General features: G+C 43.9%; 1 protein-coding gene across 1 annotated transcript; it reads left to right on the top strand.

Annotated features, from left to right (window-relative positions):
* Positions 1 to 45717: 45717 nt before the first annotated feature.
* Positions 45718 to 134570, top strand: LOC134356561 (BTB/POZ domain-containing protein kctd15). Its single transcript, XM_063067529.1, has 6 exons — positions 45718 to 45931; positions 46118 to 46253; positions 91427 to 91602; positions 106102 to 106246; positions 108234 to 108539; positions 133466 to 134570. The coding sequence occupies exons 2-6, from the start codon at positions 46245 to 46247 to the stop codon at positions 133622 to 133624; spliced, it is 795 nt and encodes a 264-aa protein (XP_062923599.1). The 5' UTR covers positions 45718 to 45931; positions 46118 to 46244; the 3' UTR covers positions 133625 to 134570.
* Positions 134571 to 144179: the final 9609 nt, after the last annotated feature.

Raw genomic sequence — 144179 nt, 5'->3', positions numbered from 1 at the left:
GCCTTCTTGAACACTGGTGAAGGTCATGGTTCTTCCCTGGGCCTCCTGTCCCATGATCCTCTCGTATTCCTTTTGCCTATCACCTGTCCAGCTCGTGGCTCCATCCCTCCCCCTTCTGTCTTCTCCTATCATTTTGGATCTCCCCCTCCCCCTCCAACTTTCAAATCCCTTACTCACTCTTCCTTCAGTTAGTCCTGACGAAGGGTCTCGGCCTGAAACGTCGACTGCGCCTCTTCCTATAGATGCTGCCTGGCCTGCTGCGTTCACCAGCAACTTTGATGTGTGTTGCTTGAAGGTCATGATGCTTCTTTTGCTGGAGTTCCAGAATCTTCTGTCTGTTAAATAATGCAGAACTGGTGGAGAATCTTGGCCCGAAATGTCGAGAGTTCATTCACTTCCATCGATGTTGCCTAACCTGCTGAGTTCCTCCAGCATTGAGTGTGTGATATCATGCCAATGGTTTTGGTGTTTATCAGCTCTATTCCCCATATACAATTACATGCATTAGGAATTTGCTGTGGTGTGTTGGCGTGGCAAGCAACAAAACAAAAATATTCAGCAATTACACAGAACAAAGAATGATATAAAAGTAAGTTAGAGGTTGAAGCATGGGTATGGAATAAAATGTGCATAAATTCATAAATACCAGCATGTATTTTCAATGTAAACAACATTATAAAAAGTGGTTTAAAGTGTTTACAGTGAACACAGTGACTCGGGTAGGTAGAGAGGGTGGAGGTGGGTGAACTAGTATGTCTAATCAGATTATTTGCCTGGGGGAAGAAACTTTTAAGAAGGCATGAAGTTGTTTTTTGTTTTAACAGCCCTATAGTACTTTCCAAAAGGGAGCTTTTGGAAGGGGCAGTTGATACAGCCTGCCTTAAATGCTGTTCATACAGGTCAAATCATTACTTAGTGCACTGATCTAGAATAAGATAAAACAACAATGCAGAACAAAGTGTAAAACCTACAAAAAAAGTGCAGTGTTGGTAAACCATAAAGTACAAGATCGTGGCAACACACACACAATGGTGGAGGAACTCAGCAGGCCAGGCAGCATCTATGGAAAAGAGTAAAACCAGTCGATGTTTTGGGCTGAGACTCTTCATCAGGACTGGGGGGTGGGGGGGGGGGAGCTGAGGAGTCGCAGTAAGAAGGTGGGGGGAGGGGAGGAAGAAACACGAGGTGAAACTGGGAGGGGAGAATGGTGAAGTGAAGAGCTGGGAAGTCGATCGGTGAAGAAGATACAGGGCTGGAGAAGGAGGAATCCAGCAGGAAAGGACAGAACGCCATGATGAATGAAAGAAAAGGGGGAGGAGCACCAGAGGGAGGTGATGGGCAACCCTGTATCTTCTTCACCTATCAAATTCCCAGCTCTTTACTTCATCCCTACCCCTTCCAGTTTCACCTATCACCTGGTATTTCTTCCTCCTCTCCCCCCACCTCTTATTCTGACTCCTTGTCTTTTTCTCTTCAGTCCTGCTGAAGGGTCTCGACCCAAAATGGCAGCTGTACTCTCTTCCATAGATGCTGCCTGGCCTGCTAAGTTCCTCCAGCATTTTGTGTGTATTGCTTGGATTTCCAGCATCTGGAGATTTTCTCTCGCTTGTGATTGGAGTTAGATTGTGAGGCTAAGAGTCCATCTAAGCTGCCCTCGAGCCTGCTGGTGCATGCAGGACCCTGCTGAGGTCTGACCAAAGTTTTATAAAGTTGGAGCGTAACCCCCCTGCTCTCACAAGGCCATATTCCACATCATCTACAATCTGTTACATGTGCCCTTCATAATATTGTATACTCAGTGTAATCATAACTTTCTTTCAGGGTGGTGACCAGAATGTACACGCTGTGACCATATCCTCCCTGTTTTTTCATATTCTGTGCCCTGGCTAATGAAGGAAAGTAGCCCATTTGTTTCTGAAACCTTATTTTGTAACATTGACGGAGGCCATTTCAGCCCCAATTGCACTACTTAGCTACTGTAATTCAGTGTTTTATATTATCATGCGTTACAATGCGCTGCTGCCAGTGATATCAAACCTGGTTCTGATTCTGATGAATCCACAGTGACCTATTCTCACCGAATTTCTGACAATTCCTTCCAGATTCTGACTCTCATCTCAACACGAGGGATAACTGACAGTGGCCAATTATTCCGTCAACCCACATGTCTTTAGGACATGGAAGGTTGCTGGAGCCATGGTTTCAGCTTTGCTAACCAAATTATTGTGTCACTTCTGTTGTCCCGTAAGTTAAGTATACCATCCTCACTACCAACAACTTCACCAACCTTTCTGTTACTCAGTTATTCACCATGGAAACAGGCTCTTCAGTCCAACTGGTCCATGCTGACTAAGGTTTCCATCTAAACTAGTCGCATTTGGCCCGTACCTGGGGTTCCCAACCTGGGCTTTATCGACCCCTCGGTTAAGGGTCAGAGTCCGTGGCATAAAAAAGTTTTGGAATCCTTCCTATCCATGTATTTGCCCAAGTGGCTTTCAAATGTCGTTCATGTACCTGCATCAACCACTTCTTCTGGCAGCTCATTACATATACAAACCTCCCTCTGGGTTCAAAAATTGCCCCTCAAGTTCCTATTAAACCTCTCACCTTAAATGTATGTCCTCTAGTTTTTAGTTTGCCAATCCTGTGAAAAAGACTGTGTGCATCCACACTATCTATGCCTGCCCTGATTTTATACATCTCTATAACACCACCAATCATTCTCCTATGTGCCAATAAATAAAGTCCCAAGCTTTTCAACTTCTTTCCATAACTTAGTTCCTCAAGTCCCAGCAATGTTGCTAATTCTCGTCTGCACTCTTTCCAGCTTAATAGTCTTATTCTTATTTCAGGGTGACCAAAACAGATCACAATATCCCAGCTGTGGCCTTGGCAATATTCTGTACAACTGCAGCATAAACCCTAGCTTCTATACTGATGAAAACCAGTGTGTCAAAAGCCTTTTTCTCCACTCTGTCTTCCTGCAATACCACGTTCTGGAAATCAGTACTTTTACTCCTTGGACACTCTGTTCTGCAGAATACCTCAAGGCTCTACCTTTCACAGTGTAAACCCTACCCTGATTTGTCTTCCCAAAGCAACACTTGAATGAAACTCCGGTGTCCATTGCCCAGCTGATCAACGTTCCTCTGGAGTTCTGAATTGTCACCGACAGCACGTACTTCAGGTGTCATCCACAAACCTACCTTCTTATCCATATCATTGATGCAGGTGACAAGTAGCACAGGTCCCAGGCAACATCACTAGTCAGTGGTCTCCAGTCTGGAAAACAATATTCTGCCATCACCTTCTGATTCCTGTTATCAAGCCAACTAGGGAGCTTTCTCTGGATCCTGTGCGACCTAACTTTCCGTAGCAGACGACCACGTGTGACCTTATTAAAGTCCTTACTGAGGTTAAACTACAGGGCATGAAAGGGGCATGGACAGCAGGGGTATGCATTTGCTACGTAACACACATAGGGGGTGATGGTGAATGGCTGTGTTTGCTAAATAACAACTTTCTCTGGGTTTGTTGTTAGGGCCATTGTTTTCACTATCTATATTAGTGTCTAAACATTGCAGCTTACTATTTCTAAATATGCAATTATGTAAATTCAGAAATATATTGGATTCTGGTTAATTGGGCTGTCTGTTAATTGGAGCAGCCACTTATTTGCAGAACTCTTAAAGAACAAACATGAATTGAGAAAATAGCTGGGATTCCCTTTGTTTATTTGGGACACTATGCCATTTAATTAGGACAGGAGCCAATTGCCAAACAGTTTCAAACTAGCGTCAGTTGTATGCAGTGAAGTGGCTGTTGGACACTACACCATGCTCAGAGCAAACTGTTGCATCAGTTATGTGTGCTTTTGTTAAGTTAATCATTTGGGCTGATGGACACTAAATTAAAAAGCAGTGATTTTTGACACTGTTTCATACAAGAAGGCATTGAAGGCTGTCCATTATCTGCACTGAGTGTCTGCGCTGATTTTGTTCATTTACAGTCAATCAAAAGAACACAGCAGCCTAGACTGGTTGAATTCCTTTGTCTATGACCATTAGGAACTAATACAGGTTTTAGTATTGTAGTAGCATTGGTAGTGTTCTAATTTGTTCTGTATTTCATTCCAATATATAATTTCTTTTACTCAGTTAAATGGTAGTTTGTCTTTTTTATATCTTTTAATTATTTTTAACTATTTCCATGAAACTTTGGTTAATTGAGGCAGCCACTTAATTAGGTCAAAGTGTACTGGGCCCAATATACCCCAATTAACCTGAATTCACTGTATTGTGAACAGCGTGGTGATACACAGATGCATAAATGGGGAAATGCATGGTAAATGAAGCTTAATGTAGAGAGATGTAAGGTGATGTTTTTTGGTAGGTAAAGAGAAACACTATAGGGAATACAATATACTGTTCTAAAATTATTGCAGGAGCAGGGAGATCATTGAAATGTTGATAAGCAGTTTGGGGTTTTATTAATAAAGGCATAAAAGAATAAATGAGCTGTGAACATTTGGATAAATATACGATGTCTTGCATCTTGGCCCCAAAGGAACAATGTTTCGTTTAGCTGTATACATGTGTTTGGCTGGACGACAAGAAACTTGAACTTGAAATAAAAACAGGGAAATTATGCTGAACTTTTAACCAATGCTGGTTCATCCATAGCTGCAGTAGTGTGTTCAGATTATAGGAAGGATATGAAGGTCCATTAAAGATTTACAAAAATGTTTTCTGAAAGGGATTATGTTCACAATATAGATTTGGACTGTCATAGTGCAAAGGGCTTCAATGGGGACAAAATGTGGATGGTATTAGGATCTTGCAATTTTAAATTGGAGGATGTTTGTGGGCAAAGGAACACCTGGCATATATATGGAAGGCTCTTAAACGTGAGATAACAGAAATTCAAGGAGCGTGTGTTCCTGGTATGCTCCTGCACCTCCTATATTCCAGGAATTTACACAATTCCCGTACCTGTACCTGACCCATGCCATCACAGGCAGCGTAGTCTGGTCTCCAAACTGGAGTTGATGTTGTCCCCCCCCCCGGTGTTCGCTCTGTGGAAGACAAGCCGTATTGTATTCGACTGCCGCAATATTCATGGACTCGGTCTACAATTATATTTTTTGTGTGACTGTATTATATATGTGCTCACTATCTTATTTATTGCTATATGAGCCTTGTGTTGGGTTTGACTGTTGGCACTTTTTGCATCTTGGCTCTGGAGAACCGCCATTTTGTTTGGCTGTATTCATGGATATTCATGTATGGTTGAATGACAATTAAACTTCAACTTGAACTTTCCCTGACCAGATCCTCAAACTCCTCACTGTCCAGGGTCTCCTGCTCCTTTACTTTAACAGGAACATGCAGACCTGCAAGTCTGGTTATCTAACTTTCAAGGTACCTTTCGACATTGGGGAAGTATCTGAAACCAGAGGTCATGTTGTAAGGTGTGGGGCAGGAAGTTTAAAGGGTATTTGAGAAAGATTACATTTTGACCAGAAGGTTGCTGGAAAAAATGTGAAAATCACTGACTTTGGCCCTGGATGAAATTAAAGATTTAAGATTGTTTAACTTCATTTCCAGTACACAAGTGTAAAGCAGATCAAAATAATTGTTACTCCGGATCCAATGCAACACAAAAAAAACACAATAAGATAGAGAACACAATAATAAAAAAAAAACACAATAAGTATAAATACATAAGATAGTTTATATACGTGGATTGATTGTATGTCCATAAAGTGACGCTCGGCACAGGAGTATCTGGGCATAAGGTGATTGACAGGAAATTGCCACAGATCTTGTATGCACTACTATTTTGGCATGTATTTCCATATCTGAATAATTTTTAAGATAGAAACAAAACATCAGTAAAATCACAAAGGTCTCTATGTTGTGTGATTGAGTAAGTGGTAGTGTGTGCAGATGATGGCAGATGTTCTATGTAATGTGATGTACCACTAAAGCCCAGTAGAGGGAGCCAGTGTTCTAAAACTGTTCTGCAGTGCCAGGCCTATGAACCAGTGATGGCTACAATCAACTCTAGTTCAGCTCCATAACTAATTGTCCATGTCCTAATTTGTGTGGATGAACCGTGGCTAGGATTAATTTTATTTATTCATTTACAGGACGTGGGTGTCGACGGCTAAACCTAGTTGCCCTTGAGAAGGTGGTGATGGGCTGCCCTCTTGAACCGCTGCAGTCCCTGAGGTGTAGGTACACCCGCAGTGCTGTTAGGGAATGTGGTGTATGGACAGAGCGGCTGGGACTGGCTGGAGTGTGACAAAGAGCTTGAAAAGAGAGTGATAGAAAGTTCTCCAACGGGTGTTGTTGATTGGAGATGCAACAGGCGTGTTCCCGCGCAGGTCCAGCAAAGGGTTTTGACAGGAGACCCAGTCTCTATAAAAGAGAAGTACCGCCTAGCAGAGCGGTCGTCATCAGAGAAGTCTTCAGTCAGAGTAGGAAGGCTTTGGCTCAACAGGGCTTCAGCAAAAACAGGCAGAGTCTGGGTAAGTTCATTCCTTATTTCTTATTTAACTAGAGAGACTAGAGGGTATGTCTGCAGAGCCAGTGTTCTGTTCTGGGTGTCAGATGTGTGATTCCTGGGAGACTCCCAGCCTCCCCGTTGGCCACATCTGCACCAGGTGCATGGAGATGCTGCTCCTTAGAGACCCAGTTAGGGAACTGGAGCTGCAGCTCGATGACCTTCGGCTTGTTCGGGAAAGTGAAGCAGTGATCAACAGGATCTACAGGGAGGTAGTCACCCTGATGGCTACAGGAGACAGATAAATGGGTGACTGTCAGGAGAGGGAAGGGGGAACGTCAGATAATGGAGGGCATTCCTGTAGCCGTCCCCCTCAACAATGAGTTCTCCATTTTGAGTACTGTTGGGGGTGACAACCTACCTGGGGGAAGCAACAGTAGCCCTGCCTCTGGCACAGAGTCTGGCCCTGTGGCTCAGAAGGGGAGGGAAAGGAAGAGGATGGCAGCAGTGATAGGGGTCTCTATAGTCAGGGGACAGATAGGCGATTCTGTGGACATGGATGGTAGTTTGCCTCCCAGGTGCCAGGGTCCACAATATTTCTCAGCGCGTCCACAATATCCTGAAAAGGGAGGGTAAACAGCCAGAAGTCGTGGTGCATATTGGTACCAACGACATAGGAAGAAAAAGGGAGGAGGTCCTGAAATAAGAATACAGGAAATTGGGAAGTAAGCTGAGAAGTAGGACCTCAAGGGTGGTAATCTCGGGATTGCTACCTGTACCATGTGACAGTGAGTATAGGAATAGAATGAGGTGGAGGATAAATACATGGCTGAAGAATTGGAGCAGGGGGCAGGGATTCAGATTTTTGGATCATTGGGACCTGTTCTGGGGCAGGAAGGGTCTGTACAAAAGTGATGATTCTGAGGAGGACCAATATTCTTACAGGCAGATTTACTAGAGCTGTTGGGAGTGGATTAGGCATTAGGACCCATACAGCTTGGCACCAGTGTCGTCGCAGAGCAATGTGTGGTTAAGTGCTTTGCTCAAGGACACACACGCTGCCTCAGCCAAGGCTCGACTAGTGACCTTCAAATCACTAGACGAACGCCCTAACCACTTGGTCATATTAAACTAGTATGACAGGGAGACAGAGCTGAGGATGAACCAACAGGTTTACAAGTAGATGATGGATGTAACATGAATGTGAGGAAGGACAAGCCAATGATTGGGTACAAATGCAGACAGAGCAAAGAGTTAAATTGTACCGCAGAGGCAAAATTCAAAAGGGCGAAGAAGACAAGAGCAGGTACTATATTTAAATGTGCGTATCATTCGGAAACAGGTGGACTAACTTGTGGCGCAATTAGAGATTGGTTGGTATGACGTGGTGGGCATCACCGAGTCGTGGCTGAAGGAAGACCACAATTGGGAGCTCAACATCAAAGGATATACATTGTATCGAAAGGACAGGCAGGAAGTTATAGGTGGTGGTGTAGCTCTGTTGGTAAGAGATGGAATTACAGCTTTAGAAAGAGGTGGCATAGAGTCAGAGAATGTTGAACCTTTGTGGGTGGAGTTAGAAATTGGAAGAGTGAAAAAAACCATTATGGGAATTATATATAGGCCTCCAAATAGTAGCCAAGATGTGGGGTTGAGATTGCAAAGGGAGAGGAAAAGGCATGTAATAAGTAATAACACAATTGTAATGGGGGACTTCAATATGTAAGTGGATTGGGAGAAGCAGAAGTCACATGTATCAGTATCGCAATGGGATAAAGGGAATTACGGAGGCATGAGAGAGGAGCTTGCCCGGGTGGATTGGAGGAGGATACTGGTTGGGATGACAGCAGAGCAGAGATGGCTGAAATTTCTGGGAATAGTTCACAAGGCACAGGATAGATATGTCCTGTGGGTTCCTGGTATGCTCCTGCACCTCCTATACAATGCTGAGGATGTCCTACAAGTCTGTGGCGGCCAGTGCGATCATGTTTGCTGTTGTGTGCTGGGGCAGCAGGCTGAGGGTAGCAGACACCAACAGAATCAACAAACTCATTCAACTGGACTCTTTCACGGTGGTGTCTGAAAAGAGGATGCTGTCTAAGTTGCATGCCATCTTGGACAATGTCTCCCATCCACTACATAATGTACTGGGTGGGCACAGGAGTACATTCAGCCAGAGGCTCATTCCACCGAGATGCAACACAGAGCGTCATAGAAAGTCATTCCTGCCTGTGGCCATCAAACTTTACAACTCCTCCCTTGGAGGGTCAGACACCCTGAGCCGATAGGCTGGTCCTGGACTTATTTCATAATTTACTGGCATAATTTACATATTACTATTTAAATATTTATGGTTTTATTAGTATTTAATTATTTCTGGTGCAACTGTAACGAAAACCAATTTCCCCCGGAATCAATAAAGTATGACTATGACTATGACTACTGCTACTACGAAAATGACTCCAGGATTGAATGGCTTGTCATATGAAGAGTTTTGATGGCTCTGGGCCTGCATTCATTGGAATTTAGAAGAATGTGGGGTGACCTCATTGAAATCTATTGAATGTTGAAAGGCCTTGATAGTGGATGTGGAGAGGATGTTTCCTATGATGGAACAGTCTAAGACCAGAGGGCACAGCCTCAGAATAGAGGGGGTCCTTTTAGAACGAGATGTGGGGGAATTTCTTTAAACAAGAGAAAATCTGCCGAAGGGTTTCGGCCCAAAACATTAACTGTATTTTTTCTATAGAAGCTGCCTGCCCTACTGAGTTCCTCCAGCAGTTTGTGTGTGTTGCCAGGAATTTCTTTAGCCTGAGAGTGGTGAATCAGGCCAAGTCTTTATGCATATTTAAGGCAGAGGTTGATAGATTTGTGATTGGTCAGGGCATGAAGGGAATTGGGGAGAAGGCAGGAGACTGGGGCCCAGAGGGAGATGGATCAGCCTGGATGGAGTGACAGCAGACTTATTGAGCCAAATAGCCTCATTCTTATGGCCTTGTGCTGCCTGACCTGCTGAGTTCAACATCATTTTGTGTGTGTTGCTTAGACTTCCAGCATCCGCAGAATGTCTTGTGTCTTTAATGCATTTCATACCATGTTTCCACCTACACCATTGTAAATTGGAGCTCAATGTCCTTTGTGGAATAGTCTCTCAAACTAACAGTTTCTCGCCTTTTACCTTTATTTAAGGCAGTCTCCCTATTTCAACAGAGGCCTCGGGGTAGCTTGGGCAGCTTCCATTGTTAACAGAGTATGTCAGAGTAATATTTTCAATGGGTGTTCCAGTGTTGATACTGCTGGTAGCAGTACTCGTTACTCATTGTGATGGGTACTTTGGGAGGTTTGGTTTAGGCCACTTGGAAGCTTGGGGCAGGAGGTATCTGTAAATAACCTATTCTCAGAGGGTCAGGAGATGTCACGTTCTACCTGTCTGCCTGAAGAACAATGGATTTACAGGTTCACATTTTCAAAGACAGCCATAACTATATGTGACAATCAGCAGGACAACATTTGGCCTTTTTTTGTGCCTGAAATTCTCTTTCTCAGAATAAGGTGAAGGTGATTGTCGATATCCAGACAGCAGCACAGATCTATGTTATGTGCCTTAATTGACTGCCCATCACAGCACAAAATGGACTTTCAAGTTCTCCAGTTGCTGAGGCCCTCAATCTGTTTTCTTGGTGCTGGTCTGTGAGAAGAAATCAACATCTCAAGCACTGGGATTTGAGTGCACTCGTACCAGTACAATATCCTGAGATCTTTGACTGAAAAGGAGACAGCTGTTTGTGGATAATCAGAACAATTTCTTGATGGTCATTACAATGCTCCCTGGGTCATGAAGGTGCGACGCACTGCTGGACATTTTCAGAGCCAGCAATGGTTGGAGATACGGATCCTTTATTTTGTTGGCTCTTCTAGTCAACTCGGTAACTAAGTATGAATACAACAAATATCAGAATCATTCTGCTTGCTTAAAACATGTGATTCTGTTGATTGCATCACTATGGAGATGCCTAGCAGTACACTCCCTGTATTTCAGCAGTGGAGACTACATCACAGTGTGTTGAATGCTTCACAGACTTGCCAAACGCAAACAGCAGCCTGTCCAGAGGATGCACAGCATGCAAGCCTGCAACCTGAGCACTGGGGATTACAGTCTGAGGACTCAAAGGAAAGATCTGTTGGCATTGGAGAGGGTCCAGAGGAGCTTCATGAGAATGATTCAGGAAATGAAAGGATTAACATATGAGAGCGTTTGATGGCTCTGGGACTGTACTTGCTGTGCAGTGGATCTCATTGAAACCTGTTAAATATTGAAAGGCCCAAGATAGATAGAATGGATGTGGGGAGGATGTTTCCTGTAGAGGTGAGGCTAGGATCAGAGGCACAGTCCCAGAATTGAGGGACATCCATTTAGAACAAATAAGGAGGAATTTCTTTAGCTACAGGGTAGTGAATCTGTGGAATTCATTGTCACAGATGGCTCTGGAGGTTGATAGGTTCTTGACTAGTCAGGGTGTCAAAAGGTTATGCGAGGAAGGCAGGAGAATGGGACTGAGGGGTAATAAATCAGCCATGCTGGAAAAGTGGAGTAGAGTTGATGGGCTGAATGGCCTAATTCTGCTCCTGTGTCTTATGGACTCGTATGAAGAAGGGGAGAATATGAGGAAGGCTCTCAAAGATTTCCTAGCTAAATGTCAACCCCCTCATCTCCCAAACAGCCTAGAGCCTAGAGGGAACATTCATACTGATACTTCTTGTACTGAATTGCATTATGTCTAAACAGTTAAGGCCTCTGTGCAAAATGCATATGCTTGGGAGAAGCTCTATTCTGCAAGTTTAAACTTGGGGTGCTGCCAACTATTGATGGTGGCTAGTCAGTACTGCAGCCAACAGAGCTGAAGTAATGCTCACCGAAATACATTGAACAGGTTTGCATATACTGAGTGTTTCAGTGACAGTCTAACCTTGCATCTCAGTGAGATCCACAATTACTCGATAATGAAGGGCAAGCAAGTTTATTGCTCGAAACATGAGATTCCATACCCCGAACCACCGCTACTTTATCATTTCCTGTCAGTCACCTGATGTACAGACACTCCTGTGCCTAGTCTCACTTTATGGACATATATAAGCTCTGTGATGTATTTATATTTATTGTGTTCTTTAATTATTATTATGTTCATTATCTTATTGCTGTCGTTGTGCTGCATCAGATCCACGGTAACAATTATTTTGTTCTCCTTTACCCTTGTGTACTGAAACCTACCTTAAACAATCTTCAATCTCGAAATGTAAGCTTTTGTACCATTTGACCATTTCAAGATCCACGAAAGGTTTGGAAATAGTGAATAGTTGGTGATAGTGGAAAGTGTTTTTGTGATTCGAGTTCAGTGACTAGCGGTGCCCCATTGTCCAGGAAGGTGTCACAGTTGAAATAATTCTTTATCATAAAATCAAATATTAAAAAAAAGATCAATTTGGTCTTCGTGAAAATTTTTAAAAATACAGATGTTGGAAATCCAAAATAATGCAATAAATACAAATAAGGCAGCATCTGTGGAGATAGAAACCGTTAATAGTTAATAATACCAAAAGTTTCTTCGGACGCATAAAGCGTAAAGAGAGGTGAGAGTGGATATCGGACCGCTGGTAAACGATGCTGGACAGGTAGTAATGGTGAACAAACTGAATAAGTATTTTTGAGAGTTCAATAGTTCCATTTAACGTCAAATGTATGAAATATACATCCTGAAATTCTTCTTCACAAACATCTATGAAAACAAGAGTGCCCCAAAGAATGAGTGACAGTTAAAACATTAGAACCCAACCCCCCCACCTCTCCCATGCACAGGCACAGCAAAGTAACAACCTCCCCCCGTCCACCCACCTCCTCAAGAAGCATCAGTACCCTTCACCCACCAAGCAAGCAACAAAGCCCCAATAGAGACCATGATCTGCAGTACAGCAAAAACTAATCGTTCCCTCAACAGTTTGACATCCCACAGGCACTCTCTCTCCCGAATAAAGAGAAACAGAGGTGTCCCCTTTCACAGCAAGAGGGGAGGCATAACAAACCAAATCGCTGATTTATGGTGTTAAAAGTCTGTTGTGCTGCTTATTTTGCCTGAGTTCTCTGCCCAGATGCGTGGCAACAATGCTTACTCCAACGAGAGAGAGAAAGAGAGAGCACATGATTCACTGAGTACAGAGCTTTTGACAGCTGACCCACTCTTCCTGACGACCTGTATTCTCCCGCAACGCTCCATTCAGCAGCACTGGCTTAGAACCAGCCTGTCCGCAGGGCCGTGAAACCTCGGAACCCTGAAGGCGCGCTCGTCTTCTAGGCCACGTCCCTGGTCTGGTGTGAGCCACCGGGAGTGGGTCTCACCACCACAAAGAACTGAAGTCTGAGTTTTGCATCAGTCTTCACTGTGGAAGACACTAGCTGTATGGTGGAAGTTCCAGGTGTCAGGGGGCATGAAATTGTGAAGTTACCAAACCAGGGAGAAGGTTCTTGGGGAAACAAAGATCTGAAACTAGATAAGTCACCTGGACCAGATGGTGTATCACCCAGGGTTCTAAAAAACGTGGCTAAAGAGATCATGGAGGCATTAGTGATGATTTTTCAAGAATCACTAGTTTCCGGAATGGTTTTGGAAGACTGGAAATTGCAAATGTCACTCCACTCTTCCAGAAGGGAGAGAGGCAGAAGAAAGGGCCAGTTAGTCTAACCTCAGTGTTGGGAAGATGTTACAGTCAATCTTTAAGGATGTTGTTTGGGGTACTTGGAGGCACTTGATAAAATAAGCTGTAGTCAGTATGATTTCCTCAAGGGAAAATCTTGTCTGATAAATAGTTGGAACTTTTTGAAGAAATACAAGCAGCATAGACAAAGGAGAATCGGTGTATTTGGATTTTTCTGAAGGCCTTTGACAAGGTGCCACGTATGAGGCTGCTTTACAAGCTATGAACCCATGGTATTACAGGGAATATTCTAGCATGGATAAAGCAGTGGCTTATTAGCAGGAGGCAAACAGTGGGAATAAAGGGAGCCTTTTCTGGTTGGCTGCCAGTGACTAGTGGTGTTCCACAAGAATCTTTGTTGGGACTGATTCTTTTTATGTTGTATGTTAATGATTTGGATGATGGAATTGATGGCTTTGTTGAAAAGTTTGCAGATGATACGAAGATAGGTGGAGGGCCAGGTGGTTTTGAGGAAGTTAGGCTACAGAAGGACTTAGACAGATTAGGAGAATGGGCAAGAGGTGTCAGATGGAATACAGCATTGGGAAGTGTATGGTCATGTACTTTGGCAGAAGAAATGAAAGGGATGACTGTTCTAAATGGAGAGAAAATACAAAAATCTGAGGTGCAAAGGGACTTGGGAGCCCTTGTGCAGGATTCCCTAAAGGTTAATTTGCAGGTTCAGTTTGTGGTGAGGAAGGCAAATGCAATGTTGGCTTTCATTTCAAGAGGACTAGAATATAAAAGCAAGGATGTAATATTGAGGCTTTTAAAGCATTAGTGAGGCCTCTCTTGAAATATTGTGAGCAGTTTTGAGCCCCTTATCTGAGAAGGGATGTGCTGACATTGGAGAGAGTTCAAAGGTTCACAAAAATTATTCCAGGATTGAATAGTTTGTCATATGAAGAGTGTTTGATGGCTCTGGGCCTGTATTCACTGGAATTCAGAAGAATGAGGGGTGACATCATTGAAACCTATCGAATGGTGAAAGGCCTTGATAGGGTGGATGTGGAAAGGATCTTTCCTGTGGTGGGAGAGTCTAAGACCAGAGGACACAGCCTCAGAATACAGGGGCATCCTTTTAGAATGAAGAGGAGGGGGAATTCTTTTAGCCAGAGAGTGGTGAGTCTGTGGAATTTGTTGCCACAAGCAGCTGTGGAGGCCAAGTCTTTATGTATATTTAAGGCAGAGCTTGATAGATTCTTCATTGGTCAGGGTTTTTAGGGAATATGGGCAGAAGACAGGAGATTGGGGCTGAGAGGTTAAAAATAGATCAGCCATGATGAAATGGCGGAGCAGACTCGATGGGCCAAGTGGCTTAACTCTGCTCCTATATCTTATGGTCTTAAAAAGAATTCAAACTGGGAAAATGTATGTGCCTTTCGTATTGTAAAATGTAATTTTTCAAAAATATCTTTTTGCTGATTTTTTTGATATTGCTTAGTTATTTTTTTTCTTTAGTGTTTTTACAATTTGTCTTTTGCACATTGTTTGTCCATCCTGTTGTGTGTGGTCTTTCATTGATTCTATGGTGTTTCTTTGTACTTACTGTGAATGCCCACAGGAAACTGAACCTCGGGGTTTGTATATGGTAACATTTATGGACTTCGATAATAATTTTACTTTGAACTTTGATCTCTTTCACACGTGCTGCCTGACCTACTGAGTGTTTACAGAATTTGTTTGTATTTTGCACCTTCATGATGTTCATGCACTGATATGCCAAATGGATCATTTGACATTGAACAGAACATGGTTTCCACTTAATTTCCTTTCACTCAGCCAAATATATCAAGAAAACTACAGCATTATTACTCTGAAATCGATTTCATTAACACTAATTGGGATCAAGCCTAGAAAGTTCTGATCTGAATGACTCAGTGTAATAGCAGTCAGAGACCCCTCCCTGCCTCTCGGATAATCACTCCATTTTCCTGGTTTTTGCTATTAAAAGATTCAAATTAGTGAGTACATGGGCTGTGGAGAAAATTAAATGGATAGAAGGCCTTAGGAGAATTCATAAGAAGGATAACATGCCCCAGTCACAACTTGGGATTCTAGAATTTGAACTAATTTAGGAACTTGGAAACTGAAGAGCTAACTTCAATACAAGTAATGATGAGGTGGTTGAACTATAATAAAAGAACACAACAATCTCTTAAACTGCTGCAGTTCCGAGTATTTCAGAAGCTATTTTTTTTTACCAAATTACCTTGCTCTGCAGTTAGAGGACGTGAAGATTAATCGTAATGTTGGGAGTGAAGTCATTTACGGGTCCAATGAGAGTGGGGACGCTGCTGTCCGTCCCTAAAATATATTGGTGAACTATTAGGCTTTTTGATTATCTAAAAGCTTCAAGGTTATTTTTAGGGAAACTCCAGAGTTTTATTTGCAGAATTGTAAGACTGAATCAGATTTGCAATGCGTTTTGGTAGGATTTGAATTCGGATTCTCTGTGCTCTGAAATACTAAAGCAGCTCTGAAATACTAAAGCAGCAAGAGAAACACTGTACTTCAGTTGCAGATATATTTCTAATACGTATTTGTCTCTGGTTTTGCAAGGCACTCAGCTACTTAATTATAACACCCACAGGCTGGAAAGCTGGAACAGATCTCTTAAGGCCTTAGGGGAAACAGCAGCTTGTCTGAAGGGGTGCGGCCCCAGCCTGCCAGGTGAGCCAGAGCCCAGAGCCTCCGAGGCAAAATGTGAGGCCTTCGTTGGAATTGGAGATGTTAAACATGCCTCCAGCAATCAGCCTACACCCTGATTTCTTCAAGGCAGGATGTAGTGCATAGTTTTTATACCAATTTGTACCCTCCCTTCTTTCCTTTAATGTAGTGTCGCCTTACACTTGCTTGGCTCTGTGATACTGGGATGCTTTTTGGTATCTAATCAACTTTTATTTTATTACAAAGAAAGCTAGGACTTGTGCTTTGAAAGGGCTAATAATTAGTCTGCCCTGCTCACCTTGAATGGGCCTTCAAATGTTTACAAGGGTTGTTTTTAGCATATGGATAGATTACTAAGAAAGGAATTTCTGCCCTTCCCTCGTTACCCAGAAGGCATTCAGTCAATTGCTTTATTATGAAGCCTGATTTCTTTAGGCCAAACAATTGTACAGGCTGATGCATTTGATCCTGATCCTGATCCTCACTTAACATCAAACATGCAGTGGTTACCATATGGTCCTTCTCTTACCTGCGGAAGTCAGCAGAGATTCCTGGAAATCAGCAGTTACACTGCAGAAGGTATCCACGGTGTTTACTCTTCATGTCTTGAACCACAGCCAGGACATTTTTGTTCACCCCTCTCTACCATCCCAGTTTATATGGGCAGAGACCAAGCTGGATCATGTTATTTAACTGTTTCAATCCCTTCAAAGCATTTCTTAACAATTAAGTAACCTCTGTTTCTCTGACCATAACCTTTTATGCATTTCCTTCATTTTGTCAACAGCTGTGTTACCATGATTCCCAGACACACCCTAGAAATAGAATTACACCAATTCTCACAGTGCGAAATTGGACTCCTTTAAAAAAAAAACTGGTTTAAAAGATGTTTGAAACAGGATTTAGCTGGTTAATATCTAAAAGGTGAACTTGGAATTCACACATGGGTGTTTGACTTTGCCACTGGAGGCCCAGAGAAACCTCTAGGGCCAGACAAGAGCTTTCCTAGGTGGCTGCAGGAAACGAAGAGATAACTGGGTCTCTGACAGAAAAGTTCACATCTTTATGGGATCCAGAGAGGTACAAACAGATTGGAGGATTGCAAATGTTATTCCCTTACTTAAGAAGCACAGTGGGGATAAGCCAGGCAACTATAGACTGGTGTAGGGAAATACTGGAGAAATTTTGAAGGGACAGGATTTGTGTGCATTTGGAAAGGTAATATTCATTGGGAATGGTTGGCGTGGCCATTCCTAATTAATGAATGAGGAATGTTTGATGGCTCTGAGCCTGTACTTGCTGGAGTTTAGAAGAATGGGGGAGGGCTCTTATTGAAATCCATCAAATATTGAAAGGCCTAAACAGAATGGACATGCAGAAGATGTTTCCTATAGTCTAGGACCACAGCTTCAGACTAGAAGGACATCCATTTAGATCAGAGATGAGAAGGAATTTCTTTAGCCAGAAGGTGGTATTCCTTGCCACAGACAGCTATGGAGGCCAAGTCTATGTGGGTATATTTAAAAAAGTGGTTGGTTGGTTCTTGATTAGTTAGGCCGTCAAAGATTATGGGCAAAAGGCAGAACAATGGGGTTGAGAGGGATAACAGATCGGTCATGATGGAATGATGGAGTAGACTCAGTGGGCCGAATGGCCTCATTCTATTCCTATTCCTATGTCTTATGGCTTTGTCTGAGTGAAATCCTGTCTCACTAGCTTTAGATTTTCTGAGGGGGTCCTACATGGTAGGCTGACCCAGAGATTAAGGCATATGGAATCCAAAGTGGTCTGACTGGGTGGTTGGAGATGGAGACTGGGATAAACATGCTGTTTACTTGTTTCGATCCCTTTGAAGCATCTCTCCTTTCCGATGAAAGGCTATGGCTACGTCAGATTGAACTCCATCTGCCACTTCTCAGCCTCGGTCCACATCTCATCAATGTCCCGTGGTAACCTGCACTACCAACCCTCACGTCATCTGCAAACTTACTAACACACTCCTCTACTTCCCCATCCAAGTAATTTATAAAGGTCAAAGAGCAGGGGTACCAGAATAGATTCCTGTGGAGCACCACCAGTCATGTTCCTCCAGACAGAATATGGTCCATCTACTACCACCCTCTCTTTGTAAAGCCAGTTCTGAATCCACACAGTCAGTTTTCCCTGCATCCCATGCCTCCCAACTTTCTGAATGAAACCTAGTCAATCACCTTACTAAAATTCATATACACTATATCTGCCACTCTACCTTCATCAATTTGTTTTGCCACTACCTCAAAAAATTTATTCAGGCTCATGAGGCACAACTTGCCCTCATAACTTGCACCATTTACACCTCGGATTTCAACTACTGCACGGAGTCTTGTCATCTTCAGAAGTTTTCGGATGACTCTGCCATAGTTGGATGCATCAGCAAGGGAGATGAGGCTGAGTACAGGGCTACTGTAGGAAACTTTGTCACATGGTGTGAGCAGAATTATCTGCAGCTTAATGTGAAAAAGACTAAGGAGCTGGTGGTAGACCTGAGGAGAACTAAGGTACCGGTGACCCCTGTTTCCATCCAGGGGTCAGTGTGGACATGGTGGAGGATTACAAATACCTGGGGATACGAATTCACAATAAACTGGACTGGTCAAAGAACACTGAGGCTGGCTACAAGAAGGGTCAGAGCCGTCTCTATTTTCTGAGGAGACTGAGGTCCTTTAACATCTGCCGGACGATGCTGAGGATGTTCTACGAGTCTGTGGTGGCCAGTGCGATCATGTTTGCTGTTGTGTGCTGGGGCAGCAGGCTGAGGGTAGCAGACACCAACAGAATCAACAAACACATCCGTAAGGCCAGTGATGTTGTGGGGATGGAACTGGACTCTCTCACGGTGGTGTCTGAAAAGAGAATGCTGTCCAAGTTGCATGCCATCTTGGAAAATGTCTCCCATCCACTACATAATGTACTGGGTGGGCACAGGAGTATATTCAGCCAGAGACTCATTCCACCGAGATGCAGCACAGAGCGTCATAGGAAGTCATTCCTGCCTGTGGCCATCAAACTTTACAACTCCTCCCTTGGAGGGTCAGACACCCTGAGCCGATAGGCTGGTCCTGGACTTATTTCATAATTTACTGGCATAATTTACATATTGCTATTTAACTATTTATGGTTCTATTACTATTTATTATTTATGGAGCAACTGTAACGAAAACCAATTTCCCCGGGGATCAATAAAATATGACTATGACTATAAAGCCATGCTGACTGTCCCTAATTAGACTACGCTGCTTCAAATGCTCACAAATCCTCTCTTTAAGAATTTTCTCCAATAAGTTGCCCACTGACTTCTTAAACAAAGGAATAACGTTTGCCATCCTCCAATCTTCTGGTACAACTGGACATTTAAATTATCAATAAAGGAGCAGCAACCTCTTCCCTTGTTTCTCATGATAACGTGTGGTACATCCCATCTGTTCCCAGACATACAAAAACGATGGGATACACCTGAGCTCAAAGGGTATTAATATCCCGGCGGGATTGTTTAATATAGCTGTTAGGGAGGGTTTAAACTAAGTTGGCAGGGGGAAGGAAACCAGGGTGTTAGGGCCGAGGAAGAGGAAAATAGAAATAAGTCAAAGATACTGTGCAGCAAAGATGACAAGAAGGGCAGGCAGGTGAATAGGTAGGATAATTTGCTGTGTGATAGGAATATAGTAAAATTGGTAACAGATACTGATCTAAATGTACTGTACTTAAACCCTAATGCAGCATTAGAAATAAAGTGGATGACCTTGTTGTACAGCTACAGGTTAAAAGATATGACATTGTGCCCATCACCGAGTCATGGCTAAATGATGGATGTGACTGGGAGCTGAATGTCCAAGGATACACAGTGTATAGGAAAGAGAGGAAGGTAGGTAAAGGGGGTTGTGTGGCCCTGATGGTAAGCAATGTTATCAAATCAATAGAAAGAAGGGACATAGGATCAGAAGAGGTGGAGTCCTTATGGGTCGAGTTAAGAAATGGCAAGGGTAAAAAGACACTAATAGCAGTTATATACAGGCCTCCAAACAGCGGCCAGGATGTGGACTACAAGTTACAGCTGGAAATAGAAAAAGCGTGTCAGAAGGAAAATGTCAAGATAATTATGGGGGATTTGAATATGAAAGTGGATTGGGAAAGTCAGGAAGGTACTGGATCTCAGGAGAGGGAGTTTGTAGAATGACTACAGGATGGCTTTTTGGAGCAGCTTGACCATAAGCCCACCAGGGGATCAGCTGTTTTGGATTGGGTGCTGTGTAATGAACCTGAGGTGATTAAGGAGCTGGAGGTAATGGAACCCCTTGGAAGTAGTGATCATAATATGACTGAGTTCAGTTTCAAATTTGAAAAAGAGAAGCTGGCATCAGGTGTATCGATATTTCAGTGGAACAAAGGAAATTACAGTGGTATGAGAGAGGAACTGGCCCAAGTCGATTGGAAAAGTAAGCTAGATGGAGGGACGGTAGAGCAGAATTGGATGAAATTCCTACAAGAAATAAGGAAAGTGCAGGATAAATATTCCAAGAAAAAAGAAAATCATGAATGGAAAAATGGCACAGATGTGGCTAACGAGAGAGGTTAAGGCTAAAATAAAAGCAAAAGAGATAGAATACAAGGAAGCAAAAACTAGTGGGAAAACTGAGGACTGGATGACTTTTAAAAATTCACAGAAGGAAACTAAGGAAGTCATTAGGAAAGAAAAGATGAATTATGAAAGGAAGTTGGCAATTAACATAAAAAAGGATACTAAGAGTTTTTTTAAATATATGAAGAGTTCAAGAGTGACACGGGTAGATATAGGACCGATTGAAAATGATGCTGGAGAAATTATTATGGGTAACAAAGACATGGCAGAGGAACAAAATGAGTACTTTGCATCAGTCTTCACAGTGGAAGACATTAGCAACATACCTGATAGCCAGAGGTATCAGGGAATAGAATAAGGTACAGTCAAGATTACTAGAGAGAAAGTGCTTGGGAAGCTAAATGACCTAGAATAGGTAAGTCTTCCGGACCGGATGAGGTGCACCCATGGGTTCTGAAGGAGATGGCTTTGGAGATTGTGGAGGCATTGGAAATAATCTTCCAGGAATCAATAGATTTTGGCATGGTTCCGGAGGGCTGGAAGGTCGCAAATGTAGTTCCGCTTTTTAAGAAAGGAGAGAGGCAGTGAAAAGAAAATTACAGACCTATTAGTCTGACATCGGTAGTTGGAAAGATATTGGAGTCAATCCTCAAGGACAAGGTTATGAAATACCTCGAGGTGCATGAGAAGATAGGCCTAAGCCAGTATGGTTTCATGAAGGGAAGATCCTGCCTCACCAACCTATTGAATTTTTTGAGGTAATCTCAAATCAAGGGAGAGGCTATGGATGTTGTCTATTTGGATTTTCAAAAGGCCTTCATAAGGTGCCGCATAGAGGCTGCTTAATAAGATGAGAGCCCATGGAATTACAGGAAAGATATTGGAATGGGTGGAGCATTGGCTGATAGGCAGAAAGCAAAGGGTGGGAATAAAGGGATCCTATTCTGATTGGTTGCTGGTTACTAGTGGTGTTCCGCAGCGGTCGGTGTTGGGGCCGCTTTTTTTTTTACGATGTATATTGATGATTTAGGTTATGGATTAAATGGTTTTGTGGCTAAGTTTGTGGATGACACCAAGATAGGTAGAGGAGCAGGAAGTGTTGAAGAAATGGAAAGGTTGCAGACTTGGTCAGTTTAGGAGAGTGGGCAAAGAAATGGCAGGTGAGATACAATGTTGAGAAATGTACCGTTGTACATTTTGGAAGAAGAAATAATCGGGCAGATTATTTAGTTGGGGAGAAAATTCAAAAATCGGAAATGCAAAGGGACTTGGGGGTCCTCGTGCAGGATACCCTAAAGGTTAACCACCAGGTTGGATCGGCAGTAAGGAAAGCGAATGCTATGTTGGCATTCATTTTAAGAGGAATAGTGCATAAGAGTAAGGAAGTGTTGATGAGGCTCTATGGGGCACTGGTGAGACCTCATTTGGAATACTGTGTGCAGTTTTGGGCTCCCTATCTTAGAAGGGATGTACTGATGTTGGAGAGAGTTCAGAGAAGATTTACGAGGATGATTCCTGGAATGCAGGGACTAACACATGAGGAGTGTTTGACGGCTCTTGGATTGTATTCATAAGAGTATAGAGGAATGAGAGGGGATCTCATAGAAACATTTTGAACGTTGAAAGGGTTGGACAGAGTAGATGTGGAAAGGCTGTTTCCCTTGGTGGGTGAGTCCAGGACAAAAGGCCACAGTCTTAGAATTAGAGGGTACCCATTTAAAACAGAGATGAGAAATTTTTTTAGCCAGAGGGTTGTGGATTTGTGGAATTCGTTGCCACATACATCTGTGGAGGCCCGATCATTGAGAGTGTTTAAGGAGGAGATTGATAGGTATCTAATTAGTCAGGGTATCAAGGGATATGGGGAAAAAGCCGGAAATTGGAACTAGATGGGAGAATAGTTTAGCTCGTGGTGGAGCAGACTCGATGGGCTGAATGGCCTACTTCTCTTTTGTCCTGTGATCTTGTGAACCTACTTGTCTTAATGTTTTTCAAAAGTTCCAGCACATCCTTTTTCTTAGCATTGACATGTTGAAGCATATCAGCCAGCTTTACACTTTCCTCACATTTATCAGGGTTCCCCTCTGGTGAATATTGAAGCAAAGTATTCATTGAGAAACTCCCCTCTGTCCTCCAACTCCAGGCACGTTTCCTCTTCTATCCCTGACCAGCCCTCCCTCCCTCTGGTCATCCTCCTGTTCTTCGCATACATGTAGAATTCCTCAAGCCCTTCTCATGCACCTTCTCGCTCTCCTAACTCTATTCTTAAGATCCTTCCTGGCAATCTCTGGAGCCCTATCTGATTCTTGCTTCCTGTATGTTTCGTTCTTCCTGTTGACTGATTTTTTCCCATCTCTTGTCAACCATGGTTCCTTCACTCTACCATCCTTTCCCTGCTTCAATGGGACAAATCAATCCAGATTATGAGATGCATTGATGGGGGGAAAAACCTTTTTCCCATAACAATGATATCAAACACAAAAGGGCATATCTTGAAGGTGAGAGGAAGGAGATTTAAAGGGGATCCAGGCAATCAGATTTTTTTATGCGTAGAGTAATTTAAGACTCTAAGACATAGAAGCAGAATTAGGCCATTTGGCCCATTGAGTCTGATCCACAATTTCATCATGGGTGATCCAATTTTCCTCTCCGCCCCAATCTCCTGACCTCTCCCCGTATCCCTTCACGTCCTGACCAATCAAGAATCTATCAACCTCTGCCTTAAATTTACATGAAGACTTGGACTGCACAGATTCACCACTCTCTCCATTCCTCCTCATCTCCATTCTGAAAGGATGCCCTCTATTCGGAGGCTGAGACTTCTGGTCTTGGAGTTTCCCACCATAGGAAACATCTGCTCTATCAAGGCTTTTCACCATTCGATAGGTTTCAGTGAAGTCACTCCTCATACGTTTGAATTCCAGTGAATACAGGCCCAGAGCCATGAAACTCTCGACATATGACAAGCCATTCAATCCTAGAATCGTTTTTGTGAATGTCCTTTGAACCCTCTCCAGTGTCAGTACATCCTTTCTAAGAGAAGGATCCCAGACCTGCTCACAATGCTCCAAGTGAGGCCTCACCAGTGCTTTATCGTCACACAGTGCCGAAACAGGCCCTTTGACCCTCCATATCCACGCCTCCTGGTTTGTCCTCATTCCCTTCCCCCCTCTTCCTTATTCTGGCTTTTTCCCTCCTTCCTTTCCAGTCCTGAAGAATAGTTTTGGCCTGACACATTGACTATTTGTTCCCCTCCATAGATGCTGCCTGATCTGCTGAGTTCCTCCAGCACTGGTAGTGTGTTACTCAGGATTTCCAGCATCTACAGAATCTCTTGTGCTTATCCTTGCTTTCATATTCTAGTTCTCTTGAAATGAACGCTAACATTGCATTTACCTTCCTCACCACAGGCTCAACCTGCAAATTAACTTCTAGGGAATCCTGCACAAGGACTCCCAAATCCCCTTGCACCTCAGATTTTTGTATTTTCACTCCATTTAGAATGTAGACAACCTTTTCATTTCTTCTACCAAAGTGCATGACCATACAGTTCCCAAGATTGTATTCCATCTGCCGTTTCTTTTCCCGTTCTCCTAATCTATCCAAATCCTTCTGTAGCCTCTCTACTTCCTCAAAACTACCTGCCCCTCCACCTATCTTCATATCGTATGCAAACATCGCAACGAAGCCATTAATTCCATTATCCAAATCATTGAAATGTAATTTAAAAGAAATTTGACCCAACACAGACCCCTGTGGAACACCACTAGTCACTGGCAGCCAGCCAGAAAATGCTTCCTTTATTCCCACTCTTTACCTCCTGCCTACCTGCCACTGCTTTATCCGTGCTGGAATCTTTCCTGTAATACCTGGGCTGTAGCTTGTTAAGCAGCTGCGTGTGTGGAACTTTGTCAAAGGCCTTCTGAAAATCCAACTACACAGCATCAACCGATTTTTTTTTTTTTTTTGTCTTATCCTGCTTGTTATTTCTTCAACGAATTCCAACAGATTTGTCAGGCAAGATGATTCTTGAAAGATCATTACTAATGTCTCCACAATCTCTACAGCCACCTTTTTCAGAGCTCTGGGGTGTACACCATCTGGTCCAGGTGACTTGTGTACCTTCAGGCCTTTCAGTTTTCCAAGATCCTGCTCTCTAGTTATGGTAACTTCACTCACTCATGAGCCCTGACGCGTGGAACTTCAACCATCCTGCTAGTGTCTTCCACAGTGAAAACTGTTGCAAAAGACTTAATCAGTTCGTCTGCCATTCCCTTGTCCCCCGTTACTACCTGTCCAGCATTATTTTCCAGCAGTTCGATAGCCAATCCTGCCTCTCTTTTACACTTTGTGTATCTGAAGAAACTTACTGCATCCTCTTTAATATTATTGGCTAGCTTACTTTCGTATTGCATCTTTACCTTCTTAATGACTTTTTAGTTGCCTTCTGTTAGTTTTCAAAAGTTTCCCAATCCTTTAACTTCCCATTAATTTTTGCTCTGTTATATAGCCTCTCTTTGGCTTTTGTGTTGGCTTGTGCTGCAAGAGGACTTGGTGAGTCAGATCTAATCAGTATGTTCAAAAAGCACAGAGGCACTTCAATTGGCTTCAATTGTGGGCGCATGAGTAGAAAGTCTGGCATGGGTATAAGCACAAGAGATTCTGTGGATACTGGAAATCTTGCATAACACACTCACAATGCTGGAGGAACTCAGCAGGTCAGGCAGCATCTATGGAGGGGAATAAATAGCCAATGTGTCAGGCCAAAACTCTTCTTCAGGACTGGAAAGGAAGGAGGGAAGAAGGTGGGGGAGGGGAAGGAGGACAGACGGGTTATGGTGGGTCAAAGGGCCTGTTTTGGGTATTCACCATATCTTTTAAACAGCAACACAGATAAACACTGTCACAGAGAAAGGGTGCAGCTGAAAAAGAGGTCCCAAATGCAATGATGAGCATTCTCATCAGTAAATCAGTAAGTTGAATATCAAGTGGGAAGTTTTTGCAAATGTGTGTGGGAGGGATGAGGAGGGTGCCAGGCTACTCACTACAACCAATATAAGAAGAGATTGTAAGTCTGTAGATCAAATAGTCTTATCCAGATGATTGAGAGTAAAGTAAATTAAGGAATTAACACATAAATATCTTAGATGTCCAACAATTCAAGTGGAGAAGGGAAGAAGAAACAGGCATTTGCTGGCTGCAGTCTGGCACAAGATACAGGAAATCAGGTGACGTTTTCTCCAGGTGGATGTCATACATTGTTTTTATTGCAGTTTATCTCCTCCCTTCTACCCTCACTTGAGATCTCATTATGGCTTGATTTGATATCAAGATACTTTTCTGTACCTAGTCAACTTTATTCTGTTACATAGAAGACCAAGAGTTAATTGTCACGGACCCGGTGATGGGGATAAAGAACCAGCAGAAATAGAAACCACTTTGGAGTCTCATATTGCTATAAACTACTAAATATTTATTAGTAACTATGCAATACAGTAATATAAATATAGATAAATGAAACAGGTTAGCAATGATTATATATAAAAGTAACTAAATCAGTAAGTGTGGAAATATATATGTATGAAAACTAAGCTTCTTTAAGTCTAGGGGTAAAAAGATACAGTCTTACGATGTTGAGTAAAGTTCAGTTCAGTTCGTGGTATTTAGTTGAGTAGTGATGGAGAGGGAGGGAGAGAGAGAGAGTGAGTTGAGTCTTCAGGTGAGCTGATGCTGTCGATCTTCTCGTTGTCCTCCGAAATCCTTTACAAGTCACCGACTGTGACTTTAACTGGGGGGACCGGTTTTCCTGTGGTGGAGCTATCACCCCGGTGAGGGTGGACACATAGACAACTCCCCACCAGTCAACCTCTTCTTCGCCGATGGAATAGCAATTTAGATCGATCCGCCTGATCGATCCTCCAAAACCCACTTTCTCTGCGGGCACAACAATGCTCATAAATGTCCAGATCATGTGTCCTGAGGTCCGTACCATCTGACCTCTCATTTATTTCAGCAGGCTGAGCATCACCTGTCACTTAAAGAGTCCCTCCTTCCTTTTCTGCAAAGAAATGCACAAGCAGGCAACAAGTCCTTGAGAGTAACATCAACAATCTGCCTTTGGTCACCATAGCAACCTTCGAGCTGCTCGGTGCTGTCTCCAACTCCAAACTCTGTAGAAATCCAAAGTTACTTCCAATGCCTTAAAGTGACAGTCCAACCGTTAATCTTCATCTCTCTCTCTCTCTCTCTCTCTTTCCAAAAGCAACATATCGGTGGTAAATAACTCTGTCTCTCTCTCTCCTTTCCAAACAAACCACCAATGATAAATGTCTCTCTCCAAACAGTTAATAGGAGTACTCCGGGATCTCCTCACATAATAATTAGTATGCCCTATTAAGTTCCAGTCTCTCACTCTCAGAAGGGTCCACACAAGGGTCCACAGAATCAAGATGCATCTCCAAATCTAGGCGATGATAAGAAGCAAGATGGTCTCCATTTTCCTGATGGCTGTGTGAAGCCAGCAAACCACGATCTTTACAAAGAGGGTGTGTGAACTTCTTTGGCAATAATCCACACGTCGCACCCACAAGATCAGGTGACATGTGCCATGGATGCACACACAATGTCTTTCCTCTTCTGTGCAGTCTCCAGCTGGAGTTCTGCCACAAGGGAGAACACGGATGTGCCACCAGAACAGCCTGGCGTTCTCATGGAGCAAAGAGATGAATGAAAACATACCACAGTCAAATGCTGTTGGTACATATCTGTCAGTATACAGGGGTTCACCCATGAGCAGTTGGCAATTCTACAGCGACAAAGATGCTGCAAATGAATAAGTAACTATTCTCCTCTGCAATAGTGCATATGAACATATTACTCACACATATGACCAGATATTTCACACATGGGCCAGTTTCACATCAGAATCAGGTATTATCACTGGTATGTGTTGTGAAAATCGTTAACTTAGCAGCAGCAGTTCAATGCAATACATAATATACAAATGGAAGGAAAAAAATAAACAAGTAAATCAGTTACAGTGTATGTATATTGAATAGATTAAAAATCATGCAAAAACAGAAATACTATATATTTTTTAAAAAGTGAGGTAGTATTCACAGGTTCAATGTCCATTTAGGAATCTGATGGCAGAAGCTGTTCCTGAATGGCTGAGTGTGTGCCTTCAGGCTTCTGTACCTCCTACCTGATGGTAACAGTGAGAAAAGGGTAAACACAAAATACTCTGCAGATGCTGGGGTCAAAGCAACACTCACAACACGCTGGAGGAACTCAGCAGGTCGGGCAGCATCCGTGGAAAAGATCGGTCGACCGACCTGCTGAGTTCCTCCAGCGTGTTGTGAGTGTTGCAGTGAGAAAAGGGCATGCCCTGGGTGCTTCAGGTGTTTAATAATGGACGCTGCCTTTCTGAGACACCGCTCCTTGAAGATGTCCTGGGTACTTTGTAGGCTCATATTCAAGATGAAGCCAAATAAATTTACAACGCTTTGTAGCTTCTTTCGGTCCTGTGCAGTAGCCCTCACCCCCCATACCAGACAGTGATGCAGCCTGTCAGATTGCTCTCCACACTACATCTATAGAAGTTTTTGAGTGTATTTGTTGACATACCAAATCTCTTCAAACTCCTAATGAAGTATAGCCACTCTCTTGCCTTCTTTATAACCACATCAATATGTTGGGACCAGGTTAGATCCTCAGAGACCTTGAAACCCAGGAGCTTGAAACTGCTCACTCTCTTCACTTCTGATCCCTCAATGAGGATTGGTATGTGTTCCTTCGTCTTACCCTTCCAGAAGTCCACAATCAGCTCTTTTGTCTTACTGACGATGAATGTCAGGTTGTGGCTGTGACACCACTCCACTCGTTGGCATATCTCACTCCTGTACGCCCTCTCGTCACCACTTGAGACTCTACCAACAATGGTTGTATTGGCAGCAAATTTATAGATGGTATTTGAGCTATGCCTAGCCCCACAGTCACGAGTATAGAGAGAGTAGAGCAGTGGGTTAAGCACACACCCCTGAGGTGTGCCAGTGTTGATCGTCAGCGAGGAGGAGATGTTATTACCAATCCGCACAGATTGTGGTCTTCCAGTTAGGAAGTTGAGGATCCAATTGTAGAGGGAGGTACAGAGGCCCAGGTTCTGCAACTTCTCAATCAGAATTGTGGAAATGGAAGTATTAAATGCTGAGCTGTAGTCGATTAACAGCATCCTGACGTAGGCGTTTGTGGTCCAGGTGGTCTAAAGCCGTGTGAAGAGCCATTGAGATTGCATCTGCTGTTGACCTACTGTGGCAATGGGTCCAGGTCCTTGCTGAGGCCAGAGATCAGTCTCGTCATGACCAACCTCTTTCAAAGCATTTCAGAATCAGAATCAGGTTTATTATCGCTGGCATGTGACATAAAATTTGGTAACTTAGAAGCAGCAGTTCAATGCAATATGTAATATAGAAGAAAAATAAAATAATAAATAAGTAAATCAATTACAGCATACATATATTGAATACATTAAAATTGTGCAAAAACAGAAATACTATATTAATTTTTTTTAAAGTGTGGTAGTGTCCAAGGGTTCAATGTCCATTTATGAATCAGATAGCAGAGGGGAAGAAGCTGTTCCTGAATCACTAAGTGTGCACCTTTAGGCTTCTGTACCTCCTACCTGATGGTGATAGTGAGAAAAGGGCATGCCCTGGGTGCTGGAGGTCCTTAATAATGGACGCTGCCATTCTGAGACACCGCTCCCTAAGATGTCTTGGGTATTTTGTAGGCTAGTAGCCAAGATGGAGCTGACTAAATTTACAACCTTCTGTAGCTTCTTTCGGTCCTGTGCAGTATCCCCTCCATACCAGACAATGATGCAGCCTGTCAGAATCCTCTCCATGGTACATCGATAGAAGTTTTTGAGTGTATTCATTGACATAACAAATCTCTTCAAACTCCTAATGAAGTGTAGCCACTGTCTTGCCTGCTTTATAACTGAATTGATATGTTGGGACCAGGTTAGATCCTCAGAGATCTTTACACCCAGGAAAAGAAACTGCTCACTCTCTTCACTTCTGATCCCTCTATGAGGATTGGTATGTGTTCCTTCCTCTTACCCATCCGGAAGTCCACAATCAGCTCTTTCGTCTTACTGACGTTGAGTGCCAGGTTGTTGCTGTGGCACCACTCCACTAGTTGGCATATCTTACTCCTGTGCGCCCTCTCGTCACCACCTGAGATTCCACCAACAATGGTTGTATCGGCAGCAAATTTATAGATGGTATTTGAGCTATGCCTAGTCATACAGTCATGTGTATATACACGGAGCAGAGCAGTGGGCTAAGCTCACACCCCTGAAGTGTGACAGTGTTGATCGTCAGTGAGGAGATGTGAGTGCTACCAGGTGATAATCATTAAGGCAGGCCACATTATTCTTCTTTGGCACTGGTATAATTGTTGCCTTTTTGAAGCAAGTGGCGACTTCTGCCCAGAGCAGTGAGAGGTTGAAAATGTCCTTGAGTACTCCTGCTAGTTGGTTGGCACAGGTTCTCAGAGCCTTACTGGGTACTCCATCGGGACCTTCTGCCTTGCAAGGGTTCACGCTCTTTAAAGGCAGTCTAACATCGGCCTCTGAGACAGAGACCCCAGGGTCATCAGGTGCAGCAGGGATCTTCACAGCTGTAGTCATATTCTCCCCTTCAAGGCGGGCATAGAAGGCGCTGAGTTCATCTGGAAGTGAAGCATCGCTGTCATTCACGCTATTGGGTTACTTTTTACTAAGTAATGTCTTGCAAACCCCGCCAGAGTTGTCGGGTGAAAACAAATCAGATTTAATATCACTGGCATTTGTCATGAAATTTGATGTTTTATGGCAGCAGTTCATTGTTATACAAAGTAATAAAAAAAACTATAAATTACAATAAGAAATATATATAAAAATTAATTTTTGTAGTGGAAAAAGAGAGTAAAAAGAAATGGCAAGTTAGTGTATATTGGTTCATTGTCCATTCAGAAATCTGAGGCAGAGGGGAAGAAGCTGTTCCTGAAACATTAAGTGTGTGTCTTCAGGCTCCTGTATCTCTTCCTCGATGGTAGCAATGAGAAGAGGGCATGTTCCGGGTGAAGGAGATCCTTAATGATAGATGGCGCCATTTTGAGACATCGCTTTTGAAGATGTCCTCAATACTGGGAAGGCTAGTGCCCATGATGGAGCTGGCTGAATTATCAACTTTCTGCGTATTTTTTTTGCTGATCCTGTGAAGTGCCCCACCCCTACCCATATGGTGATGCAGCCAGTTAGAATGCTGTCCATGGTATGTCTGCAGAAGTTTGCTGAATGAGCCAACCCTCTCCATTATGAGGATATGGTGAGAAGTGAATCAATGATATGGTGAGAATGTGTGGTTCGGAGGGGTAGGAGAACTTTTTGTACTTGGTCCTCCGCTGTTTGAATGGTATTCCAACAGGGAGGATGTTCCACTAAAATAGTGGTTTGTGCCTTGTGAGTGGTGGAAAGCCTTTTCCCCTCTTCTAATCACAATGTTTATGTGGCTGATTCGGTTACATTTGGTGAACCCCACAAAGTGGATGGTTGGGTACTGGGTGATTGTAATATTCAATGAAAGGGTGAGGAGGAGGGCTGCTCAGTCACTCAGCCATTCAGTATAATGGTCTCATCTGCCTCCTCGCCTCCTTTGAGTCTGTTCCCTGGGGTCCTCAGCTTCCTAAACAGTCAACATTTATTGTCCCTCCTTTACAATGAGTTAGCCTCTACACCCTCAGGATAGAGACTTCCAGAGTTTAACCATCTTCTGTTGTTCCAAAGCACCTCAATTTTAAATAACCATCCCTTAATCTTATATCTGTGTCCTCTCGTTTGAGTTTTTCCCACTGATGGAAACATCTTTGGTATGCCCCCTCAAGGATCCTAACATGTTTCAGTAAGATCACTCTCCATTCTTCTAAACTCTGAGGAATATAGATTTAATTTCTTTAGCCATTGGTGATATCTAAATTTTTCATCCCAACAGTTAGTCTAGTCTAGTGATTTTCTTTTGGACTGACTCCAAAGCCAATGTATCTCTTGATGAATAAGGGGAGCAAAAACTGTGCATTGTACTCAGGTGTGGCCCCACTACTGTAACACACAGTATAAGTGTAGCAATACTTGCATTATCTGAACTTCAACACCTCTGCAATCAAGAACAGCATGCCATTCATTTTCCTAACCAGTTGCTGGCACTTGCTTGCTAACTTCTGCAGATCTTGCACAAGCTCACTTTAATCCCTTGTTCATCTGCAATCCTTCTCCTGTTTAGATATTAATTACAAGTTCAAGTTTATTGTCATACGCACACACCCATATTATAAACTTTGGATCAGCAGGACAGCACAATATAAAAATGACAAAGTTAACTTTAGCTTATATTAGCAGTTTACGTAACAAAACAAAAGCGATGACAGTGCAATTTGAAACAGAAAGGAGTTAAGTCTGAGGTACTGTTGAGGTTTTTTTCTTTGGTTCAAGAGCTGATATTTGTATTGAAATTGTACTGAATCAGCTTGGCCCTGGGGCACAGCAAGTTCTGGAGTCCTAGTCTCCTGAAGCCCATCACTCCTACTGGGGCACAGGCCACAGACAACAGCTTGCTAGAGTCCTCTGACCTGGGCTGAAGGTTAATCAGCCCTGTGGCTTCTGACTTCACCACACAACTTCATAAGTCTTCCAAGCAAAGACCTCTCGTCTCCCAGAGATGAGGTCTGTGCAGTTTCTGCAGGCGTTCCTGTAGCACTGGCTTTTTACGGGATCTCTGCTATGCTGGGGATCACTGGAGGAGGCGGAAATGGATCATCCACTCTTCTGCATTGATGTTCTGAACTTCCTCAACGTTCACTGAAAGTGGGAATATTTATGGAGCCTCCTTCTCAAGTTAGTTGTTTAATTGCCCACCACCATTCACGATTTGGTTTATGCCCATGCAGCACACAGATGCCCTCTATAAACACTGTCTCAAAAACAGCCAGCCCATCAGCCTCCAGCTGTCCGAATGTACATTTCCCAGATTAGTCACCTCAGAACCTATAAAACAGAAGTGGATACAAGTCATCGTCCATCCTGAGGGATTGACAAAGAAGGAGAATAAGACGCTCATGACTACACTTTGGGAGTACCTCAAAATAATTTGCTATGGGCTGACCTGAGACATGAAGTGCACTAAAGTAATGATGTTTCTCTTGATATGGAGTATCTTTTATCAAATCCATATAGATATAATTTTAACTAACTGCTGACTTGCAGCTTTGTTGAGCAGGGCCCAAAGCTGGCCCTCAGAGAAGGTCATTCAGATTGGGCTGTTGCCTTGCTTCATAAGAACAAATTGCATGTACTATTTACGGATTAATACACACTAATCAGACAGCACCTATGATATCCTTTATCATGAAATTCTTTCAACATTTGAAGAAAAGTATGGTAAAACATAAACGTGTAATCTGAAAGACACCTGATTACTACTTTGTCACCTGGATAATTTTCTGTCTATGCTGCTACTGTCCCCTTTATTCCACAGTTAAAATGTCAGTGGTCTAAGTTTTGGAGGATGTCTGGAATAGGCTGCTTAGGGTGGGGGTAGAGGCAGAAATATTGGAGACTTTGAAGAGACGTTTAAATGACAGATGAATGCGAGGAAAAGGATGTGGACATTGTGTAGGGAGAGGTTTTTAGTTTAGTTGGGCATTTGGTTACTGATTTATTTGGTTCAGCACAACATTGCAGGCCGAAGAGCCTGTTCCTGTGCTGTACTGCTCTATGTTCCAAGGCTAGGACAAATCAATTTACAAATGTTTGTTTTATAGTCCTGATGAAGGGTCTCTGCCCAAACCGTTGGCTGTTTATTCACCTCCATAGATGCTACCTGACCTGCTGAGCTCCCCTAGCATTATGTGTGTGTGTGTGTTGCTCAAGATTTCTAGCATCACAGATTCTCTTGTATCCTTTTGTCTGTGAGGTGTAATCTGAGAAAAGCTGTCTTTGCAAGGTCCTTGTGGCTCCTATTGATTTTCTCGCAGTAATGTTTCTGTTGCTACCTTTGTTTCAGGTCAGGCTGATAGAAGTAAGAGAGGATTCGATGTTGGTCAGTCCAGTGGCTACTGGTTTAGAACATAGATAGAACATAGAAAACCTACAGCATAATACAGGCCCTTCGGCCCACAACGCTGTGCCGAACATGTCCTTACCTGAGAAATTACCTAGGGTTACCCATAGCCCTCTATTTTTCTGAGCTCCATGTACCTGTCCAGGAGTCTCTTAAAAGACCCTATCATATCCACCTCCACCATCATCACCGGCAGCCCATTCCACGCACTCACCACTCTCTGTGTAAAAAAAAAACAACAACTAACCCCTGACATCTCTTCTGTACCTCCTTCCAAGCACCTTAAAACTGTGCCCTCTCGTGCTAGCCATTTCAGCCCTGGGAAAAAGCCTCTGACTATCCACACGATAGTATCTGTCTTAGTGTAGGTGATGCAGATATTCCTGCATCCATTCATTCACACAGAGCGATATCATCTAACCGAATTGGATGTTTCTGTGAGATTTTGTGCTTGTCTCTCTAACAATACAGTATGTTAGTTATTGCATCAAAGGAGGACTCTGGTGAAGTTAGCTTGCTTTTCTCTTTCCTGACCACAGGCTGATGACTGTGAACATCGATGGTTTACACTGGAGTATGTACTGTCTGTTACACTGCTGATCTTTAGGGCAGCAATGCAGGTCCCCCATCTTTGGTGGTGTTCGGGGCTTCCTTCATCATGTCAGTAGCTTCCCCTCGGTTTTCGTTACTGTCAGCCGTGCAAGTTCAGTTGGAGATTCAGGAATACAGTTGCATCCAGGTGTCGAGGATTCTTCATTGTTGTTTCTGTAACAGTTTCGTTTGACTAATTGCTAGCCCTAAGCTGAATCATCGAACCTGGAGGACCAGTGGATCACACTTGGTCTGGTTTCTCCTCCTTGACCCGTTTGGCAAGGGTGACCCCACCAAGAGCCAAAGCATAAAACCCTGAGTCCAGCCAACATTGCTGTGCAGGTCATTGTGGCTGGCCTGCCTCCAAACCACAGCGAGGTGTGGTCCTCTTGGAGGTTCCCACTGGAGTGTGATTGAATTATTTCACGATCAGTATAGAGATCCTCCTCTGTCTCAGTATTGAATCCTTGGATGGCTGTATGAATTGATGATTGTAGTGCACTGATGTCACTGTTTGTAGAAGACAGTCAGAAAATGCTTACTGACGCCATAGGAGGGGTCCCAGACTCAGTCCCATTTCTTAACTCGCACCAGAAGATGGCATAACTGAAAGTCGAGAAGACCTAGGTGTTTTAGTGCATGAATCACAGAACTTTAGCAGGCAGGTCCAACTAGTGGTTAAGAAGACAAACATCAAGGTGGTCTTTTGTGAAAGGACTGCTCTTTTAGAACAGGGAGGTCGTTGCAATTGTACAAAGTGTTGGTGAGGCCACACCCTCAATAGTTTTCCCCCAAAAAAAGAAAACACGGCTGAGTACACCTCATCCAAAATTCCAAAACGCAAAAACCTCCAAAATCCTATTTTTTTTTAAAGGACATGACATCGCAAATGGAGAACTCTGCAAGATGCTGGGAAGATTTCCAGGTGATGTGTAGGCCTCTGCACACCACAGACAGTTCTGGGAAGTGACCTTGTATATGTAATGAACAGAAGTTAATGAAATTTTGAAAACACTGCATAAAGTTATAGATGAAGATTTTGATTATGTATAGTCAATGTTGGAGTGAATATATGCTGCTTAACGGTATGCTGATTATGAAACAAGCGAAGATTATCATGATGAACCGAACATTGAAGGTAATTGTGAATTTTCAGCAGGCTGGCTGCAGAAATTTAAGAAAAGGCACGGCATTAATTTTTTAAACTCTGCTGGTCATGAGAATCTAGCCTAAGTCTACAATACTGATGGTTTTTATACCCTACATATCGGCATTAAAATTTTTAAGGGCCACTGATAAAAATCTAACACCAGAACAAGTCTACAATGCTGATTGTTCTTATACCTCATGTAAAACCTAAAAAAATATGAACACAGTGTACTTTTAATGAAACACGGCATTGTAGCTGGAGACTGGAAACCTGCTGTTGCTTGTTGGAGTTCAGCTCCCGATTCAGATATTCTCCCCATGCTGCTGTCCTGCTTTTGTTATCCTGAACACATTATATATAGATATATAGATTATGAGGACACGTAGTCCTCTTTTATTGTCATTTAGTAATGCATGCAATAAGAAATGATACAATATTTCCTCCGGTGTGATATCACGAAACACAGGACAGACCAAGACTGAAAAAACTGACAAAACCACATAATTATTTAGTTACAACAGTGCAACAATACCATAACTTGCTGAAGAAGTCCATGAGCACAGTAAAAAGTTCAGTCTCTCAAATGTCCCACATCTTACGCAGACGGGAGAAGGAAGAAAAACTCTCCCTGCCACGCCGACCACTGTCCGACTCTGAGTCATCCGAAAACTTCGAGCTCTGATCAGCTCTCCGACACCGAGTACTGAGCGCCATCTCTATCCAAACGATTCGACCTCAACCTCGGTCACCAACAGCAGGCAAAGCCGGGGATTTTGAGGCCTACCCTCTGAAAGATTCCTGACCACGCAGTAACGACAGCAGCGAACGAGCGTTTCAGAAATTTCTTGAGATGTTCCTCTGTGCTTTCACGTCCCTCTCCATCAAATATTGTCTTTATATTAATGATATGTCATCATCTTTACTGTTAAGTACATTTGTATGATGACCAAGTGTAAGGCAAACACTGCTTAGTAGTGGCACCTAAAGTCAGAGTCGGAAATGATGGCGATGCCAAGCTCTGTCATTATATATTCCAAAACCCAAAATCTGAAATACTTCCAGCCTCAAGCCTTTCGGACAAGGGGTGCTCAACCTGTAATAACATTGAAGGCATTTCAAAGAAGGTTCATCAGTCTAAGATGAGTGGATTGTCCTGTTGGATAGATTGGGTTCAGTCCCTCCCCATCTACATCCGGGATACATCCCATGCCCTCCACCTCTTCAATAACTTCCAGTTCCCCGGTCCCATCCGCTTCATTTTCACTATGGATGTCCAATCCCTATACACCTCCATTCCCCATCAAGAAGGGCTCAAAGCCCTCCGCTAATTCCTGGATAATAGACCTCACCAGTTCCCCACCACCACTACCCTCTTCCGGTTGGCGGAACTGGTTCTCACACTTAATAACTTCTCTTTTGGCTCTTCCCACTTTCTTCAGACTAAGGGTGTAGCTATGGGAACTCGCATGGGCCCTAGCTATGCCTGCCTCTTCATTGGTTATGTGGAACAGTCTGTGCTCCAAATCTATTCTGGTACTGCTCCCCAACTTTTCCTTCGATACATTGACAACTACATTGGTGCTGCTTCCTGCACCCATGCTGAGCTCGTCAATTTCATCAACTTTACTTCTAACTTCCACCCAGCCCTCAAATTCACTTGGTCTATCTCGGACACTTCTTTCCCCTTTCTCGATCTCTCGGTCTCCATCTCTGGAGACAGACTGTCCACTGATAGCTTCTACAAGCCCACTGACACTCATAACTACCTCAACTATACCTCTTCCCGCCCCGCCACATGCAAAAATGCCATTCCCTATTCCCAGTTCCTCCGTCTCCGCTGCATCTGCTCCAAGGATGAGATTTTCCGTTCCAGGACATCTCAAATGTCCTCTTTCTTTAAGGATCATGGTTTCCCTTCTGCTGTCATCGATGATGCCCTCACCCGCATCTCCTCCATTTCCCACACTTCAGCTCTCACCCCATCCTCCCACAACCACAACAGGGACAGAGTTCCCCTTGTCCTCACCTACCACCCCACTAGCCTCCGGATCCAGCACCTTCAACAGGACCCCACCACTAAGCACATCTTTCCCTCTCCACCCCTCTCTGCTTTCCGCAGGGATCGTTCCCTCCACGACTTCCTGATCCACATGTACCTCCCCACGGATCTCCCACCCGGCACTTATCCCTGTAAACGCAAGTGCTACACCTGTCCCTACACCTCCTCTCTTTCCACCATTCAGGGCCCCAAACAGTCCTTCCGAGTGAGGCAACACTTCACTTGTGAGTCTGTTGGGGTCATCTATTGCATCCGGTGCTCCCGGTGCGGCCTCCTCTACATCGGTGAAACCCGACGCAGATTGGGGGACCGCTTCATCAAGCACCTCCGCTCTGTCTGCCACAACAGACAGGATCTCCCGGTAGCCACCCATTTCAACTCTGCTTCCCACTCCCATTCGGATATGTCCATACATGGCCTCCTCTACTGCCATGATGAGGCTAAACTCAGGTTGGGGGAGCAACACCTCATATACCGTCTGGGTAGTCTCCAGCCCCTTGGTATGAACATAGAATTCTCCAACTTCTGGTAATTCCCTCCCCCTCCCTTCCCCTACCCCTATTTCACTGTGCCCCCTCCCCCAGCTGCCTATCACCTCCCTCATAGTTCCGCCTCCTTCTACTACCCATTGTGTTTTCCCCTATTTTTTCTTCACCTTTCCTGCCTATTTCCTCCCTGCTTCCTCTCCCTCACCCCTTTATCTTTCCCCTTACTGGTTTTTCACCTGGAACCTACCAGTGTTCTCCATCCCACCCTACCCCTACCTCCTTTATAGGGCCTCTGCCCCTTCCCTCTTCAGTCCTGACGAAGGATTCTGGCCCGAAACGTCGACCGATCTTTTCCACGGATGCTGCCCGACCTGCTGAGTTCCTCCAGCGTGCTGTGAGTGTTGCTTTGACCCCAGCATCTGCAGATTATTTTGTTTTGGAAGTGTCTGTGTCCAGGTTGATGAGACTAGGCAGATAGATTAATGGTTTGGCATGGAGCAGATGGGCCGGAGGGTATGTTTCTGTCCTGTAACGTTCTGTGATTCTATGCTTATTAATTGTTACGGGAGTACCCACCTCCACCAGCTTTCAGGCATTCTAACTACCTTTCTCCCCTAAATGCTTTACTCCTCACCTCTGGTCTCAGACATCCCTGTATGGGGCAACATTTTCTTAGTAAGGCTGTGCAACGGGTAGTGAAAACTGCCCAGCAGATCAACAGCACCATCCTACCCGCCATCAGGGGCAAACAGTATATACAGGAAAGTGAAGGATCCCACCCTCCCTGCTCATGGTCTCCATGTCCATTCACAGCAGAGAGGAGGCTACGTAGCATCTAGGTCAGAACCACCAGTCACAAAACAATTACTTTCTCTAAGAAGTAAAGCTGATCAACACCTCCACCCACTAACCCACCCCTCCACACCCCCAACCACCACTACTTTATCATTTCCTGTCAGTCACCTGATGTACAGATCCTCCTGGGCTTTATGGACATACAATCAATGTATATAAGCTATCTTATGTATCTATATTTATTGTGTTCTTTATTACTGTCTTCTTTATCTTGTTGTGTTTCTTTTTGTGCTGCAGCAGATCTGGAGTAGCAATTATTTCATTCTCCTTTACACTTGTGTACTGGGAACGACATTAAACAGTCTTGTATCTTGAATTCATTCCACTCATAACTTCGTATACAGTGGATTCCTGTTAGATGGGCCTGTTAATAGGAGCAGCTGTTTATTTGGGACAACTCTTAAAGAACAAAAACCAAATCAAGAAAATAGTCAAAATTTTCTTTGTTTATTTGGGATACTATGCTGCTTAATTGGGACAGGAGACTGTTGCTGAATAGCTTTTAACTAGCATCAACTGCATGCACTCGTATGGCTGTTAAACACCACACAATTTTTAAATAGGGCCAATTGTTTGTTTGTGTTCAAAAACAGTGACTTTTGTCACCGATAGTTGATGAGAAATAAGCAACAAAACAATTTGGAACTGTTTTGTTCACTGTGGTTTCAAGCATTCAGCCTTGGAGATGCCAGAAATGGCCAGGAGTGAAAATGAAACAATTTCACTACTTTACAAGTTAGGAATTACAAAGGTATTGACAATCTTCTTGAATGTTACAATGAACATTAAGATTTGGAGGGTACCATCATCTAGCAATGTGTGAAAGCAGTCCATTATCTGCATTAGTTGTCTGCATTGAGCTTGTTCATTTACAGTTAATCAAAAGAACATGGCAAAGGAATTCTTCCATCAATAACTATTAGGAACTAATACACAGATTTATAGTACTGTAGAGGTATTGGTAGTGTTCTAATGTGATCTACATTTTAACTATTTCCATGAAACTTTGGCTAATTGAGGTAGCTGCTTATGTGGGCCAAAATGTCCTGGTCCCAGTGTGTCTCAATTAACCGGAATCCATTGTACTTCTGTCAGTTTCCATCTCCACTCCCCACCCCACCCCCAATTTCCTGCCATAACTCCTCAACTTCTCCTGCTCAAAGAAAATCAAATCCAGCCTATCCAATTGAAACATTCCATCCCAGGCATCATGCTCTAGAATCTCATCTTCACCTTCTCCACTATGGTCACAACCTTCCACAGTGTGATGACCAGAGCTTCCAGCTGTGATCTAAACAATGTTCCCCCACCATCCAGGCCATGCTGTCTTCTCGTTACTACCATTGGGCAGCAGGTACAGGAGCCTTAGGTCCCACACCATTAGGTTCAGGAACAGTTATTAACCTTAACTATGTAGAATTGGACTGGAAACTAGTTATTCTTGACCTCAAAGGTTTGCCCAGGAAGGAAGAGGAAAGACACAATGTGGGAAGACGCTCACAAACAAGAGAAAATCTGCAGGTGTTGCAAATCCCAGCAACAAACCACAAATTTCTGGAGGAACTCAGCAGGCCAGGTAGCATCTATGGAAAAGAGTACAGTCAACGTTTCGGGCTGAAGCCCTTACTCAGGACTGGGGAAAAAAGATGAGGAGTCGCAGTTTAGGGGGGGGGGGGGAAGAAACGCAAGGAGATAGTTGAAACCGGAGGAGGGGTGAAGTAAAGAGCTGGGAAGTTGACTGGTAAAAGAGATACAGGGCTGGAGAAGGGGGAATCTTATAGGAGAGGACAGAAGGCCAGGAAAAGGGGGAGGAGCACCAGACAGAGGTGATGGGCTGGTAAGGAGATAAGGTGAGGAGGGGAAATGAGAATGGGGAATGTTAAAGGAGAGGGTGGGGGGGCCATTACCAGAAGTTCGAGAAATCGATGTTCATGCTATCAGGTTGGAGGCTACCCAAACAGACGATAACAATCAGAATCAGGTTTATTATCACCAGCATGTATTGTGAAATTTGTTAACTTAGCAGCAGCAGTTCAATGCAATATGTAATATAGAAGAAATAAACCAATCAATTACAGTATATATATATATTGAATAGATTAAAAATTTTGCAAAAACAGAAATAATATATTTTTAAAAAGTGAGGTAGTGTTCACAGGTCAACGTCCATTTATGAATCGGATGGCAGAGGGGAAGAAGCTGTTCCTGAATCACTGAGTGTGTGCCTTCAGGCTTCTGTACCTCCTACCTGATGGTAACAGTGAGAAGAGACTCCAACCTGACTGTGGCCTCATTGCGACAGTAGACGAGGCCACAGACTGTCATGTTGGAATGGGAAGTGGAATTGAAATGACTAGCCACAGGGAGATCCCGCTTTTTCTGGCAGATGGAGCGCAGGCGCTTGGCAAAGCAGTCTCCCAATCTACGTCGGGTCTCACCAATATTCAGGAGGTCACACTGGAAGTCTCCAATATGTTTATCCATGGCCTCCTCTACTGTTGCAATCAGATTGGAGGAGCAACACCTTATATTCCATCTGGGAAGCCTCCAACCTGATGACATGAATGTCGATTTCTCAAACTTCCAGTCGTGCCTTCCCCTTCAAAATTTCCCTATTCCCATTTCCCTCTCTTTATTCTCCTTACCTGCCCATCACCTCCCTCTGGTGCCCCTACCCGCTTTCTTCTTCCATGGCCTTCTGTCCTCTTCTATCAGGTTCCCCCTTCTCCAGCCCTGTATCTCTTTCACCAATCAACTTCCCAGCTCTTTACTTCACCCCTTCCCAGTTTCACCTGTCACCTGGAGGTTCTTCTTCCCCTCCCCACCTTCTTATTCTAACTACTCATCTTTTGTTATCCAGTCTTGATGAAGGGCCTCAGACCGTAACATTGACTGTTTTCGTTTCCACAGATGCTGCCTGGCCTGTTGAGTTCCTCCAGCATTTTGTGTATATGGCAGGGCACTCAGCTATTTCCAAATGATCCCAGTGATTCATCATCTTTTAATGATAACTGGGAATGGAATCAGAACTGCCTCAGATGGTAGTGGAGGCCAATTCTCTGGATGCTTTCAAGAAAGAGTTAGATAGAGCTCTTAAAGATAGCGGAGTGAAGGGATATGAGGAGAAGGCAGGAAAAGGGTACTGATTGTGGATGATCAGCCATGATCACAGTGAATGGTGGTACTGGCTCGAAGGGCTGAGTGGCCTACCCCTGTACCTGTTGTCTATTATCTATAACAGGTTTAATGTCACTGGTATTTGTTGTGAAATCTGTTGTTTTGCATCTGCAGTACATTGCAATACATAACAATAAAAACTATAAATTACAATAAAAATGTATATAAAATTAATTTAGAGCAAAAGAGAGAGAATAAAAATGAGGTAGTGTTTATGGGTTCATAGTCCATTCAGATGGCAGAGGGGAAGAAGCTGAAGCTGAAATGTTGAGAGTGTGACCTCAGGTTCCTGTACCTCCTCCCTGATGAGGAGAGGGCATATCCTGGGCAATGGGGGTCCTTCATGATGGATGCCACCTTTTTGAGGAATTGCCTTTTAATGATAAATCTTGATGCTAGGGGGCCTATGCCCATGATGGAGCTGGCTGAGTTTACAACTTTCTGTAGCCTTTTCTGATCCTTTTCCTCCATACCAGATGGTGATGAATCCAGTCAGAATGCTCTCCATGGTACATCTGCAGAAATTTGCTGGAGTCTTTGGTGACATAGCAAGTCTCCTCAAGCTCCAAATGAAATGTAGCTGCTGTCGTGTCTTCTTTGTAATTGCATCAGTATGTTGGGCCCGGGCGAGATCTTCAGAGATGTTAACACCCAGGAGCCTGGAACTGATCACCCACTGCAGATCCCTCAATGAGGACTGGTGTGTGTTCCCTCAACTTCCCCCTCCTGAAATCCGCAATCAATTCTTTGGTAGTGAATAATGGATTTAACAAGTGATGGTAACATTGTGAGAATGAATATTTTAAAGTCTGGGCAGTAACTGTGATAAGACTGCTGAACGGATCCTGACCCGGATCCAAATATCCGGACCTGCCTCTCGGTTTTTTTGCAGTACCTTACTTTCCCTTTTCTATTTTCTATTTATGATCTATAATTTAAATTTTTAATATTTACTATCGATTTATACTCCAGGGAGCGCGAGGCACAGAATCAAATATCGCGGTGATGATTGTACGTTCTAGTATCAATTGTTTGGCAACAATAAAGTATAAAGTAACCAGGTGAAATTTTGCTGACAAATTACAGCTGCTGATGGAATGATTCATTTCAAGCTGAATATCCTTAACCAAAGTACGATATATTTTGGGAATTGACATTCTGCAAATCTCTGCAACACACACAAAACGCTGGAGGAACCCAGCAGACTAGGCAACATCTATGGAGATGGGTTTTGGGCCGAAATGTTGACTGTACATTTTTCCGTAGATGCTGCCTGGCCTGCTGAGTTCCTCCAGCATTGTGTGTGTGTTGCTCAGATTTCCAGCATCTGCAGATTTTCTCTTGCTTCTGCAAATCTCTGTCCAGATTACATTAACACAGGAGATTCTGCAGAATTTGGAAATCCACAGCAACACACAAAATGCTGGAGGAACTCAGCAGGTCAGGCAGCATCTATGGAGAGGAATAAACAGTTGACGTTTTGGGCCGAGACCCTTCATCAGGACTCGGAAGGAGGAGGGAAGATGCCAGAATAAGACGGTGGAGGTAGGGGAAGGAATGAAGAAGGGTCTTGGTCTGAAATGTCAACTATTTATTTATTTCCATAGATGCTGCCTGACCTGCTGATTTCCTCCAGCATTTTGCGTGTGTTGTTCCAGAATTCAGAATCACCATCAGAACCAGATTTAATATCACTAGCATATGTTGTGAAATTTGTTGTTTTTGTGGCAGCAGTACGTTGCAAAACATAATCAAAAGTCTATAAATTACAATAAGTATATATAAAAAATAAGTAGTGTAAAAACAGGAATAATAGTGGAGCAGTGTTCATGGATTCACTTTTCATTCAGAAATCTGATGACCTCGCTGTTTATCTCTCTTTTCATAGTCATAGTCATACTTTATTGATCGTGGGGGAAATTGGTTTTTGTTACAGTTGCTCCATAAATAATAGTAATATGTAAATTATGCCAGTAAATTATGAAATCAGTCCAGGACCAGCCTATTGGCTCAGGGTGTCTGACCCTCCAAGGGAGGAGTTGTAAAGTTTGATGGCCACAGGCAGGAATGACTTCCTATGACGCTCAGTGTTGCATCTCAGAGGAATGAGTCTCTGGCTGAATGTACTCCTGTGCCCACCCAGTACATTATGTAGTGGATGGGAGACATTGACCAAGATGGCATGCAACTTAGACAGCATCCTCTTTTCAGACACCACCGTCAGAGAGTCCAGTTCCATCCCCACAACATCACTGGCCTTACGAATGAGTTTGTTGATTCTGTTGGTGTCTGCTACCCTCAGCCTGCTGCCCCAGCACACAACAGCAAACATGATAGCACTGGCCACCACAGATTTTAATTTAAAAAAAATGCAAACAACAGGAATTCTGCAGATGCTGGAAATTCAAGCAACACACATCAAAGTTGCTGGTGAACGCAGCAGGCCAGGCAGCATCTCTAGGAAGAGGTACAGTCGACGTTTCAGGCTGAGACCCTTCGTCAGGACTAACTGAAGGAAGAGTTAGTAACTTTCAAATCTCTTTCTAGCTCCTCTTTCAGTTAGTCCTGACGAAGGATCTCGGCCTGAAACGTCGACTGTACCTTTTCCTAGAGATGCTGCCTGGCCTGCTGTGTTCACCAGCAACTTTGTGTGTTGCACAGATTTTAATTGTTATATTTGATGAATCTCAAGAAAACTGCGGATATTATGTTAATTTTAGGAATTTTCTAAAGTGATTCCACCTGCAAGTATATTTTGTGGCGTTTTAACGTTGTTGAACCGAAACATTCCAGCTAAAAGTCACACTTACTTAAGAGTGTAGCTAGTTGGCGCCAGAGATCAATTTTCAAATCATAGTGAAAGAGGATAGAAGAAAGTCCAGGAATTTGAGCTGCAGGTAACCGTGGAGCATAACTCCAGAACTACTCGTTCCACTTCACAATCCGCGCCAGAAAGAGGTGGGAGCGAAATCGCTCCTTCAAACAGCACGACAATAACAGCTTCATTGAGAGAATAGAAGGCTTATTGTGTAAAAAAAACAAATTGCAATGTCGTTATCTCGGATGCAAAGTTATTACAATGAACTGCAGAGTGGGAGGGAAAGTTTTTTTTGGTCAAATAAAATCGAAATCGAACCAAATATGAAACATTATCTATAACAATCTATGAAAAAAATAGAGAGGGGACAGGAAAATATTTATATGTAGTTTTTTTTTAAAGAAACAAAAGCAATTGAGGCCAATCGCCGGCGGAGCTCCCTGAGAAATGTTAGCGCCAGACACGGAGCTATAATTGAAATGGCGCTTTACGCCAGAGGCAAGTTGCGAGGGCGCTTTTTACAATAGAAGAATGCATGGGGATTCACGTCATTGGGATTTAATGGCCGGCAGGAAATTTGGCATTGGGAGACATTAGGAAAATGCAGAAAAATACACACACACACACACACACACACACACACACACACACACACACACACACACACACACACACACACACGTCTGTTTAAAAATGCAGATAGAATTTTACCAGGCACCTTTTCATCAACAAGTCCCCCCACTATTTCTGTTAATCAGGCTGGGTAAAGATCGCGGCAAACGTGTTCTGGGTTACTTATTTTCCTCAGAACTGAAAATTTATGCCTGGTTGAGAATGCCTGGGGGAAGATTACATCAGAAGCAATGACAATGATTAAAATCAGCTCTATTTTTTGGGGACGGAGGAGGGGGGGGTGCGAGGAGGTTGCCAAATGTATTTTGAGATGTGACAGAACATCTGATTAAAACCGTTATCCCGGGTAGAGGAGGGCACCGAATCGGGGACTGAGAAATTGAACCGTTAGCAACAGAAAGGAGCAAAAAAAAAGAATAATCCTATCACCGAGGGCTCTGACGAGACTGTTTCGCATCAGTTCGGTAGGACAGAAAAATATTTCGAAATGAGCCAGAGAGCGATTTAATCGGAGCACAGTCCCTGGCCGGAGGCTGTGTAACAGCCCAGGGGCACAATTCAGCTTTTTCCTCCTTCGCCTCCCTGTGTTATTTAGAGACTGATTATTGGTTTTCTCTCTCTCTCGCTCTCTCTCTCTTATTCTGCAACAGATCCCGATCTGCTTTTAACACAGAAACAAGCTGGCCAGAGAGAGAGGGAGAGAGGAGGGAGACGAGAGAGAAATCCCCCCGAATTTTCATCGAATGTTGTTCGGGGAAAAGGGAAGAGAAGAGATTGATGTTCACGGTAAGATTCGCCGGCGTGTACCCTAGTTTCGGAGCAATCCCGGTGTCTTTTGTTAATTCATTGTCAGTTAAAACGCAACTTGCTACGTCTCGGATGTTGATACTTTGGTAGTGTTGTTGTGTTGCTCCGGTTCCCGTTTCTCCGTCCCGATCCCGCTGTCGGTCCGGTCCCGAGTCGCCGGTTCGGCTCTCTCCCGGAGCCGGTCTCTCTCCTCGCCCACACCCTCTCCCGGGGTCCGACTCTCGTTACCCGGTCTTCAGCCTCCGCCCTCCCGGCGTGCGGCTCCCCCTCGGCCCCAGGTCCCGTTCACGCTCCCGTTTATTCCTCTCGCCTTTCTGAGTCGATTTTTTGATACTAGAGGTCTCGGTAGCTCGGGCACCGAGGTCACCGCTCATGGAGAGAAGCATATCATCTCTTCCTGGGAACTCCCAGTACTTTACAGTCTCCTCCTGGCTGAATTTATTCATGTTGTTGCTGGGTTTTGTGAAGGCATCGGCTGAGTTTTAATGACAATGTTCAGGGGTAAAACGCAAGTTTAGCGTGGGATTCGGGAATGTTGATTTGTTTAAAGTTTGAATGAATGAACGGGAATCCGGCGAAGTTAAATCCAAGTTCCCGGAGTTTCTGCAGCTGGAACAACTGGGGAAATGAAAGCCGCAGACGGCCTGTAAACTGAGCGCAGTTTCCCGCAGGTCATCGGAGTGTCTCCGCTCCGCCGCTGTCTGCCTCTGCTTGCTGGAAGCCGTGTTCAGAGCGGGAGCCCACCGTCTCAGCCCAATCTCGACAGATATAAGCCACCATGAAGGAGATTTCGTTTATCAGATTTTCCGTTGTGCATCGGACTGTCACTGAAAGTAGAGGCGGTTAATAGACGGCGGAATAGAACAAACATTGCCCCGTTTAGTTCCTATCAGGGAGAAATAGGACTCTTGTGTAACTTGCACAGAATATCGGTTACTCACACCGTGTCGGGAGCATTTCTGGCATTCTCCTTATAAAAAAAGGACGCAGAGTTGTGGAAAAGCAGCAAAAACATTTACTGGATGCGTTCCAGAATAAGAGGTTATATCTGTTGAAAAAGGTTGAGCAGGCCAATGTTCTTTTGTCTAAAATACATCTTAATCTATGTGATAAATGAGAAATAGAGTGGTCTTCACATGCATGTGACCAAAACCAGAGACCACACAAAAAAAGAAAATCTTCATAAACTCAGGGGGGGGGGGGGGAGTCAAGAAAAGTTCTTCATTGGGTGGTGAGTAGGAATGTAAAAGTTGTCCCCACAATGAGTGGGGGAGTTAAGGAGTGGAGGTGGGAAAACTGGATGCACACATGAGCGAGAAAGATGTCATAATACGAATGCCTGAAATGTACACATGACCGTAGGTATGGGAAACCAAGAAGAAAGAGATTGAAAAAATGGAATTTCCCAGTGGCCAACCATTTCAATTCTAATCCCCATTTCCATTCAGATATGTTGGTCCATGGCCTCCTCTTCTTCCATGATGAGGCCACTCTTAGGTTGGAGGAGCAGCACCTCATATTCTGTCTGGGTAGCCTCCAACCTGATGGCATGAACATCCATTTCTCCAAAATTTGGTATTTTCCCCTCTTACTTCTTCTTATTCTGTTCCCCACTCTTCTCCTATGACCTCTTCTCCTGACCTGCCTATCACCTCACCCGGTGCCCTCCCTCCTTCCCTTTCTCCCATTGTCCACTCTCCTCTCCTATCAGGTTCCTTCTCCAGCCCTTTGCCTTTTCCACATCACCTCTCAGCTTTTTACTTCATCCCACCCTCCTGGCTTCACCTATCACCTTCAAGCTTGTCCTCCTTCCCCTCCCCTCACTTTATTCTGACTTCTTCCCCCTCCCTTCCAGTCCTGATGAAGGATCTTGGTCAGAAATGTTAGCTGCTTATTCCCCTCCACAGATACTGCCTGGCCTGCTGAGTTCCTCCAGCATTTTGTGTGTGTTGCAAATAGAAAGATATGCTTGAGGGTTAGATAAAGAAAAATGTTAGGAGCCTCATTCAAACATGTACCCAATTAGGCTGAATGGTCTGTTTCAACAGCTGCAAGTAGATAATTATCCATCATGTTACCCTCATAATCTACTCAATAACATGACGGTAACCTAATAAGGGTCTCGGCCCGTAACTTCTTTCCATAGTTGCTGCCTGGCCTGCTGAGTTCCTCCAGCATTTTGTGTGTGTTGTTCAGATTTCCAGCATCTGCAGATTTTCTCTTCTTTGTGATGTGTCGTCCTTAGTTCAGTCAGTGCACAGGCCCCGAAGAGCCTGTGTCTGTGCTGTATAATTCTGTGTCTCCAGTGGATGAAAGGCTATGTGTCTGAGCCCCACATTAGAGATGAGATCACAAAGCTAATTATACAGAGATCTGTTGAGGGAGTGTTGTACTCTTGAAGGTATCGTTTAGATGTGTTATTAGACTAAGATCCCTTCTGTTCTCTCAGGTGTGTGTTTCAAAGATGAGTCAGAGAGTTATTCCGATGTGCTAGGATGTTCTTCGCCTGTCCGTTGGTTTCAAGATTGACTTGATAAGATGGATGCAGAATCTACAAGTAGAGCGGGAGTGAATTGTTGATGGGATGGGATTCACTTCTGTTGCATTCATTGTGCTTCTGCACAAAATCCTCAACCCCATCCTGAGCGCTTTCTCCCCTTATTGAGTGACCATTGTTAGGGATTCCTACAAGTTAATAGGGAAGATGCTCCACTTCTGGGGGGGGGCAAGGGAGGTTTGAGGACATCCTCTAATCACCTGCTGGTTTCTCTCAGTGACAGGTCAGAGTAGAAAGGCTGATATTGGACATACGAATGACATGGCCTGTGCAGTAGAGCCAATTGAACAAAATGAGAGCCTCATTGCTGAGTATCTTAGTTGGAATAAAAACCTGAATTGGAAGAATTATCAGATATAATCTTAGTGATATCCCTCCAGTATTTTGAGATACCTGGCACAGGTAAATCTATGCCTGAGAAGTGTACAAGAGGATGCAAATTGCCGCTGTTGCTGGATGGTGAGCTTCATGCTGGGTTTGAAGTCCTGATCTTTAAACTTTGATCTGCCTAGGTAGCCTAAGGCTGGCACTCTAAAGGTTATGATGAATTTCATCATTGGTGCTTGCCAACACTGAGAGCTCCAGAGAAATGGAAAATGAGCCATGTTTTCAAAGGTCTAATCACTGACGTATACTATCCTTCGTCTCCACTGCGTCTGTTCCCAGGATGAAGCTTTCCTCTCCAGGACATCAGAGATGTCCTCCTCCTTCAAAGAATGGAGTTTCCCTTCCTCCACCATTGATACTGCCCTCACCCACATCTCCTCCATTTCCAAGGTGTCTGCACTGTCCTCATCTTCCCACTGCCTTAACGGTGATAGACTTCCTCTTGTCCTAACCTACCACCCCATGAGTCTTCGCACCCAACACATTATTCTCCACAGCTTCCTACCACCAAGCACATCTTTAACTCCCCTAACTCTCTGCTTTCTGCAAGGATTGCTTCCTCCATGAATCCCTTGTCCATTCATCCCTCCCCTCTAATCTTCCTCCTGGCACTTACCCCTGCAAGAGGTCAAAGTGCTACACCTGCCCATTCACCACCTCCCTCACTTCCATTCAGGGCCCCAAGCGGTCCTTCCAGGTGAGGCAACACTTCACCTGTGTATCTGTTGAGTTTGTCTGTTGTATCCGGTGCTCCCTCTACATTGGTGAAGCCGTTGTAAATGGGGGAACTGCTTTGTTAGGCACCTCCGCTCCATCCACCTAAAGTAGAATTTCTCAGTGGCCAATCATTTAAATTCCTATTCCCATTCCTGTTCCAACCCATTGGTCCATGGTCTCCCCTTGTGCTGTGATGAGTCCATGCCTCATATTCCATCTTGGTAGCCTTCTACCTGATGGCATGGATATTGATTTCTCATTACGGTAAAATATTTTTTCACTCTCGCTTCTCTCTTCTATTCCCCATTCTCACCTATTACCTCTCTTCACCTGCCTATCACCTCCCAGATGCCCCTCCTTCCCTTTCTCCTTTGGTCCACTCTTCTCTCTTATCAGATTTCTTCTTCTCCAGCTCTTTACCTTTTTCCACCCATCTGGTTTCACCTATCACCTTTACCACCGCCCCCCCATCCCCATCTTCTTATACTGACATCTCCCCCCTCCTTTCCAGTCCTGATGAAGGGTGTCGGCCAGGAACATCAACTGTGCATTCATTTCCATAGACGCTACCTGTCCTGCTGAGTTCCTCCAGTATTTAGTGTGTGTTGCTCTGCATTTTCAGCATCTGTAGAATCTCTTGTGTTTATTATTTTTCAGGTGTTAAGAGTAAGGCCCATTATGTTGTCCATCTCAGTGAATAAGTGACTTGGAGGTTGCCTACCAAATGCTTGTACTGTATACAGTATTTATCAATCAGTCATTATCGCAGTAAGCAAATTGTCTGAAAAGTATTGTATTCCTGTTTGTAAGAGCTTACTTTCAGTCAATTGGCTGTTGCATTGCACAGGACTGTTTACACTTTAAAAGTGATAGTTTGGTTTCAAAGTTTTGAGATTTGCACACAGTAGTTGCATTATTAGGTATCGCATGTACCAAATGAAGTGGCTACTGAGTGTACGTTTGTGGTCTGTTACTTCAAGGTTCGATGTTTTGAACATTCAGAGACGCTCTTCTGCACACCACTATTGTAATGTGTGGTTATTTGAGTTACTGTCACGTTCCTGTCAGCTTGAACCAGTCTGGCCATTCTCCTCTGACCTCTCATTAACAAGGTGTATTCGCCCACAAAACTGCTGCTCAGTGGGCGTATTTTGTTTCCCGCATCATTCTCTGTAAACTCTTATAGACTGTTGTTTGTGAAAGTCCCAGGAGATCAGCAGTTTCTGAGATACTCAAACCACCCCAACTGGCACCAACAATCATTCCACTGTCAAAGTCTCTCATCACATTTCTTCCCCATTCTGATGTTTGGTCTGAACCAGAACAGAACCTTTGACCATGTCTGCTTGCTTTGATGCATTGAGTTGCTGCCACGTGATTGGCTGATTAGATATTTGCATTAACAAGGTGTACAGGCGTACCTGATTAAGTGGTCACTGAGTGGATATCACATATCAATATAATTATTTATAGTACAGGAAGGATATGATTAAGGTAAAGAAAGTAGAGAAAAGGTTCACAAGGCTGTGCTGAAACTAGGGGGCTTGACTTACAAGGAGGGGCTGGACAGGCTGCAGCAAAGGAGGCTAACCTCTGCCATGGACAGTCTCAAGCCTGGCTGCAAAGCAAGGAGGGTTGGGCACGGGTTGGCAACACCATCCCGTAGAATCCCCGAGCTATAGAAACACTAACCGAAGCTCCAAAGACCTTATCCCTGGGAGAGGAAGAATCTTCGCCGAGAGGACTTACGAAGTCACGTGGTGAAAGCAGAAGTCACAGGACCAATCCACCTTCAGCCCAGGACAGAGGACTCTGGCCCCATTAGGGGTGATGGGCTTTGGAAGAAGAAGCAGGAGGTCAAGGGGTGACTTGATAGATGTTTATAAAATGATGAAGCACATAGATGGTCACAATCTTTTACCCAGGGTAAGGGAGTCTGAAACTGGAGACCACAGGTTTCAGTGAAAGAGGTACGATAGGAGATCTGAGAGGCAAGTTTTTCACATAGGCTGGTTGATCTGTGGATGGAAGGAAGTTAGAGACGTGGGGACTCTTACAACTTTTGAACAAGCTCATGCATTGGGAGTTTGTAGAATGCATGGGCTAAGTGCAGGCAAATGATACCAGCTCAGGAAGGCACCTTGGTCAGTATGGGCATGTTGGGACAAATGATACCAGCTCAGGAAGGCACCTTGGTCAGGATGGGCATGTTGGGACAAATGATACCAGCTCAGGAAGGCACCTTGGTCAGGATGGGCATGCTGGGACAAATGGCCCCTTTCTGTGCTTTAGTATTCCATGGCTATTATTTGTTATATTATTCACCAAATTATGATGCCTGAATTGCTAGATAATCTTATCAGTTCCAAGATTATTTATTGTCAGTTTATTAGATGGTCTGTTAAGATTACCTTTAAGATTACGTTAACAGATTGGTACGCCTGCCTACTTATCATTACTATTTTCAGTTTAATACCTTAGCTATTTTTACGACTATCCATCTCCATGTCTGCACCTCACTTTCCCCATCCATCTCCTGTTTGTGTTATATCTCTCCGTTGCCCATTAATCTATCCAATTCTGTAAGCCAGAAATGGTTTATAAAAAAGCTGCCTCTTTCAGCCCAAATGTTACCAGGTGTTTATTATCTGCCACCGCTGCTGCAGGTCATTTGCTTATTTCTTCCTGGACCCCTTGTACCTTAATACTGATGTGCTAGTTACACTCAGTCAGCTCTTCACATCCTTAACAGAAGAGGTCTGAAGCAGATATTCTGCATGTTCCCTCCTCTTCATTTCCCCAGTCTGACCTCTTTCCTCATCTCCTCACCTATCCCTGGTCCTCTCCTTCTCCCATGATCCACTCTCCTCTCCCATCAGATTCCTCCTTCTCCAGCCCTTCACCTTTTCCACTTACCACCTCCCAGCCTCTCAGTTCACCTACCTATCATCTTCCAGCGTGTACTCCTTCCCCTCCCCATCTTATTCTCATATCTTTCCTTTTCCTTGCCAGTCCTGATGAGGGTTCTTGGCTAAAAGCGTCAACATTTCTTCCTCTCCAGAGATGCTGCCTGAGCTGCTGAGTTCCTCCAGCATTTTGTGTCTGTTATTCTGTTCAGAGTTCTGCTTTTGGAAAAGATATCCATTCAGACAGAGAAAAAGATTCAAAGATGTCTTCCACCCATTTCTTGAAAGTACAATATCTAACTAACCCCCGGGAATCTCTGGCCTATGATTGCTCAAAATGGAATAGGAGATTTGGGAATGTTATTGAGAGCCATGTATTTATTAGAAGCCCCCAGAAATAGAGGAAGAAGGTATCAACCTACCCACCCTGTCAGGCAATACCCACTCCTTCTATAGAAGTTACTTTGACCATCACAGGTAAAGCCCTTCCCACCATTGACCACGTCTATATGGAGTGCTGTCGCAGGGAAGCAGCATCCATCGTTAAAGGCCCACACCATCCAGGCTATCTCGCTGCTGTCATCAGGAATGAGGTACAGGAGCCTCAAGACTCACACCACCAGGTTCAGGAATAGTTATAAGCCTTCAACCATCAAGCTCTTGAACCAAAGGGGATAACTTCAGTCACCCCAACATTGAACTGTTTCCACAACCTATGGACTCACTTTCAAGGACACTTCATCTTATATTCTTGATATTTATTGCTTATCTGTTTATTTTGCATTACTTTTTAAAAATTTACTGTGAATGACCACAAGAAAATAAATCCCAGGGTTGTTTGAACTTTGAACTATGCCTTTAAGATTCTGTGTTCCCGCATTGGTCTCATTGGCCACTTCAGAACCCACTGAAGTGGAATATCTTCCCTGATTCCCTGTCTTACTCAGACTATATCTCTACAAATTTTATCAATTTCCCTCACAATATCAATTAGTAACCTCACCTCAGCAATCAGTGTGTATTTTGCTGATGTTTAGATGTTTGTTTAGGATTCGTATAAATGATAATCCTCTACAGAAAAGATCCATTGATACAGATACCATAGTACTGTACCATTATACCATCCTATCTCAGAGGCTTTCTGTACTCCTGATTGTCTTTAACTAACATCTGCCCACCTACTCTTTGAGTCGGTGACCTAGCCAACTTAACTCCTCCTTAGCCTAGGCCCATAATAACAGGAGAGGCACCAGCTCATATTAACAGTGTCAACCAGGACTCAGTACTGTATCTCCATGCCCCTGCACAGGTCAGCATTCTGACGGGTGTGGTGGGATTGGTTTCTATGCACCTTGTCCAATATTATAAGATAATATTAATAAATTAAGACAGATAAATCTCTTTCCCCAGACAGCGGTGAGAATGTGGAACTCACTCCCATAGGGAGTGGTTAAAGCAAATCCCAACTCAAGGAATCTGGCTAAACACCTGAGGGTAAAGGAGTAGAAGATTATGCTGGTGGGAAGAGATGAAGCATGAGGCTTATGAAGAGCATAAACTCCAGTAGGAATCTTCTAGGCCAAAGGGCTTTTTTCTCTGTTGTAAATTCCACACAATTTGGAAAAAAGTCATTGGGTGTGGTACGAATGGTGGTGTGAAGCAATGAAAGGCATTCTGTATTTGGAAAGAGCATGGTACAAATGTATGGCCACCATCCAGGCTATGCTCTCTTCTTGCTGCTGCCACCAGGAGGGAGGGACAGGAGCATCAGGACCCACAGCACCAGGTCGAGAAAGTTATTCCCCTTCAACTATCAGGCTCCTGAACTAGACGGAATAACTTCACTCAACCCAATACTGAACCGATTCCTCAACCTATGGACTCACTTTCAAGGATTCTACAACTCCTGTCTCAATACTTACTGCTTATTTATTTATTATTCTTTTCTTTTTGTCTTTGCACAGTTTGTTGTTGTTTGCACATTAGTTGTTTGTCCATTTTGTTGTGAGTGGTCTTTCATTGATTCTGTTGTGTTCTTTGTATTCACAGTAAATTCCTGTAAGAAAATTAATCTCAGGGATGTATATAGTGACATATATGTACTTTGATAATAAAATTTACTGTGAACTTTGATATTAAACCAGCCAGCTGGACACACAGGAACCCAGTGGGCTGTGCTTTCTTTGAGAAGCTGAGTTTAATGTTATAATACTTTTGATGTGTTGTTTTTGCCATGAGTCAGGATTTGCTTTTGGAGTCCAAGTGTGATGCACAAGAAAACCATGCCCTTCAGCCCACCAAGTCTGTGCTGATCCATCAACCAGCCATTGACGTTACCCTATTTCAATCCCACTCTAATGACATTCTCATCAACTCCTTGTGGATTTCCCCACTCCCCCACACACCTACCAACCCACTCGACGTTTGTATGTGGGAGGAGACCACATGGGCAGCTGGGGAAAAGTGCAAATGGCATACGGACTGCTCCAGAGCTCAGGACTGAACCTGGGAGGCAGTGGCTCTGTCTGCAGAATCACTATGTTTTGTTGGACGTTATCAGAGCCTCTGGTTCACGGGGAGAATCAACATCTTCAGGAGCTGCACCTGAGGAATAGTGGTCGTCTGTTGTATCTGACGATGACGGGAAACCTGTACGGGAGAGTTTTTAAAGTGAAAAATTAAAACCAATTTCCCCCAGGATCAATAAAGTATGACTATGACTAAAAAGCCGTTGCACTGGACAGTTCCAATCTCTCAACCTCAAGTCTGTGCCCAGCGGTATGAACAGTTGTCACAGCTGAGGACTTACTTGGTTACAGTGGATGGCTGTGCTTTGTCATGCCCTTCTCTCCCCATGGAGCGTTGCAGAACCCCCTCGGACCTCATCCGCCCAGTCTGGCGGAGCTGACTTCGCCTGCTAGGGCAGGCGTGTCCCTGTGGTCAGAAGCACTTTAAGTGCCTATAATGCTGTAGTGTGAAGAGATGCAGTTTTGCTGGGACAATGAGGACAGTTTATTTCACCACCCTCCTGGTGACTTGTTTGTTTCAGACCCGAGTACAATTAAATTTTGGTTTGTATTGTGCTTTTCCCCCAATGTGTTGAGATGAGAGACGGGCATCCCAGAGAAATGTCATTTCATTTTGAAGACCATTCACTGGCAGAGGAAATTGGTCAATAGTTTCTGAATTACGATGAGCTGCATCATGGCAGAAATGCCGAACTCCTACTTGAGGCTTGGAGCCCCAGGCAGCAAGTACCACAGCATCTTACTCATTGCATTATGTTTAGAGTAACAAGTGTAGGGATATGCTTTTGCTTGGCTAATCGGCACTGCAGCAAAGTGTCCCAACAACACCGTACTTGTTAGCAGGGAAATTCCAGCGGGTGAGAAACTTAAAATAAATCTTAGTATGGACACAACTCTTCCTCAACCTCAGCACCTGCGTCCCCACTACAGTGTGCTTTCAGAGTGTTGATACACAGAAACTTCCAAGATTGTAGAGTAATAGACTATTACATCACAGAAACAGGTCCTTCATCCCATCTATCCTGTGCCAAACTATTAATCTGCCTAGTCCCATTGACCCACACTTGGACGATAGCCCTCCATTTCCCTGCCATCCATGTACCTATGCAAATTTGTCTTACATGTTGTAATCAAACCCGCATCCACTGTTTCTGCTGGCAACTCTTCCCACACTCTCACTGCTCTCTAAGAGAAGAAGTGCCCCCTCATGTTCCTCATAATCATTTCACCTTTCACCCTTAACCAATGATATCTAGTTCTAGTCTCACCCAACCTCAGTGGGAAAAACTTGCTTGCATTTACCCTATCTATACCCTCATAATTTTGTATACCTCTATCAAATCTCCCCTCATTCAAAGTTCAAAGTTCATTCTCCAATGCTTTAGAGCAGGGGCTCCCAACATGGAGTCCCTGGACTCCTCGGTTAATGGTAGGAGTCCATGGCATAAACAAGGTTAGAAGCCCCTGCTTTAGGGAATAAATGTAACCTATTCAACCTTTTCCTATAACTTGGGTTCTTAAGTACTAGCAACATCCTTGTAACTTTTCACTGCACTCTTTCAATCTTATTGATATCTTTCCTGTAGGTAGGTAATGAAAACTGGACACAGTACTTCAAATTAGGTCTCACCAACATCTTATACAACTTCAACATAACATCCCAACTCCAGTACTCAATACTTAAATTTATGAAGGCCAAGATGCCAAAATCTCTCTTTACGACCCTGTCTACCTGTGATTCCACTTTCAAGAAATTATGGATCTATATTGCCAGATCATTTGGTTCAACCGCACATCTCAGCGTCCTACTACTCCCCTTGTAAATCCAATTTGATTTATCCTCCCAAAGTGCAACACCTCACACTTGTCTGCATTAAATTCCATCTTTTATTTTGCAGTCCATTTTTCCAGCTGCTCCAGATCCTACTGCAAGCTGTGATAGTCTTCATCGCTGTCTGCTATGCCCCCAATCTTGGTGTCATCTGCAAATTTGCTGATCCAGTTAACCACATTATCATCCAGATCATTGTAGATAACAAACAAAAATGGCCCCAGCACCGATCCCTGCAACACATCACTAGTCACAGCCCTCCAGTCAGAGAGGCAACCATTTATAATCACTCTCTGGCTTCTCCTGTAAATCCAATTTACCACCCAATGCAGAGATGTTGAAGGAGATGTTGAGATATTTTCAAGCTGAAAGGAGCATGAGTTGGAAGTTAACAGTGTCCTCATGCATTTGCAGATCCCCCAGATAGTGGAGGTCTCAGAATTGGAATATATAGTTGAAGAAGCTCTGGGGCATATTGTAGATGATAACTCACTGCATTTGTGCTGTGTTGGTGACAGGGGAACTGCATATTTAGTGCGTGGATCAGAAATCAATTAGGGAGTTTGCTTTGTCTTCGAAAGCATTGAGCTCATTGGGAGATTTTACACCCATTCAGACAAGTTGAGAGTCTGATGCTGATTACTTTGGACCAGTTTTTTAAAAAAAACCTTGAATTGGTGAATTTATATTAATATATTTTAAAGTGGAAGTTGATAGGTGCTTGATTAGACAGGGTGTCAAATGTTACAGGAAGAAAGTAAGAGAATGGGATTGAAAGGGATAATAAGTCAGCCTTGTTGGAATGGCAGACCAGACTTGATGGGCCAAATGGCCTAATTCTGCCGCTATATCTTATGATCTTAGATTTGGGGATTATAGATAGGTCACACTGAAAGGAATTTAATTCCGGTCTCCATTCATTAGAATGCTAACATTATTTGTTTCACACGCGTCATCCTTTTTAAACTCTAAGATTCCAAGAATTGGGGTATTTTATAATGAAACAGCTGGATTCAAGTGAGCAGTTGTGGCTGTCAGACCCAGACTGCTTTCTGAACATTCAGGTGGACACTCGCATCTTCAGCAGCCGATGACTGCAGCTGTTGATGGGAATGAAACAGCTCAGCAGCTGCCAAGTCATGTTCCTCCAAACAAAATCACAACTATTCTGCCAGAACATCGATTTCTCCCTCCAGCGATCTTACCACCTCTTTTGTTCCCCACCCTGGCCTCTTACCTCTTCTCCTCACCTGCCTGTCACCTCCTCTTTCCCTTTCTCCCATGGTCCCCTCTCCTCTCCCATCAGATCAGATCCCTTCTTCACCTTTCCCACCCACCACTTCACTGTTTCTGACCGTTTCCTCCTCTTCCACCCAGCTGGCTCCACCTACCACCTGCTAGTTTCCCCTCCTTCCTACCCCCGCACCTTCCTTTTCAGTCCTGATGAAGAGTCTTGGCCCGAAATGTTGACTGTTTATTCATTTCCGCTGATGCTGCCTGGCCTGCTGGGTTCTTCCAGCACTTTGTGTGTGTTGCCACAAACTATGGACTCGCTTTCAAGGACTCGTCATCTCACAGTCTGGATATTTAGAGTTTATTTATTTTCTCTTTTGTATTTGTGCAGTTGGTTTTTGTTTTGCACATTGGTTGTTGTCCATTCTGTTGGGTGTGGATTTTCATTGATCCTGTTGTGTTTATTTGAATATTTACTGTGAATGCCCGTAAGAAAGTGAATCTGCTGACATATAAACGCAAACAAACGAAGGGTCTCGGCCTGAAACGTCGACTGCGCTTCTTCCTATAGATGCTGCCTGGCCTGCTGCGTTCACCAGCAACTTTGATGTATGTTGTCTGCTGACATATATGTACTTTGATAAAACATTTCCCTTGCATTTGAGCTTTGATGCCCATGCCAGCCAAAGTGGGCATTAGGTTTATTCATGGCTCTTCAGCTAGTCACTAATGTACTTTATTTATGTTTCCAGCCTGATTTCCACATCCAATCACTTGCTGATCAGAAAACATCTTCCTCATTGCTCCTTTAACCCTTCGAGCAATTAATTTAAATCGATATTCTCCAGTAGTTGCCTTTTATGCTGAGAAAAAAATGGAACTTCCTGATCACTGTGTCTAGACCTCTTGCAATTTTACACGTCTGGACTAATTTATCTTTTACACCCCTTTGTTTCAAGCTCTCTCCTGATAACTGACAATATCCTTGATTCAGATTCATTTTATTTATCACTTACATCAAAACACACTGTGAAGTGTGCCATTTACGTTAATAACCAACACGTACAAGACTGTGCTGAGGGCAGACCGCAAGGTGTCACCACGCATTCTGGAACCAACATAGCATGTTCATAATGCTCAGCAGAACAACACAAACAACAACGGCAAAAAAGCCTCTTTCTCTCCTTCACCCACAGCTGGGCTAATTCTATCACTTCCTTAGCAAGGTCCAGTGATAATTAGTTAGATTATTCAGAAGATAATCTAAATAGTATCTATTATTGTTCTTGAATGGTTTCCCCGTGTTGGCGTACTGTGCCTTGGCCAGTAAAGCCAATATTCTGTACACCTTCTTATCAATCTGCCCAGCTATCTCCAGGGATTTATGGAGATGTACTCCAAGATGCTCTTCATCTTCACTACCAATCATCACATACTCCCTGCCTTTATTGTCCTCTGCAAATATGGTTAATATTTCTCTGGATTGAATTTCTTTTGCTACTTTCATATCCATCTTAACCACTCCATTCATATTTCGGTACGGTGAAAATTTTCTTCTACACGCTCAAGCACACTACAACTTTGAAATCATAGGCAAGTTCTTTAAGTTCATCATTTGTCTATACCTTAAAGAATAGAACATAGAACAATACAATACAGGCCACTCGGACCATGATGTTATGCCGATGTTTTAACCTACCCCAAGATCAGTGTAACCCTTCCCTCCCACTTAGCCCTCCATTTTCTATCATCCAAGAATCTCTAATGCCGCCATCACCACCCCTGAACTAGGTGGGAGGCGCAGCAGGTGACGTAGTCAGAAGAATGGTCTTCCTCAGGGAAGTGTGCTTGAACCGCTGCTGAGTAACATCTCCACGAATGACCAACCTATAGACGATGTCACATGCCGTTTTATATGCTGATGACTTATGCATCACTGCCCAAAGCACCGATTTTAACACCGTGGAGAAAACGTTTTCTGAGGCTTTGGAGGGACTAACACCCTACTATGAAGAAACCCACATCCGCGCAAACCCGTCAAAGACGCAAGTTTGTGCATTCCACCTCAGGAACCGTGAAGCCAAACGACAGCTTAAAGTAACCTGGTGTGGAGCAACACTGAGGCATTGCGAGCACCCTGTCTACTTAGGAGTCACCCTTGACAGACGCCTCACTTTCAAGAACTACATCAATAAGACAAAGGCAAAAGTGAGTGCACGAAACAACATACTGAATAAGCTCACTAACACAAAATGGGGAGCAAGCTCGAAAACATTGCGAGCCAGTGCACTTGCTCTTTGCTATTCCACTGCCGAATACGCCTGCCCCGCATGGGAAAGATCTACTCATGCTGTGAAGATGGATGCCATTCTGAATGCACGCTGCCAACTTATCACAGGTTGTTTAAAACCAACAAACACCAACAGCCTATATATTCTGGCGAGTATCGCTCCCCCGATATAAGAAGAGCGGTAGCCAGCAAGAAAGAATGATTCAGTCAAACATCAGATGAGAGGCACCCTCTACATGGTCATACACCTACACCCAGCCGCCTAAAGTCAAGGAAGAGCTTCATGAACAGTGTTGTTCCATTACAATCAACCCCATCTGAAGCCCACATCGCCTTGTGGAAAGACCAGCTCGCCAGTCCCAAACAACCCCCAGCGATGAAAATTCCACCGGATGAAAACCTTCCCCCAGGAGCTAATTGCAACTGGGCAACCTGGAAGTGCCTTAACAGACTTAGGACTGGTGTAGGTTGTTCAAAGGTGTTACTAAACAAATGGGGATATATAACCAGCCCAACAACTTGTGAATGTGGAACTGAGCCGCAAACTATGCAACATCTCCTGCAATGCCCTTCGCTAGAGGAGCCCTGTACTGTTGCAGATCTTCCTGAATTCAACAACAAGGTGCAAAAATGCATCCATTTCTGGCTGGGCCATGTGTAGACTGTCCGTGGACATGATAAGAAGAAGACCACCTCGTCAGGGCATTCCGCCACTCCCTGTAACTCTGACAACTCCCCCTCATCTATACTTTCCTTCAAACACCTTAAAATGATATCCCTTCATAGTAGGCATTTCTACACTGGGAAAAAGTCTGGCTGTCCACTCTATCTATGCTTCTTATCATCTTGTACACCTCTGTCAAGTCACCTCTCATCCTCCTTCACGCCAAAGAAAAAAGTCTTAGCTCGCTGAATGTCACTGAGCAGCATAGAATCCCACCGCATTCAACTTCAAGCCGCTGAAACTCACATTAGACACACCCTTTGTTTTCTTCCACTGAGCTAATTTTTAATCTTGCCATTTTTCCCTGGACCCATTGGTTTTTACTTTCTCAACCAACCATTGTGGTAATAGCTCAAGGCTTTCCTACAATCCACACATTGTGTTCAGTTCTGGTCCCCTCATTATCGGAAGGATGTGGAAGCCTTAGAGAGGGCACAGAGGAGGTTTACCAGGATGCTGCCTGGATTAGAGAGCATGTTTTTTGAGTATAGGTTGAACAAGTTATGTTTTTTTCTTTTAGGAGCAAAGAAAGATGAGAAAATAATTGTTAGAGGTGTTTAGCTGATAAGAGACATGGATAGAGTGGACAACCAGTGCCTTTTTCCCCAGGGCAGAAATGGCTGATAATTTTAAGGTAACGCAGACAAAATGCTAGAGGAACTAGCAGGTCAGGCAGCATCTATGGAGAGGAATAAACAATCGACATTTGGGGCCGAGACCCTGCATCAGGACTGAAGAGGAAGAGGGAAGGGGACAGGTTAGAAGGTGATAGGTGAAGCCTGGTGAGTGGGAGATGTAAAGGGCTGGAGAAGAAGGAATCTGATAGGAGAAGAGAGTGGACCATTAGGAAAAAAGGAAAGAAGGTGGGGGGGGCAGCAGGGGGAGGTGTTAGGCGGTGAGGAGAAGAGATGAGGCCAGAGTGGGGAATAAAAGAAGAAAAGGGGGGGGGAATATGTCTTCTTCAGCCTTTTACCTTTCCCAACTGGCTTCACCTATCACCTTCAGGTAGTCCTGCTTCCCCTCTCCCACCTTGTTATTCTGACCACTTACCCTTTCCTTTCCAGTCCTAATGAAGGGTCTCAGTCTGAAATGTCGACTGTTTATTCATTTTCATTAATGTTGCCTGACCTGCTGAGTTCCTCCAGCATTTTGAGTGTGTTGCTCTGGATTTCCAGCTTCTGCAGGATCTCTAGTGTTTATAAGGGGGTGACGGGAGGGAAGTATGGGGGGATGTCAGAGGCAGATTTTTCGCACAAAGAGTGGTGGTGGGGGAGCCTGGAACATCTGGCTGGGGCAGTGGTACAGGCAGATACATTAGGGACATTTAAGAGGCTCTTAGATGGGGAGATGGTTGCAAGGAGAAAGGGGGGGAAATGTGAGAGAGAAGGTAAAATGGTGGGTTAAATGGCCTGTTGTGCTGTAATCTTCTGTGTTCCATATCATATCAAATGCACTAGGTCCATTGACAGTTCTTGTTATCACCTCAAAAATATCAGTTTCTAGAGAGGCATGATCTTCCCTTAACAACTCCATCATCACTTCCGTTTCATCCAGCACCGACGTTACACTGACTGGCATGTCATTACTCCCAATATTCCTTTTGTATTCATTAGGCAGTATCTCATCAGCAACCTCGCAGTCTCCCTCTTCCTTCATTCCACCCTCTTTGCCCTTCTATTGCTTCTTTCATTTCACCTTGCATATTCCCAAATTTCAAAGCAAATTTATTATCAAAGTACATATATGTCACCAAACACAACCCTGAGATATGTTTTCTTGCAGGCATACACAGAAAATACAAGAAACTCAATAGAAGCAATGAAAGACCTCATCCAACAGGACAAACAACCCAAATACAACAAACTATGCAAATACAAAGAGAGGAACAATAATAAATAAATAAGCAATAAATATTGAAAACATAAGATGAAGAGAGCTTGAAAGTGAGTCTGCAGCTTGTGGGAATAGGTCAGTGATGGGACGAGCAAAATGATCCCCTCTAGTTCAAGAGCCTAATGGTTGAGGTGTAATAACTATTCCTGAATCTAGTCATGTGGGTCCTGAGGCTCCTGCACCTTCTTCCTGATGGCAGCAGCGAGAAGAGAGCATGGCCTGGATGGTGGGGTCCCTGATGATGGATCTTGCTTTTCTGTGACAGCACTCCCTGTAGATATGTTTAATAATGGGGAGGGCTTTACCCATAGCCACTACTTTTTGTAGGATTTTCCACTCAAGGGTATTGTTGTTTCCATGCCAGGCCAGTGATGTTGTGGGGATGGAACTGGACTCTCTGACGGTGGTGTCTGAAAAGAGGATGCTGTCCAAGTTGCATGTCATCTTGGACAATGTCTCCCATCCACTACATAATGTACTGGTTGGGCACAGGAGTACATTCAACCAGAGACTCATTCCACCGAGATGCAACACAGAGCATCATAGGAAGTCATTCCTGCCTGTGGCCATCAAACTTTACAACTCCTCCCTTGGAGGGTCAGACACTCTGAGCCCATAGGCTGGTCCTGGACTTATTTCATAATTTACTGGCATAATTTACATATTACTATTTAGCTATTTATGGTTTTATTACTATTTATCATTTATGGTGCAACTGCAGCGAAAACCAATTTCCCTCAGGATCAATAAAGTATGACTATGACTACGACTATGATATGGGGTGCTTTTCAGCTATCTGGGGCATGCAGCTCTCAATGTTTTTCATTACACTAGTACACCACTTCGACAGGCAGGCTAAACCAGGTGAGGATAACCAGAGGGCCTCATACCCAGTGAGAAAGGGGTATGCCTGTCCTATCATATGAGTTCAGCTCCGGAGGGCCGGATGGATGAAACCTGCAGTGGGATACAATGGCCAGGAAGGTGGCCTGCAGCCGTGGAGAGCAAAGGGCATGACAAGGCATGGAAAACATCATAGTCATCCTCTGCCAACTAAGGAAGACCCCAGTTATGACTACTCGTTCCACTGGACCCAGGCATCTGAATTCAAGAGCACGGAACTGCCCAGTGCAATGGCTTTTCCACTCTAAAATGTTTCCTGTTATCATTGGATGCGACAGACAAGCACCATCTTTCATTAGGATTATAGAAGGATAGAATGTTACACACGAGTAGATTGGGCCTAGCTTCTGCTTATTCCTCTCTTAAAATAACAGTTCCATTCTCCTCCCCCTTCCCTGTACTCTTTCAAATTGTTCTCTCCCACATCCCCTCACCAGCAGTAAATTCCATAATAACCACCCTGCTCGAATGTTTCTCCTGACATTATCTTTACATCTTCTGCCCAGAAAATGCAAATCGCTGTCCCCGAGTTGCAGATGGGAGCGGCTGTACACCCTGTACACTCACCATGATCTTATACACTGTTAACTCACCTTTCGACCTTTCTATCATCCTATTGTGAATCTCAAGATCCCCTATGCTTCATTGCACACTTACAATTTTCAGAGATTTCTATACATTCAGGGTGAGCTAGCCAGTACTTACAGAACTGGCTTGCTTGAGTGAGTCAGACTGGCAGTGTTTTGTCAGGGTTGGTCCTGGCCCATCTATATTAACGATTTGGATGAGATTATAGCTGCATGGCTAATAACTATGTGGGTGACAGCACTATGATGGACAGTGAAGAAATTTATCTAAGATTACAGCAGGATCTAGATCAACTGGAAAAAGTGGGCGAGGAAATGGATAACTGCAGTGTTGGATTGTGGGAGGTTAAAATGGTGTAAGTCTTACACAGCAAATAGCAGAGCTCTGGAGGTTGTAGTAAAACAGAGAACTAGAATTCCTTGAAAGTGGCAACATGGGTAGACAGGGTGGCAGAGAAGGGATTTGGAACACTCAGTCAGGTTACTGGGTGCAGGAGTTGGTGGATCATGTTGGAAGTACACAAGATGTTGGTGAGACCACACTTGGGGTATGTATGCAGTTCTGGACACTCAGTGAAAGGAAGGATGTCATTACTTTGCAGAAACGATTCGCAAGAATGCTACCAGGTCTGGAGGGCTTGAGTTAATAGGAGAGACTGCCTAGGTTTTTGCTACTTTGCCCAGAATATAGGAGGCAAAGGGGTGACCTTATGGAGATTTATAAGATCATGGGGGAGGGGGAACAGATATGGTGAATGTTCACAGTATTTTTTCAGAATAGAGGATCTAAAATGAGAGGGCTTAGGTTTACAGTGAGAGGAGAGAAGATGAAAAGGAGCCTGAAGACCCACCTTTTCCACATGGAGGGAGGTGGGTATGTTCAACGAGCTGCAGAGGAAGCAAGGTTTAAACATATTCTGACAGGTACATGGCTAGGACAGGTTGCGGGGGAGATGAGCCAAGTGCAGGCAATTGTGACTAGGCAGGTAGGCAAGCTGTCGGTGTGGCGAGTTGGAGCAAGGGGTATGTGACCCATGATCACACGGGTCCCTCTGTTCCTATGCCATTAGGTCTGCTGTTTCCACACAGATGCAACACTTCACAGTATTCTTTGTTATTTGTCAATCTTTGTCTATGTATATACTTCTGTAAATTCTATTATATTTCTTTATTTTTCTGTAAGTGTCTGCATGAAAATGAATGTCAAGATTGTATATGGTGACATATAACTACTCTGATAATAATTTTACTCTGACTTTGACTATATTCATTTTATCTGTCGCTGGTCTGTGACATCTTCTACTCTTACTGTCCTCACCGACAACACTCATCTGCACATCTGGAAATTTTAAACAGCGCACTCATATCTTTACAAAATACCAAGGAATCTACAGTGCCAGCATTGATCCCCGGGGATATCGTTGTCCATTATCCTCCGATGAGAAGAAAAACCTTCGCATTGCTCTCTGTTTTCTACCCTGAAGCTAACTTCCCATCCATGGTGCCACCCTTTCATGCCATGAATCTCAGTTTTATCATCTAGCCTTTTGTGTCGGACCTTATTAAGCACATGAATATCTATGCAGACATCATCTACAACATTATTGTCATAAACCTTTCCTGTTAATTACTCAAAAAAATTCCCAATCTTTAAATAAAAGCAAATCTGCACTGACTCTATCAAATCACACTTGACCAAGTGCTTATTAACCTTTCCCCAAATTAGTATTTCTACAAGGTTAAGCAGACTGTCCTGTAGTTTCCTGGAATTTCCTTACACTCCTTAATGAAGAGGAGTATCACATTTGCCATGTTCTGTTCCTTCGGGAGCTCTCCTGTATCTTACAAGGAGTAGGAAGTATAGCAACCCTTTCTGTGGTTTGCACCTCTCAGTAAATTGGCCTGCACCCATTCAGGGTCGTTGTTTACTCTATGTACAGATAGCCTTTCTGTTTCTTCTCTTTTTCCAATATACTTTGACCCCCTCCGCTGGGGTTTTGATGTGATTGTTTCATTTGATATGGAGTGATATTGAAGGGTGCATAAAGAAAGGAAAAAGCATTGGGGTTAAGTATAAAAATAAATTAATAGAACGAAGAGAGGACACAAAATATCACTGGCAGACAAGATTAAGAAAGGCCCCAAAGAGTTTTATAAGAATAGTAAGGGCAAAGTAACCAGGGTAAGAATAGGGTCTATTAGTGATCAAAATGACAATATATATGGAGCCAGAGAACAAAGGTTGAGGCCTTAAGTGAATACTTCTCGTACGTTTTCACTTACACTTAATAGACGAAATGGGGGGGTGGTGGTCAGTGATGACCAGTACAGAAAGGTGCTAGAAAAGAGCCTGTGATATCATGAAGGATCCCACCTACCCTGCTCATGGACTGTTTGTCCCTCTCCCATCAGGGAAGAGGCTACACACCAGGACCACCGGACTCAAACGCAGTTACTTTCCTTAAGCAGTAAGGCTGATCAACACCTCCACCCACTAACCCACCCCTCCACACCCCCAACCATCACTACTTTATCATCTCCTGTCAGTCACCTCATGGACAGACTTTGTCACCGTATGGACATACAATCAATGTATGTAAGCTTTCTCATGTTTATTGAGGTTTCTGTTATTATTGTGTTTGTGTTTTTTTTGTGCTGAATCCAATCTGGAGTAACAATTATTTTCTTCTCCTTTATACTTGTGTACCTGGAAATTACGTTAAACAATCTTGTACCTTGAATCAATTGTTTCAGCTGGCTTAAGTGAGATAGATCTAGTTTTTCTCTCCAGTCATAATGAAGGGTCTTGGCTGGAAATGTCAACTGTGCTCTTTTCCATAGATTCTGCCTGGCCTGCCGAGTTCTTCCAGCATTTTGTGTGTGTTGCTTAAATCTCCCAGGCTGCTATAGGGGTCAGGGGAGAGATTTCTTGGGCTTGGACAGATTTTTAAATCTTTACTGGCCACAGGTGAGGTGGAGGACAGTAAATGTAGTGCCTTATTCAAGAATGGCAGTGGGAATAAACCAGGTAATTACAGGCTGTGTGTCTAATGTCAGTAGTAGGGAAATTATGAGAAATAAATTCCAATCTTTAACTTGAAGGGCAGGATTTAATCAAAGAGCATGGTTTTGTTTCGAGGAGATCCCGCCTGACCAGCTTGATTAAGTATTTTCAAAAATGTAACAAACTGAATTGATGAAATATACAATGGATTCCAGTTAAATTGGGACACATCGGGACCAGTACATTTTGCCCCAATTACGCAGCAACCCAACTAGCTGAAATTTTATGGAAATAGTTTAAAAAGGTGTAACAAAAAAATTACATTTAACATGTAATTTAAACGGAGTAACAAATTATGTATTTAAATTAAATGCAAAATAAATTAGAACACGACCAAACTACAATAGTAGCATAAAACTGTGTATTAGTTCCTAATAGTTATTGACAGAGCAATTCATTCATTTTACGCTGCCGTGTTCTTTTGATTGACTGTAAATGAACAAAATCAGTGCAGACACCAAGTGCAGGTAATGGACTGCCATCTTAGTCATAGTCATAGTCATACTTTATTGATCCCGGGGGAAATTGGTTTTCATTACAGTTGCACCATAAATAATAAATAGTAATAGAAATAGTAATAGTAATATTACTTAGTAAATAGTAAATAGTAATAGTCATAGAAATAATAAATAGTAATAGAAAATAGTAATAAATAGTTAAATAATAATATGTAAATTATGCCAGGAAATAAGTCCAGGACCAGCCTATCAGCTCAGGGTGTTTTGACCCTCCAAGGGAGGAGATGTAAGTTTGATGGCCACAGGCAGGAATGACTTCCTATGACGCTCTGTGCTGCATCTCGAGTCTCTGGCTGAATGTACTCCTGTGCCCACCCAGTACATTATGTAGTGGATGGGAGACATTGTCCAATGGGTCTTACAATGCTTTTGATGGTTGCATTCTCCAAACCTTCATTTTCATTGTAACATCCAAGATGATTGTCGATACCTTCAAATTCTTCATAGTTCCTAACTTCTTAAAACAGGGAAATCATTTCATTTTTACTCCTGGCAGTTTCTGGTAACTCAAAGCCTGAATGCTTAAAACTTCAGTGAACAAAGCAATTCTGAATTGTTTTACTGTTTATTATTTGCCAACTGATGCTATTTAAAAACTGTTTGCTCTAAACATGATGTAGTGTCTAATGGCCACACAACTTGCACATGAAAAAGCGTGTGTTCAGAAATGATCTGAGGAAGAGTGTGTGTTTATGGATGAACTGAGGAAGAGCGTGTGTTTATGGATGATCTGTGGAAGAGTGTGAGTTTATGCATGATCTGAGGAAGAGAGTGTGTTCAGAGATGACTTCAGTAAGATCGTGTAATTAGAGATAATCTGAGGAAGAGCATGTGTTCAGAGATGATCTGAGGAAGAGCGTGTGTTCAGAGATGATCTGAGGAAGAGAGTGTGTTTATGGGTGATCTGAGGAAGATTGTGTTGTACAGATAATCTGAGGAAAAGTGTGTGTTCAGAGATGATCTAACGATGATTGTGTGTTTAAAGATGATCTTTGGAAGAGCGTCTGTTTCGAGATGATCGGAGGAAGAATGTGTGTTTAGAGATAATCTGGGGAAGAGAATGCGTTAACGGGTGATCTGAGGAAGAGCGTGTGTTTACAGATGATCTGAGGAAGAGCGTGTATGGATGATCTGGGGAAGAACGTGTGTTCAGAGATGTTCTAGGGAAGAGCGCGTGTTTAGAGATGATCTGAGGAAGAGCGTATGTTTAGAGATTATCTGTGGAAGACCGTGTCATCAGAGATGATCAGATGAAGAACATGTGTACATTCATGATCTGAGGAGGAGCATGTATTTAGAGATGATCTGAGGAAGAGAATTTGTTCAGAGATGATCTGAGGAAGAGTGTATGTTAATGGATGATCTGAGGAAGTGTGTGTGTTCAGAGAATATCTGGGGAAGAGCGTGTGTTTATGGATGATCTGAGGAAGAGCATTTGTTTAGACATGATCTGAGGAAGATCATGTGTTTATGGATGATCTGAGGAAGTGTGTGTAATCAGAGATGATCTCAGGAAGAGTGTGTGATTAGGGATGATCTGAGGAAGAACGTGTGTTTAGGTTTATGGTCTGAGGAAGAGCATTGTTTTACGGATGATCTGATGTAGAGCGTGTGTTAATGGATGATCTGAGGAAGAGCGTATCTTTATCGATGATCCAAGGAAGAGCCTGTATTTATGGATGATTTGATGAAGAGCTTTTGTTTCTGGATGATCTGAGGAAGAGCGTGTGTTTACGGATGATCTGAGGAAGAGTGTGTGTTTAGAGATATCTGGGGAAGAGGAAACACAAAATACTCTGCAGATGCTGGGGTCAAAGCAATACTCACAACACGCTGGAGGAACTCAGCAGGTCGGGCAGCATCCGTGGAAACGATCAGTCAACGTTTTGGGCAGGAACACTTCATCAGGACTGAAGAGGGAAGGGGCAGAGGCCCTATAAAGAAGGTGGGGGGAGGATGGGAAGGAGAAGGCTGGTTGATTCCAGGTGAAAAACCAGCAGGGGGAAAGATAAAGGGGTTGGGGAGGGGAAGCAGGGAGGTGATAGGCAGGAAAGGTGAGGAAGGAATACGGGAAAACACAATGGGTAGTAGAAGGAAGCGGAACTATGAGGGACGTGATAGACAGTTGGGGGAGGGTGCAGAGTGAAATAGGGATAGGGGAAGGGAGGGGGAGGGAATTACCGGAAGTTAGAGAATTCTATGTTCATACCAAGGGGCTGGAGACTACCTAGACGGTATATGAGGAGTTGCTCATCATGGCAGTAAAGGAGGCCATGCATGGACATATCTGAATGGGACTGGGAAGCAGAGTTGAAGTGGGTGGCTACTGGGAGATCCTGTCTGTTGTGGCGGATGGAGCGGAGGTGCTTGACAAAGCGGTCCCCCAATCTGCGTCGGGTTTCACCGATGTAGAGGAAGCCACACCAGGAGCACCGGATGCAATAGATGACCCCAACAGACTCACAAGTGAAGTGTTGCCTCACTTGGGAGGACTGTTTGGGGCCCTGAATGGTGGCAAGAGAGGAGGTGTAGGGACAGGTGTAGCACTTACACTTGTAGGGATAAGTGCCGGGTGGGAGATCCGTGGGGAGGGATGTGTGGATCAGGGAGTCGTGGAGGGAACGATCCCTGCGGAAAGCGGAGAGGGGTGGAGACGGAAAGATGTGCTTAGTGGTGGTGTCCTGTTGAAGGTGGCGGAAGTTGCGGAGGATAATGTGCTGGATCTGGAGGCTGGTGGGGTGGTAGGTGAGGACAAGGGGAACTCTGTCCCTATGGTGGTGGCGGGAGGATGGGGTGGGAGCCGAAGTGCGGGAAATGGAGGATATGCGGGTGAGGGCATCATTGATGACAGCAGAAGGGAAACCACGACCCTTAAAGAAAGAGGACATTTGAGATGTTCTGGAACAGAAAGCCTCATCCTGGGAGCAGATGCTGTGGAGACAAAGGAACTGGGAATAGAGAATGGCATTTTTGCATGTGGCAGGATGGGAAGAGGTATAGTTGAGGTAGTTATGAGAGTCAATGGGCTTGTAGGAGATATCAGTGGACAGTCTGTCTCCAGAGATGGAGACCGAGAGATCGAGAAAGGGGAGAGAAGTGTCCGAGATCGACCAAGTAAATTTGAGGGCTGGGTGGAAGTTTGAAGTAAAGTTGATGAAATTGACGAGCTCAGCATGGGTGCAGGAAGCAGCACCAATGTAGTCGTCAATGTACCGAAGGAAAAGTTGGGGAGCATTACCAGAATAGGTTTGGAGCACAGACTGTTCCACATAACCAACAAAGAGGCAGGCATAGCTAGGGCCCATGTGAGTTCCCATAGCTGCACCCTTAGTCTGAAGAAAGTGGGAAGAGCCAAAAGAGAAGTTATTAAGTGTGAGTACCAGTTCCGCCAACCAGAGGAGGATAATGGTGGTGGGGAACTGGTGAAGTCTATTGTCCAGAAAGTAGTGGAGGGCTTTCAGGCCTTCTTGATGAGGAATGGAAGTGTATAAGGATTGGATATCCGTAGTGAAAATGAAGCGGTCAGGACCGGGGAACTGGAAGTTATTGAAGAGGTGGAGTGCATGGAATGTATCCCGGATATAGGTGCGGATGGACTGAACTATGGGTGACAAAATGGAGTCCAGGTAGGCTGATACAAGTTCAGTGAGACAGGAGCAGGCAGAAACTATGGGTTGAGGTCTTTTTGATGGGAAATGGAGGTGTATAAGGATTGGACATCCATAGTGAAAATGAAGCGGTCGGGACTGGGGAAGAGAGTGTGTTCAGAGATAATCTGAGGAAGAGCATGTGTTTAGAGATGATCTGAGGAATATCGTGTGTTTACGGATGATATGAGGAAGATTGTGTGTTTACAGATCATCTGAGGAAGAGCGTGTGTTTATAGTTGATCTGGGAAGAGCACGTGTTTATGGATGATTTGGGGAAGAGCGTGTGTTTATGGATGATCTGAGGAAGAGAGTGTGTTTAGAGATTATCTGAGGAAGAGTCTGTGTTTATGGATGATCTGATGGAGAGCCAGTATTTATAGGTGATCTTAGGAAGAGCGTGTGTTTATGGATGATCTGTGGAAGAGTGTGTGTTTAGAGATGATCTGATGAAGATCATGTGTTTATGGATGATCTAAGGAAGACTGTGTGTTCAGAGATGACCTGATCAAAAGCACGTGTTTAGAGATTATCTGGGGAAGAGCGTGACTTTAGAGATGATCAGAGGAAGAGCATGTGTTTATAGATGATCTGATGAAGAGAGTTTGTTTAGTGATGATCTGAGGAAGAGCGTGTGTTTATGGATGATCTGAGGAAGAGCGTGTGTTTAGAGATTATCTGGGGAAGGGTGTGTGTTTAGAGATGATCTGAGGAAGAGAATTATTTTCAGAGAACATCTGAGGAACAGCATGTGTTACTGAATAATCTGATGAAGTATGTGTGTTTAGAGATGATCTGAGGAAGACCGTGTGTTTATGGATGATCTGAGCAAGATCGTGTGTTTAGAGATTATCTGGGGAAGAGCGTGACTTTAGAGATGATCAGAGGAAGAGCATGTGTTTATAGATGATCTGAGGAAGAGCGTTTGTTTAGAGATGATTTGTGTGAGCGTGTGTTTCGACATAATGTGATGAAAAGGTTATGTTTATGGATGATCTGAGGAAGAGCGTGCATTTATGGATGGTCTGAGTAAGAGTGTGTCTAGAGATGATCTAAGGAAGAGCGTGTGTTTAGAGATGAATTGGGGAAGAGCATGTGTTTAGAGATGATCTGTGGAACAGCATGTGTTTAGAGATATTGTGAGGAAAAGCGTGTGTTTAGAGATGATCTCAGGAAGAGCGTGTCATTACGGATGATCTGAGGAAGATTGTGTGTTTATGGATGATCTGAGGAAGATTGTGTGTTTAGAGATGATCTGAGGAGGAGCTTGTGTTTATGGATGATCTGAGGGAGAGTGTGTGTTTAGAGATGATCTGAGGAAGACAATGTGTTTATGATCTGAAAAAGACCCTGTATTCGTGGATGACCTGAGGAAGTGCGTGTGTTTAGAAATGATCTGAGGATGAGCGTTTGTTTACGGATGATCTGAGGAAGAGCATGTGTTTAGACATGATCTGAGGAAGAGCGTTTGTTTACAGATGATCTGAGGAAGGGTGTTTATTTACATATGATCTGAAGAAGATTGTGTGTTTAGAGATGAATTGGGGAAGAGCGTGTTTTTAGAGATGATCTGTGGAACAGCATGTGTTTAGAGATATTGTGAGGACAAGCATGTGTTTAGAGATGATCTCAGGAAGAGCGTGTCCTTACGGATAATCTGAGGAAGAGCGTGTGTTTATGGATGATCTGGGGAAAAGTGTGTGTTTAGAAGTGATCTGAGGATGAGCGTTTGTTTATGGATGATAAGAGGAAGTGTATGAGTTTATGGATGATCTGAGGAAGAGCACGTGTTTAGAGATGATTTGTGGAAGAGCACGTGTTTCGACATAATGTGATGAAAAGCTTATGTTTATGTAAGATCTGAGGAAGAGCGTGTGTTCATGGATGATCTGAGGAAAAGCATGTGTTTATGTACGATGCAGGGAAGAGCGTGTGCTTATGGATGATCTGTGGAACAGTGTGTGTTTATGGATGAACTGAGGAGGAGCATGTGTTTATGTATGATCTGAAAAAGACCCTGTATTCATGGATGATCTGAGGGAGGGCGTGTATTTATGGATGATCTGAGGAAATGCGTTTGTGTAGAGGTGATCTGAGGAAGATCGCGTGTTTCATGATGATCTGAGGAAGTGGGTGTATTCAGAGAATTTTCTGAGGAAGAGCGTGTGTTTATAGATGATCTGAGGAAGAGCGTATGTTTATGAATAATCTGAGAATATGCATTTAGAAACATAGAAACACAGAAAATAGGTGCAGGAGTAGGCCATTTGGCCCTTCAAGCCTGCACCGCCATTCAGTATGATTATGGCTGATCATCCAACTCAGAACCCTGTACCAGCCTTCCCTCCATACCCCCGATCCCTTTAGCCACAAGGGCCATATCTAACTCCCTCTTAAATATAGCCAATGAACTGGCCTCAACTGTTTCCTGTGGCAGAAAATTCCACATATTCCCCACTCTCTGTTTTGAAGAAGTTTTTCCTCATCTCAGTCCTAAAAGGTTTCCTCTTTATCCTCAAACTGTGACCCCTCGTTCTGGACTTCCCCTACATCGGGAACAATCTTCCTGCATCTAGCCTGTCCCAATCCCTTTAGAATTTTATACGTTTCAATAAGATCTCCCCTCAATCTTCTAAATTCCAGCGAGTATAAGCCTAGTCAATCCAGTCTTTCATCATATGAAAGTGCTGCCATCCCAGGAATCAATCTGGTGAACGTTCTTTGAACTCCCTCTATGGCAAGAACATCTTTCTTCAGATTAGGGGACCAAAACTGCACACAATACTCCAGGTGTGGTCTCACCAAGGCCTTGTACAACTGCAGTAGTACCTCCCTGCTCCTGTACTCGAATCCTCTAGCTATGAATGCCAGCATACCATTCGCCTTTTTCACCGCCTGCTGTACCTGCATGCCCACTTTCAATGACTGATGTACAATGACACCCAGGTCTCGTTGCACCTTCCCTTTTCCTAATCGGCCACCATTCAGATAATAATCTGTTTTCCTGTTCTTGCCACCATAGTGGATAACCTCACATTTATCCATATTAAATTGCATCTGCCTTGAATTTTCCCACTCACCTAACCTATCCAAGTCACCCTGCATCCTCCTCACAGCTAACATTGCCGCCCAGCTTCGTGACATCCGCAAGCTTGGAGATGCTGCATTTAATTCTCTCATCTAAGTCATTAATATATATCGTAAACAACTGGGGTCCCAGCACTGAGCCTTGCGGTACCCCACTAGTCACTGCCTGCCATTCTGAAAAGGTCCTGTTTATTCCCACTCTTTGCTTCCTGTCTGCCAACCAATTCTCCATCCACATCAATACCTTACCCCCAATACTGTGTGCTTTAAGTTTGCACACTAATCTCCTGTGTGGGACCTTGTCAAAAGCCTTTTGAAAATCCAAATATACCACATCCACTGGTTCTCCCCTATCCACTCTACTAGTTACATCCTCAAAAATTCTTTCAGATTCGTCAGACATGATTTTCTTTTCACAAATCCATGCTGCCTTTGTCTGATGAATTCACCGCTTTCCAAATGTGCTATTATCACATCTTTGATAACTGACTCTAGGATTTTCCACACCACCGATGTCAGGCTAACCAGTCTATAATTCCCCGGTTTCTCTCTCCCTCCTTTTTTAAAATGTGGGGTTACATTAGCCACCCTCCAATCCTCAGGAACCAGTCCAGAATCTAAGGAGTTCTGAAAAATTATCACTAATGCATCCACTATTTCTTGGGCTACTTCCTTAAGCACTCTGGGATGCAGACCATCTGGCCCTGGGGATTTATCTGCCTTTAATCCCTTCAATTTACCTAACACCACTTCCCTACTAACATGCATTTCCCTCAGTTCCTCCATCTCACTAGACCCTCGGTCCCCTGCTATTTCTGGAAGATTATTTATGTCCTCCTTAGTGAAGACAGAGTCAAAGTAGTTATCCAATTGGTCTGCCATGTCCTTGTTCCCCATGATCAATTCACCTGTTTCTGACTGTAGGGGACCTACATTTGTCTTAACCAATCTTTTTCTTTTCACATATCTATAAAAGCTTTTACAGTCAGTTTTTATGTTCCCTGCCAGCTTTCTCTCATAATCTTTTTTCCCTTTGCTAATTAAGCCCTTTGTCCTCCTCTGCTGAACTCTGAATTTCTCCCAGTCCTCAGGTGAGCCGCTTTTTCTGGCTAATTTGTATGTTTCTTCTTTGGAATTGATACTATCCCTAATGTCCCTTGTCAGCCACAGGTGTACTACCTTCCCTGGTTTATTCTTTTGACAGACTGGGATGAACAATTGTTGTAGTTCATCCATGAGATCTTTAAATGCTTGCCATTGCATATCCACTGTCAACTCTTTAAGTATCATTTGCCAGTCTATCTTAGCTAATTCATGTCCCATACCTTCAAAGTTACCCTTCTTTAAGTTCAGAACCTTTGTTTCTGAATTAACTATGTCACTCTCCATCGTAATGAAGAATTCCACCATATTATGGTCACTCTTACCTATGACAAGATTGCTAACTAACCTTTCCTCATTACTCAATACCCAGTCTAGAATGGCCTGCTCTCTAGTTGGTTCCTCGACATGTTGGTTTAGAAAACCATCCCGCATACATTCCAAGGAATCCTCTTCCTCAGCACCCTTACAAATTTGGTTCACCCAATCTACATGTAGATTGAAGTCACCCATTATAACTGCTGTTCCTTTATTGCACACATTTCTAATTTCCTGTTTAATACCATCCCCAACCTCACTACTACTGTTAGGTGGCCTGTACACAACTCCCACCAGCGTTTTCTGCCCCTTAGTGTTATGCAGCTCTACCCATATCGATTCCACAGAGATGAGCTGAGGATGAGCGTGTGTTTAGAGATGAGCTGAGGAAGAGTGTGTGTTTACGGATCATTTGAGGAAGGCTGTGTTTATGTGTGATCTGAGGAAGAGCGTGTATTTATGGATGATCTGAGGAAGAGCATGTGTTTATGGATGATATGAGGAAGATCGTGTGTTTAAGGATGATCTGAGGAAGACTGTGTGTTTACGGATGATATGAGGAAGTTCGTGTGTTTAGAGATGACCTGAGGAACAGCGTGTGTTTATGGATGATATGAGGAGGAGCATTTCTTTATGGATGATCTGAGGAAGAGCGTGAGTTTATGGATGATCTGAAGAAGCTCGTGTGCTTATGGCTAATCAGAGGAAGAGCGTGTGTTTTTGTATGATCTGAGGAAGAACTTGTGTTTATGGATGATCGGAGGAAGAGCATGTGTTTACGGATGATCTGAGGAAGACAATGTGTTTCTGGATGATCTGAGGATGAGACTATTTAAGGATGATCTGAGGAGGAGCGTGTGCTTAGAGTGATCTGAGGAAGAGTGAGTGTTTATGGATGATCAGAGTAAGAGCGTGTATTTATGGATGATCTGAGAAGATTGTGTGTTTATGCATGATCTGAGGAAGAGTGTGTGTTTATGGATTATATGAGGAAGATCGTGTGTTTATGCATGATCTGAGGAAGAGCGTGTTATTGATGATCTGAGGAAGAGTGTGTGATTAAAGCTGATCTGAGGAAGAGCGTGAGTCTATGGATGATCTGAGGAAGAGCGTGAGTTTATGGATGATCTGAGAAAGAGCGTGTGTTTAAGGACATTCTGAGGAGCAACACACATCAAAGTTGCTTGTCAATGCAGCAGGCCAGGCAGCATCTCTAGGAAGAGGTACAGTCAACGTTTCAGGCCAAGACCCTTCGTCAGGACACAGGGTCTCGGCCTGAAACGTTGACTGTACCTCTTCCTAGAGATGCTGCCTGGCCTGCTGCATTGACCTGCAACTTTGATGTGTGTTGCTTGAATTTCCAGCATCTGCAGAATTCTTGTTGTTTGCGTTCTGAGCAGTAGCGTATGTTTATGGATGTTCTGAGGAACAGCATGTGTTTATGGGTGATCTGCGTAAGTGCATGCGTTTAGAGATTATCTGAGGAAGAGCATTTTTTTACAGATCATCTGGGGAAGGGTGTGTGTTTATGGATGATCTGATGAAATCATTTGTTTAGAGATGATCTGAGGAAGATTGTTTAAGGATGATCTGAGGAAGAGCGTTTGTTTAGGGATGATCTGAGGAAGATTGTTTAGGGATGATCTGAGGAAGATTGTTTAGGGATGATCTGAGGAAGAGCGTTTGTTTAGGGATGATCTGAGGAAGATTGTTTAGGGATAACCTGAGGAAGAGCGTTTGTTTAGGGATGATCTGAGGAATATTGTTTAGGGATGATCTGAGGAAGAGCATTTGTTTAGGGATGATCTGAGGAAGATTGTTTAGGGATGATCTGAGGAAGATTGTTTAGGGATGATCTGAGGAAGATTGTTAGGGATGATCTGAGGAAGATTGTTTAGGGATGATCTGAGGAAGAGCGTTTGTTCAGGGATGATCTGAGGAAGATTGTTTAGGGTTGATCTGAGGAAGAGCGTTTGTTTAGGGATGATCTGAGGAAGATTGTTTAGGGATGATCTGAGGAAGCGTGTTTGTTTAGGGATGATCTGAGGAAGAGCGTTTGTTTAGGAATGATCTGAGGAAGATTGTTTAGGGATGATCCGAGGAAGATTGTTTAGGGATGATCTGAGGAAGATTGTTAGGGATGATCTGAGGAAGATTGTTCAGGGATGATCTGAGGAAGATTGTTTAGGGTTGATCTGAGGAAGAGCGTTTGTTTAGGGATGATCTGAGGAAGATTGTTTAGGGATGATCTGAGGAAGAGCGTTTGTTTAGGGATGATCTGAGGAAGATTGTTTAGGGATGATCTGAGGAAGAGCATTTGTTTAGGGATGATCTGAGGAAGAGCGTTTGTTTAGGGATGATCTGAGGAAGATTGTTTAGGGATGATCTGAGGAAGATTGTTTAGGGATGATCTGAGGAAGAGCGTTTGTTTAGGGATGATCTGAGGAAGATTGTTTAGGGATGATCTGAGGAAGCGTGTTTGTTTAGGGATGATCTGAGGAAGATTGTTTAGGGATGATCTGAGGAAGAGCGTTTGTTTAGGGATGATCTGAGGAAGATTGTTTAGGGATGATCTGAGGAAGCGTGTTTGTTTAGGGATGATCTGAGGAAGATTGTTTAGGGATGATCTGAGGAAGAGCGTTTGTTTAGGGATGATCTGAGGAAGATTGTTTAGGGATGATCTGAGGAAGATTGTTTAGGGATGATTGAGGAAGATTGTTTAGGGATGATCTGAGGAAGATTGTTTACGGATGATCTGAGGAAGAGTGTTTGCTTAGGGATGATCTGAGGAAGAGTGTTTAGGGATGATCTGTGGAAGATTGTTTAGGGATGATCTGAGGAAGATTGTTTAGGGATGATCTGAGGAAGAGCATTTGTTTAGGGATGATCTGAGGAAGATTGTTTAGGGATGATCTGAGGAAGATTGTTTAGGGATGATCTGAGAAAGAGCGTTTGTTTAGGGATGATCTGAGGAAGAGCGTTCTCACCCAGTGGTTGGAATCTGGAACACATTGCCTGATTGCATGGTGGAGACAGGTAATTTCCACAGCATTGAGTACTTAAATGACCAAGATGGAAAGGCTCTGGACCAAGAACTAAGCATATGGGATTGATGTAGATAAAAGAGGGCAGCGTGACGCGTTGGGCTAAAGTTGCTGTTTCTGTGCTCTGTGACTATTTGATTAAAATATTACTGAGTAACGCATGCAAAATACTGGAGGAACTCAGCATGTCAGGCAGCATCGACGGAGGGGAATATGTAATCGCTGTTCTGTTTCAAGACCCTTCATCAGGATACCATTTCTTGAGTTCATCTTGTCTTGGTTTTCTCCTCATTAACCCTTAACCTCTTTATCAATTGAGGACCTCTGAATCTCTGCCTTAAATATTTTGTTCTCTCACTTAACTTGCCTAAGTTGCTTATAGCTTCTTTGTGTCCTCTTAATATCACATGATTCTAACTGCTTTTCTATCAAAAGCAAGTTTAGGAAGGTTAAATTTGGTTCCCTCATCAAAACCATTAATGTATACTGTGAATAGCTGGGGCTCAATCAGTGATATCTAGTTACTGCCTGTTTCCCAAGGATGTGTCATTTATTCCAACTCAGTTTTTTGTCAACCAATTTTCAATCCACTGGGGTTTAGATTTGCTCTTATATGGGTCTTCTTCAGAGACCTTTCTAAAAATGCAAATACACCATCTATATACTACTAAAACTCTCAGGCTCCGTCTGTCTGTCTGTCTGTTTGTGACCTCCAATTAGCACAAACGGTGCATTAGAGTGGCACTTTTTTTTGGCTAAATCAAATTAAAATGCTAACTTACAGAATGCAGGCAAAGTTCAGGGTTTCCAAAATTCAAATCATCCAAAATTCGTATAAAATTGCTTATTCGCCAAAAATCAACAAGCTGCCTTTCACCCGACACCTGATCGGCCATCACGGAAATCGGGACGCCACAGCGCGACGCATGCACACGGCCAGCCTCAGCAGCACCTCACCATACTCACAGAGCTGCTTCCATCTTCCATGGAGACCGCGACGCCACAGCCCGATGCATGCGCACGGCCAGCCTCAGCAGCTTGGAGGCTTTGGTGTTACTGCTTCCTATCTTCTATCAAGCATTAGGGTAAAAATATATGGATAGCCTAATTATGCCGCGTGGAAAGAGAATGGGGACATTATGGTCAAGCGATGACACCAAACATCGTCAGGAAGCGGCAAGGAGAGGGAGAGAACAACAACCGGATGAGGCCAGGGCTGCACGACTCCAGGATCAAAGAGTCAGGACAAAAAAAGATGAGAGAAGACGAGACAGAGGAGGAGAGGCATACACGTCTCCAAAATGACAATAGGCACAGACGGAGGAGAGAACAAGAATCCGATCAGGCCAGGGCCACATGACTCCAGGATCAGAGAGAAAGAGCAAATGGTAGAAGAAAGAGATGAAGAGACGAAGGATGAAAGGGCTGCGCGTCTCCAGAATGACAAAAACAGGCAGAGAAGGAGGAGAGAGGGAGAGACAGAGGAGAAAAGGAAAGATCAACTTGAGAATATGTGGCACAGAGTAATTATTGCGAGAGTTGCTGAAGATGACAATGGCCGCTTTTGACGACAATACCTCGACAGAGAAAGAGCAAGGCAAAATGCATGACTCGCATACTGTCACATTTCTGCTGATGTTGGTTCGATGACCAGAGTATGCCCTTTTTGTCGTGCCTTCCTATTCACTGGAGAAACCGCACATTTCTGCTGTATGAAGGGAAAGGTCAGGGTAGGCAATTTGCAGCCTCTACCTAATGAACTCCTCAATTTGTACAGCAAAGATGAACCTATTGCAAACGAGTTCAGGAAGGACATCAGACAATACAATTGCCTCTTCCAAATAACATCCTTTGGTGCCAAAGAAGTCATTCCAACTGGGAATCGATGGAATCCTTCTGTGATTATTCAAGGCCAAATCCATCATTACATCGGACATATAATTCCAGACCTGACCCAGCAAGCCCGATTCCTTCAAGTTTACTTCATGGATGTTTAATGTTCATTCTGGTCACATATTTGTCTTGCTATGTCTCTTTCTTCTTTAATAAGCTGAGTTTTTCTTCTTTAATTTCCAAATCAAAGAGATAGCAATAGCATTCAGGAAAATTTAATGTTCATTCTGGTCACATCAGATTGCATTACCCTTTTCTCAAAGGGTGCCCCAACGGGTCGCCCCGTTGTCTAGTATTCACTAGTTCTGACTGATCAATTCGACCAGCTGGTTTTTCAAACACGTTTTGTAAATCCAGGTGATTCCCTTTTCCAAGAGATATTTTCTTTGTGCCCTGTTATCATATTCTTTATAATAAATCTTATTAAATTCCTTATTACTGATGTTAGGATGACCAATTTGTAGTTTCCTATATTCTTTCTCATTTGTTTAAGTAGTAGGATTACACTTCAAAATTCAAAGTGAATTTATTATTAAAGTACATGTATGTCACCATATAAAATCAACTAAGGTAATAATAAGTGAATAAGCAATAAATAACAAGAACATGAGATGATGAGCCATTGAAAGTGAATCCATACATTGTGATTGATCAGTGATGAGGTGAGTGAAGTTATCCTCTCTGGTTCAAAAGCCTGATAGCTGAGGGGTAATAACTGTCCCTGGACTTGATGGTGTGGGTCCTGAGGCTCCTCTACCTCCTTCTTGATGGCAGCAGTGAGAAGGGAGCATGGCCTTGATGGTAGGGTCCTTGATGATGAATGCTACTTTCCTGCAACAGTGCTCGATGTCGATGTGATCAATGGTGCAGAGGGCTTCATCCGTGACGGACTACATTTTGTAGGCTTCAGGGGCATTGGTGTTACCATATCAGGCCATTGTACAACCATACAGCATTGAGATATAGGAGCAGAATTAGGCCATTTGACCTATTGCATCGCCTCTGCCATTTCACCATGGTTGATCCAATTTCCCTTTCAGTCCCAATATCCTGCCTTCTCCCTGTTTCTCTTCATGCCTTGACCAATCAAGAATCTATCAACTTCTACCTTAAGTATACGTAAAGACTTGCCCTCCACAGCTGCATGTGGCAAAGAATTCCATAAATTTACCACTCTTAGGCTAAAGAAATTCCTTCTTCATGTCCGTTCTAAAAGTATGCCCCTGTATTCTGAGGCTGTGTCCTCTGGTCTTAGACTCTTCCACCATAGGAAACATCCTTTCTACATCCACTCTATCAAGGCCTTTCACCATTCGATAGATTTCAAAGAGGTCACCTCTCATTCTTCTGAATTCCAGTGAATACACAGGCCCAGAGCCATCAAATGCTCTTCATATGACTAGCCATTCAATCCTGGAATCATGTTCACGAACCTCCTTTGAACCCTCTCCAATTTCAGCACATCCTTTCTAAGGCTACGTCCACACTTGACCAGATAAATCCATAATTGAAGCTTTTTCTCTTCGTTTTGACCCTCCGTCCACACTGAAACGGCGTTTTCCTCCCCCGAAAACAGAGCTTTTCTAAAACACTCTCCAGAGTGTTTAAATCTGAAAACGCCGGTTGGCCATTGTAGTGTGTATGGGGTAACCGGCTATTTTTAAAACCGCTGTCATGACGTACCAGAACAAATGGTGGCAGCAGCGCGGTATTTCATTGTTTTCTTGAACACAACCTCCAACACCACAAATGTATAACAGCCTAACGTAACATTGTATGGAAATACAAGATACACTGATGCAGACATGTTTTATACATTTAACAAGGTGCTTTATTAATGTATTGCTTGTGCAAGCATTCAATAGATGCAATTGTCACTCTTGCCCAGGAACTCGTTTTATTGCATATGTTAAATACAGCAAAATAATACACAAAGACATGGCAAAAGTAAAGGCAATTAAATGAGGTAACAGCAAATTTCACTTTTGCCCAGTAACAAACCTTATTGCATTTAGTTGTAGCTGTCGTCCCTTTCATCAGTGAAGAGACTATGGCTGTAGGAAATGTTTCTGGACAAACGCGCACCAAGTCTTTCATTTGGCAATTTCCTTTTAAGTTTTTCTAGTCTGTACCTGGACAAACGCACACAAAGTTTCCTCTTCGCTCGTTTTCTGTGTGTCCTGTGCGTGCCCAGTAGGAGGAGATTCGCCCAAATATCCATTCTAATGTGGATGGAGGTATTTTCAAAAATGCCTGGTGTGATGCCTATCGTTTTTATGTGAAACCGGCATTTTCAAAATTACCCAGTCTAGTGTGGACGTAGCCTTAGATAGGGGCCCAAAACTGAGGCCTCAGACGGTGCTTTATAAAGTCTCACATTACATTCTTGCTTTTATATTCTAGTCCTCCTGAAATGAATGCGGACATTGCTTTTGCCTTCCTCACCACAGACTCAGCCTGCAAATTATCCTTTAGGGAATCATGCGCAAGGACTCCCAAGTCCCTTTGCACCTCAGTTTTTTGTAATTTCTCTCTATTGAGAAAATAGTCAACCCTTTCATTTCTTCCACCAAAGTGCATGACCATATACTTCCCAACACTGTATTCCATCTGCCATTTCTTTGCCTAATCCCCTAAATCTGTCTAAGTCCTTCTGTAGTCTCTCTACTTGCTCAAAACTTCTTGCCCCTCCACCTATCTTTGTATCGTATGCAAATTTTGCAAGAAAGCCATCAATTCCATCATCCAAATCATTGACATATAACGTAAAAAGAATCAGTTCCAACACAGACCCCCTATGGAACACCACTAGTCAGCGGCAGCAGTTTGAAAAGGTTCCTGCTATTCCTGCTCTTTGCCTCCTGACAATCAGCCACTGGAACCCTGGAATGGGGTTGTAGCTTGTTAAGCAGCCTCACGTGTGGCACATTGTTAAAGGCCTTCTGGAAGTCCAGGTGCACAACATCAATCGATTCTCCTTTGTCTATCCTGCTTGTTACTTCTTCAAAGCATTCCATAGATTCATCAGGCAAGATTTTCCCCTAAGGAAACTATGGTGACTATGGCCTATTTTATCATGTACCTCCAGGTACCCTGAGACCTCATCCTTAATCACTTCCAACATCTTCCCAAAGATTGAGGTCAGAATAATTCGCCTATGGTTTAATTTCTTCTGCCTCTCTACCTTCTTGAAGAGTGGAGTGATGTTTGCAATTTTCCAGTCTTCTGGAACCATTCCAGAATCTGGTGATTCTTGAAAAATCCTTAGTAATGCCTCCAACAGTCTCTTCAGCCAACTCTTTCAGAACTCTGGGGTGTACACCATCTGGTCCAGGTGACTTGCTTTTCAGACCTTTCAGTTTCCCAAGAACAATCTCTCTAGTAATGGTAACTTCACACACTTCATGACCCCTGACACCTGGAACTTCAACCATGCTGTCAGTGTCTTCTACAGTGAAGATTGATGCAAAATACTTGCTCAGTTTATCCAGTATTTCATTGACCCCCGTTACTACTTCTCCAGCATAATTTTCCAGTGGTTTGATATCCACTCTTAACTCTTTTTTACACTTAATGTATCTGAAGAAACTTTTGGTGTCCTCTTTAATATTATTGGCTAGATTAATTTTGTATTCCACCTTACCTTCTAATGGCTTTTTAGCTGCATTCTGTTGGTTTTTAAAAGCTTCTCAATCCTCTAACTTCCCACTAATCATTGCTCTATTACATGCCCTTTCCTTGGCTTTTACATTGGCTTTGACTTCTCTTGTAGCCACGGTCGTGTCATCTTTCCTTTAGAATGCTTCTTCCTATTTGAGATGTATATATCCCATGCTTTCACTTGCTTCCAGAAATTCCAGCCATTGCTGCTCTGCCATCATCCCTGCCAGTGTTCTTTCCCAATCAATTCTGCTATCTCCTCTCTCATGCCTCTGTAATTCCCCTTATTCCACTGTAATAGTGATAATCTGACTTTAGCTTCTCCTCCTCAAATTTTAGGATGAATTCAATCATATTTTTATCACCTTCCCCTAAAGGTTTTTTTTTACCTTTGGCTCTCTAATCAATTCTGGTTCACTGCACAACACCCAATCCAGAAAAGCTGATCCTCTAGTGGGCTCAACCATGAGCTGCTCTAAAAAGCCATCTTGTAGGCACTCTAGAAGTTCCCCCTCTTATATCCAACATCAACCTGATTTTCCCAATCTAGCTGCATATTGAAGTCCCCCATTGCAATTGCAACATTGCCTTTTTGGCACAGATTTTCTACCTTCCTCTGTAATTTGTATGTTACATCCTTACTACTGTTTGGGGAGGTCTGTATACAGCTGCCGTTAGGGTCCTCTTAGCCCTGCAGATCCTTAGCTCTATCCACAATGATTCAACACCTCCCAACCCTATGTCACCTCTTTCGAATGATTTGATTTCACTTTTTACCAAGAGAGCCACACCACCCTCTCTGCCTTCCAGCCTATCCTTTCAATTCAATGTGTATCCTTGGATATTAAGCTCCTAACTATAATCTTTCAACCATGATTCAGTGATGCCTACAACATCATATTTGCCAATTTGCAACTGTGCTTCAAGTTCACCTGCCTTATTCTGCAAACTGCACGCATTCAGATACAACACCTTCAGTCCTGTATTCACCCTTTTTGATTTTGTCACACCATGCTCAACCTTTTAATTCCTAACTTTGTCTGAGGTCTTACCAGCATCTGCATTCACAACCTCTCCACTAACTGTTCTGGCCTCTGGTTCCCATCCCCATGCAAATCTAATTTAAAACCCACCATGTAACATTAACAAACCTTCCTTCTAGGATAATAGTCCCCCTCCAGTTCAGGTGCAAATTGTCCCTTCTGTACATGTTCTACCTTCCTTGGAAGAGAGGCAAATAATCCTAAAATCTTATGCTTGCCCTCCTACACGAACTCCTTATCCTATTAATCTGGAGGTGACATCAGATGCACGGCAACTCTGGCAGGGTCTGCAAGACATTACTTCCTACAAAGTGAAACCCAATAGCATGAATGGCAGTGATGCTTCACTACCAGATGAACTCAGCGCCTTCTATGCCCGCCTTGAAAGGGAGAACACAACTACATCTGTGAAGATCTCTGCTGCACCTGATGACCCTGTGATCTCTGTCTCAGTGGCCAATGTTAGGCTGTCTTTAAAGAGAGTGAACTCCCGCAAGGCAGAAGGTCCCGATGGAGTCTTGGTAAGGCTCTGAAAACCTGTGCCAACCAACTAGCGGGAGTATTCAAGGACATTTTCAAACTCTCACTGCAATGGGCGAAAGTTCCCACTTGCTTCAAAACGGCAACAACTATACCAGTGCCTAAGAAGAATAATGTGAGCTGCCTTAACGACTATCGCCCAGTAGCACTCACATCTACAGTGATGAAATTCTTTGAGAGGTTGGTCAAGACTAGACTGAACTTTTGCCTCAACAAGGACCCGGACCCTTGCAATTTTCCTGTTGCCACAATAGGTCAACAACAGATGCAATCTCAATAGCTCTCCACACTGCTTTAGACCACCTGGACAACACAAACACCCACGTCAGGATGCTGTTCATCAACTATAGCTCAGCATTTAATACCATCATTCCCACAATCCTGATTGAGAAGTTGTAGAACCTGGGCCTCTGTACCTCCCTCTGCAATTGGATCCTCAGCTTCCTAACCGGAAGACCACAGTCTGTATGGATTGGTGATAACATATCCTCCTCACTGATGATGAACACTGGTGCACCTCAGGGGTGTGTGCTTCACCCACTGCTCTACTCTCTATATACCCATGACTGCGTGCCTAGGCATAGCTCAAATACAAACCCCATTTCCAGACGTTGGGATATTTTCCAAAATGCAATAAAAACAAAAATCTGTGATATGTTAATTCACGTGAACCTTTATTTAACTGACAAAAATACAAAGAAAAGATTTTCAATAGTTTTACTGACCAACTTAATTGTATTTTGTAAACATACACAAATTTCGAATTTGATGGCTGCAACACACTCAACAAAAGTTGGGACAGAGGCATGTTTACCATTGTGTTACATCACCTTTCCTTTTAATAACACTTTTTAATTGTTTTGGAACTGAGGATACTAATTGTAGTAGATTTGCAATTGGAAATTTTGTCCACTCTTGCTTGATATAAGACTCCAGCTGCTCAACAGTCCGTGGTCTCCATTGTCTGATTCTCCTCTTCATGATGCGCCATACATTTTCAATAGGAGATAGATCTGGACTGGCAGCAGGCCAGTCAAGCACACGAACTCTGTGAATACAAAGCCACACTGTTGTAGCCCATGCAGAATGTGGTCTGGCATTGTCCTGCTGAAATAAGCATGGACATCCCGGGAACAGACGTCCAGTTCCATCCAGTTCATCCAGTTCCACCTTCAGCTTTTCAAAGCGGATTGTTAGAAGCTACATCTGGATGCACTTCTCATAGTTGTAGTTGTCAGGGACACTGGAGGTCTCCCTACCTTCCAACATCCTGAAAGAGGAGCATTGCTCTGCCTACTTATCGTCTCCACTATCCTAATTGAGCAGATATAAAGAGGAGAAGGAAAGAACGAGCTTTTCTTTGTTTTGTTTTCTTAGAGTGAACCTCTGTTCTCTGAAGCCTCACAGAGCTAAAGCCTTAAGATCACCACTCTGCCTCTTTCCACTCAGATGATGGCCGCTGTGCTTACCATGTCTTTCTTTAATGTGCTCTCACTTATCAATCCCAACCGCTGATTGACCGCTGATCAAAGCTCTATTACACTGCCACGAACCACGCCTGCTTTTTATCCTCCTTTCCCAACCTCTGATGTCTGGGTTGGCCATTGGTTAAAGCTCTATTACCAGTAAATATTTTCACCAATGCACATCCAAAAAAGGTTAGATGACACTCTGAATCTTCATTAAATTTTGGGAAAGTAGAGGTGCTGTTTTTCTTTCTTTATAATGGCACTTACATGCTGAACTCGGGAGTGCCAGCATTGCAGAAACTCCTGAGGAGTCTGGGAATGAAAGGGTTAACAAATGGGGAGCATTTGATGGCTCTGGGCCTGTACTTGCTGCAGTTCAGAAGAATAAGAGGAAATCTCATTGAAACCTATTGGATATTGAATGTCTGATATTGAGTGGATGTGGAGAGGGTGTTTCATATATTAGGGAGTCTAAGACCAGGGGACACAGGCTCAGAATAAAGCAAGGTCCATTTAGAACAGACAAAGAGGAATTTCTTTAGCCAGAGGGAGGTGAATCTGTGGAGTTCATTGTCACAGACAGCTGTGGAGGCTAAGTCATTGAGCATATTTAAAGCAGAGGTTGACAGATTTTTGTTTGGTCAGGATGTCAAAAGTTACGGAGAGAAGGCAGGAAAATGGGGTTGAGTGGAATAATAAATCTGTCATGATGGATGGCAGAGCAGACTCAATGGGTGAATGGACCAGACAGTTCACTGTCTGTTTCCATGTACTGTACATGTGAATCTGAACATGTCATAATCCTGATTGATTGTGAGGGTTGGAATGTGACCTCTCAGCCAGGAGGTCCAGGTTTCAGGCCTTGACTGACGTCTCTGGTGTTGGTTGTGAGGTGTGAGATGCTGTCTGAGGCATGTTTTCTTTTAATTTTGACTTATTTGGTAGTGATTTCCACAGCGTTCAGAACCTTTTAGTATGACAGAGAATATTCTGGAATTCTGCCCGTGTGGAAGATGTGAAAGAGTTGTAAATGGACTGTAAATTTCCTGCTTGTGATTGGGGCAAGAATAGGGAGACAGTTACTGATGCCAGCCTACCCACCATCAGGGACGTATATGCAGCAAGGTGCCAGAAAAGAGCCAGTAACATCATGAAGGATCCCACCCACCCTGCTCATGGACCGTTTGTCCCTCTCCCATCGTGGAGGAGGCTATGTAGCATCCACACCAGGACCACCAGACTCAAAAATAGTTACTTCCCCCAAGCAGTAAGGCTGATCAACACCTCCACCCACTAACCCACCTCCATACCCGCAACCACCACTACTTTATCATTTCCTGTCAAAGTCACGATGTACAGACACTCCTGTGCCTAGTGTCACTTTTTTTTCCACTCTCCTTTACACTTGTGTAGTGGAAATGACATTAAGCAATCTTGAATCTTGGTGCCATTACATCAGCCTTCCAGGGACAGAGTGTGTAGAAACAGGACCCTCAGACACTGAACCATTTCCACGATCCTTGCCAAGACCCATTGCCATTTACTTTTAGCTCATTTCATAACTCCTCCCATACTCTAACACTGATCTTCACGCCAGTGAACGAACCGGATGGTTTTGTGAAAATGGCCTTCCCTGATGGGCCGCTGGTTTGTCAACACACATCAGTGATTTTATTTCCAGCAGCAGCAAACAGACAGAATCTCCAAAATCTAATCAGATAGGTCACTGTCAATCACTGTTTTTCCTAATTTGCCATATTTTTATGAATAATGAAATCAGAAGAAAATGCAGGAGAAGCTGTTGCATTTTGTGGCTGTCTGATTTTTCTGCCTGGTTTTGCTCACTGTCATGGAGATACCCTCTGACTGTGAGGATTGGCCTCAGATCAGTGTGATGATTGACTTCAAAACAGCACACATTCTGAAAGCTCAGGGAGCGGGAGAGAGAGCAGCCTGTAGTGAAACCATTCTGGGATACACATCTCTGGCTATCTGCCCACCCACCCTCTGAGCTGCTGAGGGAATCATGACATGTGAGCACAGTGAATCAGCGGTAATGAAGATGTGTCTTTCAGTGGGGTCTATAGACTTCCATTTTATGCTGGGCCATTGCTACACGCGCTTACGGACTGCCTTCACAACTTGCTGGGATCTCTCATCTCAGTACTTTGAGACACGTTTTCTTTTGTCCCCCCAGCGAGAGTTTTCTGCCTAGCAAGCAGTCTGAAACAAACACAAGAGATTCTGCAGATGCTGGAACTTGAGTAACGCACACAAAATACGGGAGGAACTCAGCATTTTCCTGCTTGACCTGCTGAGTTCCTCCAGCATCTTCTAAGTGTTAGTCCAACACTAAAAGATTTAGATTGGATTGGCTTTATTTATTACATGTATATTGAAAGATTGAAACATACAGTTTAGTGAAGTGCTTCGTTTATGTCAACAACCAGCACAGTCCAATGATGTGGTGAGGGCAGCCCACAAGTGTCACCAAGCTCCAGCCCCACCATAGCATGCCCACATTTTTCTAACCCTGACCCTTTAGAAGCACCACATGGTTATAGGGAGAAGATACAAACTCCTTACAAACACGAGGAAATCTGCAGATGCTGGAAATTCAGGCAACACACACAAAATGCTGGTGAACGCAGCAGGCCAGGCAGCATCTATAGGAAGAGGTACAGTCGACGTTTTGGGCCGAGACCCTTCGTCAGGACTGACTGAACTGAAAGAAGAGGTAGTAAGAGATTTGGAAGTGGGAGGGGGAGGGGGAGATCCGAAATGATAGGAGAAGACAGGAGGGGGAGGGATGAAGCTAAGAGCTGGAAAGTTGATTGGCAATATTGGAACAAGGTGTGGTGAAGTCGAGACAGTTGATGTCCCCTCGGCAGTTAGCAATATTGTAGCACTTTCCAGCTCTTAGCTTCATCCCTCCTCCTCCTGTCTTCTCCTATCATTTCGGATCTCCCCTCCTCCTCCCACTTTCAAATCTCTTACTATATCTTCTTACAGTTAGTCCTGACAAAGGGTTTCGGCCCGAAACATTGACTGTACCTCTGCCTGGCCTGCTGCGTTCCACTAGCATTTTGTGTGTGTTCCTTACAGACAGTGCTGGGAATTGAACCCTGATCACTGATTGCTGACGCTGTAAAGCTGTAGATCTGTAAATCTGCATCGTCGTTACTTTGATTCTGTCTGTGTTGTGTTTTCAGGAGGGAAGAACAATGTCTCGGCTGTCTCTGACCCGCTCCCCTGTGTCACCTGTGGCATCTCAGGGCATTCCACTGCCAGCTCAGCTCACCAAGTCCAACGCTCCTGTTCACATTGATGTTGGTGGGCACATGTATACCAGCAGCCTAGCCACCTTAACCAAATACACAGACTCCAGGTAAGGGTTTGAATCTGAAATCGAGGCACAGGCAGTCATCATCGGCAGAGGGGTTTATAGTTAAAACACAGACATTTGCCAGTGGATTCTGAGCAAAACTCACCCAAAATGCTGGAGGAACTCACCGAGTCAGCAACATACATGAAGGGGAAGAAACTGATGACATTTGGGCTGAGACTCCTTGCTCAAGACTGAATCTGATTTTGATCAGTCATAACTTGCAAATCAGGTAGGCTGGTCACTAGTTAGGACTGATCAAAATCACCCTTTTTGCATTACTTACTTAATTTGATTAAAAAAAACATATTTTCTTTTGTAATTTTTAGTTTTTTGTTGTTATATATTCCACCGTATGGCTGCCACAAAACGACAAATTCAGAAGAGGACAAGGCCCTTTGACCCATAATGTTACCGAACGTGATGCTTAATTAAACTGATTCCCTTCTGCCTGTACTTGATTCCTATCCCTGCAGTCACTGCACGTATTCACGTGCCTAACAGCCTCATAAGCACCATTATGGTGTCTGCTTCCACCCCTCGCCCCAGCAGTCCGTTCCACGTACCTACTGCTCTTGTGAAAGACAACTTGCCTTGTATGTCTCCTTTAAATTTGTCCCCTCTCTCCTTAAGTACAAATCCTCTGCTATTTGCTGTTTCTACCCTGGAAGCGATTCTGACTGTCTCACCCTATCTATGCCTCTCAGAATGTTATAATCTTTAATCAGATCTCCCCTGCTTCAGATAAAGCAATCTAAATTTGGCCATCCTTACAGCGCACACCCTCTAATCCAGGCACCAGTCTGATAAACTTCTCCTGCACCTTCTCCAAAGCCTCCACATCCTTGCTGTAATGGGGTGGCCAGAACCCTATGCAGTACTCCAGCTGCAGTCCAATAATATTCACCTGTGCCCTGACCACTCTTGCATGTTAAAGAGCTTTACAAAATTGTTAAGTATGATTTTTCTTCAGTACAACCAGGTTCACTTTTTTAGATCGTGTTTTGATTTTCAAAATGTTCTGCTTTGGCCTCAACATTGAATTCCAGCATTTTCTCCGTGACACGCTGTAGGCTAACTAGCCTTCACTGATTTCTGCTGCCTTCCTCTCTTAGACATTAGTGTCATATTGTAGATGTCCAGTCCTTTAACACCTAGGGATTTTAGTAGATTCTAGCCAATGCAACCACTACATCAGAGGCCATTTCATTCAAACTCGATAATTCAAACCATCAGGTCCAAGTTCAAGTTTATTGTCATCTGTACGTATATACAACCAAATGAAACAATGTTCCTCTGGACTACAGGGCACCCACAAAACATATATCACACACAGCACATAAAGCAAAATATTACCATAAATTAATAAAATATAATTCAAAATGCATGTAAAGCGCAGCACAGGTAAACAGTAAATAGTACAGTAACTAGCTCTCTGTCCTGATGACGTGACCCTGGTGGTGGCAGGGTATTTGTTAGTCTCATAGAATGAGGGAAGAAGCTGTTACCCAGTCTGACAGTCCTAGACCTGATGTTCCTGTACCTCCTCCTTGATGGTAGTGGGTCAGTGAGATTGTGGGATGGGTGGTAGGGATCCTCAACAATGCTTTGGACCCTTCACCTGCAACGCTCCCGGTAACTGTCACAAATAGGGGTGAGGGAGACCCCAGTGATCCTCTTGGTGGAGTTTACTATCCTCGGTAGGATTTTGGAGTTCAGTGTCCTGCAGCTCTGTACCAGACGATACAGGCAGACAGGGCACTTCCGATGGTGTTCCCGCAGAAAGTGGTTAGAATGGGGGCAGGGAAACTTGCAAGCCTCAATCTCCTCGGTTGGGGGGCGGTTACGTTGGACTTCAGTCACATTAGCAAGTGACAGGGGTGGTTTTAAGTTGCTCACTTCCTGGTTATCATCATTATTCAGATGTTTTCGGTATCTTCTGCTGGGAATGATAATAAAAAATAATCTTTTAGAATCTCTGCTAGTTTTTTAATTTCCATGATTAATTCCTCAGTCTAAGGAACAAATGTTTAGAAAATCTCTGCTTTTTTACTGTCTGGTTTTCTCCCATAATTGATCTCCTCGCCTTTTATACAGCGGCAAGGCACAGGCCCTACAGCCAGACGGATGAAACCTAATCCCTTATGTTTGCACGTGATGTACATGCCACCATTCTTGGGTTATTTATGTCCCAAAGAGCCTTTTAAACATCTCGATTATGTTCACCTGCACCACCACTCAGGCAGTTTGTAACAGTCACTAACCACTCTGTTTTAAAAAACGCCCCATTCATCTCCCTTGAATTTTTCCCCTCTACCCTTAAATGCATGCTCCCTAGTATAAGGTATTTCAACCCTGGGAAAAGCTGTACTGGCTATCGGCTCTATCCATGCTTTCTATAACACATCATTCTTTTAGTGTAGATTTACCCTGCATGTAATCTGTCCCCGCTCTGAAAGTATTTGATGGGACAGTCTAGAGATATGATATGAACTTTTTACTCTCCTCCCATCCGGTAGGCGCTACAGGAGCCTCCGCTCCCCCACCAGCAGGCACAGGAAGAGCTTCTTCCCTGAGGCTGTGACCCTGCTGAACCTCTCATCACAGCGCTAAGCAGTATTGCACCCATATTGTACTGTCTCAGTACTTTTATATTTGTGTGCTGTAGCACTTACTTTTTATTCACAGTTATTTTGTAAATAACACTATTCTTTGCATTTCTGGTCAGATGCTAACTGCATTTCATTGGCTTTGTATCTGTACTCGGCACAATGACAATAAAGTTTAATCTAATCTAATCTAATAAGGGACGTGAGCTTGGTCTTGTAGCCCTCTATCTTAGGCCTTAAACAGCCATTCGTCTGTCACCAGCTTACTCTTCTCCACTTGTCTTGGAGACCGACGTAGATTGATTCCTAGAATGAGATTGATATACTATGGGGACAGTGATGAGGGTTGAACCTCAGAAAAATTAGTGTTTTTTTAATTGAAGCATACAGTCTGATGTTTGAATCAAATGATTAACCTGTTGAATGCTGAAGGTTACGTCTCTCACTGGAGAGTCTCGCGCCAAAATGTGTTGTTCAGCATAGAGTTGAACAATTGGGAGAGAGTTGAGGAGAACTATCTTTAATCCGAATGCTGTAAATGCATACCTTGGAAGGCGTGAATGTTTAGATCTCTGAGATCTATAGGTTTTTAGACAATTGGGGATTCAGAGAATATCTGGAGAAGGTGGTCAAGATGTGGGTTCAGTTATGAGCATAGTGAATGACAGCATGTTCATATGACTTCCTTCTGATTATATTTCTTCTGTTTTGGACAGACAATGGCCACAAAATGTCTGCTCTGATCTTTATCACTATGGCTGTGTTTTTTATTCAGAAACCAGTGGTATTGGGAGTGACAGAAAAAGAGAAAAAATTGGAAAATAAAACCCCAGGCATATAAGGGACTGCTTATTGATTGTATAAAATGGTAGCATTGATTTCTCCAAGTCCTCGCATCTCTGGAGAAATGATCATCTGCTCAGACGCTCCTATAAAATACCAGCCTCTGGTGTGGAGAGGTTGCATTACCATTTATTTCCAATGGATTTGTGACCACTTTCAAAGTAAAGCATTGGATTTAATCAATGCCCCTGCAGGTAGCAGTTATCATGGTTTCAACCAGCGGTCCACTGAGGATATTTTCACATATCCATTTCCACATGTACGCTGATGATAGGTCTATCTCACCACCATTTCCTGATGCTTTCATCATCTCTAAATAGCAGGCTTTTTTGTCTGAGAGCCGGCACTGGATAAAACACAAATTTGATACAGCAAAAGACTGGAAAGTTGAAAGCCGTCATCTTCAGTTCCCATCATTAGCTCTGTTCCAAACCACTGACACCATTCCATTCTGAATCTGAAACAGCTATATTGGATATTGGACCCAATTTCTCCTCTGAACATTCTGCACCTTAGATAGACTCGATTATACCAACTCATTCCTGATCACCCTCCCTCATTCAAACACCCGTAAACTTGACAGTACTCTGCTGAACTTTTTCCAACTTGAAAGGTGGCATTTATCATTGAGGGTCCCGTACCCAGGTCATGCCACCATCCAAGGCATGACTGAGGTATTTGAAATAATCTTTAGCATTAAGTGTTGTGATTGACCCAAGTCAACCTCACTTAATATCCCTACCAATCTTTAGCAAGTTCAATCCACTTCATGTAGCCCCGTCTCATTGGGAGGAGGTACAGGAGCCCAGAAACACATATTCAACTTTTCAGGAACAGCTTCTTCCCCTCCGCCATCAAATTGCTGAATGGACAATGAACCATCAACTCTTTTGTTTCCTCTCTCCTTACTTAAATAATTTTTATATATACTTAGTGCAGTTTAAAGGTTTTGTACTATTTTTATGTATTACATAGAAACATAGAAAATAGGTGCAGGAGTAGGCCATTCGGCCCTTCGAGCCTGCACCGCCATTTATTATGATCATAGCTGATCATCCAACTCAGAACCCAGCCTTCCCTCCATACCCCCTGACCCCTGTAGCCACAAGGGCCATATCTAACTTCCTTTTAAACATAGCTAATGAACTGGCCTCAACAGTTTGCTGTGGCAGAGAATTCCACAGATTCACCACTCTCTGTGTGAAGAAGTTCTTCCTAATCTCGGTCCTAAAAGGCTTCCCCTCTATCCTCAAACTGTGACCCCTCGTTCTGGACCTCCCCAACATCGGGAACAATCTTCCCGCATCTAGCCTGTCCAATCCCTTTAGGATCTTATACGTTTCAATCAGATCCCCCCTCAATCTTCTAAATTCCAACGAGTACAAGCCCAGTTCATCCAGTCTTTCTTCATATGAAAGACCTGCCATCCCAGGAATCAATCTGGTGAACCTTCTTTGTACTCCCTCTATGGCAAAGATGTCTTTCCTCAGATTAGGGGACCAAAACTGCACACAATACTTCAGGTGTGGTCTCACCAAGGCCTTGTACAACTGCAGTAGTACCTCCCTGCTCCTGTACTCGAATCCTCTCGCTATAAATGCCAGCATACCGTTCGCCTTTTTCACCGCCTGCTGTACCTGCATGCCCACTTTCAATGACTGGTGTATAATGACACCCAGGTCTTGTTGCACCTCCCCTTTTCCTAATCGGCCACCATTCAGATAATAATCTGTTTTCCTATTGTAATATTCTGCGACTGAAATGCAACACATTTCACGACACATGCCAGTGAGATTAGACCTGGTTCTGATATAACATCAAAAATGCCGAGACAACTAGATACATCAAGACACTGGTTCTTGACAACATTTCATCTGCGGGAAAGTGCTCGGGAACCATTTTGCACATCAAGCCAAGCTGTTCAAGTCGTACAATGCTATTCAAAGTAAAAACAAATCTGCCCTGGTGCATCCTGTCTGCAAAGGAATGGACTATTCAAATCTGACAAATTATTGCAATACTCATTTATTCTCCATCATTAGCAGTCTGATGGAAGGATTTGCTGAGAATGCAACCAAAATCATATTTACTCACTAATAATTGGATTAATAATAACAGCAAGTTTGGATTCTTGCTCAGATCATTTGCTTCCAGACCTCAGGATTGCCTGAGTCCAACATGGAGAAAAAAAAGAGGTGAATTGTAGGAGAGGTGAAGATGGTTGTTCTCTCACCCTGCCTTCCAAATGACGCATCATTATGCTGTGGAAATATATTGCTGTTCCTTCATCATGACTAGCTCCAAATCCTGAAACTCCCTCCACTCTGGAGATTGCCACACCACCTGGGCAGCAGCAACTGAAGTGCAGCATATTGTCGTCTTCTGAGCAGGTTACAGCGGCAGGGAGGATGAAGTCATGGATGAAAGTGTAAAAACCAACAGAAGTCAGAATCAGGTTTAATGCTGTGCAATTATTGTTTTATGGCAGTAGTACAGTGTAATATATAATAAAAACTACAAATTACAATAAGTATATATAAAAATAAATTAAATAAATAGTGCAAAAAGAGAGCAAAATAATACTGAGATAATGTTCATGTGTTCATTGTCCATTCAGAAATCTGATGGTGGAGGGGAAAATGCTGTTCCTGAATCGTTGAGTGTGTGTCTTCAGGCTCCTGTACCTCCTCCACAATGGTAGCAATGGGAAGAGGTCTGTATGAAGCAGGCTAAACATACTAAATGTTGGTAGGGATATTAAGTGAGGTTGACATGGGTCAATCACAATACTTAACGCTAAGGATTATTGCAAATAACTCAGTCGTGTTTCTTGTGTTCTAGACTTTGACCTCAGAGTGTTAGAGGATATACACAGAACTCAGACTTCTTTTTAGTTTCTTAATTGTCCACCACCATTAACGATGGGATATGGTGACCACACAGAGTTCTGATCTGATCAGTTTGCTCCATCTCATTGTTCCAGACCCATTCATAATGGTAAGGTGAGGGTGAGGGAACACTGTAATGTTCTATATTCTAAACAAATAATACATAATTTTTAAAAGAAGGACACAATTACAAGAACAAATAGAACAAAATATAAACTAAGTCTATGTTTAGTGAAATGTGATCACTAAGTGCAGATGGTCAACTTGAAATGTACTTCAGGGTGTCAGGGGAAACGTGAGGAAATGCCAGAGGTTCACCATTATTCTCTACCTGCTTTTGGTGCTGGAAGACCGGAGGAGTATTATATGTTCATCAAGGTTCACAAGGATGGACCAAGTAATCAGACACGTCTGCCCAACCCCATAATGGTGGCCAAAGTCTTGTCTAAATCCTGAGGAGAAATATTGATTAACATTTAGTAAGGTGATGGTTAGTCGAGGATTATCAGCATGGATTTGCTATGTGAAGGTTGTGTTTGTTCATCTGGATTGAACTTTATGCATTTCACAAGAGGGGAAATTGAGGATAACACATTTGATGCAGTCTATATGGATTTTAACAAGGCTTTTGACAATATCCTGATGACAGAAAAATAACAGCCTATGGGATCCAGTGGCAGGAAGCATTTCTACAGAACTCACTTACTTTAGTGAATAACATTTAAATGTACCCAATATTATTAAATATTTGGAAATGATACAGGAATTGACTGAGTGCTCAATAGTGTGTTGAAAGTTGTAGCCTGCAGAACGACTGGGCAAGTGGACAGAGGAATGTTGAATGGAATTTGTTGTGAAAAGTTAGTTTATGGTTGGGTGTTCATACACATGGTGTAAATGGCATAAAATTAGCTTTTTGCAGCAGCAATATAGTACATGACAAACATACAAATTAACATAAATTATACATAACTTATATAGTAAAAATACAACAGCAGCAGTGCAAGTTAGAGAAAGAAGAGGGAAGTGTAGTCTAAGATGGTGCTAGGGCTTTTGACCCTGATGGCAATGGGGAAGAAGCTTGAGGTGTGGATCTTCAGGCTCCTGTACCTCCTGCCTGGCAGGAAGGGGATGGCCGGGATACTGGGGAGGATAAACAAGCAGCAAAAAACAGGCAGAGGCAACTTGGGCGGCATATCTACAGATTCTTGAAGGATAAATATAATCCTCCCAATCAATGTATGCAAGCATGAGCAAGCTTATGGAAGGCGTTGACAGTGTTATCAAGAAGTAGTTAGCTAATTTAGCCTTTACCAGGACCAATAGTTCTAAAAAACATGTCATAAAAAGTTATCAGTGGAGGATGTATGGAGGTCTAGGAAGGGTAGACCCTCTGGTAAAGGAACTTCTTATGTCCAGTCTGGGGCAGCTCACTCACCATTGGTCCCCAACTGGACACTCAGCTCTCACCTGTGTCCCCAAGTAGCTGAAACCAGGAGAGGGTACTGGTGGTCTCATACCCTGGTGAGATAGGCACATGCCTGTCCTAGCATGCAAAGCCAGTTCTGGCAGAGATCTACAGTGAGATCCAGTGGCCAGGAAAAGATCCATGGAGAGCGAAGGGTGAAGAGGTCCATGGAGAGAAAAGGGTGAAGAGGTCCATGGAGAGAAAAGGGTGAAGATATCGGTGGAGAGTGAAAGGTGAAGAGGTCCATGGAGAGAAAAGGGTGAAGGTATCAGAGGAGAGTGAAAGATGAAGAGGTCCATGGAGAGAAAAGGGTGAAGATATCAGTGGAGAGTGAAAGGTGAAGAGGTCCATGGAGAGAAAAGGGTGAAGATATCGGTGGAGAGTGAAAGGTGAAGAGGTCCATGGAGAGCAAAGGGTGAAGAAGTCCGTGGAGAGAAAAGGGTGAAGATATCAGAGGAGAGTGAAAGGTGAAGAGGTCCATGGAGAGAAAAGGGTGAAGATATCGGTGGAGAGTGAAAGGTGAAGAGGTCCACGGAGAGCGAAGGGTGAAGGTATCAGAGGAGAGTGAAAGGTGAAGAGGTCCATGGAGAGAAAAGGGTGAAGATATCGGTGGAGAGTGAAAGGTGAAGAGGTCCACGGAGAGCGAAGGGTGAAGGTATCAGAGGAGAGTGAAAGGTGAAGAGGTCCATGGAGAGAAAAGGGTGAAGATATCAAAGGAGAGTGAAAGGTGAAGAGGTCCGTGGAGAGAAAAGGGTGAAGATATCGGTGGAGAGTGAAAGGTGAAGAGGTCCATGGAGAGAAAAGGGTGAAGATATCGGTGGAGAGTGAAAGGTGAAGAGGTCCATGGAGAGAAAAAGGTGAAGATATCGGTGGAGAGTGAAAGGTGAAGAGGTCCATGGAGAGAAAAGGGTGAAGATATCGGTGGAGAGTGAAAGGTGAAGAGGTCCACGGAGAGCGAAGGGTGAAGATATCGGTGGAGAGTGAAAGGTGAAGAGGTCCACGGAGAGAAAGGGTGACGATATCGGTGGAGAGTGAAAGGTGAAGATATCGGTGGAGAGTGAAAGGTGAAGATATCGGTGGAGAGCGAAGGGTGAAGAGGTCCATGGAGAGAAAAGGGTGAAGATACGGTGGAGAGTGAAATGTGAAGAGGTCCGTGGAAAGAAAAGGGTGAAGATATTGGTGGAAAGTGAAAGGTGAAGAGGTCCACGGAGAGCGAAGGGCATGGCGAAGCACAGAAGTCATGGTCGTACACTGAAACCAAGGAAGATCCAAGTCGTGATGACTACTTGTACAGTACCACTGGATCTGGACCTCCAGAGTGGAACTGCCCAGTGCAATGGCTTTTTCACTTTTAAAATACTCTCCCACATCATCGTTGGCAACTACAGACAATCTCCATACTAACCACTACCTTCAATGGAGGAATTCATTTGGTGTAACTAACTGTAAACGAACCAAATCAGTGCAGACGCCTAGCATGTATGACTGCCTTCAGACATGCTTTCAATGATTGTCTCCTCCAAATCTTCATTTTCATTGTAACATTCCAGATGATTGTCAAGACTTTAAAATTCTCTGTAAGTCCTAACTTGTTGAAGTAGTGAAATCATTTCGTTCCCGGCCATTTCTGGATCTCCAAGCCTGAAGCTGAACCCACAGTGAGCAAAACAATTTGGAATTGTCTTACTGCTGATTTCTCGCCCACTATCAGTGACAAAAATCAATGTTGTTTTTGAAAACAAACGCACCCAACAGACACTATTTAAAAACTGTTTGCTCTAAGCACTGTGTAGTGTCCAATGGCCACACAAGTACATGTCACTGACACTAGAAACTGTCAGCACCAGCTTCCTGTCCCAATTAAGCAGTGTAGTGTTCCAAATAAACAAATAATTAGTTTCTGTTCTTTACGAGTTGTCCAATTAAGTGGCTGCCCTGATTAACCACTGGCCTAATTAATCAGTTGCACTGTACTATCCTTAGCTACGCTCACTGCATTACATACAAAAAATATGAAAAGAGACGAGGATGTTGTGAACGCTGGAAACATTTATTTCAGGTTAAGCTGGATAAGCTTGCATTTTTTTTAAGCAGGGGAAGCTAAAGGATATAAAACTCTAAAGGACCAAAATTGAATGTTACTTTTGATGTCTTAAACTCCATTTATAAGCATTTGGAGAGTAGGTCGATATGCAATCGGAACTAGAGGTACAGAGTGAAGTCAGAACCATCTCAGGGTTGGAGTTGGAAAACCACGGTCAGTCTGGAATCTCACAGCTGAAACTCACCTGTTCAACGTGTTTGTCCGTTCAGGGCTGGTCTGCCAAGTTTGTCCTTTTCTGGGATTGTCTGCCGGGTTTGTCCTTTCAGGGTCAGTCAGCTGAGTTTGTCCTATCAGGGCCTGCCCGCGGGTTTGTCCTTCCAGGACCAGTCTGCCGGGATGTCATTTCAGGGATTGTCCACCAGGTTTGTCTTCTAGTGATAGTCTGTCAGGTTTGTTCTTTCAGCGCCAGTCTGTTGGGTTTGTCCTGTCAGGGATAGTCTGCCGGGTATGCCTATCGGGTCCTGTCTGCCAGGTTTGTTCTTTCAGGTACAGTCTGCCGGGTTTGAACTTTCAGGGTCAGTCTGCCGGGTTTGAATTTCCAGGGTCAGTCTGCGGGGTTTGTCCTTTCAGAGCCAGTCGCTCGGGTTTGTCCTTACAGGAATATTCTTCTGGGTTCGTCCTGTCAGGGATAGTCCGCCTGGATTGTCTTTCCAGGGTCAGTCTGCCGGCTCTGTCCTGTCAGGGATGGTCTCCAAGATTTGCCCTTTCATGGCCAGTCTCCTGGGTTTGTTCTTTCAGGGCTAGTCTGCCGGGTATAGGAATTGTCTGCTCAGTTTGTCCTTTGAGGCAAAGTCAGACATCCCACCCTGCAAAAACTCATTTCAGGGAGGTAGCACCCCGCCCCCCCCACAACCCCTTATACAACCCTCCCTCCCCCCGGTCGACCTCCAAGGGTGTATGTAATACTTTGTTTAGTGATTTTGTCTAATCTGTAAACCAAGATGGGTATATGCAGAAAATGTGACATTAAAATATGTACTTATATTATGTTTAGTCTGTTACAACTACAGGGAGTTTGGCCTCATCACGTAGGACATCAATAGAGTAGCTCCCTAGCAGCTAGCCAGCTAGTTTAAATAACGTTAGCTATGCTAATGGACGAATGACACCTGTTAAACTCACCTCAACATGTCTTTTACAGTCTTAACCCACCAAGGGCAATAGAAAAGTCACTGTTGCAAACAGTGCAGCGAGCAACACTGTCATTATTTTTGAGGTCGACTGTAAAGCCTGCCCACAGAGAAAACTGATAGGTCTACTTAGCATGAAGAGAGACCAACCAGGATGCTCCCTCTCCCTGGGATATTGTATATAATTTCCGGGTGTCAGGAAGTCGCTATCAATATGCGGGAGACTCCTGGAACTTCCGGGAGAGGTGGGATGTCTGTAAAGTCTGCTGGGATTGTCCTTTCAGGGCCCATCTGCCGGGGCTGTTTTACACACATAGTCTGCTGGTTTTGACCTGACAGGCCAGTGTGCTGGCTTTTTTCTCGTGGGACTTGTCTGCTGGGATGTCTTTTCAGGGCCAGTCTGCCATGGTTGTCCCTTACAGATAGACGACCGGTTTTGTCCTTTCAGGGCCTGTCTGCAGGGATTGTCTCTTTAAGGATAGTCTGCCTGGTTCGTTCTTCCAGGTTTAGCTTGTTGGGTTTGTCCTTTCTGGGATAGTTTGCTGGGTTTGTATTTTCAGGAATAGTCTGCCAGTATTGTCCTTTCAGGGTTAGTCTGCTGGGTTTGTCCTTACAGGGATAGTCTGTCGGGGTTAGAAACATAGAAAACCTACAGCACAATACAGGCCTTTTGGCCCACAAAGTTGTGCCGAACATGTCCTTACCTTAGAACTACATAGTCCTCTATTTTTCTAAGCTCCATGTATCTATCCAGGAGTCTCTTAAAAGACCCTATCATTTTTTTTTAGATTATGAGGACACTCAGTCCTCGTTTATTGTCATCTACGCCTCCACCACCGCCACCGGCAGCCCATTGCACACACTTACCACTCTCTGATTAAAACACTTACCCCTGACATCTCCTGTGTACCTACTTCCAAGCACCTTAAAACTATGCCCTCCCGTGCTAGCCATTTCAGCCCTGGGAAAAAGCCTCTGACTATCCACACGATCAATGTCTGTCATTATCTTGTACACTTTAAAAAAAAAAAATTTTTGTTTTAGGTGACCTGATGTAGGTTGTCATTTCTGTAATAGTCTTCTGGGTTTCTCATTTCAGGGATAGTCTTCCGGGTTTATCCAGTCTGTTCAGGAAAAGTCTGCTGGGTTTGTCCTTTCAGGGACTGTATGCCAGATCTGTCCTTCCAGGGATAGTCTGCCGGGTTTGTCCCTACAGGGATATTCTGCCTGGTTTGTCCTTTCAGGGCCAATTTGCCAGGTTTTTCCTTTCAGGGATAGTCTGCCAGATTTGTCCTTATTGGGATAGTCTGCCAGTTTGTACTTTGAGGGCCAATCTGCCGAGTTTGTTCTGTCATGGATAGTCTGCCATTTTTTCCCTTTCAGGATCAGTCCGCCGGGTTTGCCCATTCAGGTCGAGTTAGCCGTGTTTCTCCTTTCAGGGATATTCTATCCGGTTTATCCTTCTGGGCAAAGTTTGCCATGTTTGTCTTTTCGGGCCAGTCTGCCGGGTTTGTCCTCTCAGGGATATTCTGCCTGGTTTGTCATGTCAGGGATAGTCTAACAGGTTTGTGTTTTCATGGCCAGTCTGCCGGGTTTGTCCGTTCAGAGATAGTCTGCTGGCTTTGTACTTTCAGGGCCAGTCCATCGGATTTGTCCCATCAAAGCCCCTCTGCCTGGTTGGTCCTTTCAGAGAGAGTCTGCAGGGGATATCCTTTCAAGCCAAACTCCTTTTGGAGGGGAAGCACTTTGTGTTCTATCTGGGTAGCCTCCAACCTGATGTCATGAACATCGCATTCTGCAGCTTTTGGAGATCCCTCCCCTTGCCCATCTGCCTTTTCCTAATCCCCTTGTCTTTCCATTCCTACCTCTTCTTTTCTCCTTGTCACCTCCTTCTAGTTCCACTTCTCCTTCCCGTTCTCCCATGGCGCACTGTCCTCTCTCACCAGATTCCCTCTTCTGCAGCCCTTTACCTCCACCACCCATTCATCTTCACCCACCCCCCTCACCCAGCTCTGCCTTGACCCTCTCCCCACCTTCCAATTCAAGGCTTCTGTCCCCTTCCTTTCCAGTCTTGATGAAGGGTCTCTGCCTGAAACGTTGACTGTTCATTAAATTCCCTGGGTGCCTGCTGATCTGCGGAGTGCCTCCAGCATGTTGTGTGTGTTGCTCTGGGTTTCCAGCATCAGGAGAACCTCTTGACTTTACAGCCTTTTATGGTTTGTGCGATATGTGTGAACTGGTGCTATTAAACCACTATTGGCAATGGGCATTGAAGTTTCCCTCATAGTACTACCTCCAGGTGGGCTCAAACATGGGGATGCATGCACTCATCAGCTGGGGAGGGTGGCAGGGGGCAATTAGCAGGACATGCTCGACCTGCTGCCAACTCTAGCAGGCCTGGAAGGAGAAGTCCAGAAAGAGTGTGGGATGTTGGAAGAAGGGTATGACTGTGCTGGACCTTTGACAGCTGCCTTCATGTAGACATGTTGATGTGAAACATATCTGTCTCTAATTGAAACGCAAACAACAGGAATTCTGCAGATGCTGGAAATTCAAGCAACACACATCAAAGTTGCTGGTGAACGCAGCAGGCCAAGCAGCATCTGTAGGAAGAGGTGCAGTCGACGTTTCAGGCCGAGACCCTTCGTCAGGACAGACGAAGGGTCTCAGCCTGAAACGTCGACTGTACCTCTTCCTACAGATGCTGCCTGGCCTGCTGCGTTCACCAGCAACTTTGATGTGTGTCACTATATAATTATATTGTTAGGTTCCACATGCATCCCATGATATTCTGCAGCTCTAAATCATTTCCTAATGGCTGACCATTTGTTACATGTTGGAACATAGAACGTTTTAGCACAGTTGAGGACCACAAATTTGTGCCGACCTTTTAACTCACTCTGAGATCAATCTAATCATTCCCTCCTACAAAACACTGCATTTTAAAGTTGTCCATATCTAAGAGTTTCTTAAATGCTCCTAACATATCTGCCTCTTCCACCACTGGCAGGGCATTCCACACACTCACCAGTCTCTGTTTTAAGAACTTACCTCTGATATTCCTCCAATACTTTCCTCCAATCACCTTAAAAGTATGTCCCCTGGGTATTAGCTTTTCTTGCTTTGGGAAAAAGACTCTGGCTGTCTGTCCTCAATGCCTCTTATCATTTTGTACATCTCTATCAAGTCACCTCTTATCCTCCTTCACTCCAAAGAGTAAGTCCTGAGCTCACTCAACCAATCTTCATAAGACCTCTTCTTTTTTAATCAGGCAGTATTCTGATAAACCTCCTGTGCACCCTCTCTAAAGCTTCCACATTCTTGCGCTAATGAGACGCTCAGAACTGATTACTGCGTTGCGTTTACGGTTTGATAGAGTTGTTAGAATTGAGTACCAAAGGATGCTCACACATATTACAAGTTTATTTTGGTAGACATGAAGATCACATTCTGTTCTCAGGATAGGACGCCTCTTCAATGGCACAGAGCCCATCGTCCTGGACAGTTTAAAGCAGCACTATTTCATTGATCGAGATGGAGAGATTTTCCGATACATCTTAAGTTTCCTCAGGACATCGAAGCTCCTGCTTCCAGAGGACTTCAAGGTGAGGGGGCAAAACTATTTCAGATAAATCTCCTCACCCATTTCACTTTATATTGAGTAATCACTGAGTTTTCCAGTGCTGTTGGCTCACCCTGGAATAAGGATTCCAAATGAAACAGATCTTCATGTATATCTCAGCACCTTCCCCAGCCAAAGAACAAGCACAAAAGTCGTTATATCTAGCATGATCCTGCAATGTGACGACATGTAAAGAATTTATCTAATACTGTTTTTTGAAACAATTGTCTGACAACATTTTTTAAAATTTTATTTTGCGACACAGTGTGGAGCAGGCCCTTGCAGGCCCTCGAGCCATGCTGCCCTGGCAACCCTGCCACCCTAATTAACCCCAGGTTAATCACAGAGCAATTTACAATGGCCAATTACCCTACCCATTACTGTACGTCTTTGGACCGGGTGGAAACCGGAGCAACTGGGAAGATATCCCGAGACTCATTGCACTGGGAGGAGGATAGACAGACTCCTTACAGAATGGTGCCGGAATTGAACTCTGAACTTCAAGGCCCAGAGCTGTAATAGTGTGGCACCTGAATGAGGAGAGTTTTCCAATTCAAATAATGGCTGGTGACTCCCCTCTACATTTTCTCCAGTACATCAACCTGCCCATATTGTGGTGACCAGAAGTACACACAGTACTGCAAGTGTGGTCGAACAAGTATTGTCAAGTTGTAATATGATGAGTCAGATGTTAAGATTTTATGCCAATCCAGGCAGGTCATTCACCTGCCCTATCTGCCTGTGTTGCCACTTTCGTGAACCCCAGGCACATAGACAATAACGCGTCTGCCAACACTCAGTGTCTGCTTAGAGAGCACACTCAGCAGACGGATCATAACTGCACAGGATCTCCAGAAGTGATGGAAATAAATCGTGTGCTGTGCATGGTCAGGAGAAGAAAACGAGCTCCCACCAGATTTCCTGATTTTGGCTCATCGAGTCTGCTCTGCCGTTCCACCATGACTGATTTATTATCCCTCTCAACACCATGCTCCTGCCTTCTCCCCAAAACCTTTCACACCCTGACAAATCAAGAACCTATCAACCTCCACTTTAAATATACCCAGTGACTTGGCCTCCTCAGCTATCCGTGGCAATTAATTCCACAGATTCTTCACCCTCTGGCTAAAGAAATGCCCCTCACCCCTGTTCTAAACAAATGCCCCTTTACTCTGAGGCTGTGCCCACTGGTCCTAGACTCCCCCAATATAGGAAACATCCTCTGCACGTCCACTCTGTCAAGGCCTTTCAATATTCTGTAGTATGATCCCATTCATTCTTCTAAACTCCAGCGAGAACAGGCCAAGAGCCATCAAATGCTCCTCATACGTTAACCCTTTCATTCCTGGGATCATTCTTGCGAACCACCTCCAGACCCGTTCCAATGCCAGCACATCTTTTTTTAGATAAGGGGCCCAAAACGGCTCACATATTCCAAGTGCAATCTGACCAGTGTCTTATAAAGCCTTAGCATTAAAAAGCGATCCCTGCTGAGTGATTGTGCTAATCGCCAGGAGGAAGTTTGAGTTGAATGTAAATGCCAGCACAAATTGGTTGGACACAGCTATACATTTCTGTGTAATATTCCATGATTAAAAGGCGGGGTAGGCTTGAGAGTTGAGTAACCATCTTCTGTTTCTGTGATGAGTGGGAAATGCAGAATGGAAGTATAAATTCAAAGTGAAATTTTTATTTATAGTGGTTAGAGCAATGCTATTACAACTTGAGGAGTCAATTCAGGCATCCTCTATAAGAAAGTCTGTACATTTGTCCTGTGTGTGTGTGTGTGGTTTTCATTCTGGGTGCCCCAGTTTTCTCCCACAGTCTAAAGACGTAAGAGTTAGGTTAATTGGTCATTGTAAATTATATTTTCATTAGGGTTAAATCGGTGGGTTGCTGGGCAGTGTGGCTGAAAGGGCCAGAAGGGTCTATTCCATGTTGTATCTCCAAAGAAAGTTTTCTTGTTGCAGGATTTCAGCCTGTTGTATGAAGAAGCAAAGTATTACCAGCTACAGCCCATGGTGAGAGAACTCGAGAGGTGGAAGCAGGAACGAGAACATCAGAAGTACTCCCAGCCCTGTGAGTGTCTGGTGCTGAGGGTGACCCCCGACCTGGGAGAGCGCATCAGTCTGAGTGGAGAGAAGTCATTAATAGAAGATATTTTCCCTGAGACAGGGGATGTCATGTGCAACTCTGTAAATGCTGGGTGGAACCAGGATCCCACACATGTAATTCGATTTCCAATCAACGGATACTGCCGGCTTAACTCAGTCCAGGTAAGGACCAGTCCAAGGCTTCAGGTCCTGAGCTGGTGTAACTAAGTTCCTTGGTATGTCTACAACATGTATTAGCCCAATCACAAACAAGACAAAATCTGCAGATGCTGGAAATTCAAACAACACACACCCGGGTCTCCGGAAACATCAATTGTACTCTTTTCTATAGATGTTGTCTGGCCTGCTGAGTTCCTCCAGCATTTGTGTGTGTTGCTTAAAATGTATTAGCACAAGGTTTTAGCAATTACTGCCAATACTCAATGTCTGTTTCAAGAGCAACCTTGGCAGATGTATTAAGACAACACAGGATCTCAGGAAGTGATGGAGGTAAACGTTGAGGGGAAGGAAATGAGCCCCCACCAGATTTAAACATCCAGTATGTCAGAGGACCATAAGACCATAAGCAGCTTTGATTCCGCCGTTTAGCCCATCGAATCTGCTCCGCCACAACATGGCTGGCAATCCTGTTCTCCTGCCTTCTCCCTGTAACCTTTGGCACCCCGACTAATCAAGAACCTATCAATCTCCGCATCAAATATATCTAGTGACACAGCTGCCTGTGGCAATGAATTCCATAGATTCACCACCCTCTGGCTAAAAGAATTCTTCCTCATCTCTGTTTTAAGTGGATGTCCCTCTATTTTGAGTCTGTCCCCTCTGGTCCTAGACTCCCCCACTATAAGAAAACATCCTCTCTACCTTCACCCTGTCTAGGTCTTTCAATATAGATGGGTTTCATCCCCTCCTCATTGTCCTAAACTCCAGTGCATACAAGCCCAGAATAATGGCATAAAGACTACAGGTCCAGCACGCTGTGAACTATCTGAGGTATAAGATATACACTAAAGACAAGGGGGGTACTGTGAGATCATGTGTCTGAGATTGCAGCATGTACACAATAGACAAATTAAGATAAAGAAGAAGATGAGCTTTATTTGTCACATGTACATTGAAACACACGGTGAAATGAATCGATTGAGTCAATGACCAGCACATTCTGAGGATGTGCTGGGGGCCGCCCGCAGTGTCACCTTGTTTCCAATGCCAGCGTAGCGTGCCCACAACTTATTAACTATAACCTGTGTATCTTTGGAATGCGGTCACAGGGAGAAAGTACAGACAGTGGCAGGAATTGAATCCCGATCATTGCTGCTGTAAACAGTAAGTATTCATTCTCCATGGGCTCAGATTTTCCTTTATAATTCCACCCGTCGGAATCATGGAGTAATGTTTTAGGTTGTCCAACAAAGACAATAGTCCTGTGCGGGAGAGTTTTTAAAGTGGAGAAGGGTCCAGTGGTACAGGTAGTCGTGACAACTGTGGTCTTTTGTGCTTGCAGTAGATTGCCATGATTTACTTCTTCTGTGCCTCGACATGTCCTTCGTTCTCCACGGGGTGCCTTCCTAGCCACTGTATCTCATTGTTGATCCATTGACTTCACATGTTAGGGCAGACAAATAGAGTAATACATCACAGGAACAGGCCCTTCAGCCCATCTCAGCTATGCTAGCCAAGTTACCTACCTGGGCCGTTTCTTTGATGTGACTATCCATTGGGAGATTCTCTCTGGCCATATATCTTCAGTGAGACCGTTGCTCCATCAGTGAGAGTGTGCTGACTCCAAGCAGGGTTTAATACTTTGCAGTGAGTTCAAAGTTCTAAGTAAATTTATTATTAAATTACATATATGTCACCATATATCGCCCTGAGGTTCGTTTTCTTCCAGGAATTCACAGCAAATAAAAGAAACATTAAAAAAAAACAGGCAAGATAATAAATAAACAATAAATATCAGGAACTTGAGATGAAGAGTCCTTGAAAGTGAATCTATAGATTGTGGGAATAGTTCCGGGTTTGGGCTGTGAAGCTGAGTGAAGTTATCCTCTCTGGTTCAAAAGCCAGATGGTTGAGCGTAATAAATGTTCCTGAACCTGGTGGTGTGGGTCCTGAGGCTCCTGCACCTCCTTCCTGATGGCAGCAGCGAGAAGAGAGCATGGCCTGGATGGTGAGATCCTTGATGATGGATGTTGCTTTCCTGCAACAATACTCCATGTAGATGTGCTCAAGTGTAGGGAGGGCTTTAATAGTGATGGATTGGGCCGATTCCACTACTTTCTGTAGACTTTTCCATTCAAGGGCATTGGTGTTTCCATACCAGGCCATGATGCAGCCGGTTTATATGCTCTCAACCGCACATCTATAGACATTTATCAAAGATGGGTGCTTTGTTTTCATGCGGTGCTTGATGTCATCCATTGGTAGATTTCTATTGATTCCATCTGTTCCATCTTTGAACCATGCACCAAATGTTAAGCAGATGTTGGGCTGCTCTAAGAGGAAGCAAGGGTTTGCCAAACTAAATACCACTTAATAGTGCCCTCCAGCTCTTTAGTATACACAGATCCCTTGATGTGAGTGTGTGTAATGTACACCTACCATTGTGTAAATCCGAAAGAGTTTAAATCAGGAGGCCCTTCGTTGCCAATTTACTAGTCGGTGTAAACAATCACTTTAGTATTCACTCTCTGAAACTGTCCTCAATTTTGCACCTAGAGAATATAGCCCTGGTCTTAAGAGCCTCTTTAAAAATTCCCATCTCTCCCATCTCTGATGCAATTTCTGCAGATTTTAACTGTACTTTCACGTCTCTTGTAAAGTAGATTGAGTATCACCGTATGATTAGCAACAGGAAGAAACACTTTGATTTTCTGATCAATCCCTTTGCCTATAAAATCCTGAAGCTTGTTTTTGCACTTTTCCTACATCAGTATCCTCCCTTTTCTTTAAAAAGAAACAAGAGAAAAGTTGGAAAAAGTTCCTGTGAGGTTTTAACATCTGTTAACATCCTTGGGACTAGGACAGCCCTTTCATCACGAGAGCCCTGGTCAGGCTGATGAGATGAAAGACTTCTTACATGGGACACTTCCCTGTGTGAAGTTTGCTTGGCCAGTGACCATTGTTTTACTAGAATGGAATTGCATCTAAAACTGCATTTGATTTGAGCTGATTTGGCAGTCTTACTCCAGTGATTTAATGATGTGACAATGAGTTCAAGTTCAAGTTTATTATCACCTGGCTGTGTATATATACAACCAAACGAAACAATGTTCCTCTGGACCACCCACCACAGTGCACCCACAGTACAAACACGTATCACACATAGCATACAAAACAAAACATTACCACAAATAAGTTAATAAAACAAATCAAAAATAAATTTGCAAACAACAGGAATTCTGCAGATGCTGGAAATTCAAGCAACACACATCAAAGTTGCTGGTGAACGCAGCAGGCCAGGTAGCATCTCTAGGAAGAGGTACAGTCGACGTTTCAGGCCGAGAGGGTAAATGTCGACTGTACCTCTTCCTAGAGATGCTGCCTGGCCTGCTGCGTTCACCAGCAACTTTGATGTGTCTTGCTCAAAAATAAATTTATTATTTCTACTCCTTCCAGTCCTTTGATTCATGCTCCCCAGCAAGCCCCAACTTCCCCTATTTAACCCTTACCCAACCACAGCATAATTTACAACAACCAATTAACCTACCCGGTATGCCTGGACTGTGGGAAGAAACGGTGAAACCCACACATTCCATGGGGAGAACGTACAGAGATTTCTTACAGAGGATGTTGGAGATTGAACGCTGATGCCTGAATTGTAATAGTGTTGTGCTAACTGCTACGGTCTGGTGGTGCCCATGTGAAATGCATGTGAAGTGTGTAGCACTTGTGAACAATAAACAGCTTGCTGTTCCATTAGGGTCACAGGCTGGGGGAAGAAGCTGTTACCAGTCTGGCAGTCCTTATCCTGATGCTCCTGTACCACCTTCCTGATGGTAGGGATCCTCAACAATACTTCTGACCCTTCGTCTGTGGCACTCCCACCCTGGGGGGGGGGGGGGGAGCCCCTGATGGTCCACTCGGTGGTTCTTACTGTCCTCTGTAAGGTCTTGCAGTCCGATGCCCTCCAGTTTCAGTACCACACAATGATGTAGCCAGACAGGACAGTCTCAATGGTGCTCCTGTAGAAGGTTGTTAGAATATAGGCGGGGAGCCTTGCACTCTGCAACCTCCTCAGAAAGTGTAGATGCTGCTGTGTCTTCTTGACGAGTGAGGTGTTGTAGGTCCAGGTTAGATCATCCATTATGTGTACACCAAGGAACTTCGTGCCCTTCACTTGCTCCATGGTAGAGATACTGATGAACAGTGGAGGTAACATGTTTCACTGTTCCATTGGGGTGAATAGTGAAGCCAAGGCAACCTTGGCAGATTACAGAGACCATATAGGGAATGAGGAACTGATAAAAACTGCAAAGAGCGGAAAAAAAAAATAGACTGCATTAGAGAAAGAATGGATAAAGTTTCGGATGAGTGAAGTGCAGAATGTTCTCGATGCAAGTGGTTTAAATGAGACAGAATTTGTTAGGTGTATCTAGGAAGAATTCCTAATACAATACCTCCTGTACCTAACAAAGTGGCCACTGAGTGTATGTTCATGGTCTTCTGTTGCTGAAGGCCATCCAATTCAGGGTTCGATGTGTTATGCATTCAGAGATGCTCTTCTGCACACCACTGTTGTTACACATGATTATTTGAGGTGCTGTTGTCTTCCTGTCAGCTTGAACCAGAGGAGTCGAACTCCTCTGACGTCTCTCATTAACAAGGCATTTTCGCCCGCTCTCTAGATTTTTTTTTTGTTTTTCACACCATTCTCTGTAAATTCTAGAGACTCTTATGCATGAAAACTTCAGATAGACTGGGACTCCCATACGACAAAAGGACTAGATAAGACAGAGTTTGTCAAATGTGGTCAGGAAAGTTTTCTTAATCAGTACGTAGAAGTCCCAATGAGCGAGAGTGCAGTACTTGATCTGCTATTAGGAAATGAGACAGGGCAGGTGACAGATGTTTGCAGAGGGGAACACTTTGCATCTACTGATCCCAATGCCATTAATTTCAAAATAAATATGCATAAAGATAGGTCTGGTCCACAAATTGAGATTCTAATTTGGAGAAAGGCCAATTTTGGTGGTATCAGGAATGATCTGGCAAGTGCGGATTAGAACGGTGTTTTCTGACAAAGGCGTGCTTGGTAAGTGGGAAGCCTTCTAAAATGAAATCCTAGTAAGCACAAAACTTGTATGTGCCTGTCAGAATGAAAGATAGAGATAAGAGGTATAAGGAACCTTGGTTTCAAGCGATATTGAGGCCTTGCTTCAGAATAAAAGGAAGTGCATATAGCTGGTATAGACAGGCAGGAAAAGTGAGATGCTTATGGAGTACAAAAAAGCAACAGAATACTATAGAAAGAAATCAGAAAGCCTAAAAGAAGGCATGAGGTTGCCTTAGCGGACAGGGAGGTGTTTGCTGTCCTGAAGCAAATTAGGGTGGATGAATCCCCAGTGCCTGACAAAGTGTTCCCTCAGACCCTACAGGAGACAAGTGCAGAAATTGTTAGGGCCCTAGTAGAGATATTGAATTGACTTAAATTGACTTTATTTCTTACATCCATCATATATATGAGGAGTAAAAATCTTTATGTTACATCTCCATCTAAATGTGCAATGTACGATCATAATAATTTATAATAGAACAGTCAATGTAACATAGAAATACACTCAAATCAGCATGAGTTAATCCTGGTGGAAGAAGCTGTCCCAGAGCCTGTTGGTCCTGGTTTTTATGCTGCCATACCACTTCCCAGATGGTAACAGCTGGAATAGACTGTGGTTCGGGTGACTCAGGTCCCCAATGATCCTTCGGGCCCTTTTCTCACACCCGTATAAGACTCGTTGCATCTCGTGGCATGATCTCAGGGGTGGTGTCCCCTCCCCGACCAAACTTTAGCACTCTTGTCTGGGTGGATGCTGTGTGTTGTGGCCCCTGTGTAACATCAGTACCCCGAAATAACATTCAGTCCACAATGTGCAGTTAAATAATTAAGACTTTATATTTAAATATAAGGTTAGTAGAGAAACAAAAGGAAAGGAAAACAAATAAAAGGCACCAATAATCTCATCAACATGTTTAGTGCACAAATGTTGGAGCTCACGGATTCCCTTTCACTGATCCTCCTTTACTAGTCAGCCCCCAGGCTCCGCCCCGAGCCCAGGCCCAGCGGGTCCAGCAACCGTCTCCTCAAGCCACGTCTTCTCTCTTCATCCTCTTCGCCACAGTGGCTCTGGCACAGAGTCTGGCCCTGTAGCTCAGAAGGGTAGGGCAAGGAAGAGGAGGGCAGTTGTGATAGGGGACTCGATAGTAAGGGGGTCAGACAGGCGATTCTGTGGACGCAGTCCAGAGACCTGGATGGTAGTTTGCCTCCCTGGTGCCAGGGTCCGGGATATTTCTGATCGTGTCCAAGATATCCTGAAGTGGGAGGGTGAGGAGCCAGAGGTCGTGGTACATATAGGTACCAACGACATAGGTAGGAAAAGGGATGAGGTCCTGAAAGGAGAATATAGGGAGCTAGGAAGGGAGTTGAGAAAAAGGACCGCAAAGGTAGTAATCTCGGGATTACTGCCCGTGCCACGCGACAGTGAGAGTAGGAATGCGATGAGGTGGAGGATAAAAGCGTGGCTGAGGGATTAGAGCGGGGGCAGGGATTCAAGTTTTTGGATCATTGGGACCTCTTTTGGCGCAGGCGTGACCTGTACAAAAAGGACGGGTTACACTTGAATCCTAGGGGGACCAATATCCTGGCAGGGAGATTAGCGAGGGCTACTGAGGTGACTTTAAACTAGAATGGTTGGGGGGTGGGAATCAAATTAAAGAGGTTAGGCGAGAGGAGGTTAGTTCACAACAGGGGTTTGGGAACCAGTGCAGAGAGACAGAGGGGTGTAAAGTGAGGGTAGAAGCAAAAAGTACTAAGGAGAAAAGTAAAAGTGGCAGGCCGACAAATCCAGGGCAAGCATTAAAAAGGGCCACTTTTCAACATAATTGTATAAGGGCTAAGAGAGTTGTAAAAGAGCACCTGAAGGCTTTGTGTGTCAATGCAAGGAGCATTCGTAATAAGGTGGATGAATTGAAAGTGCAGATTGTTATTAATGATTATGATATAGTTGGGATCACAGAGACATGGCTCCAGGGTGACCAGGGATGGGAGCTCAACGTTCAGGGATATTCAATATTCAGGAGGGATAGATATGAAGGAAGGGGAGGTGGGGTGGCGTTGCTGGTTAAAGAAGAGATTAACGCAATAGAAAGGAAGGACATAAGCCGGGAAGATGTGGAGTCGATATGGGTAGAGCTGCGTAACACTAAGGGGCAGAAGACGCTGGTGGGAGTTGTGTACAGGCCACCTAACAGTAGTAGTGAGGTCGGAGATGGTATTGAACAGGAAATTAGAAATGTGTGCAATAAAGGAACAGCAGTTATAATGGGTGACTTCAATCTACATGTAGATTGGGTGAACCAAATTGGTAAGGGTGCTGAGGAGGAAGATTTCTTGGAATGTATGCGGGATGGTTTTTTGAACCAACAGGTCGAGGAACCAACTAGAGAGCAGGCTATTCTGGACTGGGTTTTGAGCAATGAGGAAGGGTTAATTAGCAATCTTGTCGTGAGAGGCCCCTTGGGTAAGAGTGACCATAATATGGTGGAATTCTTCATAAGATGGAGAGTGACACAGTTAATTCAGAAGCAAAGGTTCTGAACTTAAAGAGGGGTAACTTTGAAGGTATGAGACGTGAATTAGCTAAGATAGACTGGCAAATGACACTTAAAGGATTGACAGTGCATATGCAATGGCAAGCATTTAAAGGTTGCATGGATGAACTACAACAATTGTTCATCCCAGTTTGGCAAAAGAATAAATCAAGGAAGGTAGTGCACCCGTGGCTGACAAGAGAAATTAGGGATAGTATCAATTCCAAAGAAGAAGCATACAAATTAGCCAGAGAAAGTGGCTCACCTGAGGACTGGGAGAAATTCAGAGTTCAGCAGAGGAGGACAAAGGGCTTAATTAGGAAGGGGAAAAAAGATTATGAGAGAAAACTGGCAGGGAAAATAAAAACTGACTGTAAAAGCTTTTATAGGTATGTAAAAAGGAAAAGACTGGTAAAGACAAATGTAGGTCCCCTATGATTCTGTCTTCACTAAGGAGGACATAAATAATCTTCCAGAAATAGTAGGGGACGGAGAGTCCAGTGAGATGGAGGAACTGAGTGAAATACATGTTAGTAGGGAAGTGGTGTTAGGTAAATTGAAGGGATTGAAGGCAGATAAATCCCCAGGGCCAGATGGTCTGCATCCTAGAGTGCTTAAGGAAGTAGCCCAAGAAATAGTGGATGCATTAGTCCTGACGAAGTCTCGTCGACTGCGCCTCTTCCTATAGATGCTGCTTGGCCTGCTGTGTTCACCAGCAACTTTGATGTATGTTGTTTGTTGGATGCATTAGTGATAATTTTTCAAAACTCGTTAGATTCTGGACTAGTTCCTGAGGATTGGAGGATGGCTAATGTAACCCCACTTTTTAAAAAAGGAGGGAGAGAGAAACCAGGGAATTATAGACCGGTTAGCCTAACGTCGGTGGTGGGGAAACTGCTGGAGTCAGTTATCAAAGATGTGATAACAGCACATTTGGAAAGCGGTGAAATCATCGGACAAAGTCAGCATGGATTTGTGAAAGGAAAATCATGTCTGACGAATCTCATAGAATTTTTTGAGGATGTAACTAGTAGAGTGGATAGGGGAGAACCAGTGGATGTGGTATATTTGGATTTTCAAAAGGCTTTTGACAAGGTCCCACACAGGAGATTAGTGTGCAAACTTAAAGCACACGGTATTGGGGGTAAGGTATTGATGTGGATGGAGAATTGGTTAGCAGACAGGAAGCAAAGAGTGGGAATAAACGGGACCTTTTCAGAATGGCAGGCGGTGACCAGTGGGGTACCGCAAGGCTCAGTGCTGGGACCCCAGTTGTTTACAATATATATCAATGACTTGGATGAGGGAATTAAATGCAGCATCTCCAAGTTTGCGGATGACACGAAGCTGGGTGGCAGTGTTAGCTGTGAGGAGGATGCTAAGAGGATGCAGGGTGACTTGGATAGGTTGGGTGAGTGGGCAAATTCATGGCAGATGCAATTTAATGTGGATAAATGTGAAGTTATCCACTTTGGTGGCAAAAATAGGAAAACAGATTATTATCTGAATGGTGGCCGATTAGGAAAAGGGGAGGTGCAACAAGACCTGGGTGTCATTATACACCAGTCATTGAAAGTGGGCATGCAGGTACAGCAGGCGGTGAAAAAGGCGAATGGTATGCTGGCATTTATAGCGAGAGGATTCGAGTACAGGAGCAGGGAGGTACTACTGCAGTTGTACAAGGCCTTGGTGAGACCACACCTGGAGTATTGTGTGCAGTTTTGGTCCCCTAATCTGAGGAAAGACATCTTTGCCATAGAGGGAGTACAAGGAAGGTTCACCAGATTGATTCCTGGGATGACAGGACTTTCATATGAAGAAAGACTGGATGAACTGGGCTTGTACTCGTTGGAATTTAGAAGATTGAGGGAGGATCTGATTGAAACGTATAAAATCCTAAAGGGATTGGACAGGCAAGATGCAGGAAGATTGTTCCCGATGTTGGGGAAGTCCAGGACGAGGGGTCACAGTTTGAGGATAGAGGGGAAGCCTTTTAGGACCGAGATTAGGAAAAACTTCTTCACACAGAGAGTGGTGAATCTGTGGAATTCTCTGCCACAGGAAACAGTTGAGGGCAGTTCATTGGCTATATTTAAGAGGGAGTTAGATATGGCCCTTGTGGCTACGGGGGTCAGGGGGTATGGAGGGAAGGCTGGGGCGGGGTTCTGAGTTGGATGATCAGCCATGATCATCATAAATGGCGGTGCAGGCTTGAAGGGCCGAATGGCCTACTCCTGCACCTATTTTCTATGTTTCTATGTTTCGCACCTTCTCCCAAAGCCTGCGCAAACTAACAGCTTTCACACAGACAGAAAGAATAACATCTATCCCAATTGGTTAGCAAATGAATACATGTCCCATTATCACTAATCATAACCCAGACATGCTGCTATAGAGAACATTACCTCATCAGTTAACATTGCAGAGAAGCCATTTCATTATTAGTCCTAGCAAGTAACATGAAAGAAGAAACCCTTACACCTGTCTTTGTAAGTGTCCTGAATCATGGGAAGTTCATATTTAAATCATCCTTAGTGACAGGTGATGTTCCAGAGGATTGGAGGATAGCCAATCCACATGAACTTTAGCAAGGCATTTGACAAGGTCCTGCATGGGAGGCAGGTCAAGAAGGTTAGGTCACTCGGCATTCAAGACGAGATAGTAAATTAGATTAGACATTGGCTTTCTGGTAGAATCCAGGAAGTGGTAGTACAGGGTTGCCTCTCTGACTGGAGGCCTGTGACTAGAGGAGTGTTTCAGGGATCGGTGCTGGGTCCTTTGTTGTTTGTTATCTATATCAATGATATGGATGATAATGTGGTTATCTAGATCAGCAAATTTGTGGATGACACCAAAATTGGGGATGAAGTGAACAGCGAATTAGACTATCATGGTTTGCAGCAGATTCTGGACCAGCTGGTAAAATGGAATAAAAAATGGCAGATGGAATTTAATGCAGGCAAGTGTGAGGTGTTGCACTATGGTAGGTCATACAGCGTGAACAGTGGGCCACTGAGGAGTGCAGTAGAACAAAGAGATCTGGGAATACAGGTCCATAATTCATTAAAGTGGCATCACAGATATATAAGGTCATAAATAAAGCTTTTGGTACAATGGTCTTCATAAATCAAAGTATTGAGTACAGGAGATGGGATGTTAAGTTGGAATTGTATAAGATGTTGAAGAGGCCTAATCTGGAATATCGTGTGCAGTTTTGGTCACCTGCCTACAAGAAAGATGTAAACAAAGTTGAAATAGTACAGAGAAAATTTACAAAAGTGTTGCCAGGTCTGGAGGACCTGAGTTAATAGGAAAAGATTGAATATGTTAGGACTTTATTCCTTAGAACATAGAAGATTGAGAGGAGATTTGATAGAGATATACAAAATTATGAGGGGTATAGATAGGGTAAATGCAAGCAGGTTTTTTCCACTGAAGTTGGTAGGACTACAACCAGAAGTCACGGTAAGGGTGAAAGGTGAAAAGTTTAAGGAGAACATGAGTGGAACCTTCCTCACTCAGAGGGTGGTGAGAGTGTGGAACGAGCTGCCAGCACAAGTGGTACATGTGAGCATGATTTCAACATTTACTGAGAAGTTTGGATGGGTACATGGATGGTAGGGGTATGGAGGGCTATGGTCTCGGTGCAGGTCCGTGAGAATAGGCAAGTTTAATGGTTCGGTACAGAGTGAATGAGCCGATGGGTCTGTTTCTCTGCTTTACTTTTCTATGAGATTAGCAGTTTCTGAGACACTCAAATCACTCCATGGGGCACCACCAATAATCATAGTCATAGTCACAGATCACATTTCATCTCCATTCTGATGTTTGATTTGAGCAACTACAGAACCTCTTGACCATGTCTTCATGTGTTTATGCACTGAGTTGCTGCCACATGATTAGCTGATTAGATATTTGAATTAACGAGCAGATGTACCTAATACAATGGTCACTGAGTGTACGTGAACAGGCTGACAGGGGAGAGGTCTTACTGGATCTGGTATCAGGCAGAGGTGACAGATCTCTTGGTGGGTAAGCACTAGCAAGACACTGACCACAATTCCATGACCTTTAGCATAGCCTTGGACAGAGATAGGAGCAGATGGAATGGGAAAGTATTTAACTGGGGAAGGGCTAATTGCTATGCTATTAGTCAAGAACTTGGGAGCAGATGTTCTCAGGGGAATGTACAGCAGAAATTTGGAGGCTGTGTAGGGAGCACTTGCATTAAGTTCTGGATAGGTTTGTCATAGTCATACTTTATTGATCCAGGGGGAAATTGTCCCACTGAGGCAGGGAAAGAATGGTAGAGCGAAGGAACCACGGTTGTCAAGAGATGTGGAACATCTGGGTCAAAAGAAAGAAGGAAGCATTCTGAAGGTTTAGGAAGCAAAGCTCTGACAGGGCTCTTGAGAGTTATAAGACAGTTAGGAAGGAGTTTAAGAATAGACTTAGTAGAGCTACAAGGTGACAAGAAAATTCCTTGGCGTGTAAGATTAAGGAAAACCCCAAGGTATTCTACACATATGTCAACTCTACCCAGACTAGAGTCAAGGTAGGACTGTTCAAGGATAAAAGATTGATTTCTCAAAAGTTGCCACACGAGTTGATAGGGTGGTTAAGAAGGTATACTGTGTGTTGGCCTTCATTAGTGGGTGTTTGAGTTCAAGAACTGTAAGGTAACGTTTCAGCTCTATAAAACTCAGGATAGACCACACTTGGAATATTGAGTTCAGTTCTGGGCTCTCATAGGAAGGATGTGAAAGCTTTGAGAGGGTGCAGAAGAAACTTACCAGGATGCTGCCTGGATCTCTGGGTGAGTTAGGGATTTTCTGTTTGGTGTGAAAGGGGACTTGGCGGCAGTGAATAAGGGTGATAAGAGGGATATGTGCTGCTGGGATTGGTGATGTCATTCACTCGGTCCATCTGGATGAGAATCTACTTAAAACAGAAGAGTACAGCACAGGAATAGGCCCTTCAGTCTGGCATGTCCATACCAAATGTGATGCTGATTTAAATTAATTCTATCTGCCTGCGCACAATCTATATCCTCTATTCCCTGTCACTGCATCTTCCTGACTAAATGCTTCTTAAAACTGCCATTGCATCGACTTCCACGACCTCCCCTGGCATGCCATGTACCCCTACCACTTACTGTGCCCCACCTTAAAGCTATGCCCTCAAGTTTTCAATATTACCATCCTGGAAAAAATACTTGGCTCTCCACCTCCCATCTTTATACACTCTTCTATCAGGTTGCCCCACAGTCTCCGATGCTGGAGAGAAAACAATCCCAATGTCTCAGACATCTCCTCATTGCTAATACTCTCTAATTTAGGGGGAATATCCCGAAAAATCTTCTCTGTATCCTCAGCTGACAAAGCCACTAGTATTTTGGACACTAAAGGTGACGAGATCTATATCGACTTAGAAAGCAGGCAAGAGAATGGGAAGTGGAATTTATCTCAGATAAGTGTAGTGTTACACTGTGGGAGGTTAAACCAAGGCAGAACATACTCAGTGTATGACAGAGCCATGGAGAGCATTGGAGAACAGAGATCTAGTACATAAGCAACACACACAAAATGCTGGCAACATCTATAGAAAAGATTATCGTCAACGTTTCCGGCCGAGACCCTTCAGCAGGACTAGAGGAAAAAGATGGGGTCAGAATAAGAAGGTGGGAGGAGGGGAGGGAGAAACACAAGGTGTTAGAACATAGAACATACAAACCTACAGCACATTACAGGCCCTTCGGCCCACAATGTTGTGCCAACCATGTAACCTACTCTAGAAACTGCCCAGCGTTTCCCTACCACATAGCCCTCTATTTTTCTAAGCTCCATGTACCTATCTAAGAGTCTCTTAAAAGACCCTGTTGTATCCACCGTAGCCGGCAGCCCATTCCACGTACTCATATGTTAACCCTCTCATTCCTGGAATCATTCTAGTGAATCTTCTCTGTACCCCCTCCAATGTCAGCACATCCTTTCTTAATTAAGGAGACCAAACCTGCCCATAGTACTCCAAGTGAGGTCTCACCAGCGCCTTATAGAGCCTCAACATCACATCCCTGCTCCTATACTCTATTCCTCTAGAAATGAATGCCAACATTGCATTTGCCTTCTTCACTACCGACTCAACCTGGAGGTTAACCTTATGGGTATCCTGTACGAGGACTCCCAAGTCCCGTTGCATCTCAGAACTTTGAATTCTTTCCTCATTTAAATAATAGTCTGCCCGTTTATTTCTTCTGCCAAAGTGCAGAACCATACACTTTCCAACATTGTACTTCATTTGCCACTTCTTTGCCCATTCTTCCAATCTATCCAAGTCTCTCTGCAGACTCTCTGTTTCCTCAGCACTACCGGCCCCTCCACCTATCTTTGCATCATCAGCAAACTTAGCCACAAAGCCATCTATTCCATAATTCAAATCGTTGATGTACAAAGTAAAAAGAAGTGGCCCCAACATGGACCCCTGTGAAGCACCACTGGTAACCGGCAGCCAACCAGAATGGGATCCCTTTATTTCCACTCTCTATTTACTGACTAGTGTAGATTGAGGTAATGGTTGGCATAGACAGATTGGGCCAAAGGCTGTTTCTTTCGAGAAAGAAACTTTCAGGATAGAGTGGATGTGGAGAGGATGTTTCCTATAGTGGGAGAGTCTAGGACCAGAGGGCACAGCCTCAGAATAGAAGGACGACCATTTAGAACAGAAATGAGGAGGAATTTCTTTAGCCAGAGGGTGGTTAATCTGTGGAATTCGGCGACAAGGACAGCTGTGGAAGCCAAGTCATTGTGTATATGTAAACGAGGTTGATAGGTTCGTGATTAGTCGAAGGCAGGAGAATGGGGAATGGGGCTGAGAGAGAGAATAGATCAGCCATGATAGAATGGTGGAGCAGAATCGATGAGCCACATGGCCTAATTCTGCTTTTATGTCTTATGGACTTTATTTTCCCTGCTGAAGAGGCCACACTTGGGGTACTGTGTGTAGTATTGGTCCATTGATTAAGAAATTGATTACTAGCATTAGAAGCAATCAAGAAGAGATTCACTGGACTAATTCCTGGGATGAAACAGCTCTCTCATCACAAGTGGCTGTAGAGGTTGGAGCTATAGCTGAAAAACGAGGGATAATCTTGGACGATACAACCTCTCTGGGGCACGTAGAAGGGTAGAAGTTGGGGAGAGAGCCTTGAGCATGGCAACATGATAAACTCACTTCAAACTGCTGAGCATTGCAAAGGATGTGAATTCCTGGAGTTGTCTACCCCAGAATGTTGTGGATGCTAGTTCATTGCAGGTATTTAAATATTTAAATTTCTGAAAGATCAGAGAATTAAGAGTTATTGGGAACTGGTATAGACAAAGTGTTGAGCCCTTGGATTGATCAGTCATCATCACAGTGAATAATGGAGGGCAGTCTTGATGGATCAATTAGCCTAATTCTGTTTGCTTAAGAACAATTTTCAGATAATTTACGATCCTTCTGGAAATCTATCTCTGATTCTTGAAAGGGGTTAATCTCAATCATGGATATCTATGTGAATGCTCATGCCCCCAACCCAGACAGTCCATTTTATTCACAATGCTCATCACTATGGAGATCTTGTCTAACTTCTTCATGCGTGTCTACACAAATCCTGCCTTCAGCAGGTAACTGATTCCCAAGGCTGGGTCAGCCATGATGTTGTGTCACGGCAGTCATACGCGAACCAGAGTAGTACGATATGGAGAACAAGCTGTTGCCCATGCAACAGGCAAAGTAACAGCAGAGACTGGTACAGTTTGACACCAGCGCAGCACAGGAGTTTGCCAGTCAATGCTGACCTGCCTTAGGGACTCCAGCTCTGGATTTTTCCTCAGGGTTTACTCCTGAAACATTCTCCACCAGTGGATATAGTTGCCAGGAAGTGGAGGTTTGTGATCAGAGTTTTCCTTCTCCTAGATGAGCTGCTGACCACACCAAAGAACATTGCACAAACCACTACTCTGGTATGGTAGTCAGGAACGGGATTAAACTAGTGAAGAAGGTTTCCCTCATATTCCCCTTAAACTTTTCATCTTTCTCCCTTAACCCAAACAAGGTGGAAAAAGACAGCTTGTATTTACTCTGTCTATCCCCATCATAATTTTGCATACTCCTATCAAATCTCCTCTCAATCTTCTACATTCTGAGGAATAAAGTCCTAACCTGCTCCATTTTTTCTTATAATTTAGGTTCTCCAGATCCACCAACATTCTTGTAAATTTTCTCTGTACTTTTTCAACCTTATTTCCTTCTTTCTTGTAGGTGGGTGACCAAAACTGCACACATTACTCCAAATTAGGCCTCACCAACATCTTATACATCTTCAACAGAACATCCCATCTCCTGTACTCAATACATTGATTTTTGAAGGCCTTCTTAACAATCCTATCCTATCCAATCCTTCTCAAAATCACCAACAAAAGAAAATCTGCAGCGGTCTCATTTCCGTAGTCTCATTGGGACAGGATTAGTCAGAATGCGATCTCAAACGTGGCACACAGGGCCTCCTTCACCCACCCATCCTGTCAGCTGGCTGTCTGATAGCCAGCCTGGGACTCTGTGACCTTCTAACTGCAGAACGTTTGTCCTGACTACAGGCCAGATATGTTGTACAGACTGCATTTTATCACAGCGTCTTGTGCCATTGTTCACTCTGTTAATAACCCCTGTAATGGCTGCAATACAATTCCTAGCTTTCCTATTCTACTCGCTTGACTCAGGTGAGCATAATTTTCAACTCTAGCCAAAGGGAACTAACTGATTTGTGTACTGTACCAATATCTGATATATCTGAAGTGTTAACTGTGGACACACCTGCTGAATATCCTGCTCCAAACAACTCTGTTAAGTTCCTTTTCGTTCTCCATCTTTCTCTCCTAAACTCACTGTGAGTAACTTGCCTAAAAAGTAAATTTTGGGAAAGGCAGTTAGGACTGTCCCTGCAAAAATTAAGGAGTCATAAAGCTGTCGGGTTAAAAACTGCCTGCACATGTCTGTAGCCTGGTATTAGAGTAACCTTTCACTCACATCTTCCAATACTAACCAGTCCTATCCAACCCTCGGTGGGCAGTGATCAATTCCCGAATGGAGCAGCCCTGTCACATTACCCTACAGGTTCGTTACTGAACTGAAGTGTGAGTGGTTCATTAGTCCTGTGTCTTTGAATGGCAAATAATACCGTGGGATCCCACTTTCCCCCTTCGCGTACGCCCTCTGCCCGCCAGATGCCCCGAGCGCTGTGCAGTTTTCAAATGTCCATTTCACAGCACGGCTCCATGTAAAACTGCATACCAGTGGTACACCCCACAGCTGGGCATCCTTCCTTACTCCCTCCATTTTCAGTCTGCCTTTTGTTTGCTGTCGAGAAAGAGAGCTCAAAAGTTATTCTAATTGTCTGAGCAGAACTTGTCCTGTTCCATGTTTACTGTTCCTCCCGCTTCTGGCAGGTTCCCCTTCACTTGGGCATTCTCGTGCTCCCAGTCAGTGACTCTCCATTGTAGATTATGTACATGAATGGCTCTCTCCCATGCAGACTGGCTAACGCATTCCTTATCATTGTTCCTCCCTCATCCATCTGTAAGCACATTGCCCGGTAGCCATGGTGGTGTAGCAGTTAGTGTGACACTGTACAAGATGATGACGGGCATTGATCATGTGGATAGTCAGAGGAGTTTTCCCAGGCCTGAAATGGCTAGCACGAGAGGGCATAGTTTGAAGGTGTTTGGAAGCAGGTACAGAGGAGACGTCAGGGGTACGTTTTTTACTCAGAGAGTGATGCGTGCGTGGAATGGGCTGTCGGCGATGGTGGTGGAGGTGGATACGATAGGGTCTTTTAAGAGACTTCTGGACAGGTACATGGAGCTGAGAAAAATAGAGGGCTGTGGGTAACCCTCGGTAATTTCTAAAGTAAGTACATGTTCGGCACAGCATTGTGGGCCGAAGGGCCTGTATTGTTGCTGTAGGTTTTCTATGACACTATTACAGCTCGGCATGTTGGAGTTTGGAGTTTAATCCTGGTTCCTTCTGTAAGCAAGACTGTACGTTCCTTCTCATGTGCATCTGGGTTTCCTCTAGCTGGTTTTCCTGTAGTCCAAAGACACTCCAGTTCGTGGGTTAATTCAAAAGGAGTAAGTCCTGCTCCACAAGGAGGGCTCTCTCATAGTTTCAGCAGCACTGCTGGTAAGTTCCCCAGCCTCTAATAGGATAACCATTAGGCTCCCTTTCAGGGTGCGTTCAACCAAGCCTGAACTCTGAGGTCAGCATGGAATGAGAAGCGGAACAAGTGCTACACATGCCCTTACACTTCCTCCCTCACCACCATTCAGGGCCCCAGACAGTCCTTCCAGGTGAGGCGACACTTCACCTGTGAGTCGGCTGGGAAGATGTATTGCGTCCGGTGCTCCCGATGTGGCCTTTTATATATTAGCGAGACCCGACGCAGACTGCTTTGCTGAACACCTGCGCTCTGTCCGCCAGAGAAAGCAGGATCTCCCAGTGGCCACACATTTTAATTCCACATCCCATTCCCATTCTGACATGTCTATCCACGGCCTCCTCTACTGTAAAGATGAAGCCACACTCAGGTTGGAGGAACAACACCTTATATTCCGTCTGGTTAGCCTCCAACCTGATGGCATGAACATCGACTTCTCTAACTTCCGCTAATGCCCCACCTCCCCCTCGTACCCCATCCGTTATTTATTTATTTATATACACACATTCTTTCTCTCTCTCCTTTTTCTCCCTCTGTCCCTCTCACTATACCCCTTGCCCATCCTCTGGGCTCCCCCCCCTCCCCCTTTTCTTTCTCCCTGGGCCTCCTGTCTCATGATCCTCTCATATCCCCTTTGCCAAACACCTGTCCAGCTCTTGGTTCCATCCCTCCCCCTCCCCCTTTCAAATCTTTTACTAGTTCTTCTTTCAGTTAGTCCTGACGAAGAGTCTCGGTCCGAAACATCGACTGTACTTCTTCCTAGAGACGCTGCCTGGCCTGCTGTGTTCACCAGCAACTTTTATGTGTGTTGCTTGAAATTCCAGCATCTGCAGATTTCCTTGTGTCTGAGTTAGCAACATGCTAGCACTCTTCACCACCCTCTCTGTCAAGTGACTGTTACCCCCCACTTGGGTATTGCGTCCTCAGTCAGCACACGGGCCGCCATCTCAGCAGAGCATTTCCAACACGAGGATGCCTTCACCTACCTGATGAAGCGATCAATACTGTGAAGTCCGTCTGAAGTTGCTCCCATAGACCTAGTTGGATTTTAATTGCTGTACCTGGAGCATATTATATACTGTCGGCAGAATTTAGCAATATCTCTCCCTATCCCTGGCCACCACCAGCATCTTCCTAGCTAGGTCCTCATCTTAATCTGCCCTGTGTGAGGTAAAGCAAGGTAAGTTTTTAACAACCTATATCTGCTGCACTCTGGGGCTATCAAACGTTCCCCTTCTCACCACATCCCAACTTCCCTTTGCACTGCTCCTGTCTGTTCCCAAATCCAGTTTCCCTCTGATCATGGCCCCACTTGTATCACTATTAATTCTTCCTCCTCCTCCTTCCTGACCATTGCTAACTCTACTGGGACTGAACCAGATCCCTCTATAATCACCTTAACTGCTTGATCAGCAAAGTCATTTCCCATTTGTTCATGGGTGTCTACCCTTCTGTGTTGTATGCCTTGATCTTTATGGCTGCTACTTATTGGGACAGTTTAGCAGCTTTGAGTAACTCTTTCTATGTCATAGAATCAGAGAGCACTACAGCACAGAAAAGGGCCCACAGTCCATCTAGTCCCTGCCTAGTCCCATGGATATACACCCGGACCACAGCCCTCCATGCCCTTCCCACCCGTGTACCTATCCAAACCCTTCTTAATTGTTGAACTCAAACCCAAATCCACCATTCCAACTGGCAGTTCGTTCTACACTCTCACCACCCTCTGAGTGAAGAGGTTCCCCCTCATATCCCCCTTAAACATTTCACCTTTTACCCAACCTCTCATTCTAGTCTCACGCAACCTCAGGACAGTCCCTCTCTATCCAGAGAACTGACTCTTTTAGGGCCCTTGAATTCCATTGCTGCTGTCATATGAGGATCCAGCCTCTCCCATTAACCCGGCTGGGTTAACCAGACTGTCTGTCACTTTCTGTACATGTTTGTCAGCAGGCAACAATACACTCGCCTGCTATCAGACACTACCTGTAGTTTCCCTGTCGCCAGGAGAGTGACTGTGCTGTGCGGTCTGTGCAAGACTATCTGACCCAGCAGAGTAACACAGCAGGTCCTGATGCTGCAACAACCTCACTTGCATATAGCGATGCACTGTTGCCACAATTGGATCCCGTTTTACAGAATAATTGCTACAGGCTGCAAATGTCACCATGCTCTTGCCGCACAATAGCATTAAAACTCCCTCTTTGTCACAGAACAGATGGAACAATTTGTTCATGTCCAGCAAAGCCAGTGCTGCAGCTAGGGTTTGCTTTCAACACAAAATGGCCAAACCCACCTCTGGTGTCTGTTCCACCCGCTCTTTGCCCCGCTACCTTCTTCGTAAGAGAGCTTGTGCGAGCACAACATGTTTATTATTTAGTTTTATTGTATTTGGAGATACAATGCAGAACAGGCCCTTCCGGCCCAGCAACTGCACAGCCCGGTAACTCACTGATTTAACCCTAGTCTAAACACAGGACAATTACCCTACTAACCGATACAACTTTCGACTGGGGGAGGAAACCCACTGGCACACGGGAAGGAATGTACAAGCTTGCTTACAGAAGACACCAAAATTGAACTCTGAACTCCGACGCCCCGAGCTGTAATAGTGTCATACTAATTGCTATGTAACTGTGGTGCCCCACAAAACTTGACAGAAAATTAGGAACCCCAAAGTCAGCTGGATTCCCTTCACTGTGGGCAGAGGAGATTAAGCATTGCTTCTTTACATTTCTTGGGAATTACTTTCTCACCCTGTCTAAACTTGTGTCCCAATCCACTACTTCAGACTGTCCAAACGGTACCTTGGAGTTGTTTACCTTCAGGTCTGTACTTCCAAAAACCTATAAAATCGTCAAAACCACACAGGTTTGCTCTATCTCTCCGCCTCTTTCTTAAGCCCCATCACCTCTGCTGGGGCGTAGGCTGCTGACAGTAGCTCACCAGAGTCCTCTGTCCAGCAGCGGTGGTGATGGATGGTCGGTCGAAGGATAATTGGCCCTGTGGCTTCCAAGGACTTGCAGCTTTCATCACATGACTTCATATGTCTTCTAAATGAGGATCTTTCCTCTCCTGGGGATGAGGTCCTTGGAGCTGCTTTTGGCGTTTCTGTAGCACTGGGCCTATATGGGATGGAGTTGCTAGCCCCGTCCATGATCAGTCGTCCTCCTTTCGCAGCCAGATTTGCGGCCATGCACAGCGCTCTTCCTTTCTCTCCTGGCAGTGGAATTAAAATACTATCCACATATTACAAAATACTGCCACTGGTATCTGGTATCTGCCAAGGGAACACGGGTGATTATCTTGGGCATACATCAATGGAAAACGTCAGGGCTGTTATGGAAACCTAGGGCAGCCTTCTCTTGTCCAATTATCCTGAATATCAGGATGTACCAGAATCTACCAAAATCATTGGCAATAACTAAGACAGTAAAAATATCCTGTTCTGCCCTCAGGCCATTCAAAAAGATAGATGGGATTGCCACTGTAGAATATTCCTAAGTGTCATATTTGCTCAGGAAGGTCTAACCAATGGTAATCAGCAGGACCCGCCTGGCTTAGTACAGGTCAGATCTGGCAATCCGTCTAGGCAGTTGTTCGCTGCATCATTCCTTGTTGCTGTAGTCCTGTGACATTCCCTCTGCTTCAGGTTTAATGGGGTACTGTCAGTGGGGTGCGTGCGATGTCTGAACGGCTGTCACGGTCTTGTTTGTGAGTGATTAGGCTCGGGTTGAATCGGGTGTTTCTAGGGCGGGAAGGCTGAAAGGGCCTGTTCTGTGCAGTAAAATGCTCACGTCCTTCATCTGTGTCAGGATGAGTTCACTTGATTGGACAAGTATGGATCCCACGCCCATCCCCACCACTATTGTAGCTTTATTTGTAATGGTTCATCTAGGTTTTGTCATTGATATCGAGGCCCCAGTGCCTACCAACACAGTACATTGCCAGACCCCTAACTGCGCACTGACCAACATTCTGGGGTCCCCACCTTTCCCACTGAGGGACAATACTAATTATTTCATCAGCGGTCGTTTTAACTCCTCTGCAGAGATCTGAAAGGCAGTTCCCGCTGTACCATCACTCGAAGCAGAGTGCTGATCCTCAGCTTGCTGGGAACACAGACTTTGTCCCACTTTTCCTCTACTTTTTTACCAACAGTTGTCTGGGATTGTAAGGACATAGGAAAGGGGCAAGTTAAATGCAGTAACTGTGGGAAGTCTTGACATTTTCCTCTGCTTACAATTCTGGACCATATGACCCCCCCTCCTTCCACAGTTGAAACATTCTGTCCCGTCTTCCACCTGCCACTACAGGTGCACTGTCTCCTGTTCTTCCACTCTCTGCTTCTGCTCTCATTGGCCAGTTAAGAATTTATAGAGTCATGGAACACTACAGCATAAATCCCAATTAACTGTGTGGCCACGTTTTTATTATCTGGGTCAGATGTGGACCCATGCCATCTTTCAGAAGTTGTAAGCCGATGTCATCGTCCCCCTTTGGGCTTATTTATGCTGTGGGTTCAGAGTAATCCCCAAATTTCTCCATTGGCTCTTGCTTAGTTAAAGTAATCTTGGTCCAATTTGCCTGACCTTTACCTATCACACCCTCTCCAGGCTCAGTAAGAGCCCCCAGTTTATCCTCTGGGGATTTGCCTACTGTTTAACCCAATGTTTATTTTGGATATGGCTGGGCAGTGTGGGCTAGACCTGCCTGAGTATTTTAGCCTTTGAAAGGATGTCTAAATATCTCCTGGAAGGTAGGGTGGAGATATGTCTCCACCAAAGGAAATGCAAGGCTCTCTTTCCCTCTGCTAGCCTGGGCAAAGTATAGCACCGGCTTAGCCCCCCAGTCGGGATCAGGTGAGGCCATGGGAGGTGGTAGACGGTCGTGTGAGCAGCTGGTGCATTACAAATTATCTTACTGCTTATTTCTCTCCAACTATCAGTGACAAAAATCACTGCTCTTTGAACACAAACACATGCAGCCAAAGCCATTTAAAAGCTGTTCTCTCTAAGCACAGTGAGTGTCTAATGGTCACACAAGACTGATGCAAGTTAGAAACTTCAGCAACAGTCTCCTGTCCCAAATAAACAGAGGGAATTTCAGTAATTTTCTCAATTTAGTTTTTGTTCTTTAGGAGTTGTCCTGAATAATCAGCTGCCCGATAGCCCAATTGATCTGAATTCCCTGTATTCAAAGCGGAGGTTGATAGATTCTTGATTAGTAAGGGTGTCAAAGGTTACAGAGAGAAGGCAGGGAAATGGGGTTAAGGGATAATAGATCAGCCATGATGGAATGGTGGAGAAGACTCGATGGGCCGAATGGCCTAATTCTGCTCCTATGTCTTATGGTCTATTCCATGTCTCGACTTCCAGGCTTTATGTGCAGCTCCCTGTTACCACATCAACACAACCACGTTCCTATTTGCAAGTTATTAGTCCTCACTATTCTTTCCCCTATAGCATTATCCAAAGAGCACAGTTTTAGGCTGAGAGGTAAGGGGTTCCGAGGAGATCTAAGGAAGAATATTTCACTGGCTGGAACGTGGAGAGATGGTAGAGGTGGTGAGTCAAAACATGCAAGGGACTATTTGAATTTACCAGCATCTGGCCTGTAGAAGGCCAGGAACCAAACTGAGTGGGAGAGAATGAATGTGTACTTGATTGTCAGCATGGGGTGCCACAGTACGTCCACCCTGCGAGAAGCGTGGGTTTTCCCCGGGTGCTCTGCTTTCCTCCCACAGTCCAAAGACACAGCGGGTGGGTTAATTGCTCATTGTAAATTATCCCGTGATTAGGTTATGGTTAATCAGGGTTCTGGGATTGCTGGGGTGACGTGTCTCAAAAGGCTGGCCACCGTATTACTAAATAAAATAAATAAATAGACAGGGTGAGCCAAACGGCCTGTTTCTACAACTCTGAGGCTAAGAACTGAAGTCCTTCATTCCCAATGAAGGGTCTCGGCCCAAAACATCAACTGGACTTTTTTTCCATAGATGCTGCCTGGCCCGCTGAGTTGCTCCAGCATTTTGTGTGTGTTCCTTCATTCCTGGTGTCCTTTATCAGATATTGGGGCGCTCACATCGAGTTTTGGTCTCTGTTTAAGGAAGAATGTAATTACTGCACAGTGGAAGCAGAGAAGGTTCACTAGGTTGATTCCTGGGGTGAAATCAAGATACACAAAGTAGGGTAGGCCTGTGCTGATTAGAGTTTAGAAAAATCAGAGGTGATTTTACTGATGCTGAGCGATTTCTCAAACTATGGGGTGTAGTTTCAGAAAAAGGCCTTGCCCATTTCAGAAAGAGGTGAGGAGGAATTTCTTCTCTCAGATCATCTTGAATCTTTGCAATTCTGTATAGTAGGGAGCTGTGGAGGTGGCCACGCTGGAGATTTGAGCTTCAGGGGGTGTGGAGAGCCTGGGAGTTGAGGCAAAGACTGGAACAGCTCTGATCTCATTAACTGACAGAGGGAGCTGGAGGGGTTGATTGGCTGCTGCTCCTGTTTCTGATGTAAAATTTCTCCAGGCTCTCTCTTCCTACATTGAAGATGTTCAGAATTAACACAGGTTCTGATGGAATCGCTGGGGAATCACAAATGCAGAGATCCTGCAGATGCTGGAAATGCTGAGCAACACACACAAAATGCTGGAGGAACTCAACAGGCCAGGCAGCGTCTACAGAGGGAAGCGAAGGGTTTCCTGAAACATTGACGGTCATTTCCCTTCACTGACGCAGCCTGATCTGCTGAGTTCCTCCAGCATATGCCTCATACATGGGGAGAACCTTGTTTTAACCAGCAGAAGTTCACTGACAGAGCCAAAGGGGGAGAAGAGCGCTGACTTGGTCAGGTGCTGGCACATTCTACTGAAAACTAAAAATTAAAACAATGCCAGCAGGAGAGAGCAGCGGAGAGGGACTGATGAACATCATTTTCAAAGGTGCGTGAAGTGGATTGGCTGCCTTCGGTTTTCTGCAGGGTGTTCTGGGATGGTGCTTGCTGACAGACTCATTCCTTGCTCTTCACTCCCACAGGTACTGGAGCGGTTGCTGCACAAGGGATTTCGTGTAGTGGCTTCCTGCGGTGGCGGTGTGGATTCTTCACAGTTCAGTGAATATGTGCTGTATCGTCAGGACAAGCAGTTACAGCTCACGCCAACAACGTTCAGAATAAAACAGGAGCCTCTGGATTAGCGTGAGCACAGACCTCCAGCCCGGCCTCCAGGCTTTCTTATGTTTCGTTTCTAACAACCCCCACCCACCCCCAACGGTCTACCTGTTCTGTTTTAGTTGCTGGACTCGAGAGCAGGCATCTTGTCAATGAGGAAGATTTCTTGATGATGATATTAGTCAATGGATGGATCAGCTGCACTCCTGCCCACCACAGACAGTTGATGCCACCAGGAGGTCAGGAGCCGGGAGGAGAAGCAGATAAGAAAGGGCTTTGGTTACAACATGGAAGGAACCAACCGTAAACCAACAAGCGATAATCCGAACTGCTGTAATTTGTAAAGTATTCTCTGTCCCATCGTATTCTCCAGACAACTGCTTCTCCAATCCCAACTGGGCATGGAATGTCACCCCAACACTGGGCACAGAACGTCTCACCAACACAGGACACAGACTGTCTTACCACCCCAGGGCACAGCATATCTCGCTCACACTGAGCACAGGACATCTCACCAACAAAGGGCAAAAAGTCTACGTTCAGAGTGTTGACCCAGCCTACTTCATATCTGGAACTCACCGCTGGGACCCTCAGTCCATGTGACACACATCTTGTCCTACTTTAAATTTAGCTTCTTGGGCCTCTCCATGATGCCTGACAATATGATTTTAGTGAGCAGTCCACTGCTCAGAGATTTTTGTTGTAGAGACCCAGAGGTTCTTCCATCACCACTCCCCCACCTCCCCCTGCCAATATGGAGTCTCCTGTCTCCTTCATTTACTCGCCTTGACTGTCCTTCATCTCACTCAGTCCGAGGCTGGTCCCTGACCCACAAGACTAAAACAGTGAAAATTAAAGTACAGTTCATTAAATGCTGAAAAGAAAGCAGTTGATTTTTTTATTATAAATAAACGAAGATGTTTAACTGAAACTTCTACTTGTACTCATGATTTGTAACTGTCTAATTAACAAGGCTCATGACCCAGTGCTTATTTGTTACTGAATGGGCAGTATTCCTGTACCTGCGTTGGGGGCTCCCCACTGCCACCCGTCCCCTGATGGTAGTCCCCTTGTGGATCTGCTCCATTGCCAGAACTTGGTAAAAGATGGAGAAACATAGAAATGTAGAAAACCTACAGCAAAGCTGTGCCGAACATGTCCCTACCTTAGAAATTACTAGGCTTACCTATAGCCCTCTATTTTACAAAGCTCCATGTACCTATCCAAAAGTCTCTTAAAAGACCCTATCGTATCCGCCTCCACCACCGTTGCCGGCAGCCCATTCCACGCACTCACCACTCTCTGAGTAAAAAACTTACCCCTGACATCTCCTCTGTACGTACTGCCCAGCACCTTAAACCTGTGTCACATATGGAAGTGAGCCTCTGGAATCTTAAGAGGTAAAGGCATGCAGCCATTCTTTACAATATTAACCCACAGAAGGCTAACCTCCACCAGGAAAGATGATGAGCTAACTCTATTTAAGATTGCTTTTCATACAGAAACTTCTTCACTCAGAGGGTGGTAGGAGTGTGGAATGAGCTGCCAACACAAGTGGTAAATGCAGATTTGATTAAAACATTTCAGAGAAGTACGCGGACGGGAGGGGCTGCGGTCCCAGTACGAGTTGATGGGATGGCACAACAGCAGTTGGGCATGAACCTGATGGGCCTGTTTCTGTGCAGGAAATCCAGTTGAACAATGGAGTTTGCATTGTCCCAGTTTCTGCACTGACAGCTTCTTACCTAATGGCTTCATATGCTCTTTATTAGTTCATCCTTCTAGTCTGTTTATTGTGAAAATTAATCTGCGGAACTCATTTAATCTATTTACCATAACGTGGTCATCTGGAATGTTTTAGCCAATTTCTCCTTTACGGATCCATCTTATGCTTTGATATTCCTTCCATTATCATCATTGTAAAATTATTTTTGGTCTCTTTTGCTGCACCTCAAAGTTTAAAGTAAGTTCAGAATCAAAGTACATACTGTATTTGTTACTGTATACTACCCTGAGATTCATTATCTTGTGGACATTCACAGTAAATACACAGAAACACAATAGAATCAATGAAAAACTGCGCAAGATGGACAAACAACCAGTGTGCAAAAGACAACGAACTGGAACTACAAAAAGAAAAATAATAAATAAATAAATAAATATCGAGAATAAGAGATGCAGAGTCCTTGAAATTGAGTCGATAGGTTGTGGGAACAGTTCAGCATTGGGGTGTGTGAAGTTATCCATGCATTTTCAAGACTCTGGTTTATCTCTATCTCGCTGTTAACTTTAGCTCTTGACTTAATTTTGCAAGACTTAAAAGCCTTTCTTGTAATCAACTATAAAGGATTGTGCCTATTTTTAATTTTAAAATCCAGTAATAACCATTTATTCAGCATCTGAATGGGAAAAAACAGATTTGGATTTTCTCATCACATGTAAATCAAAACATGCAGTGAAATGCAGCCCACGAGAGCTACCACACATTCCGGTACTGACATCTCAGACCCACAGTGATTCAGACTGATACTCCTTCATTGAGTGACTGAACAAGAAGTCAGCCTGCCGTGCTGGAAAATCAGAAATGCTAATACAGGTTTATCTGAGCCGTATTTTACTTCATTGCTTCGCTGGCTAGGCTGGGAATTTGCCTCTGTTACACTGACTGATGGATTAATGTCTACCTTGTGGTGGGCCTTACATAAACAGATCTACAAGCAAGAGGTGACAAGAAACCCAGATTCATGCTACTTGGGATGGCTGCTGTCAGGACCTGGCTCAGCTTGGGTTATGTACGTTCAAGATGGCGAGGGGGGAGATGGAGACACTGTAACTGAGTTGTTCTGTCAAAGAGCTGGCCCAAGGAGATGAATGCATTGGATCCCCCTTAATGGCAGAATCAGAATCAGATTTAATATCACTGCCATGTCGGGAAATTTGTTGTTTTGTGGTAATAGTATACTGCAATACAAAATAATAAAAATAAATACATGTAAATTAAGTAAGCAGTGCAAAAAGACAGCAGAAAAAAAAACAGTGAGGTAATGTACATGGATTCATTGTCCATTCAGGAATTTGATGGCGGAGGGGAAGAAGCTGTTCCTGAAGCACTGAGTGTGTGTCTTCAGGTTCTTGTACCTTCTCCTTGATGGTAGGAATGAAAAGAGGGTATGTCCTGCGTGATGGGGGTCCTTAATATTGGATGCTGCCTTTCTTAGGAAAGGAAAGGTACACTAACCAGCTTCTCTGGTTAGCGAACGATTTCCCTCCACGCCTCTCTGATGTAGTGGGAGATTGCGTACGAGGCAAGTTACGGCAGTGGTTTGCCGTTGCCTTCTGGGCACCACCTTTTGAAGGTCCCCTCGATGCTGGAGAGGCTAGTCCCATGATGGAGCTGGCAGCAGTATACAATCCTCTACAGCTTTTTACAATCCTGTGCAGTGGCCCTTCCATACCTAATATGATGCTACCAGTTAGAATACTCTGAGTATACAGTGCCAATCAAAAGTATTCCCCCCCCCAGAAGTTTTTGTTTTATTGTTTTGCAACATTGAATCACAGCTTTTGACACTGATCAGCAAAAAAGATGCTTTTGTGTCAAAGTGAAAACAAATTTCTACAAATTCGTCTAAATTTATTACAATTATTAAGCACAAAATAATTGAATGCATAATTACTCACCCTCCCCCCCGCATCAATATTTAATAGATGTACCTTTGGCAGCAGTTACAGCCAAAGTCTGTGTGGATAGGTCTCTATCAGCTTTGCACATCTGGACACTGCAATTTTTCCCCACTCTTCTTTACAAAACTGCCCCAGCACTGTCAGATCGCATTGGGATTGCAAGTGAACAGCTCTTTTCACGTCCAGCCCACAAATTCTCAATTGGATTGAGGTCTGGACTCTGATTTGGCCACTCAAGGATATTAACTTTGTTGTTTTTAAGCCATTCCTATGTAGCTTTGGCTTTATGCTTGGGGTCATTGTCTTGTTGAAAAACAACTCTCCCAAGTCGTCGTTCTCTTGCAGACTGCATCAGCTTTTCCTCCAGAATTTCCTTGAATTTTGCTGCATTCATTTTACCCTCTGCTTTCACACTTTCCAGGGCCTGCTGCAGTGAAACATCCCCACAGCATGATGCAGCCACCACCATGCTTCATGGTAGGGATGGTGCATTTTTGATGATGTGTAGTTTTTTGGCTTGCAGCAAACATAGCTTTTAGTCTGATGACTGAAAAGCTCGATTTTGGTTTCATCAGAACACAGAACCTTCTTCCAGCTGACTTCAGAGTCTCCCTCATGCCTTCTGGCAAACTCTAGCCAAGATTTCATATGAGTTTTTTTCAACAGTGACTTTTTCTTTGCCACTCTCCCATAAAGCTACAACTGGACTACACAACAGTTGTTGTAGGCTTAGACTCTCCCATCTCAGCCACTGAAGCTTGTAACTCCTCCAGAGTTGTCATAGGTCTCTTGGTGATCCCCCTCACTCGTCCCCCTCTTGCACAGTCACTCAGTTTTTGAGGACAGGCTGCTCAAGGCAGATTTACAGCCCTGCCATATTCTTTCCATTTCTTGATGATTGACTTAACATGTACTCCAAGGGATAGTCAGTGACTTGGAAATCTTCTTGTATCCATCTCCTGACTTGTGCTTTTCAATAATAACACTTTCATGGAGTTGCTTGGAGTGTTGTTTTGTCTCCATGATGTAATTTTTGCCAGGATACTGACTCACCAGCAATTGGACTTTCCAGATATAGGTGTATTTTTATTACAATCAATTGAAACACCTTGACAGCACACGGTGATCGCCATTAAACTAATTATGTGACTTCTGAAACCAATTGGCTGCACCAGTGACGAATTGTTGCATCATATTAAAGGGGGTGAGTACGTATGCAATCAATTATTTCATGTTTTATATTTGTAATTAATTTAGTTCACTTTGTAGAGATCTGTTTTCACTTTGAAATGAATGTCTTTTTCTGTTGATCAGTGTCAAACAATGCCAGATTAAATCCACTGTGATTCAATGTTGTAAAACAATAAAATATGACAGTTTCCAAGGGGGGGGGGGTGTATACTTTTTATAGGCACCATATACGTAGAAATTTGCAAGAATATTCCCCAGATGACTTCCATTTTGCACACTATAGACATGAACCCATCGTTAGTTCTGCCTGCAATTTATCTCATCCCATTCACCGGCCACAGGCTTCCTCATCAAAATCATTAATATACAAATCTGCGATTGGAGGTCCCAACTCTGATCACTGTGGAATCCCATTCTTCACTGTCTGCTCCTCAAAGGACCCATTTATTCCTGCTCTTTTTCCAATCAGTTCTCTATCCGGGTCAACACCTCATTCCCGGACCCTGTACATTACATTGGTTGGTTAGTCTCCCATGTGGACCTTGCCAAAAGCTTCTGACTATCAAAATACAGTAGTTTCCAGTTAATTAGGACACATTGGGACCAGAACATGTTGGCCCGATTAAGCGGCTGTCCCAATTAGCTGAATTTTCATGGAAATAGTTAAAAAGGTACAAAAAGAACAAAGGACCATTTAAATAAGTTGCAAGTATCATCAAGGAGGTACAGGAGCCTGAAGACCCACACTCAATATTTCAGGAACAGCTTCTTCCCCTCCACCACCAGATTTCTGAATGGACAATGAACCCGTGTACAATACCTCAATATTTTTCCTCTCTTTTTGCACTATTTACTTAATATAATTTCAGAAATATATACTTCTTATTGTAATTTATAGCTTTTATTATGTATTGCTATTGCAAAACAACAAATTTCATGATAGATGCCAGTGATAATAATCTTGATTCTGAAATTATGTATTTAAATGAAATTACTGGTTTCATGAAAATAGTTAGAAAGATATAAAAAATGACTAACAAATGAAATACAGAATAAATTACAACATTACCAAAATTACTACAGTTCTATAAAGCTGCGTATTAATTCTTTGTAGATCCTAACTTGAAGTAGTGAAATTGTTTCATTTTCACTCCTGGCCGTTTCTGGCATCTCCAAGCCTGAATACTTGATACCACAGTGAGCAAAACAGTTTTTTGAATTGTCTTACTTATTTCTCACCAACTATCAGTGACCAAAATCACTGCTTTTTGAACACAAGCACATGCAGCTGATGCTATTTTAAAATTGTGTGCCTTAAGCATGGTGTAGTGCCTAACAGCCACACAAATACACATCCACTGATACATCCTCATCTCCTCCCATCTAAATAACTCCAGTGCTGTGCTGACTTTGACTAGCCTGATTTCCAAGTGTCTGTGATTGCAACTTTGTCCATTTCCTCACCTGCTGACCCATTCAATAATAATCTCTGCTGAACTGTCACGGGTCTGGCCCCTCCCCCTCCACTTACCCTACATTGTTCTAACTATCACCTCTTCCCTCCCGAATCCCGGGCACCATAGTAGTGTAGCGGTTAGCACGACACTATTAAAGCTCAGGGAGTTCCGGAGTTTGAAAATAAGAACACAAGAACTAGGAGCAGGAGTAGGCCATCCGGCCCATCGAGCCTGCCCCGTCAATCAATAAGATCATGGCTGATCTGTCTGTAAACTCAGCTCCATCTCCTGCCTTTTCCCCATAACTCTTATTTCCCTTACTATGTAAAAACCTATTTAACTGTCTCTTAAATATATTTAGTGAAGAAGCCTCAAATGCTTCCCTGGGTAGAGAATTCCACAGATTCACGACTCTCTGGGAAAAACAGTTTCTCATCTCCATCCTAAATCATCTCCCCTGAATCTTGAGGCAATGTCCCCCTAGTTCTAGTCTCACCTACCAATGGAAACAACTTTCCTACTTCTATCTTATCTATCCCTTTCAAAATTTTGTATGTTTCTATAAGATCCCCTCTCATTCTTCTGAATTCCAGAGAGTATAGTCCCAGGCAACTCAATCTCTCCTCATTCCTGGAATCAACCTGGTGAACCTCCTCTGCACTGCCTCCAAAGCCAGTATATCCTTCCTCAAGTATGGAGACCAGAACTGCACACAGTACTCCAGGTGCGGCCTCACCAGTACCCTGCTCAGTCACAGCATAACCTCCCTGCTCTTGAATTCAATCCCTCTTGCAATGAAGGCCAACATTCCGTTTGCCTTCTTAATAACCTGTTGTACCTGCAAGCCAACTTTTTGCAATTCATGAACAAGCACTCCCAAGTCCCTCTGCACAACAGCATGCTGCGATCTTTCACCGTTTAAATAATAATCTGCTCTTCTATTATTCCTTCCAAAGTGGATGATCTCGCATTTACCAACATTGTATTCCATCCGCCAGACCTTGGCCCACTCACTTAACCTATCTATATCCCTCTGCAGACTCTCCATATCCGCTGTACAATTTGCTTTTCCACTCAGTTTGGTGTCATCAGCAAATTTTGCTACGCTACACTCAGTCTCCTCTTCCAAATCATCAATGTAAATGGTAAACAGCTGCGGGCCCAGCACCGACCCCTGCGGCACCCCACTTACCACTGACTGCCAACCGGAGAAACACCCATTTATACCAACTCTCTGCCTTCTATTGGTTATCCAATCCACTATCCATGCCAATACACTTCCTCCGACTCTATGCATCCGTATCTTACCTATAAGTCTCTTGTGTGGCACCTTATCAAACACCTGCTGGAAATCCAAGTATACGACATCCACCTGTTCCCCTCTATCCACTGCACTCATTATGTCCTCAAAGAACTCCAGTAAATTTGTCAAACAGGACCTACCTTTTCTGAATCCATGCTGCGTCTGTCTAATGGAACCACTCCTTTCTAAATGCTTTGTTATTTCTTCCTTAATGACAGCTTCAATTTGGAGTTCAATTCCGGAGCCATTCTGCAAGGAGTCTCTGTCCGCTCAACCTGTGGAACGCATGGGTTTTCCCTGGGTGCTCCGGTTTCCTCCCACAGTCACAATCCCAACTCTCCTTTAACTGAGAAGTTGTATGAATGTCCGGTCCCTCGCTCCCTCCAGCCATTGGTCTGATGGAGATTCTCACATCCTGCAATTCAGGGAAGGAAGCACAAAGATCAAAGGTGCTGTGTTGCTCTCAGGCTCCCCATGCCAAACGAGCTTTGGTTTGAACGCCCCAACCCCAGTCCAGAGTCCAGAGCCCAGACATGGGGCAAGGACTGAGTCTCTCCCCATCCAAGCCATGCTCTCTTCTTGCTGCTGCCTTCAGGATGCAGGTCCCACACCACCAGGGTCAGGAACAGTCATTACCCCTCAACCATCAGGAAAGAGGTACAGGAGCCTCAGGACCCACACCACCAGGTTCAGCAACAGTCATTACCCCTCAACTACCAGGCTCCTGAACCAGAGGGAATAATTTCACTCAACTTCCCTCACCCCAACACTGAAACGTTCCCACAACCCACGGACTCACTTCCAAGGCTCTTCATCTCATGTTCTCAATATGTATTGCTTATTTTTCTTTTCTTTGTGTGTTTGCAGTTTGTTTTGCACATTGGCTCTTTGTCCACCCTGTTGAGTGAGTTTTTCATTGATTTTATTGTGTTCCTGTATTCACTGTGAATGCCCACAGGAAATTGAGTCTCGGGGTTCTCTATGGTGACATATGTACTTTGATAATAAATTTACTTTGAACTTTGAGGTTAACAGCTGGACTGGCGGCCATGAGCTCTACCTTAACCATCACAGTTCCACAGATTGTGCTTTAGATTTCAATAATGACAACAAGGCGTAGTTTGGGGAATTTGCAATGTCACCAAAGACTGTGGCATATTCTATAGATGTACTGTAAAAACAGGTTGGCAGATTTGGGGGACTTAAATAACATGTACAGGCCATATCTAAAGGTCACAAACATAGACATCAAATGCAACAGACACAAAATGGAGGAACTCAGCAGGTCAGGCAGCATCAATGGACATGAACCAACAGTCGATGTTTCAGGCTGAGACCCTTCCTCAGGACTGGAAAATAAGGGTGGGGCAGGGAGATGACAGAACAAGAAGATAAGGGAAGGGAAGTAAAACAAGCTGGAAGGTGAGAGGTGACTCCATGTGATCCAATGGCACCAAATAATCTGAAGAGAAGGCACAAGGAGACTCATTGAATACTGTTCACCTGGCTCTCTCTGCCCACAGGCTGTTACATCAGCAGTGCCCCATATAGGGTCAACGAGTGCCTGCTGCCCCACTCCTGCTCCATGTATCAGATGAAATCCCCAAGGTTTACCTGAGTTACCCTCCATGGTGTGGACTGTCTAGACAAGGGTGCCGTGAATCCTGTGTCAGAAACGCTCTCTGTAAAGTGTAGAGACTGAGGTCACTGCCCCAATGAAAGCCAGGCCTCATCATATTGAATCACAACAGAATAAATCTCCTGCCGAAAGGTTTCGGCCGGAAACGTCGACTGTACTCTTTTCCATTGATGCTGCCTGGCCTGCTGAATTCCTCCAGCATTTTGCATGTGTTGCTCGGATTTCCAACATCTGCAGATTTCCTCTTGTTTGAAAATGAATCTCCATAATAACCTTGGCAATGAACCACTGATGTACTGTATGTTGTGAGATTTGTATAGATGTTTAATTTCTATAGGTGAGTGATGGAGAGTATATTGACCGGTTGCATCACTCTAAGTCTGATCTCTTCCTGGGTATTCTGGACATTTTTGACCCAGAAGCCTTGCTTCGATTCACTGAAGAAGTGTCCAGGTCCTTTAAACTCAGGTAGTACTGTTTCCCCTCAGCCATCAGGCTCTTGAACCAGGGGGAATAACCTCACTCACCCCATCACTGAACTGATTCCACAAACTATGGGTTTAATTTCAAGGATTCTTCATCTCATGTTCTCGATATTTACTGCTTATTTATATATTTATTTATTTTATATTTGCTCAGTTAGTTGTCTTTTGCACATTGGTTGTTTGTTCATCCTGTTTGTCCAATCTTTCACTGATTTCTTTACGTTTCTTGATTTACTGTAAATGGCCACAAGAAAATGAATCTCGGAGTTGTATATAGTGACATATATGTGCTTCGATAATAACTTCTTGTGGCAGTGGTTTAGCAGCATGATGGATATAGAGTACTAACTGTTCCTACCAGTTCACAAATCCTTGAATATGTTTATATATATTCTTATTGTAATTTATAGTAATTTTATGTATTGCACTGTACTGTTGTAAAACAACAAATTTCCCATTCCCATTCTGACATGTCTATCCACGGCCTCCTCTACTGTAAAGATGAAGCCACACTCAGGTTGGAGGAACAACACCTTATATTCCATCTGGGTAGCCTCCAACCTGATGGCATGAACATTGACCTCTAACTTCCGTTAATGCCCCACCTCCCCCTCGTACCCCATCCGCTATTTATTTATATACACACATTCTTTCTCTCACTCTCCTTTTTCTCCCTTTGTCCCTCTGACTATACCCCTTGCCCATCCTCTGGGCTTTTCCCCCCTCCCCCTTTTGGAATGTTATGATGAGGTTGTATAAGGCATTGGTGAGGCCGAATCTGGAGTATTGTGTTCAGTTTTGGTCACCAAATTACAGGAAGGA

This window comes from Mobula hypostoma, chromosome 14 (genome assembly GCF_963921235.1).
Source record: "Mobula hypostoma chromosome 14, sMobHyp1.1, whole genome shotgun sequence".
NCBI classification, from domain to species: domain Eukaryota; kingdom Metazoa; phylum Chordata; class Chondrichthyes; order Myliobatiformes; family Myliobatidae; genus Mobula; species Mobula hypostoma.
The sequence above is the reverse complement of the archived record's forward strand: the minus strand, read 5'-3'. Positions and strand labels throughout refer to the sequence as shown.

Coding starts and splice junctions, on each gene's coding strand:
- LOC134356561 (XM_063067529.1), top strand. Junction 106,247..108,233: donor TGCTTCCAGAGGACTTCAAG/GTGAGGGGGCAA, acceptor TTCTTGTTGCAG/GATTTCAGCCTGTTGTATGA. Junction 108,540..133,465: donor GCCGGCTTAACTCAGTCCAG/GTAAGGACCAGT, acceptor TCACTCCCACAG/GTACTGGAGCGGTTGCTGCA.